The sequence below is a fragment of the Zalophus californianus genome, chromosome 5, assembly GCF_009762305.2.
Source record: "Zalophus californianus isolate mZalCal1 chromosome 5, mZalCal1.pri.v2, whole genome shotgun sequence".
Classification (NCBI taxonomy): Eukaryota; Metazoa; Chordata; class Mammalia; order Carnivora; family Otariidae; genus Zalophus; species Zalophus californianus.
This window is the reverse complement of record NC_045599.1, coordinates 112,248,702-112,370,597: the sequence shown is the minus strand read 5'-3', so window position 1 is coordinate 112,370,597 and position 121,896 is coordinate 112,248,702. Positions and strand designations below refer to the sequence as shown.

At 53.5% G+C, this 121,896-nt stretch overlaps 2 protein-coding genes across 4 annotated transcripts; both read right to left on the bottom strand.

The window, feature by feature from the left end:
- Nucleotides 1-2,610: 2,610 nt before the first annotated feature.
- CAMK2A (calcium/calmodulin dependent protein kinase II alpha) lies at nt 2,611-64,239 on the bottom strand. 3 transcript variants are annotated; one of them, XM_027605583.2, is made up of 19 exons: nt 64,015-64,239; nt 49,064-49,158; nt 42,274-42,333; nt 36,479-36,533; nt 35,563-35,628; nt 35,364-35,436; nt 32,257-32,359; nt 30,926-31,009; nt 30,701-30,795; nt 29,621-29,743; nt 29,158-29,241; nt 27,670-27,712; nt 25,190-25,230; nt 20,511-20,543; nt 19,481-19,529; nt 12,983-13,058; nt 10,342-10,436; nt 5,804-6,032; nt 2,611-5,501 (listed from the first exon to the last, which is right to left on the bottom strand). In XM_027605583.2, the coding sequence occupies exons 1-19, from the start codon at nt 64,074-64,076 to the stop codon at nt 5,498-5,500; spliced, it is 1,470 nt and encodes a 489-aa protein (XP_027461384.1). In that variant the 5' UTR covers nt 64,077-64,239; the 3' UTR covers nt 2,611-5,497. The 3 variants fall into 3 exon arrangements, with proteins under 3 accessions (XP_027461384.1, XP_027461385.1, XP_027461386.1); XM_027605584.2 differs by lacking the exon at nt 20,511-20,543; XM_027605585.2 differs by lacking the exons at nt 2,611-5,501; nt 20,511-20,543 and having other exon boundaries at nt 5,800-6,032.
- Nucleotides 64,240-71,330: 7,091 nt separating this feature from the next.
- On the bottom strand, nt 71,331-77,027 carry ARSI (arylsulfatase family member I). The gene is made up of 2 exons (XM_027606706.2): nt 76,708-77,027; nt 71,331-72,990 (listed from the first exon to the last, which is right to left on the bottom strand). The coding sequence occupies exons 1-2, from the start codon at nt 77,025-77,027 to the stop codon at nt 71,583-71,585; spliced, it is 1,728 nt and encodes a 575-aa protein (XP_027462507.1). The 3' UTR covers nt 71,331-71,582.
- Nucleotides 77,028-121,896: the final 44,869 nt, after the last annotated feature.

Below are 121,896 nucleotides of genomic sequence, written 5' to 3'. Positions count from 1 at the left end.
GCTGGCTGCAGCAGTCCCCAGCAGGTGTTTGGAGGGGCTAAAATTCCGAAACCCACCCCCCTCCCCCACATCCTGGGCCATCCCAGTCAGGTTCCCTCCCTCTGCACTACAACATCTTTGCTCACGGAATGAAAAGAAGAGAAATGTAGTGACCGGCAGAGGGGCAAACTGAGGATCCTGCGAGCACACGCAGAGGAGTAGGGCGTGCCTGGTCCTTGGTGTGGAGGAGGAGTGAGCTGCTGTTATTGCAGAAGTGGGTGAGTGGCTGGGATGCTCAAGCCCCTGCGCTATCCACCCCTCCTCCATTCCTGCAGCACACACTGGCCGTAAGTTTACCCCATGCCAGCACACTGATACCCCCTGCACACGGGGGGAGCAGGGGCGAGATGCTGTTCTGCCTTCAAGGAGCGCTGAGTTTTGCAGACTCCCGCTTAGGTGCCTTCAGCCCAGAGCGCTATGGTGAGGTGGGGACAGGAACTGGGTAAGCCCACAGAGGGCCGTAACCCAGCATGTGCTGGGAGAGTGTGGGGGAGGCTTCCCCAAGGAGAAGACACTAGAGCTGTGTCCTGAAGGGTGAGGGGGCATTGCTGTGCACTGAGCAGGAGAAGGAGGGGAGCCAGTGGGTTTCCCAATGGGTAAATAGGCCGTGGTGAGGTAGGGACTGTGGGCAGTCACTGGAAGGGATGGAGGGTCAAAGAGAGGAGATTCCTAAGAACCCCAGTCACGGTTTGCTGGCTGTTCAGAGACAGGAAAACATGGACCGGGACCCGGGAGGCCCTGGAGGGACCCCCGGTTCTCTCTGGCAGGAAGCGTCTTTGCCTCTGAGCCTCATTGTCTTCCTTTTCAGGATAGGGCTGTTCTGAAACAAGAGGTATTGTGAAAGCACTCTGTGAACTCTAAAGGCTCATGTTCCTGTCAGACAACAGTAGTGTTTTGGGCGGAGTTGGCACTTTCAGAGAGTTAAAGGGTACCTCTTGAGGTTAACTGAGAGCTGGAGGTTCAGGGCCCAGGGGCTGCCTGTAACCTGTTCCTGCGCTGCCACCTGCTGGCGGGTATCTGCAATGGCAGCATGAGCCCTCAGGCCCTTCCTCCTGCCCAGGCCCGAGATCCTGAGGCGGCAGCAAGGCGGAGCCCGGAGAAGTCCAGGCACTAACGCTAGTAGATTCCCGTGCAAGAGTGCAGGAGTGCAAATGGAAGGCCCCACATCCCTTTGCAAGCCACCGCCTGGCCCTTCGCAGCCTTGGCCTCTGCTCTCACTGCGAAGATCCTCATGTGTGTGCAAGGGGCACCCCCCTCGCAGCCCCTCTGCACACCAACAGTGAGGATGGACTCTGGAAGTGGCTGGTGCAGGAATTCTGGAGTTCCAGACACCCCGAGCATGGTCTAGAGGGGACTGTGGGCTCCAAAAGGCACATCCCCCCCTGGTGCTGTGGAATCCAGGTAATTTAGGTGGCTGCGTGGCAGAGTGGCCAACTCACCCGGTTTGCCTGGGACTGGCCTGTGTCAGCAAACCAGGACAGGTGGTCACCCTGTCGTGGCCCGAGGGCCAAAGCCTCTGCATCACCGTGTTGGCTCTGCCTGCAGTCTGGACGCAGGGAACCAAACTGGCCTCTCCTGTGGCAGGGGCCTCCCCTCGGCCATTGGAGCCTCTCATACCATCCCTCTCTCTGGCCCCAAGGCCCCTGTCCCAGGCACTCAGTCCACAGATAGTGTGTGGGTATTGAGGGATTTCTCCCCTTACCCCTTTCTCCGAACCAGTCTCCAGGAGTTCTGAGGCCTGGCAGCTTGTCTGTGCGGTGTGAATAGGTGTGGAGGGACTTCTTCTGGAACAAGTTCTCATTTTACAAGGAAACTGAGGCCTAGAGGAGAAGAGCCTTATCCCAGGCCCCTGAGGGAGACTTTGCTGCTGGCTGGCTGTTTGTGGCAACCGCTGTCCAGCCGCCCATTGCTCCCCCCCATTCCCCCCCCCCGCCCCCCCCCCCGCTCTAGATAAGGGCCCCTCAAGTGCCTGAGAGAAAGCCAGCCTCCTCCCCGGGTTCTAAGGCTGGGGCCCAGGGTCCAGGCATAATCCCACTGTAATTGGCTCAGCCTTGAGCATGAGACCAAGTTGGCCCAATCAGAATGGAGACCTTGACTTTTATTTTGCAAATGGCGAGTTCTTGAACAGGAAACAAACAAATAAACAAAACCCACCCAGTGCTGGTGATTGACGGGGAGACAGCAAAGTGCACAGAAGTTGGTAGCTATTTATTGCACTGAAAACACCAGTAAAACAGACACCCCTTCTTCCCCCCTCCCACCCAATAGCAGAAGTTTTGAGCAGTGGTCATTCAAGTTCACAGCCACATATTTAAAAAAAAAAAAAGAAAGAAAAGAAAAAGGAAGAAAGAAAGAAAAGGAAAGAAAGAACTGAAACAAATCCCCAAACCAATAATAACAAAGAAACCAGCACGGGGAGTCTGGCAAACACATTTCCCCACCCCACCCCCAAGGATCTCCCCTTGGGAGACAGGAGGCCAGGATTAGCGCCACAGTGTGCACAATCCTGGGAGAATACTTTCCTATGGAGGTGTTTGCATGCTGGAGCCTAGGTCTGGTCTTAGGCCTGGATTTTTTTTTTTTTTTTTTTTTTTTTTTTTGCATCTACAGGATGTTTTAGAGGAGCAGCGTTTCACTGTCTGGTGGCGGTGGGCTCTGGGCCGCTTTGTCTGCCCACCTCCCCTGCGTGCCGCCTCGGGATCACGCTGGTGCCCTGTGGTCCACACTGGCTGACTACCCACCCATCAGAGTGGCCTTCCTCGTGGAGGCCGTTTCCTCCCGGGGTAGGGACCTGCCTCCATTTCGCTGGCACTTGGAATGGGACACAGTGGATAGGAGGCACAAGACATGTCAGCAAATAGGAATCGGGACATTGGCTTCCTCCAGCTCAGTTCCCTCTGGTGGAAAAACCCAGGGCCAGAGCAGGAAAAGGACTTGCCCAAGGTCACACAGCAAGTCTGGTCAGAACTGGGAATGGAATCTATTAACCCCCAAAGCATGGCTCTTTTCCTGCAGTCCACTGCTAATAAGCAGTCAACAGGCACCAAAGAGGGGAATGAGGGCCAGGTGGGGGCATGCAGGGGGGCTGGCCAGGCCCAGAACAAAGCAGGAGTCTAGCCAGTGACTAACCCTGTCAGTTCTCACAGGTATATTGGGCTTCGCTTGACCGTCCCGTTGGATCCACCATCAGCCCTGCAGCAGAGGCTGGGCAGGAATATTTAACCTTTCACTGATGGGGAAACTGAGGCTGAGAAAGGGACCGGACTTGGTCTTGGTAATTGCAGCATCCCCTGTGAAGGCCACACCCTCATCTTGGGCTTGGGGATTGCTGTGGAAGCTGGCAGCTCCACAAGGGAGGCAGGTGGTCTTACCGCTGGGACGCTGGGGTCACTGGGCCTTACTGGGAAGCCCTCCGGACCCGGGGCGGGCCAAGTGCCTGCCCCCTGGGCCTCGGCAGCAGGGTGTCTGCCAAGGATGGAGGCCAGTGATCAACCAATTTGGAGAGCAGGAAGCCCAGGCAGCCTCTTTCCTGGCCTGCAGCCCCAGTCCAGCCTGCCTCCCCTGTCCCCGGGGGCAGCTTGTAGAGAAAAGGGCCCAGCAGACATCTCATGATCAGGGGAAACTCAGAAAGTCCTGGATCGAACATCCCCACCAGTCCTCCAGCCAACACCCAGGACTCCCCAGAGGTTCGGGGGAACCAGGGCCTCCTCCAAATCCCTGGGGCTGTAGCTCTTCCTCCCCTAAAATCCTCCAGAGGGGACAGTATCTCATGCTGGCAAAACACGGCCACACAGAGGCCAAAAAGCACAGAGAGGCGGCAACATAATTCCGAGTTGGACACTGAGAATACAACCTCTATTTTTTTTTTTTTGTCCAAAACATGTAGATTGGTTTTGCTGAGTGTTTTTCTTCTTTTCCTTTTTTTTTTTTTAACATACTTACTGCATATAAAGTCATGCAAAGAAAACAGTGCAGACAGTAGATCCTAGTGGATGTGCCAAGGCATTCCACATCAGAGTCAATCCCGGGGAAGAGGGAAAGAAGGGAAAAGAAAGAGATTCGAACCCACGGCTGCAGGACGAGGCGTGAAGAGGAAAAATTCCAGTGCTCTGCTTGGACCAGCAGATGCAGAGGGGAAAGGCAATGAAGACACATGCTCGTGAACCCCCAAAGACTGGGGGAGGGGCTGGGGGGGCACACATGGATGCGGTGGGATGAAATCCTGGGAACCTCAGTTTGGGAGGCAAGCAAAAAAAAAAAAAAAAAAGATATTTCTGTCCTGACAACCTCCCCACTCTCTCTGCCCTGATTTGCTGTTTCTTAGCACTAACATCTGGTGTTTCTACAGTCCTGAAAGGAACCTTGGGACCAAAATGTCAGCGAGGCCCTCCCCCCGCCCCCGCCCCGTCCCCAGGGCTGAGTCCACCTCGGCCCCAGATAACCACAGGTGACAGAGTGCATCTCAGAGATGACATGGAAAAAAAAAAAAAAAAAGACCTAGAACAGAAAAAAACTAGCCCTCACCCCTCTTCCCACCTCCCTTCCCAACTCAACCCGACCCTCCTCGCTATAATTTGAGAGGTTTAGTTATTACATAAATATCCATGAACGCAAAATCCATTTACGAAACACACAGAAGTTTGGCTATAAAAAGGCATGCGGTCCGAGTAGAAGTGATACCTAAACGTTGCCTTCTTTGCCCCCAAAAAGCAATCAGATTCTCTCCCTCCGATGTGACGAAGCTGGAATTCTCCCGGACTGATGGAAGGGTGGAATGGGCGTTACTGTCGGAGGTAAACATCAGCCGAAGGCAGAAGGAAAGAGTGGGGGGCACCCTGAGAGGATCGTGCTCCACACACTGAGGGAGAAGGGTCCGCACGGACAGAGGACGGGGCGGGATGGGGGAAGAGCTAGGGAGGCAGTGTGAGGTGGGGGCTCCTGGTGTCTGCTCCTCTCTCACCCTCTCCCACAGGGGAGGCTGGCTCACGGGGCTGGGGGGACCCTGGAAGGGAGAGACAGGGAGATGGGGGGCGGATGCCACATTCTTCCTGATTCTGCCCCTCTTTCTCCTCAGCCCCTGGGGGGACACACACAAAGCTGGGCATTCTAGCCTACAGCCAAGGCAAGACCAGGCGGACAACAGCCAGGAGGGGAAGTCCTCAGAGCCAGCACCCAGGGCACCCAGGGCACCCAGGCCTGAGGAAGCCCCGCCCTGGCAGGGGACACAGAGCCAGCGTGACAGGTGGTGGCAGGGAGACGTGCCACTTGCTCGGAAGTCGTGATAGCTTTTGTGAGCAGGCAGATTCTCTTGACGTAGGTGTGATGGTGATGGTGATGATAGTGGTAGTGGGGTGATGTGATTGGGGGAGTTCCAGCAAAATCCAAGTGGGAGAACCAACAGCCACATTCCATGAACGAAGAATAAATCTCTGCAGTACAGGGCCCCCGGCCTGGTCCTTCAGCTGTAAGAAATGGTATGTGTGGTGGGTAATGCAGGTGCTTCTGAGGGCAGCCTGTTTTCCTTGGGCAACCACCCTGCACCCCCCATCCTTACATGGGGCTGACGCTGCTTCCTGCGGGTCCCACCCAGCTTCCCCCCTCCCCCAGGGAACCTGCAGGTCTGGTCTCCTCCCTGTGGTCCTCCCGCCCCCACCCCGTGGCCTTCCAGCAGCCAAGTTCCCCAGCATGTCCCCCTCCAGACTGACACCACCCCATTCCTTTAAACTGTCTCAGATGACAGATGGCAGGAAGGAGGGGCTCTTACTGGGGCAGGACGGAGGGCGCCCCAGATCTGTGGAAGTGGACGATCTGCCATTTGCCGTCCCGGCGGTGCCAGACGCGGGTCTCCTCCGACTGGGCCGTGCGGGGGATGCCGCCCGCATCCAGGTACTGCGTGATGCGGATGTAGGCGATGCAGGCCGACTCGTCGCCCATCAGATGGATATGGGGGTTCAGGATGGTGGTGTGCACGGGCTTGCTGTTCCGAGACCACACTGGAGGTGGGGATGGGAGGGAGCAGAGGAGATGCAACTGGGGGCCTCCTGTGTCCCTTCCTTCACTTCCCCATCTCCCAATGACCCTCTCAGCAGAGGCACCCCCGCCTGCCTCATTTCCACAGGAGGGGTCTCTGTGACAGGGCTCAGCTAGGAGTCAAGGCAGAACTTCTAGATGGCTAGAGCAGATCCCAGATTTCAGACATGCCAATTCTTTAAACACAGGGGAATGGGATTTTAAAATCACAGTATCTCAGACGCACAGAAGTATAGGGCTATGATTATAGAATCAGATGAACTTAGACCAGAGTCTCAACCCCAGGTTCCCTACAGAGGCCAGGCAAGTACATAAACGAGGGGGGTGAGTGGGGTATAAGATGCTAAATGGCAACAGACCCTTTGCCTCTGGGTCAGGGAGCGAGTGATAGGGAGTGGCAGAGACTGTGGTGAAGAGCGCACCCTGTCCCACCTGCAGAGGGCGCCCTGTCCACAACTTCCCTGGTGGCTGCTCTGTGAGTAGTTGACCCTTGAACGATGGGGGGAGGGGGGGAGTTAGCCCCACCCCCACCCCCCACTTGAAAATCCACATATAACTTGACTTCCCCAATACTTAACTGCTAATAACTTTCTGTTGACTGGAAGCCTTATCGGTAACATCAACAGTCAACCCACATTTTGTATGTTATTTGTATTATTATGTTATATTCTTACAATACGGTAAGCTAGAGGAAAGAAAACGTTATTAAGAAAATCACAAGGATGGGGTGCCTGGGTGGCTCAGTTGTTAAGCGTCTGCCTTCAGCTCAGGTCATGATCCCAGGGTCCTGGGATCGAGCCCCGCATCGGGCTCCCTGCTCAGCGAGAAGCCTGCTTCTCCTTCTCCCGCTCCCCCTGCTTGTGTTCCCTCTCTCACTGTGTCTCTCTCTGTCAAATAAATAAATAAAATCTTTAAAGAAGAAAAAAAAGAAAATCACAAGGAAGAGAAAATATATTTATTTTCTCTGTATTTATTGGGGAAAATGTGTGTATAAGTGGATCTGCAGAGTTCCAACCTGTGTTGTTCAAGTGTCAGCTCTAAGTTGTTCAAGTGTCAGCTCTAAGTGGAACCCACATTTGCCACACCTGATTTTTCAGGAGAATGTGGAAATCTGGATTTTTATGTGAAAAGGCATCATTTTTATTATTGGTCTCTAATTCAAATTTAAAACCTCATGCAGGCCACGTGAAGCATATATGCAGTCCAGATATGGCCTGTGGACCTCTGATTTGCCACTCCTGTTCCAGATATATGGAATTATGGAAACCTGAGTCATATTAAAATTGTAGAATTCTAGGATCTTGGAATTGTAAGATGGAATTGGTGGTCATGGGGTGAGGTCATGGAGCTTTCCAGAGTCAGGCAGAAAGGCATAACTCTTCTAATCATGACAGAACCGAGAAAAGTACCTGAAGCCAGCTTTCTCTATGCAAAATATGAGCCACTGTTATTATTATTATTATTAATCATTATTTTTTTGGTTCTAGGAACTTTCCATTTTTTTTCAGCAAGATAGAAAACAAAAGCACAGAAAGACAATGACCCAGGGCGAGGCTGGACAGGGCTCACCAGGGTCCCAGGCTTCAGAGGAACCCTCATGCCTTCTCTTAGTGTAGCCCAAATGTAGGTCCAAATCCCACAGAGAACCAGTTTAAAATATACACTGCCCATCTCCTCTCTTGAAGATGACAATTCAAAAATCTATGCTATTCAAAAGGCTCTTTGCCCTTCCCCACCCTCTGATTCTGATGCCCAGCCAGGTTTGTGAGCCATGGGTTTCCTGGAAAATGTAAAACATCTTTTTTTTTTTTTTTTTAGGACTACTGAAAGCATCCCTAACGTTATAATCACACTATACCCAGGCTTTGGCTACAGAACAACAAATCACTCAGTCTTACATATATAGACTAACAGACTGTTACCACTTGGCGTTCTCAGAGAGAATGTAGAGTTTTTGCATTATAGGCTTAGGAGTGACCTCAGAGGTCAGAGGTCACCGAGTGGCCTTCCTACAAAATGCAAGGAGGCCTCTGTAAGCATCCTCGACAGCAAACAGGGCTGGAGGCACTCAGGAGCATCTAGTTCAATGCATCCATTCAACACATCTGGAAACTGAGGTGCAGAGAAGCAATCTGACTTGCCCCAAGCTGGGCCACTTCCTAAAAGAAATGCAATAGAACCTAAAAGAAGTCAGTGTCCAGATGGGATTGAATTAGGACAATCTCGAATGATCTCAGAAGAGACAAACAAACAAGGTCAGCATTGTTGAGGGTGCCTCGCTGTTGTTGGCAAGGGCTGGGGTTCTGGGGGACATTTGTAAAGAAATGACCACCTTAATGTGTGTTCTCTGAAAACACTATGGCCTTCTAACATCCACCCTTATAGGTCGCATGGGACAAAGGGCCAGGTCGTCCCCAGGGAAAAACAGGCAGGATGGTGGGACTCGGCCCTGGGGCCAGAAGTTGCTCTGGGTCTCGCACTCATGGGCCCTTTGGCATTCAAACCGAGAATCCCAGGGGCCGGTGTTGTGAGGGGTGCCCACTGCCTGGATGCAGGCCCAGAGCTAGGTCAGCCTTCTCTTTGTGTTTATTATCCCTGGGCCCTTAGAGCCGGCTCAGCCTGGTTTCCGCTCCGCTCACTGGGGATTGGGGAGTTCACTCTGGGAAACCAGCACCTCCAGAAGACAGACCTGTATAGAGGTGGCCATGGTGATCAGCCAGGGAGCTCCAGGGTGATGGGGGAAAACTTGGGTCCAGCCACCTCTCTTCACATGAAAATCTAACCTCCACTGCTAGGCTTGGAGTATCAGAGTTTTATTAATCAAGGGAAAAGGCAACTTCTTCCTTCACAGCTTGTTGGGGGTGTTCTTGGACCACTCTAGTCTATAAGGTCAGTCTAACTGGGTGCAGGCAGGAGAGGACTGTCTGGCTGGGGGCTGCTAACACGCAGATGAGAGGGGGCAGCCCGGGGCAGGGATGGGGAGGAACGAGTCAGGACTGGGTTCTGCCACTGACTTTCTGGGTTCCTTCGGATGAGTCACTTACCCTCTCTGGGCCTCAGTTTCCCCTTCTGGGTGAGTTATAGCTGGACTAGATCCTATTTCAGTCACTTAAATACCGCCTTTGTTTTTGCTATCGACTTGTACTTACTTCATTAAAATATTTTCTTGAATCAATACACTTTATTAATTGATGTAAATGTATTTTAAAAGAAAACTTTCTAGCACAATCAATAATGAACAACCGGTATCACAGAATACAACTTTAATCATAAATCCAGTGTAAATGAAATAAAGCTATGTAATCCTCTTGCCTACAAGGGATCTGAATCTGAGACTGTTCTTTCTTTGCTGGAGAAGTAAATGAGGCAGTGTGAGAGAGGGGTTTAGCGCCCAGCCGAGCCTTTCCCCCTGATGAAGCCGGACATATTGAAAGAGGATTTAGAAAGGGACCAGCTTGCTCACTGTGCGAACCAGTGCTATTTTAAGTGGTGCCCACATGCACCGGAAATCATCTTGCGTAGCCTCAATGGTATATGCCTTCCTTTTGGGGTACCCTGGGTATGCCACTTCTCAGGGCCTTCCTCTAGGTCCTGAGCTAGATGAGTCTAACCTGCACTTGCTTTGGTTCGTCCCCGTCTGACCCCTGGCCAAGGTGAGACATGGACACAGGCAGAAAGCGCCCTAGGTCAGGCCCAGCCTCAGCCCCCTGACAGCCCCTGGTTGCAAAGCTGCCAGGGTCTCTCCTGCAGAGGAGAGACCCAGGAAGGACAGACAGGCGGACAGAGACCTAGACATACAGGCAGGGGCACAGCAGTGTGAGCTCGGGTCCCCTCCTCTTCCGTGGACTGCCCACCCACAGGCATAACAGCCCACCAGCCAGCTTGTGACCAGTTGGGCAGCTGGGGTGGCCCCAGGCCTCTAGATGGTTGTAACGTGGATGCATGCCCAGGCAGGAAGCCTCCCTTATCTGTAAACTGAGAATAAAGGCCCTGCCCACGCCCTCCCCGGGGCAGGGGCAGGAGAGGGCTGGAAGGGCTTGTCACACTTGTCCCAGGTCCCCATCCTCAGCCACAGGAGGGATGGCTGGCAGTCAGACAGGCCCAGGTTACGAGAGGGAACCAAGATGGTACCAACCCCTGTCCACACGGGATCTTCCTCTTCGTTGGCTCCTGAGCTGCCCCGGGGGCCCTGCCCGTCACCCTGCTGTGCCATCCGGCAGGACATGGAACGAGAGCAGACAACAGGCACCCCAGAGAGAAGGGATTGCTCACAGTTTTCAAAATAGAATCGATGGAAGTCCAGGCCCTCGACCAGGTTCCCCAGGGCCTCAGGTTCGAAAGCCGTCATCCCGGGGTCACACATCTTCCTAGGGAGAGGAAGTCAGAGGAAAGAGGGGTTGGGGTGGCCTCTTGGGGCCGCCCTCTCACTCCAGGGGCCTGGACTGGAGGAGGGTGGGCCTGCGACATTGGAGGGATTGCACCCATGTCACAGGATCAGTGGGGTCAGTGGGTGGGACCGGGCTTGCGAACTGTACTGTGAGGCACCCACCGCCCACCAGGGGGTGCCACTTAGAACTCAGAAGCCTGGGTTTGGCTCTGGGGCCTGCCACTCGCTGGTCATAAGACCCCCAGCACCAAGCAAGAGCACCACGAGGGGCCCGCGAAGCGTCGTGCGCAGCACTCAGGCGCTGGCCGCGGTAACTCAGCCTGTAGGCTCCTCTCCACATCGCATCTCCCCGCCCAGGGCAGCAGGGCCCAGAGGGGCTTTTCCCAATTTGCCTTCCTGGGGGGGGGCGGGGGAGGACTTTTTCCTTCACATGAAAGTGACTTCTGCTCGCAGAGCAGGTACGTCCCTGGAGGGGGTGCGTTTTGCTTCCTTAAAGGTGCCCGTTTTGCCCTCAGTGTGATCCTCAGTTTCCTCTTCTGTAACGTTAGGAAAATAGCCTTCCATGAAGTCATGCTTGGGAGGAAGGCGTGTATTTTCAGCTCAGAGCTCCCTTCCAGGTCTCAGCCTTCTGGGGAACCCTGACAACCAGGTTGAGGAAGGAAAAAAACTGTCTCCCCCACCCCCCAGGCCTCTGGAATCTGTGGCGCAACACAGACCCCCGTTACAGTGACAGTGCAGCCAAGCACAGGAAGTACCTCAGGACAAGCAAAGATCCCAAGCTGGGAAGGGACCGGAGCCACCAGGAGGACAGGTATCGGGCCCTGTGTTGTCTGAGTTGGACACTGTGGTGACTGCAGGGCACTCTATCCCTGCTCTTCCCTGATGGTCCTGTCTGTGTGACCCCAGACGACTCGCGTCTCCACTCAGCACCTCAGATTCTCCAAGTGGATTGGGAGGGGCTGGGGGCCCTGCTCAGACCAAATGAGATGCTTGAGACCCTTCAGTTCCAGAAGCTTTCAAGGTTGCGGGCCTGAGCTCCGAGTGTTGGGGAGACTGAGCACCCTCACTGGAGAAGCCCTTCTCCAGGAGGTCTCTGGGGTCCCTGACTCTGAAGCAACTCAGAGACCACTTGCTCCAAGTCCATTATATATCTAGGGATACTGAGGCTCAGTGAGTGAGGGTTACACAGGGCCAGACTCGGGATACCACAGGCTCCAGAGGTCATGGCACGGGGTCAGAACCTAGAGTAGGCTGCACATGCCAGGGAAAGTGACATCACAGAGGTGGGAGGGGGGTCCCCAGAAATGGCACTGCGGGGAGGGGGCTGGGGTCCACAGAAACCGCCTCTCTTTCCCTCCCTCCCTGGCTGTATCTTTCCAGAGATAGTCTCAGGCTCTTCCCGTGGCTGATTTAGCTCTCTTGAGGGCTGGCGGCAAGACCTGTTTAACATCATGTTTCTGTGCTTTTTAGGCTTTACCCAGGTAAAGTCACAAACGTGCACGTGTGGACAAGTGCATGCACACACGCATCCATGCGGCCTCAGTCTCACACCTGTACCTTCTAGAGTCCTGGTTCCTCCGAGAGAAGCAGTAGATTGCTGGGGCTTTGCCACCCGCTGCTGCTGAAACCCTCCCACAATTAAAACGCACCTTGCCTGCCTTTGGGAGACAAACTTAAGCTCCTGGGCCCAGTGGAAACTGGGAACCAGCTGCCCAAGACCCAAATCCCAGTTAGGTTATTCCTACCTCACCTAAACCCAACAGGCACGGGTCATTCTGCCTCAGTTGGCAGCTTTTGTCCACCAAAAAGCATATGTGGGGTCTTGTCAGCCCTAGCTGAGATGTTGAGGCCTTAGCCCAGAATCCTCCCGCTCCCTGGCGTGGGCCTGCTTCGGGGCCAAACCAGGCCGGGGGGAGGGGGGGGGGGGTGGCCACTAAGGGGCGCTCCAGCCCAGCCTTTGCACACAGCTGCCCCTTGACAGGCTGGTCCAGGTGGGTAGGGGACATCTCCTACCATCTGTTTCATTTTATGTTATTTTTGGACACTTGGCCTTATTCCTCAGAGGATTTAAGGTTCTGTTTGAGGTTCTTTTGCTCGCCTCTGCTCACTGGAGGACGCACCCTATGGGTTCCTGCCTACTCCTGCCCACCTGAGGTCAGAGGCCTGAGGAGGTGCAGGGTGAGGAGCAGGCCCATGCAGCAGGTCTGAGGAGAGGCCCGCCTCCCTCCCCTCCTTCCCCGCTCATCTCCTGCGGGTGCCCGTGCTGTGGTGGGGAAGCAAAGGAGTTTGGTTGGAGTTCCTCCTGGGGAACAAGAGATGAGGAGGACCGAGATAGAGTATTGTGAACAGAAAGCTTCATTAAAGCATAAGGTCTAAATGCAAAACAGAAGTATGAGTTCAGTCTGGTTCACGGCACATGCAGAGTGAGTGACTGAGGGTCAGAGACGAGGACCCCCAAAGTTAGCCATCAGCGCCCCCTGAACAACGATCCAGGCAGGACATGCAGAATGGACCCAGCCGACTCACGTGTAGGACTCAAAATCTCCATTGCTTATGGCTTCAATCAGCTGCTCTGTCACTTTAATAATCTCCTGTTTCCGCACTGTAAGGCAGGAGGAGACACAGAGAAATGATAGTAATAATAATGAAGCACCAACTACCATTTTCTGAGTCCCTATCATAGGCCAGGCCCTGCGCTAGGATCTGAGGACCTCGTAGAGACAGTCTCTGTTAGCCTCACATTATCCCTGGGAGGTCGGTATCATTACTCCCATTTCACAGAAGCAGAAACTGAGGCCCAGAAAGGTGGAGAAAGCTGGGAAATTTCCCTCAGCTGCAAAGGGCAGAGCCAGTGTCCCGGTTTGCAGCCTTTACCTCGGTGAAGCATGCATGGTGGATGTTCTGACGTTAGGCCTGATGGGAAGCCAGGCTGACTCCAAAATACGCTTCTCTGCCCCTTGCTTTGCCACCTGAATCAAAAACTGGGTCAACAGCGGTGGTTGTCACTAGCAGCCACGAACCAGGGGCTCTCCCTGGGCCCAAACTGGGGCCCTTAAGGAAGGTCTTAGGGCTTACTCATCCCTTAGGTCTGGGTGAGCTTTTTGTTCCATTTGGGGGCCGATAGGAATCAGGCACTGAGGGGTTCCGCACTTTCTAGCCATAATGAATCCCGGTTGCTGAGACCTGGCCTCCGCTGTCCACCCTGAAACGACGAATCGCTGGTCTTTCTGGTAGAGGCTTAGGCATCCGCTTTCACATTAGATGTGTGCTGTTCTGAGCCCCAGTTTTCCCAGCTGTGAAATGGAAACAGCACCACCTCTCGTCCCTCCAGTGCCAAACCCAGACTTGAGTACCAGACAGACTTCACGTCAGTCCCGGCGCAGGTCCTCACAAGCTGTGTGACGCGGCCACAGGGTTCCTGCGCTGTCCGACCGAGACAACAGCGCCCCCTCCCGGTGATGAGGTAACGAGGTGGCATGAGGCGCTGCGCACCAAGCGCCTGGCACACAGTAGGTACACACTTTTAAGCGCTGCCACTTCCTGCCTCCTCCTACACAGGTGGCCACACCCGCCCCTCACAGACACCCCGGGAGGTCAGCAAGGCCAGCACCCCCCGATCTGATGCACGCGGAGACTGAGCCTCGGTGACGGAGGAATTTGGAGCTGGGTGTCCTGGCTCCCAGCAGGACTGTCCCACCGGAAGCCTGGCGCAGTTCCCTGGGGCAGGCTCTCCCCACCACAGGTCCAAGCTTCACTTGCAACCCTGTCAGCTGGCTGGCCTACGGAGCAGCCTCCGGTGAGGTACGTGGGCACGTTGCCATGTCTTAGTCTGAGACGGAGGGAGGGGAGCACGCCTGGCTGAGGCCCTGTCCCTGCCCCTTTCCTCACCACTGCCCGTGCCACCCTACCCCATCTGCGGCCGGGGAGCTCACCTCAGGCCCAGAGGACACAGAATCCTACAACATCCAGGCTGAAAGAACCTGTGGGGACCAGGGACTCAGCCTCCTTTTCAAACTGTGGGGGAAATGGAGGCCCAGGAAGGGGTTGACTTGCCCAAGGACATAGAACACCTTGGTGCAGAGTCTGGCTCCCAGCCCAGGGCGTTTTCCACAGGACCCCCCACGCCCCTCCACCCCGTGCTCCCTGACGGGTTAGGCCCGCACACTTGTCTATTTCCCAACTCAGAGACGTGCTTCATGGAAGCTGGGCTATGGCTGCCCTTGTCACACTGGACGCCTGGACCTGGAATGGACCCGGCCCCACAGGCATTCCGCACTGCACGAACAAGCGCACTAGGCATTACGCTGTGTGCTCAGCCTGCAGCATCTGGAAGTTTCATGGCATGGCTTCATGTGGCTATCACTTCCACGTCAGAGTTGGACAAGCCGGAGGTGAGAGAGGTTGACTAGCCTGCTGTGGGGGGCCGACCGCCCCCACCAGAGTTCGCGGTCCCAAAGCCCGTCACACTCTCCTCAGGGCAGGGGCCCTGTGCCCAGCATGGCTCTTGGCACACGGTGGGTGCTCTGTAGACATAATGGTCACTATCTTCAATGTCAGTAGCACAGTGAGGGGCTAATCCTTTATCTCCTGGCTCTGCTAAGATTTACCAGGGCTGGGGCTAAGCCGGTCTTGGGCCATGAGACTGAGGCCTTGCCTGGGGCGGGGGCAGAGGAGGCAGGAATGAATGAATCAGTGGGGGGACCAAACCAGGGCCTGGGGCTGCTGTCTTTGCCCTGTGTGCTGGAATCTACCAAGTTGCCAGGGGGGTCTCTGTCCCTTGGAGCCCAAGAGACTGGCCTGCTGCCCAACTCTGCCTTCCTTCATGGAGACCAAGGGCAAGAAGACACCCATCCCTGCCAGGAGACTCCTCATTCCACTCCCACTCATGATCCGGGTGATGATCCAGAGCGGATCCATGTGCTCCCGGCAGGCCATAGGACCTGTGCCACCTCCTAGCTTTCTCTACACAGACGTTAAGATTCCTTCCAGCCTGACATTCCATGAGCCTGTGCTTAATTAATGCCCTACCTCCCGTGGGCTCCTTCTCACTGCCATCCCAGAGACACTAGGAAAATGGTCAGGGGCCTGGATTCTGGCGCCAGACTCCCTGGGTTTGGATCCTGACTCTGCTACTCAGTAACTGTGACCTTGGGCAAAGTACTTCTCCATGCCTCAGTTTTCCCGTATGTATAACAGAGCTTCTAATGGTACTTACCTCACAGGGTGGTTCTAAGGACTGAGTTAAGGATGCATCAGTAGAAATAACTAACACATATATGGTTCTAAGAACCGGCTACTGTTCCAAGCCCTTTCTATCAACTCATTTATGTCAATAATGATGCATAATATAAAGCATTTAGAGGAGTGCCTGGCAGTCCGTGAATAAGAGCTATGATTATTATCATCTGGAAATCTCTGAATTGGAAGTTCTCCCTGAGGACAGCCTCTGGTCTCTAGCCAGGGCATGGATGCTTCCCAGCAGCCTGAGATGTGATGGATGCTTCCATCTTGGTTGGAACTTTGGGGCTTGCAGCCTGCCAGGAAGCCTGACACACTGTCGGGCATCTCTCCCTTTGCACCCACCTCCTTCTTCTTTAAAGTCAGACTCTCCCCTCTGAAAGCCCCTTGCTTTCTGGGGCCCCAAAGGGTGCACCTGCTTCCCCAGACCCAATGCCCTCCCCCTCTACTAGTCTTCTCTTTCTAGGGCTGAAAGCCTCCAGGATAGGGTTTGCAGGATCTGAGTTAAGCTGGCCATCTACTCTTTGAGGGTGCTTGAGCTGCTTAAATGCTTCCCTGAGTGTTAGCACACAATCCTCAATGTGGCTTGAATATTGCAGAATATCAGGTCTGGGGCAGAACTCTCTATCCTCTCCCCAATTCTGGACACTATACCTCTATTAATGCATCCAGAGACAATGCCTGACTTGGCTGTGCCTCTAGCCACTCAGAACATCAAGTTTGCCAACAGTGGAAGGCTAGTGGGCAGAAATCTCCCTAGTAGCTTCATCTCTAGGACAGAAGATCTGGGAATCTGGTGCTTCTTAGATCTGGAGAAACTCACTTTGGTTTTGGGTCCCTTCCATGTCCTCAGCAGTCCTGTTGCTGTGAGAGATTCATTCAGCAGCTTCTCAGCAGCAACCTCTGGCATTTCTCATCTGCCATCCAGGAGTGCTCTCGTTCAGATGGGAAAGCTGAGGCCCCAGAGAGGTTATGGCACTCTCCGAAGGTCACACAGCATGCTGAGGCTCAGATGGGATCAGCATTCCTGGCTGGTATTTCCCAGAAGGTCTCTGCCTAGATTCTGAGGCAGCTCTTTGGGTTGGGGAGGAAATTAATTTTTCATGCAACTGACCAGTAGGAGGTAGGGAAGTGGGAAGGAAGCCTGGCAGAGCCCCGTCCGCGCAGCTCAGGGGGCCAGAGGCCTGTGCATTAAGCCTGAGGTGCTCTGAAATATTAATGTCTCTTTCTTTGCTCAGGGGAAAATGTTCCCTGGAGGATGACATTTCTAATTAACTTTAATGTTAGGTCAGAATCTACCCCACCAGCTGCTATTCTCACTTAGTGAGAAGACTTAACAAATTAACACCAGAAAATGGTTTGTTTTTTTTTTTTAAACTTTCTCTGAGGCCTGAAGAAGCTGGGGGAGGCACAGGGCTCCTCTCTCCTGCCAAACACAGGGAGAAACTCCTGGCTGAGCCAGTGTCTCTTCTATCAGACATGGCCTTTTACATGTGGGAAACTGAGACAGAGAATGGGGCCCCAGTTCTGCCATTAATAACCTGGATGTGCCCTTTCTCTCTGGGCCTCAGATGCCCCTCTGTAAAAGGGTGAACTAAAATTTAAGACTCCACAAATTTTCCCATCCCGATCTCTCTAGAGCAGAGTCTAATGACAGCAAATGTGGGGCCTCAGGGATGCCACCCAGAGCCATTACCCCAGGTGGAAAATGTCTTCAATGGGTCACATTTACATTTATAACACATACAAATTTTGCATTCCTTTACAAATATTTCTGTCTAACATATAAATATCTGTCTTAAAATAATCTGAGTAAAACTGATGCTCCAAGAAAATTTCACGTGGCTTCCTGTCATTCAGCCATAAGCTCCAGTTTGAAAAAAAAGAAATTAAAATTTATTAAACCATTACCAGTGCCCAACACTGCGAAATCACTTTATACACAGCCTCTCATTTCATCCGCACAGCAATCCTCTGAGATTGATCATATTATCTTCAACCCTTTACCGAAGGAAAACTGAGGCTCAGAGAGGTTGAGTAAGTTGTCCAAAGTCACCCAGCAAACGGACTGCCGTGAAGAAGCACAGAGCCAGTTCACCTCTATGATCCCTGTCTGCTCCAAGACCAGCACTATGAGGCCACATGGGTTTTTCAAAATCCCAGTGCCTCTTATCATTAGGACAACGAGCCTCAAATGTGGGGACAGTCTTGGAAATGCCATGTCTTGGCCCTCCACAAACCTATGGAATCAGAGTCCACAGGGCCAGGGCTGGGAATGTGATTGGAAACACACCTGAGGGACTTAGAATGTACACTTGCCCCCGACGGGGAATTTTTCTACAAGATCATTGGTTTTTAAAGGTCGTCCCTAGTGCCATGGGGGAAGACTGATCTGCTCCAGTGCCAGGCTGTGGTGATGAAGTGACCGCCCCCACGGCCCGGCTGGGAATGACCACACAGGGACCCACAGGGTGGGGCGGGTCTTCCAAGGCACCCGGGCGGAGTCAGGAGGTAGTCATGGTGTTCAGTGTGTGCCAAACTGCCTTTACAGGCGGAAACACAACTGTGCAAAAATGTTTATTACGTCATAAAATGCTCTTTGCCCCTTCGCTGTACTCCTCTAGGGGCCAATATCTAAATGGAAAAATGTCTACGCTGGTACAGCTGCCATCTCTCCAGGTTAGCCGTGTTCTTCTAAGTTGCAGGACTCCCAGGGGTCTCTGACATGCGCTGAGTGTGAGAACCCCAGCCCTGGCTAGTCTCCCGGTCCCGTGGGACACTGGGTGCGGGCAGGACAGCAGGACTTCGCTAACTCATCCAAGGATGTGGGGTCCTCTGAGCAGAAGGTGACACTCATCCTTCCTCCTCCAACTCCAAGCACGCTTGCCACGCACCGAAGCCTTTGAGCCGCGGTTACGGGGTTCAAATCCTAATTCCACCCTTAGGAGCTAGGGGACCTTGGGCCAATTTACCCAACCTCTGTTTCCCAAGCTGTAGAACGGTCTTGACCACAGTGCCCAGCTCACAGCTCAGGTAAATGTAAAGCACTTGGACGGGGTCTAGCGCACAGCAAGTGCCCCTCGCAGGGTGGCCACGATTATCGTCCTTATTATCTCCCCTCTTACTAAGCCGGTCACAGTTCTCTGGAGTTTTGCTCCTTCCTCCATCTGAAGGCTTGTGGGGACTGTTAGCCACTGGCTACAGTAGCCCCTGCCCTTTGGGGGTTGGTCTTAGGCAAGGTTTCTTGTCACCTGAATTTTCTGAATTTTTGCTTTCCCTTCCCTTCCTCTTGTCACTTCATGTTTTTAGAATCAACTCATGTTTATTATTTATTTATTTTTAAAGTAAGCTCTATGCCCATCGTGGGGCTTGAACTCACAACCTTAAGATCAAGAGTCGCAAGCTCACCGACGGAGCCAGCCAGGCGCCCCTGAAATCAACTCATTTTTTAAAAAAAATTCAAAAAGAAAAAGTATGCCACCATGATACATTTGTGACCTGAATAGGGTAATTTTTCCCCCTAAAACGTACTAAACTACGCACATAACCCCTGTAGGAAGCAAAGTCCATCTGCGTACTGCCAGGGGACCGGGGACCGAGTACCTCGCGCAGGACACAGTGCCTTGCAGTGGCACTGCCCAGTCTGCAAGGGGCTACGGCCAGGTTGTCTGTGGAGGAGCAGAACACAAGGTTGGCCCTGGGGCCCTTTCAGGCCGGGGCTGTTAGTGAAGGGGGCCTGCCGGGAGGCCCGGGGGGCCCAGATGCTGAAGGCAAGGCCCCCCCTACCTTTGGTGTCTTCATCCTCAATGGTGGTGTTGGTACTCTCTGAAGATTCCTGCCAAAGAGAACACGGGAGGCGGTGAGGCCCAGCCGGCAAGCAGGAAGAGGCTCGGCCCGTTGGGGGCTGCCCCCCAGCTGCCTGATGCTGTGGCCAGGTTTCCGTAAGCCCCCCTGGCTCTGCCATCCAGATGCTGCCCTGAAAACCCTGCCGGACTCCCGAGCCTGAGGAAGGGAAGGGCCCAGCTAAGCAGGTGGCTGGTGGCAGGGGGCGTGGATGAAGGGGTGGATGCGAGGAGAACCCTGGCCTTTCTGGAAGGGCTGGGAGGGCTCCCCAGCCCTGTCTGCTTGAGGGAGCAAAGAGGGGGTGTGGAAGAGCAGAGAGGCTCGTGGTGGCCACAGAATGGGGAAGGAATACACACACTGGCAGGAGAGGAAGAGAGAGAGGTGGGAAGGCCCAGTGTGAGAGAGGCTGGGCTTTTCAGGGGGAGAAAAACCACACAACTGCAGGAGATAGCCATGGAATCAGAAGAAGAGGGATGTGGGCCACCATGCCGCCGCTGGAACCCCTAGACAGAGGCAGGGGCTCGTGGCCCCTCTGCCACCGGCGGGCCCTGGGGAGCATCGAGAAGCTCAAGAAGGGCCTCTCTGGCGCCCACTCCTTTGGCCAAACCAAGCCCCCCCATGCCGCAACCGGCACAAACCAAGCCCTGAGATGAGATCTAGAGCAGAGGGCGGGGAGAAGCAAGAAGCCAAGGGCTGGACGTGGGATGGGGTTCAAATCACCCTTCATACCTGAGGGGGTTCTCAGGTCTACGGCCAGGCGGCTGGTCTGGGCCATGGAGTTGGAGGTGTCAACAGAAACACGCAAACAACACGCACACGCAACACACAGATTGTCACACAAGGCACACGTACCAAGCACGCCCTGAGCACCCTCTCCCCGCCCCGGGTTCCCAGTGCAGCCTGCAGGAGGGAGGCAGGAGCGAGGGTTCGAGGCCCAGCATTTACCGGCGTTTGGGAGACGGCAGACACTCACCATTAACTGAACGCTGGAACTGGACTTTCTTTTCTGGAAAAACAAGGAGAAGAGATGGGACAGGAAAAGACACGGCGTGAAAACAGCAGGGAGCAGAGAAACAGCAGGGAGCAAAGAAACGAACGACAGGGGAGGTTTGGAAGGATGATGGGCCTCAGGGTCATCCTCTACGGTCCCTTGCCAGCATGGCACTGGGGCGAGAAGTCAGGGCCACGAGCAAGAACTGCCCAGCAGGGCCAGTCCACTGTCAGCCTGAAGCTCTTGGGCGCCTCATGCACAGCCACCTGGGGCTCACCATCCAACCAGCAAGCTCCGGCCCAAGCCTCCCTTGGACCAGGCCTCCCTCTACACCAAGCTCTGAAGGGGGCAACAAACCCTGGGCCTTGGACGCCAATTGCCTGAGGCCGCTGGAAGCCAAAGCTCTTGCAGGACAACAGGGTGCTCGGGTCTGGAGATGAGGCCCAGTGCCTCCTCCTAGCCTCCCCGTGTGTCTCTACTAAAAGAACCCCACCCCTGGTTTGGTCGAGTGGCAGAGTCACTTGGGAAACCTGTCCAAAAGAAACATAACCAGGCCCCCTCAAGGAGTTCAATAACTGGGTCTGGGGAGGGGCCTGGGCAACTGCATTTTGAACAGTATCCCCAGCTGACTTCAAAGCAGGCCCGGCTATGGAAACCAGTCCTCTAAGTGGCCTTTGAAATCCTGCTTGTGGTCACAGCTTCCCAGCGACAGGCCTGTTCAGCTCCCTTATGTTGACAGAGAAACTGAGGCACAGCCAGATGCATAGCTGAGCCCTGCCATCCCTCCTAGTCCAGCTTTTGGAGGATTTGCAACTTCACTCGTATTACTGGCCGTGGAAGCAAGGAAAGGGGAGAGAGAGAGAGAGGAGGACACGTTGTCCTCTCGTTCTCTCACTCTAAGCCAGGAGTCATAAAGACTCGCATTCGGGGAAGGCTGCAGGCCTAACACTTGCATTGCATGGATGGGAAGCTGGGGCCCAGAGACGGACAGTGACCCGCCCGAGGTCTCTCAGCTGGCTGGTAGCAGAGCGGATGCTAGAGCCCCTGAATGTAGGCTTTCTCCTCTGTCCAGGTCTCCAGACCCTGTGGCCTGACTGCTCTGCCTCGGCTCGTCCTTCCCAGACGCGCTTCCATCTGAGAGGCCCGGAGGCTGTTCTCCTTGCTGTGCTATGGGGCGGGGGGGGCGGTGTGTGGAGGGAAGGCCTTGAGACGCCCTCAGGGTGGGCCTTTGCCCTGTGGGAGGCACTGGCTATTCTCTGAGGATCCTTAGGTCTAATTGTGGGTTTTCTGACTCCAAGATCCAGGAGCCTCTGAGGGCCCAGAGCCCGGGATCCTGTGCTGTCCTTCCAGGGCCCCCACAGACGTGGCAGAAGTGGCTTGCTGGGCATTGCCCGGCGTAAAGGCTCATGGTCCCTGCCTCCGCCCCAGCTGGGTAGATAGTGGGATTCCCACAGCCAGCAGCCTGCAGCCAGGCCCTAGGGTGGGCCTCACTTCTGGCCGGAGCCCGGCCAGGCACGGTGTACATGGGAGGGGACAGGCCCTCTCAGCTCGCCGTCAGCAGAAACCTGAGGAACACGGGGGCCAGGGTTCCAGGCGGGACACGAGGAGGGAACACAGAGCAGAGACTGCATCAGAGTCGGACATACAGTGACAGGATGGGACATGGGGGAGAGGAGTCATGATGGCACGGATGGGACACCAACAGGGGGCAGTGAGTGGGGTTGAGGGGTGGGAGCGGTCGGCCGCTCCTCACAGAAGTAGAGGCTTCGAGGTGGCTGGGGGTAGGGGGGTCAGCACTCCTCGGGAACAGAAAGACTCGATTTTCCTGGATCACAAATGATGACGGTACTAATAATAACCCCATACTGACCAGGATCTTTCACCACGAGTAGACTCACATCTGTCAGAACCACGTGTAGAAGCATGGTTCTAGGGTTAGCAAAGATGGTAGAAATAAAGTAGGGTCAACATTAGCCTCGAGAAGCCCCTACAAGCCCATAAAATACAGTATCTCTGTTCTCCAGCCAGCCCATCTTTCCTCCAGCTAAGCCTCTGATGAAGGTGGTGGTTTCTCCAGGGACCATGTTGTAAGAAGAATACGTACTTCCCCACTGGGGCTGAACATGTGTTGCTTAAAGGAGCTCACGGTGTGACTCCCCAAGGCCCACTCCGGAGCAAGCCTCTCGCTGGCCCCACCTGCCCTTCCCCCCTCCTTGCACGGATGGCAGAACTGATGACACAGGTCTCCAAAGTGGGGGACGATGGGGCCCGGCAAAACCATAGCTTCTGGACTTGAGGTCCAGCACCCCTTGTAGGGAAACACATGACTGGACCTCCAACATATTGCAGGCCGGGCTCCCCAAACCCCGGGGAGATCCCCTGGTTACTCTCATCTTCCAGCTGGACTTTTCTCCTTCTCCACCTCCAAAAGGGGCAGGAAGCTGAGTTACAAAGAGACAGTCTGGCCAGAAATAGCCTTTGGGTCTCTCTTCATCCACACCCCAGCCACCCTGAGAAGTCACTCAGGGTCCGTCCTGCTGCTACAGGAAGGAGTGGCTTTTTCTTCAGCCATGCCCACTGGTAAGCCCTGCAGTGACTGGCCACCATGCTCTGCGATGTCCTTGCCCTCAGACAGCCTCTGCCTCCTGGCCTTGCCTGAAGAGGAGCCAGAAGAAAGCTTCGTCCTGAGACCCGGCCTGAGGGAGGCCCTGACCTCACACCCGTGGCTCTGTGTCAGCCCTTTGCCAGGGCCAACCTAAGAGCCAAGCCGATGGGGTAGCCCTCTGTCTGCCCCCTTCTCCTCCACTGACCTGGGCCACAGCTCACTGGCCCCGGTGGCCTCTGCCCTATATCTCCCAATTATGATTTTTCCCAGGGAATCCAGCATCCCCAGGGTCTACACGCTATGGCCGAGAGGGCCCCAGCCGCTCCAAACTGGGCCACCCCCAAATTGCACATCCCCCCATTACCCTTTCCAATTAGAGAGGGGAGAGAGTTTGATTCATGGGTAACCCAAAACAGCAAGTAAGCCAGAACTCAATTCTGGATGCCATCATAGGATTTGGGATAAGCGGGTATTAACTTTATAAATTGGTTTGGCTTTAGATCTGTGTTTCCAAATACTTCCTTGATCAAACTTTGTTTTCAAGAGAAATCTTACTTGAAAGTCTAATCTAGAAAACACAATACTGGATAGCATCTCATGAGCATGTATCCCATGCCAGTACCCCTACTAAATCCTCAACACCCATTGTCTTCCTTCATCCTCACAAGCAGCCCTGGGAGGTGGGAATCCCTTTTACCCTCATTGCCCGGTTGAGGAAACACAAGCTCAAGGAATTCAGATGATCAGACGAGGTTTCCAGCTGCTAAGTCCAGCCTGGCTCCCTTAACCACTGCAATGTCTGTTACATGGAGCTGTTCTGGCTGTAGTGGGCACGAGAAGCCCAGAACCTTCTCTGCTCAGCCTCCCCCTTACTATCCCACTCTACCCCATCTGCTGCTAAGGGTGGCTCCCCAAAACCTTCAGGCTCCAAGAAGTTCAGTTTGAAAACCACTGACTTTGGCTGATAACCAAATAATTATGTATTCCTCAAGGACTCAAGATGAGAAGGAAAAGTGATTAGATAGGGTTTTGTTGCCTTTTTCTTTTCTTTTCTGTTTTTAAAGCTCAAATCTTGGAAATCATGGAGTCCACACTCCTCCCACCCCACCCATTGTACCTGTGAGGAAATCCAAGCCCCCAGAGGGCTCAACGCAGCAGAGAGGCCCAAATCCTGGCCTCACCCAGCCAGCCCAGATCTCTTCCCATGCAACCCTCAAACCAAAGCCAGTGGCCTGAGACCATAAATACTGCTACAGTGAAGCCATGAAGCCACCGGCCCACCTGGGTGGCTGTGTTTGGACTGCATCCCACACCATCCAGGGTCCTGGGCACAGCCCAGCCCTGGGGTCCTGGCCAGGCAGGGCTCTGAGCCCAGAAAAAGGCAGGGTCTCAAGAGAGGAGAACCCACAAGGCAAGCCAGTGGCAGGGGAGAAGGGAGCTGCAGAGAGGGGGGCCAGGCCCCAGAGAGCAGAGGGAGAAGAGAGAGGAGGGAAGGCGTGGTCAGCGGGTTGTGGAAAGAAGTAGCTCGGGCATCAGGGGTGGGGACGGAGGATAGGCCTGGGTTAGGGGAGAAGGAGATTCTTGGCACTGAACTGGCCGGCCTTGACAGGGGTGGGTGCCTCTGGATCCCAAAGCCAAGAGGGGTGGCTATCCATCCTTCATGGGCTTTGTGGGTTGGACTGGGGTGCACACTGGGTCAGGGGCCCATCTCAGCCAGCCCACACTCGGGAAGGAAGAGGTCACCCCTCATGATCAGCTCTGTCTCTTCTTTGTACCCTCTCACTTTCCAGTCCTCCCATCTCAGAGAACCACAGAAATCTCCTTCAGACCTGCTCCTTTCCTTGTGGCCACCCCCCACCCCCCAACTCCAGGCCACCTACCTCTCCCCCTCCCCCACCTGCCCCCACCAATCCTGGGGACAGCCCAACTGCACGAGTGACCACATCTGCCCAGAACACCGTCAGCAAGGCCTGGGTCTCGCCCCAGCCCTGAAAGCCAGGCCCTGTCGGCGGAAAGGCTGCCAGATGCAGGCCCTGCCAGGCTCCCGGGGGCTTACCTTCACACCATCATTCTTCTTGTTTCCTCCACTCTTCCCTCCTGCAGAGGAGAAAAAGTAGAGGGTTACCAACACCAGGCAGGGCACCAAGGCCCACAGGGTGAGGAACAGCAACATCCGTGGGAAGGCGGAGGGCACGGAGCTGGCTCAGTGATCTGGGGGACACCTCCTCCTTCTGCTCCTCCTTCCTCCTTGGGGTCTGGACTGCCGGGGGCCCGTGAGGAGGGCCTGGGCTCCCCCGTCCTCAGCAATCTCGAGTGTGCCCCTCTGGCCCCATGGGTTGCAGGAGGTGACCAACGCGTCCCAGGCCCGTGGGGTTGCTGTTTCAGCCCGGGGATTCCCTCTGGATCCCGGTCACCACCCGTGCTGGTGGTGGCCAACCTGGAGGCCTGGCTGCCTGGCCCGGGGCTGGCCGCTCCCTCCCCGCCCCGGCCCGCTCTAATTTTAGCCCCATGCTGCTGCCGAGGTCATGTGTCAGCCCTGCCTATTCACTCTGGACAGCTGCAAGCCTTGTTTTGCCGGTGAGAAGAAGCAGATGCCCCACTCTGGGGGCCCACCCCTGCCAGAGTGCCCATCCCCTACAGAGGCCTCCCTACCCTCCAACTCCGGAGCCCCATGCTAGGGCTGGTGGTGTCCGTGGTGGCTGGGAAAAGCAGAGCAACGGCTCTTAGGGAGGCCCCACCTCTGCCATTCCTCCTTCCCTCCCTCCTTGCCTCCTGGCCAGAGCCCTTGGTGAGGACGCAGCCAGGAATTGGCATGAATGCCCAGCCCTGCCCGGCCTGGCATCTGGCTGCTTCCGACCTCAAACAGATGCCTTACGTTAGAGACAGGAGATCGCTAAAGCACTTAGCGCAGCACTTGACCTGTATGCGATAGATGCTCAGTAAATGGTAGCCGCTGTAAATCCTTCTCGAGGTGCCTGGGGATGGCGAACCTGGGAAGAGGGGCGGCTCGGGACATGGACACCCCAGAGGCTCAGAGGGACAGGCTCATGCTGGCCCAGCCTCCCAGTCCCTCTCACAAGTCCACCTGCGACCCCTTCCAGGCAAGTTTCCCTCTTGCAGAGTAAATGCAGGGGTGAGTGCCACTGGATCCCGAAGCTGAGAGGAGTGGCTGTCCATCCTCTATGAGCTTCATGGGCTGGGCTGGGCTGTGCAGTGGAACAGGGGAATGGTCCCCCCTCCAGCTTCAGGGGGCCCTCTCAGCTCCAGCCCATGACCACAGGACTGAGGGTCCCAGGAGGTCACATGTTCTGATTTTCAATAAAAGACAGAAATCTGGATTGTTCTGTGAAATCTCCTCATTTTTAATTGCTGGAAACTCTTTTCAAAAACCCCACTGTTTTATGTTTTAAAACACCACTGGTCCCACAAGCCCGTCAAGAGATGGGAACTGACTCACGGGCACCATTTTGTGAGCTCTGGACTAGAGTTTCTAGGGCACTGCAGAGGTTAAAAAAAGACTCTGACTGTCCGGGTGGCTCATCTTTCAGTTTGAGGAACTGCAGGATCCTTGTCTAGGGAGAGAGTGGGAAGGCAGTTCTGTGCGCTGGGGCGAGCCCACATCGGAAGTTCCCGAGTTTTCCCACCTCTGGGTCTCCTTCTTCCAGCTGGTTAAATGGGCAGGTGGACTCTCGGCAAAGTCAGAGCTATAGCTTGCCAGAGCTGACCCCTTGCCGTGGAGCCGGCCACGTGTCCGCAGCAGGCCCGTCTGGCCGGCCCCGGTCAGAGGGCCCCTCGGGTGAGCTTCGCTGTATCTGCTCAGCGGCCCTGTCAGCTGCCCGGTCTCCCCAGAGAGGAGACCCTGGCAGGCGCTGGCCCTGGTGCTCTCCAGTGTGCCAAGGGGAGCTTCTTGCTAAGCCCTGACACTAATCCTTTCCTCTTCTCTTTGGGGCTACATGCTGCAGGTCATTGGGTACTCCCTGCCTTAACCAACGGCTCCGGCCCAGGCCAAAGGCTGGCTCCCTGCTGACCCATCTTGGTTAAGGGCATTTGCTCTGGGGCGGCTTCAAAGCTGCACTAAAAGCAGGCTTTGCTTCTCTCTGCCTAGCCACGGCCCCCACTGCCTTGTCACAAAGGCCACGCGAGCGAAAGCATGGGGCCTGCTTAGCACGGGGCTCAGTACCGGCAGGGAACGGGATTGTTGCGATTCCCTGGGCCTGGTTCAGTCCTGCCTGGACCTATACCCCAATATTCGGGAGGCCTCCCCCTCGGGCTGGCCCAACCTGAGAACCCCAGCACTGCTGTGAGGCTGGGGGGCCAGACTCAACCTCGAACCCTTCCTCGTAGGCCTTTCGCTTGCTGGCCTTTCGGCTCCAGCCACTTCTGGGTGCAGGTGACTTAAGCCCCCAGTCTTAGGGTCCTCTGTAGCCCTCACTCTCCGCAGGCCCCTGGCCTGAGGCCCCACGGATATGCGACAGGACGAGGCTCCCAACAGACCTGTGCAGGGTGTATTTGGGACTTTGCGGTCCCACCACCTACCAGAGAAGTTCCTGGTAGCCAGCATAGTGGTGAGGATGGCTCCCTGCAAAGATAAGGAGGGGGTGTGGGAGACAGGAGGTTGGAGGTGAGGGGGGAGAGGAGAGACAGAGAAATGGGACGGGAGGGGGGAGGGGAGGCAGGTGCTGCCTTCAGACACAAAGCCAAAGCTTTCTGCCTTGCCCCTCCATTTGCCCTCACCCCACAGCCAGGAGACCATCCCTGCCTCCCTGGGGAAGTCGGGGCAAGCTGGGCCTTAGCTGGCACAGCTCCTAGAACAGGGCCATCCTAGAAGCAGATATTAATAGGTTCCACTGTCCTGGCCAGAGGTGGTGGAAGGGTTCGGGGACACCTGTCAGTGGGGACTCCTGAAGGCCAAGGACAATAGACCCTGCCCTCTTGGGCCCCCTTCACCCTCCACCAGGGCACTCAGTACCGTGCTTCATCACTAGTTCATCTTTCCCGGGGCTCCCGGGCTCACAGCCGTGGAGGGTTGACCTAGAGAAACTCTCCTGTCTCCACAAGGGGCCTAGAGGATGGCTCTCCTGGTTCTGACGCTCTCTGACCTGGACACTCTCTGAGATTTCCTCTGTGACCACTCCCAGTGGGGGGTGGGGTGGGACTTAGTTCTCCTGGCATCATGCTGGCCTGGCCACCCCCTTGGCCCATGTCCCCTTCCTGGGCCACCCCGTCAGGCCTGGGAGCAGTTGGTGAGGAGTTTCCGAAGGAGCTGGGGCCTCAGCAGCTGTCACTCAGCGTTCTGATGACTTCTCTTTTCCAGCAGGCTGGGGACTCCTCAGTTACTCTTCCTACCTGTTCATGGGGTCCCTGGCAAGGTCTAGGTCAGCAGCTATTACAGCCTGGGAGCACACACCCCTTGCTCACGAGGCTGGCAGCTCCTGGCCCACCTGGGTCCCACCGTGGCTTCCTCTGGGCCACGACCCCTGTCCACGTCTCTTGGCTTGTCCTCCCCAGCGCTCGGCAGCAGGGCCTCTCTCACCAACACTGGTCTCCTGCCCAGTTCCGTCTCAGCCCCTAGACCCTCTCGCCAGCCATGCCGAAACACTCACAGTCCCCCTACAGGGTCACGCTCACGCTTCCAGACTTAGGCATGAGCTTTCTCTCTGGAACATCTGTCCACTCTACATAGATAATACCTACTTATCCGTTGCGACGTTCGCCTAAATGACACTTGCCCAGCAAGGCTTCCTGGACTGCTTCGCTGGTCCTTCCAGACCTGGTTCAAGGCCCTGCTATGGTCACCCCCGGCCTTGGGGCGTGCCCCGTCCCAGCACTCACCGCTCCCCCTTACTGTCCCAGGTCCTTGTCTGTCCTTTCCACCTGCTCACTCCCCAGCCCAAACTGTAGGTGCTCAACACATGTTTGTTGACTCAGTGAAGGAGAGAACTCTTGAGTGAGGCTCTTGGCCTCTGCAGAGACCCAACCAAGCTACTCCATGTCCGGGGGCTACGGAGGGTGAGGACCTGTTACCTTCAGTTTTCTCCTGGCGTTGAACTTCTTCAGGCAGTCCACGGTCTCCTGTCTGTGCATGCAGGAGGCCACAGTGGATCGGTGCTGGAGGAAGGAGGGAGACGTCTGTGAGTAGGAGGCAGGCCCGCCCAAAGGCCCCTCAGCGGGGCATCTTGTGGAGATGTGGTTGGCATCTTTCGGGGAACAAAGCTTTGTTCTAGGGGATGTTGTAAATGCTGTAGGTGCTTAGCATCCCTGGCACCAGATATCCCATGCCAGTAGTACCCCTTGTCATGATGCCAACATAGAACACCTCCCGTTTCCACTCTCCCTTGAGAACTGCGGCAGGGCAGCATCTCTGGATGAAGCCCCCTTGATCCTATGCTGGGCCTGAGGGGCCAGGGGCAGGGCCAGCACCCCATGGGGGTCTGGACCCTGAAGTCGGGAGGGGCTCCTGGAAAGGGCCCTGCGGGGGAAGGCTCACCGAAATCCAGGGGTGCTTGAGGGCCTCAGCGGCCGTGATGCGTTTGGATGGGTTGATGGTCAGCATCTTATTGATCAGATCCTTGGCTTCTGGGGTAACAGTGTCCCATTCTGGTGACGGGAACTGGAAGGGGCAGAGGGGCCAGGTTTGCCCAGCCTACCCCAGGCCACCCCTGCGATCCCCCAGCCCCTGACTGGCAGGGGAGCAGGCAGGGGTCCTACTGTCCATCCACTGGGCATCCACAACCAGGAGGAGCTGGGATCCTCAATACAGGGACCCCTCTGGAACCAGAGCAGGGGCAGGGTCCTTGGTCCCCAGGACAAGTCAGAGCAGGGGCCAGAGGGAAAGGAGGCCTTCCTCTGTTTTTCTGAGGCTGTGCCTTATCTGGGGAGCAAGAGGCCAGTGGTTAGGGCCAGACTTCAGAATCAGAAGGCTGGGTCCAAGTCCTGGCTCTGCCTCCTGGGCTGTGTGACTTTGGACAAGACATGTGACCCTCTAGCTGCGTCTAGAGATGTTGTGAGGATTAAATATGATGCAAAACACATAGCACGTGGCATGATAGAATCAGCCTTATTGAAAAGCAGTAGAGCTTGGTCATTAGAAGCACAGACTCTAAGAGCCAAACTGCCTGGGTTCAAATCCCAGCTCTACCATTTCTTAGCTATGCGGTGCGGGCAGTTATTTAACCTCTCTGTGCCTCAGCTTCCCTATCTCTAAAATGGGGATAATAATCATACCTATGTCATAGATGGGTATGAGCATGAGCTCTAATAATATATAAAGCATTTAGAAGAGTGCTGTGTTAGCTATTATTATTATTTGTGTGTGCATTATTATTTTCAAGAGAGAGAGAGAGAGGGTGAGAGTTGTAGCTTCTGGGGCCTACTTTCCTGATCTCCGGGGCCGTGCGTGGTCAGTCCTCAAGCTCCACCCGCCCACAGCTAAAGAGTGGCAGGGGGCCTAAGTGGGTTGGGAGGGCGGGAGGGAGGCACCTCACGTCTCTGACCTCGCTGGGTGTTGGCTTTCACTGGAAGGGACGCAGGGGATGGCAGGGAGGCTGGAGAGAGGAGGGACACTCACATCATAGGCGCCGGCTTTGATCTGCTGGTACAGGCGGTGCTGGTCCTCATCCCAGAATGGGGGGTACCCAACCAGCAGGATGTAGAGGATGACCCCTGGGGAGAGGACCAGGAGAAGCCTCACCCCCCTGTGAGGAGGAGCGATGAAGAGGGGAGGCATGGGAAAGGAGAAGGCACCTGAGGGGTAGGCGCCCAGGGAGATGAGAGGGCTTTGGGATGGACTCACCACAGGCCCACAGGTCCACAGGCTTCCCATACGGGTCCTTCCGCAGCACTTCCGGGGAGAGGTATCCCGGCGTCCCTGCGAACCCTGCTCCCCAGACACACAGACAGGCAGACACACACACAGAGGTTGGCACGTAAGCAACCCAGGGCAAGGTCCTGCTGGAAGTGGGATGAGGTTGCCCTGGAGATGGGGAACACACTCCCCGCCCCCAAGAGTGGGTCGAGGGCAGCAAAGCCTCTAGACCAGGGTGGACAAGTGCACAGGGCACCTGTCACCACCCCCACTCCAGAGCCTATGGCAGAAGTCTTTGGTCAATTCCAGAGTCCCTCCCGTGGGGTCCTGCCTCAGCGTCACACACTAACAGCCCTCCTGCAGCCACTATCGCGTGCTGGTGGCACTCTAGACAAAATGTCCTCGCCATGTCAGCTGAAGGCGGAGCCGAACCCTTGCCCACTCCCCACCCTTCTGGGAGCTGGTCCTGGGCTAAGTAGGAGGCCTGTCCCCAACTCTGGTTTTGCCCTAAGTCCCCTGGTGGGTCTCTCTTCCTTCGAGGCCTCAGTTCCCTCATCCGTCAAATGAGAGATTAGGGATTCCTCCCTCTACCACCTCCCAGCAGCGTGGGGAGAATCGCTTAAAATAAACAGGCACCCCAAGTACTTGAACAAGGAATCATAAGAACAGTTACTATTTATTGAGTGTGTGTGCTCCATGCCTGCTCTCACTGACTCCTCACACAGTGCTGAGCACCATGCTGTCATCACCCCCATTTTACAGATGAGGAAACGGAGGCTCAGCAAGCTGAAATGTCACACACCTCCTAAGTGTCAGAGTCGGAACTTGAACTCAGAGCTCTGACTCTTAACCACTGACCAATAGTGCCCACTGAAAAGGTTCCCCAGCTAGCTGAAAGCACTCAATTATGCCAAAACCTCTGAGCACGCTGGATCATCTGAGCTTAAATCCAGACTCTGCCCCTTTTACCTCCCCATGAACTCTTTCAGTTTCTCGGTCTCTGTTCCTCGTTCATAAAGTCAGGATAATCAGCTCTGGAAGCCACGGAAGCCCCCAGCCAACAGTGGCGGTGTGTGTGCATGTGGAGAAGCCATGTACTGTTTTAAGGATAACTACGTCCCTGCACCTGACTTCTATGGGGACAGGATGGGCAACACCCACTGATCAGAGGCTGTGCGGTGGGACCTCTGCTCCCGGAGCTCCGGCTGGTGCAACGGCAATCTCCCGCCTGCCCCTGCTTGGGCAGGGGGCTCCTAGAGGCCAGTGTGTCCACACAAGGCTGGCCCCCCACACCCCTGCCACCCCCTGCCCCCACTCACCGAACCATGCTTGCTGCTCCCCTTCCACCTCTATGGCCAGACCAAAGTCCGCCAGCTTCACCGCGGCGCCCTTGAGCTTGGAGGCCAACAACAGATTCTCCGGCTTCCCAGGACCAGAGAGAAGAGTGAAATGGAGGAAGAAAGAGCCAGGGGACAGTGAGCAGATTCAGAGCCTCACCTCTGGGGAGCCTGAGCCTACACAAGGAGCAGCTGGGCAATCCAGAGGTGCCTGTCCCCACTTCCAGTCCCAGCCATAGGACCCTCAGTTCCAGCCCCCAGAGAGGGGACTACCCTAGGGCAAGACCTCTGTCTTTGGCAACAGAAAGACCCTTTCTCCACCACCCGTCCCCTCCTTTGCTTCTCCTCAGGGTTTGGGGCTGAGGCTGACGTGAGCGCAGGGAGTTGGGGAGACAGCCACCACCACATAAGGAAAAAGGAGAGATATTCATTGTGCCCCTACTATGTGCCAGCCACCGGGCTAAGTGTTGTGCAAATGTCATCTCGCTTATCACCTCAACAACCTTTGGGGCAGGCATTATTATTCCCTTTCTCCACAGCGGCCTTCTTACGTTCCCTGAAACAGTCACGCTTGTTTGTACCTCAGGGCCTTTGCACTCCCTGTTCCCCTTGTCTGATTTGCTCCTTCTCCAAGCTTCACAGAGCTGGCCTCTTCTCTTCATCTGCTCTCACCTTCATGTCGCCCCCTCAAAGAATCCCTCCATGACTATCTAAAGGAGGAGCCCCCAGGTATCCTCTGTCTTAGCAACTTGTTGTTACCTTCATAGATATCACCATAATTTGTCATTTTTCCCCCATCTGTCTATGTGCTTGTTCATTATCTGTTCCCTCTATAGACAGTGAGCTCCTTAGCTGTCTGTCCACCACTATATTGCCAGCACCTAAGGCAGGGGGCAGCACATAGCAGGCACTTCGTAAGTATTTGTCATACAGATAAAGTTGAGGAAACCAAGGCTCAGAGAAGTTAAGTGACTTGACCAAGGTCACACAGCTGATGAGACACAGAACCAGAATCTCTCTCTGGCGCCCCGAGGCTGCTGTCTTTTGCTGGGTGTGGAGAACAGGAAATCCCCCCACACAGGCCAGAGGAGGGTTGAAATGAATTCTGCAATTGGATAGCCCTCTCCTCTGACCCAGCTCTGCCACTTCTATGCTATGGAACTTGGGCAAGCCATTTTACTTCTTTTTTTTTTTTTTTTTGAAGATTTTACTTATTTATTTGACAGAGAGAGAGACAGCGAGAGAGGGAACACAAGCAGGGGGAGTGGGAGAGGAAGAAGCAGGCTTCCCGCTGAGCAGGGAGCCAGATGCAGGGCTCGATCCCAGGACCTTGGGATCATGACCCGAGCCAAAGGCAGACGTTGAATGACTGAGCCACCCAGGCGCCCCAAGCCATTTCACTTCTCCGAGCTTTAGTCTCCTCTCAGAAAAATGGATAGAGCCCACCTCATGGGGTAGCATATGGATCAGTCGTGATAATCCATGTAGAGCACTTGGCAGTGGCCCACGGCACATGCGTGATGAGGGTTAGCACTCACATTCTCTGCTTGGGGTGGGGTGGGGGCATGAGCTCTGTGTCCCTGGAGACGGCTGGTTTCCTCTGACCCCCTTCCCCACCGGGACTTCTGAGAGGGTCCTACCTCTGACCTTTCACTGCCCAAAGCTAGGCGGGACCCAAACAAATATAGCTTCTTCTGCCCCTCTCGAAGGCCTCTTTTATCCTCTGGGGACTGCGTTCCCAACGTGTCCTGGGTCTTGGTAGCCGTCCTGCCCTGATTTGACGAATGTGCCGCTAATTAATCTATCCAGAGTGGCCTAAATTTGTGCTGCCTGTCTTCCTGTCCCCTCGAATGCAGGGGCCGTAGCTGTAATAGGAACAGGCCCTCTGGGAGAACTGCCCTGCCGTCTGGCCAGGACCCTCTGCGAGTGCACACTTGCCTGTGGGTCTAGACTGAGCCTTAGGGAGCTCCCCTGTGAGAGTCGGAGGTAGACAGGGCTTCTGGGCAGAGCACTGCATCCCAGAGAGGGACCCGGACCTCCTGGACGATGCCCAGGGAGCATGCCCAGAGAGAGGCTGTCCAGGCTGAGGAGGGCTTAGAGGGTCTGTCCCGGGTGCGGATGGAGGGGAACAGCCTGCGGAAGCCTAGGGAGGTACCACAAGTGCCTCTGGGGCCTAGGGCTGGAGGCTTGATCTATGTGGCCCCAAAGGGCAGAACTGGGGCTCACAACCACAGCAGGAAAGATGGAAGGAGACTTTCCCAGTGGTTCAAGGGGCTTCCCCGTAAGAGGTGAGTTCAGAGTCACTGAAGGCCAAAAAGCAGAGGTTCAAAGGCACCTAAGAGGGGCTCCTGCAAGAGCAGGAACTGCGCCGAGTGGCTTTTTGGCCCAGATCCCCGCAGGCCCAGGGGCTGGGGTCAGAAGCCAGGGCTCCATCCTAGCTCAGGTACAACTGAACGGCATAGTCTTGGGCGAGTCCCTTGGACTCTGTAGGCCTCTGTTTGCTGCTCTGAAAATCGGGGGTAATGTTATGAGCTACTGGCCTCGATGCCTTGAGGCTCGGCAGAGGGGAGCTAGGAGTCTGTGCTGATCAGGCTACGTGGCTGGCACCAACCCTAGATCACACATCTGCCTAGACCTGAAGAGGAGGGACTCCAGGAGCCCCAAGGCCTGTGTTTCTTCTCCCCGCATCTGCCAGGGACCCAGAAACAAGAAACACAATGTTTCTGTGCACCAGGTGCTGTGCTGTCTCCTTTGACAGAATCAGCAACCCCGAGCAGAGGTTGCCATGGCAACCCACCGTGAGGAAGCTGAGGCCCTGCAGCTAGAGAGTGGCCTGGCCGGGACCTGGACCCCGCCAGGGCCAGCCTGGGTGGCCTAACGACAGCTTACCTGGTCTGGCCCAAAGCACATGGGCCTGGGTATCAGGAGACTGGATCCTAAGCCTAGATACTTCTCCATGTGCCCAGTTTCCTCATCTGAACAGTGGGGTGATTATTCCCCACCCACCCAGCCCAACTCAGGGGAATTAGAGGGATTCTGATAACCCCCCTGGCTCCTGGGGGAGCCGCACCCTGGGATGGGTCACTCACCTTCAGGTCCCGGTGCACCACACCCATCTGATGGCAGTGCAGCACGGCTTCCAGGATCTGCTGGATACAGTGACTGGGGAGAGAGAGGAGAGGGTCCCCGTGTGAAGGCGGGCGTCCCCTGGGGTGCTGGGAAGCCAGTGGGGGAGACGCCCTGCCCCCCCTCCCCAGGCACCATTGGCAGGCTGCACCTGGCACTCACCTGGCATCGGCCTCACTGTAATACTCCCGGGCCACGATGTCCTCAAACAGCTCCCCACCGGTAACCCTGGCGAGACGGGCACAGAGTCACCCTCCTACAGAGGCCCCCAGTGTTACCTCTTCTGGAAGAGTCTCCAGGAAGCTAAGGGCAGGACCCAGGGACCTCAGCATCTCAGCCCAAAGGGAGGAACACCAGGGGCCCCAAGGGTGCCTCCTGCCACAGCCCTCTTCCTGGCTTCCAGCCCACCCTTCCCCTGACTTCCCTCCCTCCATCATTTGCCCTTCTCTCCCACTGGGTCCAGGCTGGAGTTAGGACACAGGGTGGGACACTCAGAGCATATCACTGAGGTTCATTAGGAAGCCCAAGGGCTGGGGTTTTTGTTGTTGTTGTTGTTTGCTTGTTTCATAAACTTTATATTTTAGAGTAACTCGAGGCACATGGCAAAACTGAGCAGAAGGCACAGAGATTTCCCATGTACCCACACAGGCAGAGTCCTCCCCATGATTAACTGTCTTTTGCAGATGGGACCAGGGTCTTCACTGAGTTTCTTTGCCAACCCAAGAACTTATCATTGCATTATTGTTTTTCATTCAATTGACTGGCTTTCAAAACTTTAAAATTACTCCAAAAGGAAACTTTATATTGCCACTAGACTTGGAAAGCCAGCATCGCTGGCCACAAATAGAAACAAAACAGTAAGACAACGAAAGTAACAAGTGTGTGTTGGCGTTTCAGGGAGACCCACCTGCACTGTTTGGGTGGCAGGCCTACAACATTCAGGAAACTTCTATCTCAAACAAGGGAATTCAGCCCAGCCTGGGGGCATTTGGGAATCAGGCCAAGGGACCCAGCTAGGTCATCCCTGCTCAGGCTGCCCCTAGAGCCCTTGTACGTCCCGGGGTGGGCCCAAACTCACAGGTCGAAGATCAGGTAATGGTGTCCCTCCTCAGAGATGCTGTCGTGGAGCCGGACTGTGGGAGGGGCCCAGGCAGCCAGTTAACCCGGAAGCACTGTCTCCCACCCCCTCCTGCCCTCTCACCTCACCCCTCCAACGGCCAACATGCCAATTTCTCAGGCACTGAGCACAAGCCAGGTAACAGGTGCTTTGACAAACGCAAGTGAACAATGGCTCACTGACCTCGGGCATCATCAAAAGAGGCCCAGGTTTAAAGATGGAAGACCCCTCCCTGCTTTGGTCAAAGTTTGACCTCCTCCTTTCTCCAACCCTCAGCTTCCTTGCTGGGTAGGCTGGCCTCGCGGAAATAACCCGTGGCTCGGATCTCCACCACATGCTAGCTGTGTGATTTCAGGCAAGTTGGGTGCTACACCTTTCGGGGCCTCTCTTTTCTGGCCCGGACAATGAGAATGAAACTCCTGCACCTGCGGGCTCGTTGTGAGAATTCCATGAGGCACACGGTCGGTGTTCGCCCAGTGCCGGCCCTGGGGAAGAACCCTGCTGTGCACCCAGGTGTGGATAAGAGAGCCGGGGTCGGTGCGCGGTCCCTGAGTTAGGCATGCTGGAAAACCGTCATCTCTTCCTACCTCACTTACCGAGAACAGGGGCAAGACTCCCAGGAGCCCAGAGCTCCCAAAATTACCCCCCTGAGATTCTGGAAGGAAGGGCCCAAGGCCCGGGGCTGCCTCTGGGGGGCTGTACCCTGCCAGCCAACGACATTTTCTCCCCGGACAGCTTCACATCCTTCCCTGAGCCGCAGCCTAAAAATGGCCACAGAGTGGGGTGCATGCTCGGAGAGTCAGGATACGTCGTACAACGGAAGATCACACAGCTGTTAAAATAATACGGCAGCTACGTAGCCCCTGGTTCAGAATCGTCTCTGAATTATGTTGTTTGGCAAAAAAGCAAGTGCAAAACAGTGTGCATGGTACTTCTTAAAAAAGATGTATTTAAGCCTGTTTATGGCATAAGCCTCTCTGGAAGGATACAAAAAGTGGGCATTGGGGGACCTTGGGGAGGGGAATCGAGAGAGCAGGGGTGGTGGGTGGGTGAGACGATGTTTTCACTGCGAGCCCTGGTGCCATTTGAATCCTGGCCATGTGCATATATTTCTGACTCAGTATTGAGTCCCTTCAGTGGCTTATGGCTCTCCTATCTGCACATAAAGTTTGGAGAGGCAGGCGTTAAATGTACCAGAGTATATCTGCTACTGGACAGAGGAGAGAGAGCCAGAGATGGAGGAGGACAGGAACATAAAGTTTTTTAAAAGATTTATTTATTTAAGTGATCTCTACACTGAACACAGGCCTAGAACTCACAACCCTGAGATCAAGAGTCACACGCTTCACCGACTGAAACAACCAGGCACCTCGAGAACACAAATTTAAATTAAAATGTTTTTGATTCTGGAATGATGATATGTATTTCTAAATGACTGATATTTTAAATATGTTTTATTTTATTCTTAAGTAAGCTCTACACTCAGTGTGGGGCTGGAACTTTTGACCCTGAGACCAAAAGTCACATGCTCTACCCACTGAGCCAGCCGGGCACCCCTGTTTTAATATATTGCAAAGCAAAACTAAAAATCAGAGTACATATTATATAATCCTGCTTTAATTTTTTAAACAACATTTCATTATAAAAAAATTCACACGTACACTCAAGTGAACACCCATATACCTACCACTTAGATTCTATCATTAATCCTTTCTTATACTTGTTTTACTACATTTCTAATCATCCCTCTATCTATTCATCTATTTCAGTTTTTTAATGCATTTCAAAGCAAAGGTATGCTTGGTTTTTGACGTGTACATGTGTACTGAAATGAGCATCCTGTATATTCTGTATGCCGAATCTGACAACCCCGGATCGGTGCCCTGGCCGGCTCTCCTTCTGTAAGATGGGACAGCCATCCTGCAGCCTCTGGGAGAGGTGGCTGCTAACAGCTCACATTTACTGCCCTTCGCTGGAGAATTGCCCACTACTGGTGGAGCCACCTTGTGTACAAGGTTACCTGCAGCCTGCAGCCAATGACGGACTAACTCAGGAAGTCAGGGTCAGTGCAAAGGGCCACTCTCCTTGTCTTAGGGAGGGACAACCCCAAAACTTTAAAAATGGTCTTCTCATTGATCTACCATAAGCTTGCATTATTAGTCTATCAAGATAAAGTTTAAAAAAAAAAAAAAAAAAACCCTTTCTGGGCGCCTGGGTGGCTCAGTCGGTTAAGCATCTGCCTTTCACTCAGGTCATGATCCCAGGGTCCTTAAGGGGATCAAGTCCCACATCCGGCTCCCTGCTGAGCAGGGAGCCCATTTCTCCCTCTCCCTCTACTCCTCCCCCCTGCTCGTGATCTCTCTCTCTCTCTCTCTCTCTCTCTCTCAAATAAATAAATAAATAAATCTTAAAAAAAAAAAAAGGGCTGCCCCTCTAAACGGCCAGACAAGGGGAACACAGGCTGGATTCCAGCCCCCACCTGCATAAGGGCACTGGGGTGGGCTTTAGTCCCTGAGAGGTGGCACCATCACAGCTCAGAACCCAGGAGACAGGACACATAAAACCTCCCCTCCCATCAGTGAAGGCTGCCCTGAGAAAGAACAGTCCAAAGCCGAAGAGGAAAAGAAAGATTCAAGAGCCACCACAGGGTATGAAAGGGTCTCACCACCTCGTAGAGCTTGACACATCTGTGGTCATTGAGCTAAGCTGCCAGTTTGTGACTTTTTAAAATATTGCCAGAGATCCAACAGATCTGTAACCTAGTTTTCATTTATATAGCTGGGCTCATGAATTTCTGACCTTCCTTTCATATTTCCAACAGTGATTAGGTTTTTTTCTTGGAAATTGAAAGGTAGTGCTTGCTGCCCTACCCTCTGCCCCCTGACAGCACACTCCTGACGTCCACTTAGGAAGCTCAGTGGAATGGCTGGGAAGATGGGCTCTGTAGTCAGTCTTGCTGGGCTCACCTCCCAGATCTGCCTCCTATAAGCTGTGTTAACTTTGGGCAAATCAGGTAGCCTCTCTGAGCCTCCTTTCCTACCCATAGTGGTAACACCACTGGCCTGCTGCGGGGGGTTAATCGATGATGCTTACAAAGCCTTAAACACAGTGCCCGGCACCGGCAAGAACTTGACAAATGAAGACACTGTCATCTTCCTCATTGACCAGCCTCACTTCTCTTGCCCACCCCAAATCCCCTGCTAAACTCCCTGGGGTGGCCTTCGGAGTCGGCCCCATCAGCAGGTGTGGGGCACTGTCCCTGTCCCGAGTGCACAGCACAGTTGGACCCCCCTGTGCTGAGCCAGGGCCTCCCTGACCTGGTCCCGCCGGGGCTGCACACCAGCCACACATGGAGAGCAGGGAGTAAGCCTGGCTAGAGTCACCGAGCCGCATGACTAGGACTCAGTCTAGCACCTCCAGGCCCAGATTCGCCTCTTGGGTTCTACATCCACAGCTGCACCTCTCTGCACTTCTTCGGGCAGATTATAATCGACTGAGAAGTGAGATGCTTAGAGGCTCAGGAAGCAGCACCCTCCAGGGCCTTTCCAGCCCTGAGATAGCTTCAGGGTTCTTCCCCAAATCCTCCTGGTCTGGGGCTCAGCTCTGCTCTCCACATCTCTGTACATCAGCCACTCCCACCCCAACCCCATCCCCACTTCTTCTGCACATCCTCAGCCCCCAGCAGAGGTCTTGGCGCATGGTGGGGCCCCAGATACCCTTGCCGTCAGGTGCAGGAAGGAAGGAAGGAAGGAAGGAAGGAAGGAAGGAGTAAAGGCCTCAATGATGATGATGATGATGAAGTGCCATTTCTGAGACTTTACCACGGGCCAGGCTTGTGCTAAGTGCTTCCCTTGCAATTTCTCATTTAGCCCGCCCAATTGTAAAGGGTGGCCACCATGATTACCCTCATAGCCCGCGCATGCTCCAACACCTGTGAACTGCAGAGCTGGGATTGGACCCCAGGTGCAAACCCCATTCTCTTAACCACCCGTTAAATACAGCGCCCCAAACTGGTGACCAAACAAGGTGAGGGCTCGGAGGAATGAGAAGTGTATGGAGGTTACGTTTTCAGGTAAGGTTGTTTTGTGGGAAGGGGTGGACTGAGGAAAAAGGGGAGTGGCACTTACCTCGGGACTGTCATGGTGCTATGCTTTAATTAATCATCACAACCCTATGAGGAGGGTATCATTGCCATTTTCCAGAGGAGAAAACTGGGCTTCAGAGTGGTTCAGCAACATGTCCATGGTCACACAGCAATTAAGCAGCAAACCCAGGATTTGAGCTGCAGTCTGTCAGCCCCAGAGCCCATAAGGTACTGCTCCCCATGTATGGGGGGCGGGGGAGGGTGGAGGACGCAGAGTTGACCTGAGACCGCCGCAGGGGGCAGCAACACACGCACAGACACACACACACACACACACACACACACACACACACACACACACACACACACTCTCTCTCTCTCTCTCTCTCTCTCCCTGGTTCCTTCCTCTGTGGCCGCCAGGCTTTCTAAGGACCATGGGACTTCGTGGTCGGAGCTCCCTCCCAACCCCTCCTTCACAGGGCTGGGCAGCTAGAGGCCCCGAGAGGGCAGGAGCCGCCCAAGGCCACACAGTGAGCCTGCCAGCAGGCCAGGGACCAGGGTACAAGCAGGGCTGCTCCCCGCCCCCTGCCGCCTTGCTGCCCCCCCTCTGATTCTGATCCTGGAGACTCTGGCTGCTGTCTGCACAATTCTGCTCCCCTTCCTGGGGCCCAGGGAAGGGGAGGTGCCTTTTGGGTATAAATAGCGGATGGAGATGCTTCTCTCCAGCAGGAAAGTTAACCCTTGGGTCTCTGGGCACAGAGAGATGCTTCCTTCCCAAGGGCAAAGCCTTGGTGGCTGTCAGAGTTGGAATATTCCTTAGAAGAGCACCTAGGCCTTGTTCCTCAAAGTGGGGTCCGAACCTGCAGCCTTGGCATCGCCTTGGAGCATGTCAGAAATGCAAAATCTTGGAAACCACCCAAACCCACTGAACCAGAAACTACCTTTTAACAGGATGCCCAGATGATGCAGAGGGTGTCTCCTTTTGCAGATGGGGGAAAGTGGCTCAGAGAGGGCAGGGCTCCCACCCAAGGTCACACAGCCATTCCCTGACAGAACTATATCTAGAATCTGCTCTTCCGCCCCTCCCCCCACCCGCCCCTGGCCACACCGCCCCAACTCAGAACCCTGATGGGCGGGGCTGCAGACCCCCAGTCATGCATGGGGGAGGAGGGGAGGTCAGGCAGTGATGTGTGGTCTAGGCCCAGCCTCTCCCCGGCAGCGGGTGCTCAGTCTACCCCTGGGGCAGGGGCCACGTCGGAGCCTGCCTCTGAGGGGGCAGGCAGGCTGCTGGCCTAGGTAGGTGGGCAGGCCACAGTGCCAGGCTGACTCAGCCTGGGGTAGGTTTGGGGAGTGGGCTGTTATGGTCAAGGCCACGCCTGGCCTATTTTTGTCTCTCTCGGAGCTTCGGGAGTTTTCCTGAAACAGCTTTTCTGAAGGAGGCTGCTGGCAGCGTGGGCTATAGGAGGAAGGGCCCCTTCTTCACCTTCTCCCCAACCAAGCTGGTCTCTGAGAAATGTGGAGACCATTAAAGGCACCCCCTTTCCCATCACTACTGCCGCCATCCCCAGAGAAGAGAGCAGCTACCCCCCACCTGCCCAGAAGGCCCACCAGCTCAGGCAGGGGCGCAGGGCCAGGCTCCACCCACGCCCCTCATGCACCCCCCACAGCTCACCGATGTTGGGGTGCTTCAGCAGGCGGCAGATGCGGGCTTCGCGCTCCAGCTTCTGATGGTCTGAAACCCAGATGCCCAGGTGAGTCCCACATGAGGGAGGAAACTTCACCCACTCCGTCTCTGCCTCTTCATGGCCTCTTATGCTCTGCACCTCCCAGGGCAGCCCCTGGGCCCCCGTCCCACCTCCCAAATAAGCTGGCCTTTCTGGCAGGGCCCCCGGGTTCTCCAGGAAGGTGGTGGGATGCAGCAGAGGTGGGGTGGTGGGGGGCAGGGTTGCAGGGCCTCAGAAGTTCCTTCCTCTCTCTGGGCCTTGGTTTCCGGGGCTCTCAAATGAGGTGCATCCCTGAGCCCCATCTGCAGAGCCTGCGACGCCCACCCAGCAGGCTTCTGCTGCCCCGCCTCCAGCCTTGCCCCTTGCACGCACGGCACTCCAGCCAGACTGAACTGCTAAATGGCACTTCTCCAGACCCACCCTGCTCAGTCCTCTCAGAACCACCCATGTGGTTCTCTCAGCTTGGAACTTTCCCTCTCAACCTCCCACCTGTCCTTCACTGGCCACCACTCCTTCACTGCCACCTATCCTTAGATATACCCTCTCCTGGCAGCCTGGTAGGGGCCCCTCCTCTGTGTGGTCAGTGTCCCGGGACAACACATCTCACTTTGTCTCATGGATACCTTTACCCTTAAGGGCAAGAGCTTGGTCTCTGTTGTACCCCTGGCCTGGCATCTACCCAAATGCCTGGCACATAGTAGGTGCTCAAGAAATAATTGAATTAAAGAATAAACCATTGAATGATGAACCTTTCTAAGGGAGTATATATTTCTCTGCAGGAAAAGAGCTATATTCATTCACAGAGGCCGCCTCCCTTACAGGGGACCCCGGGCCAGGGACACAGACAGCCCCAAATAATCTGCAGGGGCTTTACCCGGAGCTCTCGTACCTGCTTTCCAGGACTTTCGTCCAGACCCCCGGGGAGAGAGGCCTTGTTCAGGATCTGCCCCCGTGGTCTCCCGCTCTGAGGCTGCTGGGAACAATCCTTCCCATGACTCTTTTCAATCCTCCCAACCACCCTGTGCTGTGGGCATCACTGTCCCCATTTTATGCACTTCTCAATTTCCTTTCCGGTGCTTTTCTCACAATTCCATAGTTAATGCCTTAATTTAAAAAACCAGAACAATACAAAGGGAGCCAGCAGAATATTTACCATGTGCCAGGCACTGTGCAGAGCACCTTTATATCCATCTCAAGTTCTCACAACAACGCTTTGAGGGAGGTCATATCACATCCGACCTTACAGAGGTGCGTAGAAGCCAAGTACCCGGCTCAGAGTTGCACCCGCGGTGATGAGTGGCGCCACACTTTGTACCAGGCAGTCAGAATCCAGGGTGAGCTTTACCATGCTATATTGCTCTCCACGCCCTGACTCAGCGCCACTGCCTCCATCTGCCCCCAATTTCTGAATGGGAAAATCGGGGCACATAGGAGGGACCTCACGCAGACTCTCAGTGGCAGAAGCCCAGGTTAGAATTCCAGTCTCTGGCTAGCCCCTTCAGAGTGGGAAGCCACCAAGGAGGGTAATAAGGAGGGAGAAAGTCCCAGCCCTTGTCCCCAGGCAGCCAGCTCCCCTTTCCCCTGCCCCTTTAGTAGAGCAATCACTGGCCTTCCTCCAGGGGCTGCAGAAGCCAAGAACAATACTGAAATGGGGCCTTTTCGTCAGCAAAGCAATTGAGTCCACTCCCGTTTCCACAGAGGGTAAGCTCAACTCCCCAGCAGAAGGTGGACCACGGGCTAGGGGAGGGGAGGTTGTCTACACTGGAGGACACTCCCCCTGGCACATCCTCCTTCCACATCCTCCAGGATAGCAGGAGGCCAATTCCCACACAAAGGAGGGGCATCTGCATCCAGAGCTGCTGAGGGCCCTCCGTGGACTGAGGACGGCTGAACGCTCCCCTAGCCCTACAACCCTGTCCCCCACCCCACCCATCCCCAGCAGAAGAACCAGAGAGCAGGCTGGTCAAGTGGGGCCTATCAGAGGGGGCTGGAGGCTATACATTCAGAGGACAAGGCTGGTCCAGCCTATACATTCAGGGGACGAGGGACCCAAATGCAGAATTCTGATGTTTCTCCACCACGTGAGCAGCACTGAAAGGACAGGCAGGTCACACAGCCTCACACTTGGACCTGATGTCCAGCCCTCAGAGCCAGAAATGCCAGGAGCTGACTGTTTTTATAAATCTGGCTATCATCTTGTGCAAAGTCCAACCACACCGCATTGCAAATTTCTGGGCTAAAAGCATTAATTTGTCGAATTTATGTAAACATATATGTTATCCAACAGTTTTTGTAACTCTGACATGTTTTTATTTTCTAACATTCCTCAGAGAAAGTAGGGATTGTGTTTCTCTTGACCTCTGAGGCCTTGCTCTGTTCTGTAGGTAAGGAAACTGAGGCCCAGTGATAAGGAGCAGTCCCGTTATCAAAGTCACTTAATAAGGTAGTCAAGCCTCCTTAGAACCCACAGCTCTGAGGAACCACTCCTGGATGTTCTCCCCACTCCAGCCAATCATCTTTTTCAGCCAAGGACCTCTTATTAAAACATGAATTAGATGCTGTCTCTCCCTGGCTTCAAACTCTCCAACAACTCTTCAAACTCTGCATTGTACTTGCAATCCAAACTCCTCACCACGGCCATCCAGACACCACTGGTCCTGCCTCACCTTGGCCTTGGAGCTTCAGCCACAGTGGCCAACTTTCTGGCCTCAGGCATTCCATGCGCCTTCCCACCTCAGGGCCTTTGCACTTGCTGGGCCTTTTGCCTAGAATGCTCTTCCCCTGGGTCTTCTCATGGCTGCCTCCTCCTCCTCAGGCAGGTCCAGCACAGTATCACCTCCTCAGAGAGCTTCCCTGGCTGCCTTTTCTGAGGGTCCCTCCTGACCCCCATCACTTCCCCACTATCCTGTCTCATTTTCTTTATAACTCGTTGCTACCTAAAGTTTACCTAAAGCTTATTTGTATGTTTAATGTTCTTTCCAGTCTTCCTCACTAGAGAACAGGTGCAATGAGAGCAAGAACTTGTCTGTCAGTCATGGCCATGCCCCAGAGTCACTAAGGGGCCCAGAGTCACTAAGCAGCTTGTCCAAGGTTCCATAGCTAAGAAATGGCAGAGCTGGGATTTCAACCCATGTTCAAAATTACTATACTATATTGCCTCCCATTCTTATAAACAATTAATTGCTAAATCAATCCTTTCAGCTTGATACAGTCCCACATGGTGAAAGGCCTGAGGGAAGCCTCCTGTCCAGGTACCTGGAAGGATTGCCCCCTAATGCTCACTATGATACCTTGTGAACCTTCTCCCTCCCTCCCTAGGGGCAGGCCTCCAGGGCGTTGGGGTTGAGGGCCCCTGCCCTGCCCAAGAGCTTGGCAGGCAGGGACTACTGCAAGTAAAGTTCAGGGTAAGGTTCCTGGGGCCAGATAGTGCCAGCAGGGCAGGGCAAGACAGAGCAGAGCATGGGGGAAGTACAATCAGGCAGCCTGGAAGGCTCTGCCTGCAAAGTGGGGCAGGGGTAGGGGGTAGGGGTGGGACTCCCGCCAGAGGCACAGGAACCAGGGAAGAAAATAGGCTTCCAAGTCTTGGAAGAGGAAATGCCCCCACCCTCTAGAGGGCCTCAACAGGGCTCCTGATCCTGGGAGGTTAGAGGAATAATTCCAAGGGCCAAGAATGCCAGGCAGGAGTGGGGAGTAAGATGAGGAAAACGGGAAGGATCTGTCTCACTGCCTCCTTCACAGCATGGGCCTGAGGCTCAGGGGCAGCCTGAATGAGCTCACGCCGTGCTTCTCACCCCGTGTCCTGGGACTCGTTGCCAGGGAGCTGAGGAAGTGAGCCCTCAGCACTTGGGTGGACAGTGGTTACTGTGGAGGTCTCTGTACCCCTGTCAGTCACCCCTGGCTGCACCAGCCACATCCATGTGCCCAGCGTCCCCTAAAATGCTAATGAGTGTCTTCTGTGCGCTGGGTGAGGCTGGGACTGGGAAGCCTCCGGAGGCCCTGGCAGGGAGTTATCCCTGAGCATACTGGCTATCGTCACTGTGGATGGGAGTTTTTCAGTGCAGGAGCTTGAGCCTCACCTACTGACTTCAGCCCTCCAGGGTAGAACTAAGGCAGCCGCGTTTTTTTAAAGGCCCCTGAGGGGACCTGGCAGGGCCTGAGACAGGCAAAATTTTCACTTCCCATTCCATGTCTTTATGACTTCTTGAAATTGTTGACACTTTGAGCATTTTATCTTAAATGAGTAGCTTTAGAATACATAGGAAAAAATATCTCCTGGGTTGGGCAGCCACTCAACAGAAGAAGAGGCGGACCCTGGTGGGGAAGGGGGAGCTGCAGCTGGGGCGGGGAGGGGGGGGCGGGGAGGATGGACGCCCCGGGTGGGCCAGGCCCCTGCCGGGAGCTGCCAAAGTCCCCAGGGAGTGCCAGCAGGAGCAGTTTAGGATATGTTGCCAAATAGTCAGCATCAAACTGCTCCTCTCCCCAGGCACCATGGGTGGAAAACAAAGGAACCTGCTAGAAGCAGCTCCGCTCTTCCGAAGAGTTGGCAGTTGGCGGACTTGTTTGAGAAGGCTCCCCTGAGAACCTCCCCACTCCACCCTCCACACTCACCTAGGCCCCGGGCCACCTTCCTGTAAGGATGGCAAAGCCTCAAAAAATTGCCAAAAACAGGGGACTTGCTGATTTCGTCCTGGCACAGCCCAGAGTCCACACTGCCCAAGGAATGCTTAGTCACTACCTTCCAGAAAAGAGGCAGTGCCCCTTCCATTGTCCCTCATACACATCTGTCTCTTCCTGTCAGAGTGTGTGTGTGTGTGTGTGTGTGTGTGTGTGTGTGAGAGAGAGAGAGAGAGAGAGAGAGAGAGGGAGGGAGGGAGGGAGGGAGGGAGGGAGGGAGGGAGAGAGAGAGAGAGCGAGAACCAGATGGCGGGGAGAGGTGTCGCTCTGAGTGAACTGACCCAAGCGCTCCAGCATCCAGGGAGGATCCTGACTCCTGACCCTCCCTCATTTTGAAGCAACCTCAACCTGTCACCAAGTTGTGGCCCTAATCTTGCCCCCGCTGTATCTCAGGGATTGGGACATCTCCTTTGATCAAAGCACAGAAAGGGCGCCGGACTGCCACTCGTGCCACGGGAAGCAAGGCAGATCCCACCCTCTGGACACGCGGCTGCCCCAGCCGCCCTGGCTCCCCTCCCCTGGCTCCAGCCCCAGACTTTCCGCGGGTGTCGTCCTTCCACACCAGCTTCCACGCTGAATGTGTGCCGTCTTGGGCCCCGGCCCTCAGAGAACCACCCTCCACACGCCCAGCCTCTTCTCACCGCAGGACACTGGCTGCCTACGGGGGAGTTCAGTAACTGGGAGAAGGTGCTGGGCTCCCAGCAGCACTGAGCCAGAGAGATGAAAGGCAGCAACACGTGGTCCAACACAGGGCCTGCAGGGAGGCCTTCGGGGGACCATGTGAACATCCTGTACCAGCCTCCGTGAACCCCACCCCTGCTGGGCCCTGGCCCCAACACAGCTGCCGCTATGCCAGGTAAACACCTGACCACCTGACCACCCCATGACATCTCCCATGCTGCACCTGTACCCGCCTCACCCGGAGGTCCCCAGGGCAGCTTAGACAGCATTCAGAGCAGGCATTGGATTTTTGAAGATAACCTTCCCCAACACACTGACCACGGTTACTACCACTACCATTCTAACCACATGCTAAGGGCAAGAAGCAAGGCTCCTGGGCAGGCTTTCCAAGTTCCAATACCCACACGATCACCGGGATATCTTGGTAAAATGCAGATCCTTTTTTTTAAAATGCAGATCCTGATTCCTTAAGTCTGGAAACAAGAATGTCCATTTCTAGCAATCTCCTGGTGATGTTGACGCTGCTGGTCTAGGACCACTTCCAAACCAGAATTACCTGGGGATTTTTTTTTTCCAAACCCAGGTCACACCCCCACATGGATAAAGTCACAACCTCTGGAGGCAGGGCCCAGGCATCAGGAGTTTTTGAGGCTCTCCAGGGGTTCCAGGGTGAGGACAGGTTTGGGAGCTACTGTTCTAGGGAATATTTAGGGTTGAGAGAGCAGACCGGTGTGGCTGAAGTAGAATGCACCTGGAGTTTACTGGACACTGGTGGAGCGCTGGGATGTGCTGGGTGCTGTCCCAGGTACTGGGTATAGCAGGGAATGAAAGCCATCCCTGTCCTCTTGGAGCTTATGGTCAAGATGCATGCTTAATAAGGGACCAAGCCAGTAAATGGGATAAGTGCAGACTGGGGGAAAGCCGAAAAGAAGGTAAACAGTAACAACAGATATAAAATGGAGGAGACACCCTCAGATGTAGGGGTCAGGGAAGTCTCTCAAAGGATGTGGCATTGAGCTGAGGCCTGAAGTTTGAAAAAGGGCCAGCCTTGTAAGGAGCCAGGTAAAGGAAGGGTGGTTGCAAGGTCTGGAGATGAGAAAGGAAGCAAGTGACAGAAGGGTAGGGAAAGGAAGTCCCACCTGGTACTTTAGCCTTCACCTGGGTGGGAGGCAGAGAGCCTGGCCTATCTGAGAGGCTGTGGCCTCCAGTCTAGATCCCCTAGGGAAGGAAAATGGGGGGATCTGTTCTCATAATACCCACAGGAAGAAGAATCTCCCCCCTGCAACATCACCCAGGGGGACAGACCCAGGTCTGGCTTCTAACCCAAGGCGCTGAGGGAAGAAGAGCCCCAGAGGGCGGGTAAGGCATGGATCTGCCACCTACCTCTGGCCGAGAGCTTCTTGGTGTTGATGATCTTAGCAGCATACTCCTGGCCAGCCAGCACCTTCACACACCTGCGCACCACTGAGAAGGCTCCCCTAGGAGGACAGAGAAGGTGAAGGAGGTAAGCAAGGGCCCAAGGGATGCATCGCTAGGACATGCCAAAATTCATGCATCTGTACCGTGTTGGCTAGGGAGCCCTCCTGCAGGGCTGCTCAAGCTCACGGGGGCTGCATGGCCTGACTCAGGGACAGGGCAGGGATGGCGACCCAGGAGAACCCCTGCCAGCAGATTATGAGGGCCTTGGCTTCATAAGAGATGAGCCTTCCAGAGTTGTAATAAGTTGGACTCACCGAGTTGTAAAACATTAGAATCATGTAGTGTCAGAATCACAGAATCTAGGTCTCTGAAAGATTGTAGTTTTCATTCTTTGAGTAGGTAACACATCAACATGGCTCAAAGTTCAAATGATATGGAAGAGTAGATAATAAGAAGACTCCCTCCCACCCCTGTACCCCAGTCTCCAAGGTCCCGTCCCCAGGGACAGCCAATGTTACCAGGTCCTTGAGCATCTTTTCACAAATACTCTCTGCCATACAAGGGTTTTGGACCTCACATCCTGTTCTGCACCCTTCCTTTTTCAATAAATATTTTGGAAATACTCCTTCCATATTGTAACATAAAGAGATCCTCATTACTTAATCATATGGCTGTCCTATAATTTACCTAGCCAGTGCCCTATCAGTAGGCAATTAGGTTAGTTCAATCCATAGTTCCATGCATTTTACAAACAGCACTGCAATGACTAACCTTCTATGTGTGCATTAGAATTAACGTTTCCCATGTGTGCAAGTGTCTGTGGATCAACTTCAAGAACTGGTATTATTTGGTCAAAGGGTAGGTGTTATTGCTAATTTTGAAGGATGATGGGAGATTATCCATTTTAGCGATCGTACCAACTTACTTTCCCTAGTATGTGAGGGGACCATTTCCCTCCACCCTTGTCCACAGTGTGTTATCAAACTTTCTTATCTTTGCTAATGAGACAAGTGGGAAATGGCGACTCAGTGTAGGTTTGATTTGTAATTCTCATATTGAGTGAGGCTGAGCATCTTTTCATGTTTTATTTTATTTTTTTAAAGATTCTATTTATTTATTTGAGAGAGAGAAAGCGAGAGAGATCACAGAGAGAGAGGGAGAAGCAGACTTGCCGCTGACTGAGCAGAGAGCCTGATGCAGGACTTGATCCCAGGACCCTGACATCATGACCTGAGCAGAAGGCAGCTGCTTAACCGACTGAGCCACCCAGGCGCCCCACTTTTCATGTTCTAAGAGGCGCCTGGGACTTGATCCACAGAGTATCAGTGGTTGGGAAACATTTGGAGCGAGGGTTGTGCCAGTGCTTTGCATGGGGACACTGATTATTGCCAGGTGGAATGTGGCCCGTTTCCCAAATTATTCAATTTTTCAATAAAAGCCTGAAGTCTAGATATTTATGTGAAATTTCCCAATTTTTAAATACTGGCACCTTATTCTAAAAAAAAAAAATGTAAACAGAGTATCTGGCCCAACAAACCTAGTGTGAGGGTTCAATCTCGGATCTGGGAATGATATCATACCCCTACCACAAAAGTCATCTGGTGCAACGCCTTCATATCCCAGGGGAGGCCCCTAAGCAGCTGGACACTGACCGGAGTTACCGCCATTAGCACCCCAACCACAGACTAATGGCAAGAAGCAAGTCTGTGGGCAGGTTTCCCCAATTCTAATGTGCATATGAGTCACCAGCGTGTCTTGTTAAAATGCAGATTCTGATTCCTCACGTCAGCAGTGGAACGGAAGACTCTGAGCCCCAGTGTAGACGGTATAGATGGCTCACATAGCTACCTGTAGGCAGGGCCGGGACTAGAATTCAGGTCTTCGTACCCCCCACCACCACCAAGGGAGCCTGCCACACCCAGGTTCCTGACAAGGCCACACCTCATCACATCCTCCAAACTTTGATGCCCTATCCTCAGCATAAGGGCGGGTCCAAGCCCAGGAAGCCTGCACGCTGGATCCTCTCCGTACGCCCTCTCTGTACACACCCTGGGCACGGTGTCTCTGGTTTCTGAGCCGCATGAATGGAGCGAGTGGAAAACTGGAGAGGGATGAAGAAGAAAGAGCCAGAAGGGGGCATGAGACCAGGAAATGTGACCTTGTAGGAAAGCACTAGAAAGCACTAGACTATCCACTTGCACTGGAATTCCTGGGCAAGTGGATCGTCTCACGCAGCAGTGGACCTTCCCTGGGGTGTGCACCCTTGTTGCCCTTCCCCCACCCCTCCCGCCCCAGGAAAGCAGCAAGACCAGAGTCTCCTTCCCAGAGAAGCCTCCCTGTTAAGGGCTCCCTCACCTGTGCTCCCAGAGCACTCCACCCCTCCCCATCTAGCCCAAGCTCACCGTGACTCTTGCTCGGTTGCCCGTCCTGTTTGTGCCTCCCACCTGATGGTGAGTTCCTGAGGACCAGGACTTTAACTTTCCTTTCCACGTCCCTGTGCCCCAGTATCCAATGTCTGCTACCAGTTAGGGCCTCCATAAATGTTACTTGCAGAAACAAGAAGTGGATTGAATTCACAGTGAGGGAGATTGAATGAGACAGGGGAGTGGCTTTTACGTCAGGGTGTTAGGAATAGGAACAGGCATCCGAAGAAGGTAGGGCACGACTGGTCTCTCAAAGGGGCCCACCCTACCCAGACAGGGGGATGGACCCAAAGACCTTCAGGTCCCTGCCCAGCTGGAGGCCACAATTCCCAAAGGCCCTGGGGGAGAGTGTTTAAAGTGGCCCCTTCTGGGAAAGTTGGAGAGCTCCATCGAGAGCAGGGGCATGGAAGGAGAGGGGCTATAAGGTCCTGAGTGCAGGGGCTGGATCCTGCCTCACTCACCAGCATTTAGCCTGTGTTTGGTCCAGAGCTAGAGTTCAGTTAATGTGGGATGGAGGGATGGAGGGATGAAGGGAGGGAGGGGTAGAGGGAGGGAGGCAGGGAAGGAGGGATGGATATAATTTCTCCACTAAAGAAACAAATTCTAAGTAAAAAACTAAGTAAAAAATTCCATTCCAAAAAGATCTTAGACCGATGGTTATCAAACGGGCTGCTCTGGAATGCCCTGGGGATATTTTAAAAATACATATACCAAGGCCTTATCCAGACTTAACCAAACCAGAACCTCTGGGCAGGGGTACAGGGGATCTGTATTTTCATTTAACATGCGGTCCAGGGGATTGTTTCCTGCCCGCCCTCTGGGGGAGTCCTGCTAGATGCCCTCACGTCAGCCCTGACGGGGCGGTCACATGCAACTCTGCAGGGCAGCTTCGCAGCCCCGTGAACCTGGGCTCTGCCCTAGGAGCTGAGGACCTAAGAGCCACATCTATGAAACAAGAGAAGGTACATTTGTTAAACTTCCTTCTCGGAACACAGTGCCAAGCTTTTGTGTAAATCCCAGCTTCTAACTAGGGGTCCTTTTTTTTTTAAGATTTATTTATTTACTTGAGAGAGAGCACAGAAGGAAAGGGAGAAGCAGACTCCCCGCTGAGTGGGGAGCCCGATTTGGGTTCGATCCCAGGACCCCGAGATCATGACCCAAGCAGAAGGCAGCCGCTTAACCGACTGAGCCACCCAGGCGCCCCTAACTGGGGGGGTCCTAACTAGGTTCCAACATGGGGAGGGCAGCCGCAGGGGCCATGTACCCACTGAAGGACATCCTGTGCCTCTGAGAGTAGGTATGTGCATTTTTTTCTGGGGCAAGGATGCATAGCTTTTAGCAGCTGCTCAGAGGGAGGAGTTTATCAAAACCAGTTCAGAGCTACTGATCCAGAGGGTACCAGCCTCTCAGGCGCCCAGAAGGTATCCTCCTTTTAAATGCATGTGCACCGCTAAGCTCCTTCTTGACCACAGCAGCACTGCGGAGTTGGAATTATGATCCCCATTTAACAGATGGAGAAACTGAGGCCTCAAGTGACCAGGCATATTCCTAGTGGGTCTGTGAAGAGGATCCAGGTCACCTGCACTTGCTCTTCTGACTCCACCAAAGGCAGGAAAGTGTGACCCTCAAGAGCAGGGGCTCTGGGCTCACAAAGCTCTGTGGTCTGATCGTGACTTATCCTCAACTGTGATATTGAATTTGGCACTTCACTCCTACCGATGCAGCCTCGGGTTTCCATCCACCCTGCTCGCCACAGGGCTGGGGGTCAAGGGGACGAGGGGCAGACGAGAATCTACAGCAGAAATGAGACTAACTTCCTCTCTTTTGTATCTTTTGCTTTCAAAAGGCCTATTTCTGCATTCCCGTCCTGCACGAGCAAGTGGCTACAGCCCAGCAGCCTTGGCAAACAACAAAAAAGCCAGCCCAGTCCTCCCATGGCCCTGAACCGAGCAGGTGGGCAGCAGGTGGAGGGGCAGGAGCCTGGAAATAGCACGGGGCAGAGAGGGGAGGAGGCCAAGGTGGGCAGCTCAGGCTGGAGGGGAGTGACCGGGTGTCCTGAGAGGAAGGGGTGAAGCCCGCGTGTGAGAACCCAGTGTGAGTGTCCATGGACGGGTCCTGGGAGGGTCTGCAATGGTGTTCCTGGATGTTAAAGGGTCAAGGGGGCATGTCTGCCCACAGCTGTGTGCAGGCAGCCCAGTCAGTGCCCTGTGCGTGAGCTTCCATGAGGCTCTGGGTGTGACAAGGCACGCATGCTTCACCCTGGGTATGAAAAACGTATCCACGTCAGCAAGCACAGAATGTGGGCCGGGAAGCGTGTGTGTGAGACAGACAGACACTGGAGGGACAGAATCTCAGCTCTCAGCCCTGCTGGGAGGTCTTGGGCAGGGGTCTGCCCCAACACAGGCTTCACTTTCTTTCATCTGCAACATGGGGGTTCGGATGGGAATGAGGCTGAGTAGTACAGAGCACTTTCCAGCTGCAATATTCTATACCAGAATATCCTGTGATAGTGGAAATATTCTGTGTTGTCCAATGTGGCGGCCACTAGCTTCATATGGTTATGGAGCACTTGAAATATGGCTAGTAGGACTGAAGAACTCAACTTTTAATTTTATTTCATTTGAGCAGCTATACGCGGCTAGTGACCACCACACTGGAGAGTGAAGTTCTATGAGGATAAGAACTCCTGAGCCAAGCCAACCAGAGTTCAAGTCATGGTGCAGCCACTTACTCACAAGCTACTTTACCTCTGCAAGCCTGTTTCCTCCCCTGTAAAATGTAGATCAGAATAGGACCTGCCCTGTGCAGTTGTTTCGAGGATTCAATGAGATATAATAAGATATGCGATGGGTTTAGCACAGTCCCTGGTGTCTAGTAAATGCTCAGGAAAACAACGCCTTTTATAGGCATCATTATCTACAAAGTGATGAGAACAGCCAGCATCATCAGAAACAAAATGGACCTTGTTTGCCAAGCTCGGGGAAGAGGAAATCCAAGAGAGGAGGTTGTGGGGGCCCCAGTGAGGAGGCGAAGGGGCTGCTCCGCAGGGCAGAGCACCCTGCCCCTATGTGTGTGGGCACAAGCAGGCAGGGAGGCCCCGCCCTGTTCTCCAACACACAGATGGAGAGGGCGCGGTACGACTGGGTCCAGCATGGCTGAGAACATAGGGAACGTGCTAATGGGCCGTGAAAAGCAAGATTCACGCTGGGAAATTGCTTTCTGGCTGCCTGGCAGGCTCTGTGTCCTGGGAGTTGCTGGCTGTCAGCCCGCAGGGGGCTCACCACTCTCTCTGGCCTGATACAGCCCAAAATGCTGACATGGAAGCCATGGGAACATTCGATGGGGAGTTGAAAGGGCTGGGTCCTCACCCAGCTTGGCTACTAGCTTGCTTATCCTCTTGCAAGGGTGGTGGGGTCACATTTGAAAGATGGGGATGAGGACCCCCAGCCACATTTCTTCCTGGGCCATTTGTGAGAAGTCTCTCCTACACGGGGATGGGAAGAGGTTCCTACTACCCAAGACTGTTTCCTGCCCGTTTCTTCTGACGTAAACCTCCCCACCTTTACTCTGAGCTGCCCAGAGCCCAAGGCAGGCCCCTGGGTCTCAGCAGGCAGAAGACTGTTTATGGGGGCCTTCTGGAGACAGCACAGTAACCAAAACCACCCTCTCCCCACTCTGGACTCCTTAAGGGTCAGGCGTCCTGACCATTATTAGGGTCTTCTCTTCACTGGCTGCTTCCTCAAACACACACAGGTCTCCCTTATACTGGAAAAATAAATAACCATCCTGCTCCCCCGAATTTTTAAAATTAAAAACCAAGAACCTTTCTCTCGACCCAACAGCTTGGGCCACTTCCTTCCTCCCTCTTTGCTGCCAAACTTCCAGAACAAATGTCCGACATCCGCTGCCTCCTCTTTCCACCTCCCACACTCCATGAACCCACCACAATCTGGTGCCCACCCCCGGGCTCCCTGGAAGGAAGCCATGCCAGACCCGCCCACCCAATGCCCTCCCCCAGCCCCTACAGCCCCAACGATCCTGATCCGCTCTGCCTGCCCCCCACCAGGCGGCTTCTGGCCCTGCTGACCCCAGGCTTTGAGGCCCGTCCTCCCTTTCGTTTCTAGGTGGTTGCACTCTCCCTGGCCCCCGGCCTCTCCCCGCAAATCACTACCCCCTGTTCTCTCTCCACTGCCCTCTTACCACTTCCTTCCATCCCTCCACCTGGGCCTTAGCTTGGAGGCCCTAGGGAGGCCCTGGGTGGTCATGAATGCACCTAAAATTTCAATAAAATAATTCTGTGTCTGTGCATTATTCTGGGCAGAAGATGCATAGTTTCCATCAGCTTCACAAAGCATTCTGTGACCCCACCACCCCTGCAGATGGTAAAAGCCACTGACCATCATGCAGGATTGAAACCTGCGTCTCTACAGCCCCTCCTCTCTCCAGAAGTCCAGTCCCGAATTTCTAGCCACTCAGCATCTTGCCTGGATGCTATGTGACAGGAGGCTCATAATCAAAATCTGGTCTCCCTGGGAAAGTCTCCCCACTCTCAATTAAGATACCTAAGCATTCTGTCTCTCTGAGATGAGCTGGGGTGATTCCAGAAAGTTCCTGGTCCAATGCAGTCAGACCTATTATCCGTGAGATGATTAGCACCTCTTGGTGGTCAGTAACTCAGAGCCCAGGTTAGTTGATCTGATCACTCAGCAGAGAGCAAGGCCTAGGGGTGTGGAAGCCAGAGCAGATGGAGTCAGAACTTCTGGGGGAAGGGACAGAGCTGGGGCTGGCCACCAGAGCAGCTCCCCCAAGGGGCCAGGGTGTGGGCCACGTGTGGCTGCCTGAGGAGCTGCCATGCCCAGTAATAACTTCCCAGTGAGGTCCAAATTTTCCCCATTTCACAGATGGAGAAACTGAGGCCAAGACCTTGAACTCAGGACTCCTGACTCATCGTCCATTGCTCTCTCCAATACCCCATCCTCTCAGGTCAGAGGGGGCCCTCACCCAGGGGCTCTGGGCTTTAGGGCAAAGGGCTCTGTGGGAAATAATACACACATTCTGTAGGTTGTCATGAGTATGTGTTTTTCTAGGAAAAGTGCCTATGGGCCATATGAGATTCTCTGAGGGCTCCTGGATTTCCAGAAGAGTTAAAAAGCTGGGGTCAGATTTGCTGAGAAATGAAAAGGAGACATTGTTTCCACAACACCAACTTGCGAGTGCTTTAGGCAAATCTCTTCACCTTTTTGGGCCTCAGTTTGCCTGTCTGTGAAATCAACTATGGGTCATTTTTAAACCTGCTCTCTCTTTCTTATTTATTTCTTTTCAAGCAGTGATGCCCTTTTAAAATAACAAACAACACACAACTATGCAGGTCCCCAAATGGCAAATGGATCAGAGGAGATAGGGACTGTGAGGGCTGGAGACCCCATTTGTATGGTTTTCTCTCTCTTCTCCCCAGTTCACCATGGCAGCTCTGCCCAGAACTCCACAAACTATAGCAGTTTACAGCCAGAAAATTCTAGGACCTTATTACTGAAACCATACATCTCCCTCCTCGCATCCCAGGCTGCAGCCACCCACGGCCAGGCTCCAGAAAATGCGGCAGGGACTCAGTGTCTTCGAGCTGTTCCCCACCGCACAGGTCTGCCCCAATGCCAACCCAGCAGAAGTCTCGTGGGGGACACAGAAGGCCTGGGAACCAGAAGATTCTGTTTGCTGCAGGGAACATTGAATCAACAGAAGTCCCAACATATTTCTTGTTTTGGCTGTGCATGGGTTTTCTTGAATGGGTTACAAAAAGGGAAATCAAAAAATATTCGCAGACCTTGGAGACAGGACCAGAGCAGACAGAGCAGGGGGGTTGCGGAGGGTCCGCTTTCTCCCCGGGTCCATCCACGTGCACACCTTGAAGGCTTTCAGAGGTTCAGAGAGAGAAGTTCCAAGGGGTAAGAGTGTCAAGCACCAGACTGGAAAGAGGTTGGAATCCCTACTCTTATGTGTCATTGGCTTGTGTGACTTTGGCCCAGGCCCGGGCCCTCTCTGGGCCTGAGTTCTCCATCTGCAAACAAAGGAGCACTCCTTGCTCCAGTAGTCTGAGTGAGCGTGAGGATCTTCTGGCCCCTAAACCATCTCCCACTTCATGCTTGTGGCATCTCACCAGCAAGGGCAGGAGGAAGACGGAGGCAAGGGGTGAAGGAGGGCTGTGAGTGTGCACATGTCTGGGGCCAGAGGGCTCCCTACCTCCTGAGGCTGTGTCCATCGGGGGGGGGGTGCGGTGGGAGAGGAGCGGTTCTGATAATTCAGAAGTCCTGCCTATGCTGAGCTGAATCCACCTCCGTGTTCCTCTACACTTTGGCTCCGCTCAGGATGCCCTTGCTGAGAGGAGAGGAGAGGAGAGGACACCACCCCACCCTCACTCCGAGGCGTCCCTTCTTCCTGCTCAAGTCCTCCAGCTCCTCAGCTTTCTCTCACTTGACTTGGCTTTCAGAACAGCACTGCCCTGCCTGGCTCCCTCTTCTAGATAATCTAGAAAAGGCTTTTACAAGTCCTTCTAGGTCCTAAGCATCCACAAGCTGCGGGCAGGTTGAGAGGGCTAAGAGTGAGACCCCCACCTTCCCTGGGGCTGACATGCTCCACCAAAGTACACACCTCAGAGCCTTTGCCTGTGCTGTTCCCACTCTGAGGCACACTGTTCCATCCTCTTCCTTCTGATTAACTCTGATTCAACCTCCAGCTCCCCAGTGTCACCTCCTCGGGGGAGCCTTCCCTGATACCTTCCTCATCCCAACTAGTTGTGGTCTCTACATCTCACAGCTCCATGCTTGTGCTCATAGTCCTTATCCAGTTGCATTTAAATAATAACTTCTGGAGGTGCCTGGGTGGCTCAGTCAGTTAAGCGTCCGACCCTTCCTCTCAGCTCATGTCCACTTCCCACTAGGCTGCGAGGCCTAAGGGGCGGAGACTACGTAAGTCTTGCCTGTGGTACCTCCTGGGTTCAGCCCAGGGCTGGGAACAGAGCGTGTGCTCAGGAAATCCTTGTTGCATGGATGCAAGAGGCACAGACATGCTCCTCCTTTTATGTGACCCCAAGGCCCCCCACCTTCTCCAGCACAGGCGCCTCGGGGGCAGTCAAACCCTGCAAGGACCTGGAGGGCCTGGGCGGGCCTCAGCCAGTGGGGACCTGGTCTGGGGACTGAGCCGGCCTGGCCTGGGGTGCAGGCTTCCCACTGGGCCCCAGAGAAGCTCCGTAGAGAAGGCAACATGGGCAGCATGCGTGCACGAGAGGGCGGACTGTGGCATGGGGACCTGTGCAAAAAGGGGGAAGGGCAGGGTTGGGGAGCAGGTTCTGTGCTGTTCCCACCCTGAGGGACACTCAGAAGCCCAGCCAGCATCATCTCGCTCTCCCTGCACTGGGAGGTAGGTACCTTTGTGCTGGATGCTCTGTTGGAGCCTGTGTGTGCGCGGGAGTGTGCACACACGCGTGTGTGCAATGGGATGCAGCCTTTGAATTCCGAGGCTCTGGGCCCTCACCGCCCGGAGAAGGCCGGGCACCCAGACTGCAGGGGTGCTGGAAGCAGTGTCACTGCGTGCTTGTGTGGGGAGGCGGGCGGGCAGGAGGGAGGCTCGGCAGAGTGTCAGTGTGTCTCAGCCTGTGTGGGGGTGGCTGTGCGGGGGCGGAGGGCTGCGGCATGCACCAGAACATGTGCGTGCCTGCCGCTCGGATGGCTTGGAGGGGGAGGAAGGAAAGTCTGTCCCCTTCCCTGTTCCTGCCACCTTCCCCCCAGCCTTGAGGACCTCCCCCCACCGCCCCCAGCATCCCATCCTTGGCCTTTGGCCCCTGCCCAGGATCTGGTCCCCTGCCTTGGCTTTAACACAGCCTTTCCCTATGGCCTGGGACTCTTTCTCTCTGGGTGTTGGTTTCACCATCTAGGTTATAAACAGACAGTGTATTGGTCCTTCAGTTCTGATGTTCTGGGAGTCTGAAATTTCCCAAGTGTGCCTTCCGTAGAGGGAAGCTAAAGAGGGTAGCTCTAATGGGGCATTTCAGCATCTGCCGAGTTATTCTGATCCCCATTTCATAGATGGTAAAGTTGGGGTTCACAAAGGCCCACGGATCCACACGGGGCGGCCCAGTAAATCAGAGGCAGAGTCATGATTGGAAAATAAGCCTCAGGGTCAGAATTCTCTTACCCAGAAGGCGGCGGGCCCTCTTCCCTAGTAGCGCTCCTCAGACACGGCAGCGAGCGGGGTCCCTCTCATGAACTGTCGCCCCCCATATGCAGGGTGCTGGATGCTTGCACGCTGGCCCTTCCACCTTCTCCAGCCTCAGCCTGCTCCTCTGTCAGATGGATGCGTAAGCCCTCTGCCTCCCTCAGAGCTAATGGCTGGAGAGGTGTCTCACTGGCCCCAAAGCTCTGTGAATGTGAGAGGCTATTAGAAGCAAAATGAAAGCACGCCCCCATCTTCGGGCGGTGTGTGGGAGCCCAGGTGTTCTCTCTCCCCAGCATTGCCCCACCGAGCTTCCTGACTGCTCAGCCAGGGAAGGCTGGGATTGCTGAACACACTCGACGGATGGTAGGGCTTGTATCCCGTGAGGGAACCTCGGCACCCAGGACCCTGGTACCTCAGTGTGGGGAACAGCCTCTGGGCCCCATGTCCCCTGGCCCAGGCCCAGTTCCTGATACACACCATGGGGGTAAGAGGGGGCAGGGGGCTCCGGAGCCAGCTCTCACCCACCCCTCTGCCCACCTGGCTGGCCCCTAGAGCCCCTCCCCCAGCCCCACACTGCCCTTGAGTTGATTTCAGATCCCAGTTTCTAGAGAAAGGCGGGCCGCACTCTATCCAGGCTTCCTCCCTCCCTCCTCCTCTCTCAAGTAAAATCTCCTTCTGTACCACTCAGTGATTACACAGGCTGCCGGGCAATTCTCTGCCTCCCTACCCTCTCCTGGAAGTGGGATCCAAAACTCAGAGAATGTCAAAGGCTGGAGGAGGCAGCTCCTGGAACCTGACCCCTTCCCCCTCCAATCTGGTCTTTGTGGAAGGTGGGCTCTGCCGGGAGCTCGGGCTCAGCTGCCCAGACCCACTCTGACCCTGAAGCTGCCATTACTACAGCCGGCCTCCCGACAAGCTCCTGTGCTCCGAAGGTCTGGGCTTTTATTTCTCGCATCTCCTGGGAGGAAGGACGGTGGGGGTCAGGGAGGAGTGAGTGAGCCAGTCTCTGGGTTCTACCTCAACCTTCTAGGGGAACTGGAATCAAGATCCTGGCTTATCTGAACCCCATGCAGAGTGAGACCTTTGTCCAGTAGCACTGAGGGGCCCCAGAAGCCCCTGCCCAGGGCCCTGGGGACTCGGGCCCACACCCCGCCCAGCTGGTGCCCCCCAGGTGGGAGAGGGGCAGCTGCTCTTACATCCGTAGCCAGCCCTACCCTGGCCTCCTAGAAGGCCTGCAGTCACCAGGCAGGCTCACCGAGTAGGATGCCAGGGAGCCCTCGAGAGGCACATGCTCTCCTCTCCAGCCGGGCAGCCCAGGGTCCTGCAGAAGGACGTCCAAAGGCTCCGATGTCCCCTTGCAGGACCGCCCCAGCTCCCTTGGCAAGTGACCGTGCCAGGGATCTGGAGTGGGCTCCTGGAAGGAGGGCTCAGGTTGTGGGTGGTGACTGCAGGGTCCCAGCCGGCCGGGACTGTGGGTCCACAGTGGAAGGCTGGGCCCTGCAGGCATCTTCCTGGCTTCTCCCCAAAGAAGAGGAGCCCGGTCAGGCCCCTCCCCCAAGCTGGGCCAGCTCCAGACAAAAGGTAAACGTGTAGCAGGCCCCAGCTGTCAGCTTCAGCCTGCCTCACCTTGGAGAACAATGATCCCAGCAGCAGTCCCTGCTGAAGGCCCACTGTGTGCCAGGGCTGTCACTGTGTCTTCACACGTGCCATCTTATTGCATCCCCACAGCAATTGCTTTTATTTCCAGACTATGGGGGAAAGGGTGCGTTGTGTGGCCAGTGTCACAGAGCTATGGGTGGCAAGCTCCAGAGCCTGGGCCGTGTGCGGGGCGCCGCCCCTACCTGCCCCACTGGGCACCTGGCACGCAGAGCAGGAGCCCCGGCTGCTCCGCAATGTAACCTGGTCTTTTTAACCCCTGCATCAGAGGCATGGAGCCTCATTCTCTTCCAGTACAAGCATCCTTCACCCTAGGCCCATCCACAGCCTTCCTAAGGTCCTGCAAGCTCCTGACATTGCCCGCAATATTTCGTAGATTTGTGCATTTCTCTGGAGAATGTAGACTTGGACTTTCATTAGATTCCTGGAGGAATATGCGACCTAAAAAAGGTTAGGAGTCCATATGGTTCTAGAAGGAAGAGGTCTGAAATTGATCCGACACGGACTGGCCATGCCTACCACCCTCGGTTTGCCTGTCATGGCCACACCAGGGCTCCCCGTCCCCTGGAATTCTGCCCCTGCCCCGGTCCTGGCCGGCAGTGGGGTTGAGAAGGCTCACGAAGGCTCTCTGCGCCAAGTCACCACCACCCCACCCCACCCGCCCCCAGCTCCCAGTCTTCATGATATCCATCTCCTCTTGGGGCAAAACATCACTTTTATTTTCATTTGAAGCGCCTGAGTCACATCTCAACTCCATTTCACTGCACCCTGTGACGCAGTCCTCCCAGCACCGAGCCTTGGTCATCCCCTGAAGGGCAGCTCCTAGCTAATGGGGGAATCCTGGCATTCCAGGGGGGCACAGGAACCCCGCCGAGCAGGGGCCCATCACCCTTTAGCAGACAGGGTCAGTCCTCTGGAGCGGCCTCGTGCCTGCTGCCCACCCAGCAGAGAAACACACTCAGAAACACAGGAAGTCTGCAGACAAGAGTGACCACACACCTGCACGTGGGTGTATGTCTGTACAAGGGACCTGGTGGGTACCTGTGAGTGTCAGGATAGCCTGGTATGTGAGTGTGTGTGTGTGTGTGTGTGTGTGTGCAGGCAACCTACTTGTACACAGCCACAGGCCCACCTCCCACACATATGCAGACACCAGCATGAGCTCACACATGCCTTCAACACCCACACCCCCACCCGAGCCTTTGGCCCAGGCCTCACACGCATGCACATAAACCTTCCCGTGTGCATGCCTCCCCATCCTCATGCAAATGTGCATGTCCGGACCTCATAGGGATACCACCGTGCCCAAGTCCCACACATGCACCCTTACACAGACATATATTTGCACAGACCCAGACCTCACACACATCCTCCTGCTGATGTGCACATAGCTCTGACCTGCCATACATGTGCACACACAGTGACGCACATTCACACCTGCACTCCCATGCAAACCGGCCAATGGGACCCCGTGGGCCCCTTGCACACATCCACGCTTGCAGGCCTTCCACATGAGGCACACACCAGCACCTCCTCCTGGTGCACACATGTGAACACTTGCATACTCTCTCAGAGCACACAAGTGTACCCTGGAGTCAGCCCTTACACAGCACCCATCAACATGCACCTTTGTATGTGTACATCCAGACCTCACACTGGTACGTACCTGCTACCAGGGCCCTTCTCCCCTGCACTCCTGCTGCCCTAGCAATGGCCACCCTGGGCAGGGGAGCTGCTTTTCCCAAGGGGCGAGCTCTGCCTCCAAACTGTACCCCTCCCCTGAGCCATCCCCGGAGCCTCCCCAGACCTAGCCGGGGGTGTCCAGTGCACTTCCTAACACTCCACGACGCTAAGGGGCTATCTTCTCCCCCACCCTCCCACCCTTCTCCCCACACCGGTTGTCGGGGCATAAAATGAGCTCTGGGGCCAGACAACTTTGCCAAGGGACCAGAGCTGGTATAGCACTAGCCCTGAAATGGTAGTGTTCCCCCCAACTTGCCTGAGCGCCCCCCCGTCTCTCCACACCCAGGGAGCCCCACCAGTCCCTCAGTTATTCAGCCCTGCTGTACTGATGCCCTCCCTCCAAGAGGAGCTGGGAGGAGAGAGGGGATGAGGGAGGGCATGTGCTTTCACGGAGAAGTTGGCCACTCTTGCACAGTCGCCGGTGGTGCCTAAAGTCAGGAGGGACTACCTGGGAGATGGTGAACTCTCTCCCATCAGAGGTGTCCAAGTTGAGGCCAGATGAACACCTCAAGAGAAAGTCGGCAGGGGGTTCTGGCTTTGGACTCGGCTGCCTTGGAAGATCCCTTTTTAACCCTGAGTTTCTAAAAATCTGTGTGTGCCCAGTCATGTGCAATTGTGTGTGTGTGTGTGTGTGTGTGTGTGCCTGCACACTGGCATGCACCACCAACCCTTCACCCCTACACACACTCACCCGGCTGACTGTGGCACATCTGTGCACACATAAACATGCCTACACCCAGCTCTGGGCACTCGGCACAGGCAAGTATCCCCCCAAACATGCAGACTTCCTCCCTGTGTGTGTGCACAGGAAGCACGCAGGTGCACATCCCCTGCCCGTGACGCTGACCCCCTGCACCCTCCAGAACTCTCTGAGGTGCAACTCACTTTCCCAGTTCCTCAAAGAGCTGGTACTCTTCCGTGAAGCGGGTGCAGGTGATGGTGGCCATCCTGGCGCTGGGCGGGCAGGCGAGGCGTGGGGCTGGAGGACCAGACCTGGGGCTCTGCTACTCTGCTCCTGGAACTAGGGGCCACTCGCGGGCCTGTGCTGCCGAATGCGAACCGAGAACCAGCTTGACTGACGAGCCCGGGGCTTCTGAGCAGGGCACTGTGGCTGCTCACAGCCTCGCGAGCCTTCGTCAGCATCCAGGTCCCCATGGCAACCACCTCCGAAACGCCCTGTTCCCGTTGCCCGGGTAACTGCCCCCCCAACACCTGCCTGCCTTCCACTGCGAAACCTGCTCCGGGACGCCCTGGACCTAACCACACACAATACTGCAGGCCTGTGTGGGCCCAGGGGCGGGTGGACACGGCACCCCCGGGGTGATGGACTGACAGAAGGGTCTGGGGAGGGGGAGAAGAACAAACTTAATCCACAAGTGATCTTCTCTCTTCCCACCTCCCCCACCTCCAACTGTGGGTCCCTTGTAGCAGACAGGATGGGATTAAGTGGGGCAAAAAGGCAGTTGCCATGGTAACGGCCAGTGGGTGCCACATTCTGGGATGGTCCCCAGGAAAGACAGGATGCAGTTACCCTGGCAACTTCATCTCCTCTGGAGAGACAGGTATTGCCCCGTTGCCCTGGCAACAGCAGGGTTCTAAGGTTTACAGGAAGCGATGGCTAATTCATTGGGATCTCTCTCCCAGTGGATCATTGTAGTCTGTAACTGTCTCTCTGCTCCCCTCTGTATTTCGTTTCTGCCTCCGCCTCTGTCTTCCTCATTCTCTGTCACCTTGTCCATCCCACTGGCGCTCTAGCTTGAGGGACAAGTGCAGAGGAGACATCGGGATTCTGGAGAGAGTGGCCCTGCCTGCCTGCTCACCCCCACCCCTCGCCTCCATCCCGTGCCCCCAGAGGGACCAGGGAGATCTGGTCTCCTGGGGCTCATGTCCCAGTTTCTGCTTGTGCTTCAAGTCAAGGTGAAAGAGGCGGAGGCGGCAGTGGGGAGGGAAGCATGGCCTGGCATGGAGGGGAGTGGCCATGGGCCTGCCCTGAAATCCTCATTCCCTCTTCCTCATTCCCATTTTCCCCGCCAAGTTCAACTCTTCAGGGCAGCAGCCAGATCCATGGCCCCAAGATCTCACCCAAGCCCTGGTTGGGGGGGGGGGGGTTCGGAAGGAAAAGGGCTGGAGTTTAAAGATCTGAGTTCAACTCCAGCTCTGACGTTCATGAGCTGTGTGACCCTGGGAAAGTCACTGCCCTTCTCTGAGCCTCCAGCGCCCTTTCTGCAAAACAGAACAAAGCTGCCACTGCAGAGGAAGGCTGTGAAGAAGGAGTGGGCTAAGGGCTGTGGAAGCCTTTGGGAAGTATGTAAACATGAGGCCTCTTTTTAGTTTCTGGAAGAGGAAAAGGAAGGTCTAAAGCGGGACCATGGCCACCCCCATCACTCTAGCTTGGACTCAGAATTTCACACCCACCTCCTCCACTCAAGCTCATTTCACAGCCCACCAGGCTGAGGTCTCATGCCAGTATTTGCCCACGAGGAGCCCCGGTGGGATAAAAGGATCCAGGATCCCAACCTTCTGAGCTGCTAACCCACCCCTCTGAACCTTTCAATTGCCTTACTGGTCACCTCACTTGCTGGACATATTGTCTGCTGGTTGGTAATCCCGAACGCTGGCAGGTCCCTGACTCACTACCTTGGGCCCAGGGACCCCTGGAGACATCTGGGTACCCTCTCCCACAATTCAGCCCCTCTTCCTGGGCATCAGGGGTAACAGAATGATGGGGTTGGCTCTCCAACGCAGGATGCAGCCACTTCTTCCCAGGAGAGAAACAGGAGGGAGGCCAAGGGGAAGGAGGGGAGGCGAGCTAGGGAGGAGGGGTAATGGCTTAGCCACTAATTGCACCATTACCACCTTCAGAAAAAGGAAAAACCACTCCGTTTTGTTTCTGCGCACAATATGCTTCCCGCTCCTGCCGCCAACGTTGCAATTCAGAGACAGAGAAGAGAGGCCTTTGCTCGGGGGCTGCACAGCTGGTGGGAGCGGGCTGGGCACGGAAAGCGGAAAGCCGCCAGAGGCGAGAGGCAGATGCGGGAAAGTGGGGGAAGGACTGCACGGCCACCTCCCCGTCCAGACCCTCTAGCCCTTCCCAGGAGATGGCGTCCACTCGTGAAGGCGCTGCCACAGCCCTTAGTGACCGCTGAGGCCACCTCAGTCACTGTCCAGGGGAGAGGAGGACTCCACCATCTATGGGCTGTGTGATTTTGGATGAGGAGCCTTACTTCTCTGTGCCTCAGTTTCTTCATCTGCAAAATAGAGTTACTAATATTCCCTACCTCCAGGACTGTTTAAGGATGAAATGAGACGAGCAGGTGAGCACAGCACAGCAGCTGACACACTGTGAGTGCTCAGAGATGGGAAATTATTACTAGTAAGAGACTCAGAAGCCTTCCCTCCTCACACTGCTCTGTCTGAATCCTGGAAGCACGCACCACCATCCTTGTTCCTAGCACTTTGGTGTCGGTGGTGTTCTCTGAGTCCCCACTGGAGTTGAGCTCCTGGTTTGAGCGTCACCTGGCCCCAGCCTGGGTGGCAGCAATGCCTGTAGAACAAAGGACTGGGGGGGGGGGGTGCGCCTGGGTGGCTCAGTTGTTAAGCATCTGCCTTCGGCTCAGGTCATGGTCCCGGGGTCCTGGGATCAAGCCCCGCATCGGGCTGCCTGCTCCGCGGGAGCCCTGCTTCTCCCTCTCCCACTGCCCCTGCTTGTGTTCCCTCTCTCGCTGTGTCTCTCTCTGTCAAATAAATAAATAAAACGTTTAAAAAAAAAAAAAAAGGACTGGGGCTAGGAGGAGAGGGCTCACAGGACCCCTAGCTCACTTAAAGAGGCTTTAGAAATTAACACATAAAACAAATGACAAAATATGCCCCGAGGCTGTATGAATGAGCGTTTGAAGTTCTGAACAAAGGAGGTGAAAGTCCTGCTCCGCTGGGAGCTGGCCTGACCACCCTGCTCTGGCTTGGCGGGCCCCATAACCAGCCCCCACTGGTGAAGAGAGGCACGTAGAAAGCAGAGCACCTGGTGGGAGGGCGGGAGGTCATGCCCTCAGGTCACTGGAAGAGCTAGAGGGACAGAGAGGGACAGAGGCTAATGGCCAGCTCTCTCCCTGTCTCGGACAGCGGCCATGGAGGTGGCCCATGTGGCTTCAGGGAGCAAGGGCAACCTGGCCCCGTACCACTCCGTTCTGCCCCCTACCCCAGTCTGTCTTCCTTCCCTACTCTGTCTCCTCTTTCAGCCCCTCTTTCTCTTCTCCTTTTTCTCTTTCCCACCTTTCCCCGCTTTCCTCCTTCCCTTGAGCGCTTTCTTCTCAATCCTCCCTATCCTTCTGGTGCCTTTTCACCTCCTTTCTTATTTCTACCTCTCTCCCTCCTGCCTCTTCTCTCCCTCCCTGGCCCAGACCCTGTGCACGGGGGTGGGACACGACACGCAGGACCTGGTGCCAGAGAGATGGCTGGAGAGTAGGGAGAAGACCAAAAGGTCTCCTTGGCAACTCTCTCTTACGCATACACCCTCTTGGAACCTTTGAAAGCTTAGCTCAGGGGGGGCGGGCACTGCCTCGGACAGCGCCCCCATCCTGAATGTGACCACAGCCCCACATGACAGCCAGCTCACTGCCTCCCCAGCTGCGACTGGTGGCGGCTGGCAGTGGGGAGCCACGCCTGCCTCTGGGACTCGGAGAGAATGAGCCCATGATTGCATGGGGGGACTGTTCCTGACAGATGGGTGTCGGGGGGCATCAGAGCCCTGGGTAGCCCTGTGCCAGCCCACTCACAACCCACCTTGCACAGCCCACACGCACACATTCACATGCACATGCCTGAGCGCCTCAGGGTCCTGCAGGTACCACAGAAAACGTGCCATCGGAAGGGTCCCCACGAGGCCTGTCCCACTAAGGGCAGTGAGCATGGGGGGCAGAATCAGTGGAAAGTGGGCCAAGAGAGAAATGATCCTGCAGAGGGTCTAGGTGGAGGGTGATTTGGTTAACTAATGGCAGTAAGTAACGCCAGGCTTACGCTTGGGAGAGAAGTCAGGGGTCAGGGAGCAGCACTGTCCCCTGGGGGGTCCCACATAGGAGGCACTGCTTGCAGAGCAGAAGGAAGCCGGGAGCCAGGCGACAGAGGACCGTGGCTGCTGGGCCGACGTCAGCACAGCACAGCCTGCAGTTAGAGGACCCAAGTTCAAGTCCAGATGTTGGTTAGGAGTGTTTATGTCAGGTCTTTTCCTCACTGGGGCCTCCACTTCCTCCTAAGAAATATGGGGACAAGATGTCCCTTCACTGACTCCAAAAATATGAAAAATAGTTATTTCTGCTTTAGAGCCAGGCCCCGTGCTAAGCATACTGCACAATTTATACCTTACAACACATACAACACAATGATGGGTTCAGTCATTGCCTATTTTGCAGAGATGGGACAGGACTTACCCATGTAGGGTCTGGGTGACTTCTGTACCTCCACCTTATGTTCTCTGGCCTGCATAAGGGCTGGAAGGACCCTGACAGAGCCCATGCCCCGTACAGATAGAGACCAAGGCCCAGAGAGAGGAAGCTGCCCTCCCTCAGTAGAAGTCAGGGGCAGAGTCAGGACATAATCCAGAATTCCTGATTCCCCGAACAGTGCTCCTTCCCTTACCCTGCTCTGCCCACTCTCTTTCTGGCACTGCAGGGCTGCTTGCCTAAGTCCCAAGGGAGCCAGTAGGTACCAAGCGAAAGGAAGAAACACTGCCAAGGCCCAGGGTGGGGCTCAGAGCCCTGCCCCTCCAGCCAGGTCCGGGGCTCCCTCCTGGTTCCTGGGGGACTGGTCATGCTTGCCCAAGACTCCACAGGCAGGGCCCAGCTCGGATAGGGCCACCCTGGCTCTACCCTGGCTGGCTGGCAGATCTGCTGCCATCTGATTCAGCCAAGGGGGAAACCGAGGGTCTGTCTGGCATCTCTAGGCTCCACTCCCTCAGATCTGTGACCCAAGGGGCCAGGGCTGCCTCTGGCCTGCCCTCCCCCTTACCCCTCCCCACCTCAGGTGGTATAAACATATACCTGCAATACCAGTCAGGGGCCTGATGCAGAGCCCAAAGCCAGGCGCTCCTGCTGGGGGCGGGGGGAACCAGGAGCCACAGGAGACAGGAGGAAGGGTAGGAGCCATGCTGTCTGCTGGGCAGAATAGAAACCACAGCAGGCTGAGCCTCTCATCACAATGCCCTAGTGCTGGTGGCTCCTGATGCCAATGCCCTCCACCCATCTCAGCCCTGGGCCAGCTGCCAGCACCTGGGGTAGGCAGGCTTGGGGACGGCTGGACTATGGACTAGGTTGCAGGCTGGAGCTTCAGTGGGGCTCCTGGGCTGTCTGCCGGGTTCTGGGTTAGGTAGGACTCTGAGCCAGGCAAGCTCTAGGCTGGGTTTGAGAGTCCACCAAGCTTCCTCCTAGGTGCGGGCCCCAGCCCCAGCTGGATTCTCTCTGTTTGAGGCCAGGTTAGCCACCGGGGATAGGCTGTGGTGTCTAGGGAAGAGCAGAAGGGGCCTTTTATGGTCCTGCTCTTATGGCCCCAAAGGGCAGGGGCCTGGGAAGAGAAGCAGGGTTGGAGCGCGAAGTTAGGCCACCTAAGGCAGGGCCAACTCAGCAGTCTTGGGAGAGGCCTCCATTCAGCTGGTGCAAGCCTGGAGCTGCAGGGGAGTCCTGGCTCCATGCCATTGCCACTCTGGAAGGGCACAGCCCATACAGCTAGAAGCACCCAGTAGAGCCTGGAGTGTCCGGGGTCATGGGCAGACCATGAACAATCCATCTGTGGGATATGCTGGGCTTGGGACACCATCCCAATGGACAACCTCTTCAGAGTCTCCCTCCTGAGCAGGCAGAAGTGCTAGGGGTGGCCGGAATCCAGAGGCCTCAGCCAGTCCTGGCCCCTGCCCCACACAGCGCAGGCATCAACATCCTGGAGACAGAGAAAGCTCCCCCTGGGGGGCAGAGGAAGGGGCCCAGGACATGGTCAGTCACCTCCGCCCTGCAGCCCCAGGCCAGACTCTCACTGCTGGGCTCAGCTACCTCTGCAGAGGGGATGCACTCTGGAACCCGTACCCAAACCCCCTCCACTGCTCTGCACCCACCCCACCCCACCCGTCCTGTTCATCCACAAGCTGACGAGTCCTAACAGGCCTCCTTTGCCAGTGACAAAAATAACTATTTTCAAAATTCACAGCAGGGCTTTCGCCTACACATGCTGCACCGACTGGAACCTGAAGGGAGATATGCAGAACACAGTGTGTGGATGAAGGCACGCTATGCAGCAAGCAGCTCTGAACCCCCCAGGTCCCTCCTCCCGCCACTCAGCCTGTGCCCCCCAACACACACACACACCAGCGGTCCCCAGAACACCAAGTGGGAACGGCTTTCAGATCCTCTACTGTACCCAGGGGGACACTTAGGCCCAGAGAGGGTCCGGGATTTGCCAGAGGTCACCCAGTGGACCTGTGGCAGGACTGGGCCAGAACCCACACATTCTGCTTCCTGGCCAGCCTGCCCACCTCCTCTCCCACTCACTCTGTCAATGGTGAGCTCCTACGTGCCCTCAGGATGCACATGCACACACCCCTGTGCTCACAGATAGCCCTGCAGCCCTGGCGTCCGTGGGACTGCATTTTAATCAAGTTCATGGGCTCTTCCACAACCATTACCTTGACCAGTTCTCTATAGCCCTGTGAGGTAGGCAGAGCTAGGGCTAATATCCCCGTTCGCAGATGGGGAAATTGAGGCCCAAAGGGGAAGTATTGGGTCCAAGGTCAAAGCAGCACCCAGGGTCCTGATTGTTGGTTCGGAGCTGTTCCCACCACCTCAATCCTCTGCGTGGTGGGGGCTGGAAGGGGAGCTTTCTCCCACAGCCCCCAGCACTAGTCTGGCCTCAGGACTCGCCCAAGCCATGAGAGGACTTAGGAAGGTCAGCCGCCATCCCTGCACCTCCACTCTCAGCACTCAGACGATTCCTTAGGAGAGTTGGCCGGACCGCCATGCCTCAGCGAGGGTCCAAGCTTAGAGTTGCCTCCATGTGGCCCCTCACCCAAGCAGTACCACAGAGGTGCAGGCTTCAAGGGTGAGGCCTTCCATGAGCTGGGAGGTGGCAAGGTCAATGGGAACTCCATCATGGCCCCAGGCGCCAGGCTCACACCCCAGAACCACCAAGTCATTAGAGCTCATTACAGACCAGGAAACAGGCCCTGAGAGCTCACGCAGGCCACCTGAGGTCACAGAGCAAGTCAATGGAGAGGCAAGACTGGAATCCAGGTACCCCAGTCTAGTTTATTCTTCCCCAAGCCAAGCTCCCCACCCTGCAATTGAGGGTCTCTATGCCTTCCATTTCCCGGCAACTGGGGACTTGACCTCAGGCCCCTCCATGGGGAGGGGCAGGCTCAGGCTTGAATGAGGAAGTACATCTAGGGGGACAGAGATCCTCACCTCCACCCCCCCCCATCAGATCCGCTGGGACATCAGCCTGGTGTTGAGTTTACGAAAAAAGGATCGCAGCTTGCAAATCTTGCATTTTTTCTTGCGGCGCCCTCGGGAGAAGCTTCGAGCCCTGCCTGCTTCTTCCTCCTCTTCCTCGTCTTCCTCATCACTGGCCCAAGGCCCCCAAGCACCCCCATTAAAGTCGGGATGGGCCCGGGGATTCTCAGCTGGGTAGCGCACAGGGATGGCTGTGCGGTTATAGTCCACCAGACGGGCCAGCAGGGCACGGACCACATCGGGGCGCTGGCCAGCCAGGTCCTCCCGTTCATAGGGGTCAGCGCTGATATTAAAGAGCCACACTGCCTGGCGGGCACTGGCCATGCGCTCGAGGTTCCACCAGCTGCCGGGAAAGGCGGCCAGCGTCTGTGGTGGGATCCAATCCCCATAGCCAGGGTCCCCCGTGAGCAGCTTCCACTCGCCCACGCGGATGGCAGCCTGCACGGCAGTGTTCCAGATGCCAAAGCCAGCCTCCAGGGAGCCGTGCCGGGCATGGTTGTAGAGGGGGTCGATGTTGTGCAGGATCTCCGTGCGCGGCGAGGCCCGGCCCTCGCTGATGGCTGGCCACACGTCGTAGCCATCCAGCCCGTCGGCCGCCGAGGCACTGCCACCCGCCAGACCTACCAGGGTCGGGTACCAGTCAGTGATGTGCACCAGCGCCCGGCTTGTCCGGCGCTTTCGCTTGAGCAGGGGGCTGTGGACGAAGCCGAGGCCACGCACGCCCCCTTCCCAGTAAGTGCCCTTGCGTCCTCGCAGCGGCCAGTTGCTTCCCCCCGAGAAGGTCTGGCCACCATTGTCGCTGGAGAATATGATGACACTGTTATCGTAGAAACCATAGCGCTTGAGCGCCCAGGTGATGTTGCGCACGGCCTCGTCCATGCAGGTTACCATGGCCGCGTACTTGCGCCGGGCCACGTTGCCCATGGCGCGGTAACGGTACAGGTACTCTCGAGGGGACTGCAGGGGCGTGTGCACGGCCTGGAAGGCCACATAGAGGAAGAGGGGCCGCCGGGGGCTGTGGCTAGCAAGGATGTGGCCGACCCGCTGGGCATAGAGCATGGTGGAGTACTGGCCGCTGAGGCCCCAGGCCACGCTCTCGCCCTCGTGCAGGTCAAAGCCGCACACCCCGGGACCGTCACAGTTGTCATAAGTGTAGTAGTCCACGTTGCCGGTGAGTGAGCCCAGGAAGGTGTCGAAGCCCCGGCGGGTGGGCAGGCACTCCTTCCGGTAGAAGCCCAGGTGCCACTTGCCCACCATGTGGGTGGAGTAACCCGCCTCCTGCAGCTTCTGGGGCAGTGTCACCTGGTCCAGGGGCAGGCAGTTGGGCTGCCGAGGGCGGATGATGGAGTGCTGAAGTCCCGTGTGGATCTGGTACCTGGTGGGAAGAGGGGAGGGTTTGGAAGGCAGAGGTGAGCCACAAACCACTGTTCGGGCCAAGCAAGCCCCCATGCCCTCCCTGAGCGGGGCTCTGGCCCCAGCGCTCCCGGAAAACGCACAGCAGGCAGCATGTGAGAAGCACTCCAAATGCATCAGCTCATGGAATCCTCAAAATCAATGGAAGCAGACATTCACTGTCATTTCACAGAGGAGGAGACTGAAGCTCAGAATGGTTAAACCACTCACCCAGGATCACGCAGCCAGGAAGATGGGGGAGTTAAGAGTCAAACCCAGGTTAATCATGACAACAAAATAATAATAGCTAACACAAAGTACTCTCTTGTGCGCTCAGCATTGTGCTAAGCCCTTTGTATGAATTGTCTCACCAACTCCCCACTAACCTAGGGAGTACATGCATGTCATTATCATTCCCATTTTCTAAATAAGGAAACTGAGGCTCAATAAGTTATATCACTTGCCCAGTGATTCAAACAATGAGTAACTGGAGTTGGGATCTATATCCCAGGGGGTCTCCAAAGACTTCAGAATCCCTAAGTTCTAAGCTACTAACTTGCTGTTGTACCTGGAGCAAGTCCTGCTCTCCCAGGCAAACTCGTACTCACTCTTCAAAGCCCAGAACCAATGTTACCCCCCCTGTAAAGTCTCTCCTAACTCTCTCAGAGAATGAATCACTTTTGCTTCTGGGTTAACATTTAGTATACATGATCATTGTCTTCCTTGGCCATGGGGTTCTACTCAGTGGTGCATGCTCTTGGGTCCAGTGATATGTAATGGGGCTGTCCTTTACTCAACTTTATATTCCTGGCATTCAGGTGATGTTTAAAGGATACTCAATTACTTATGGAAGGAAGGAAGGAAGGGAGGAAGGGAGGGAGGGAGGCAGGCACTCAGGATTTTACAGGCAGAAGGGACCCAAGTCAATTTCTAGTGTATTTACCTTGTCTTAAAAACACAGGTCCAGGAGCGCCTGCGTGGCTCAGTCGGTTAAGTGTCTGACTTTCGCTCAGGTCATGATCTCAGAATCCTGGGATCGAACTTGGAGTGGAGCCCTGCATCAGGCTCCGCACTCAGCAGGGAGTCTACTTGTCCCTCTCCTTCTCCCTCTGCCCCTTCCCCTGCTTGTGCGCTCTCTCTCTCTCTCTCTCTCTCAAATAAATAAATAAAATCTTTAAAAGAAAAGAAAAACCCATGTCCAGAGGAGGGGAAGGGCCTTGCTCAAGGTCACTCAGTGGTCAGGGGCAAAACCAGGACTTGAACATAAGTCCAAGCAGAGTCCAAGCACAGACTCTTTTTCAGCAAACTAGACTGCCACGTCTCTTCCCTCATGGTGGCCTCAGTGTGCTCACATAGAGGGGTGAGTTCAGTAGAATGGGAGATCTCTGAAAACCTTCCAGTTCCCAAATTTTATGAGACCAGTTCTCATGTGCCTGCCTATAAATTCATGTGGCCCCTGGATCCGGGTCACTCACCCAGGCTAATGCTCTGAGGCAGGAGCAAATGGTTAGCAGAATCCTGCATTCCTCATCTATTCATTCAAATCCCTTCTGCGGTCAAGGCCCCCATGTGATCTGTGTGTGGTGTCCAGCCTTTACTCAAGTCTTAAAAGCCCAGAGTAAATAAGAAGCCTGGAACTTCACAAGGGTCTTAGAATCCCATACCTTTTTCTCACCCCAGGGGAATCTGAGTTAAGCCAAGACCTGAATACCTGACACTGTTAACGCAGGCACTAGGGTGGGCTCTCCTGTTTTTGGTTTCCTTAACTTAAAGCTGTTATCGTTGTCAGCCATCATTAGCCACTGTGGCCATTTTTATATTTGTCTATATGCCACATATATTATTTCATTCAATCCTCATTAAAAACCTATAGGGAAGGCTATTGCTATCCCCATTCTACAGCTGATGAAACGGAGGCTCTCAAAAGTACAGCAACGGGCCCAACCGCAGACAGCTAGCAAGCAGCAGCTCGGAGCTTTGAACCCAGGTCTACACAACTCGTGTTCAAAACCTCTCGGTGATGCTGGCGCTGCAGACCTCAATCAAGCTAATGAATGATTCCATTTACTACAGGAAGTACCCTAGGCCAAGCAGCGGCGGAGCCTCTTCACAGGGCTGGGCACCACGGAGCACTGGTTTGTAAAGTGGGTGGGCCAGCTAAGAGTCACCGAAGCCCGTCTGCAAGTGGGTAACATGAGAAACACTGGCGCTCTCCAGCTTCACCAGACACGACTGGATGCATTAACAAACGCTAATGAGAGTCGTCAGCACCAGTGCAATGGAGCCAGCTGCAGGGGCCGGGGGCAGGCGCTGCCCAGCCACGCTCAGCTAACTTCACGGATCGGGGGCTGGAACGCTGCCCTGCTGGCTGCTCATGCCCCTGCTTAAACCAAAAGTCACCTCTCGAGAGAGAAATGCTAACTTGTGCACAATTCCTGGGAATGCAGATTCTTTTCCCTCTTCTGGAGGTTAGTCAACATTTGGTCTTCACCACCACTACCGACGCCCCCACCCGCAACACATACACCAGCCCCGCTTCCACACTTCTCCAGTTCTTTCTCTCTCTCTCTCTCTCTCTCTCTCTCTCTGTTCCTGGAGCTGAATGCTGCGTGCCCGTGTGAAGGAAGAAAAGGCACCTATTCGACTCCCAGCTCTGGGCCCCCTGCCAACCACCTGGCTTCTCAGCCCCCTCTCCCACAGACCCTGAAATTGGGCAGAGGCATGAGTCGGGCCCTCCCTGACTCCATGCCTCAGTTTCTCCCACCTGGGAAACAGGGAGAGAAGGCTCTGGTTCCTGAGATCATACTAACGGCTTTTGGGGGGATCTTGGGAGAAGGCATGCCTTGGACCCCATCCAAGGAGGATTAGCTTCAGCCTTGCCAAAGGATTTTCTCCTAAGTGGCCAGAGTTCGCCTTCTACACCCCCACCTCCCGTTTCCAGGCTCTTTTAATCCTGTAATCCTGCCGCCTTGCTTGTGGACAACTCCTTACGGAGAAGGCAGCACGTCTCCTTGGGGCTCCCAGCCAACTTAGGAGGATTTTGCAGGTGAAAAAACAGAGGTTTGGAGAAATGAAGTAACTAGTCTAAGGCTCCATAGGTCACGGCATCCTGTGTGTGTCTTTCTGCCCCGCCTCTACGATCCTTGGTTTCCTTTCCACGCAGCCCTCAGTTTGGGGACCCTAATCCCTCTGGTGACATAGGGGCTGCCATTTATTACAGCCAAGCAACTCATCCCATCCTCACCACTCTTTTTCAGGATAAACACTGCTCTCCATTCTATGGACAGACAAGAAAGTGGTGGCTTAGAGAAGTTAAATGACTTGCTCATGGCCTCAGGGTCTGTAAATAGAAACAGCGTTAAAACCTAAGTGTCAGAGACTGCCATGTTCATCTCACAGAGGGATGCCCAGATGTCTCCTTCACATGGTGCATAGCGTGTGTCCTAGAACATCAGAGGGAGGAGACCTCAAAGATGATCTAAGCCATTCAGTGTACAGTTGGAGAAACTGAGGCCCAGAGAGGGCAAAGGACTTAACTAATGATCACACAGGAGACTGGAGACAGAATTGGTCGAGTCCTGGTTTCCCAGGTCCCAGATTGGAGGGGGGGGGGGGGCAGTCTGTGAATGCAGAGGAGATCTACAGACCGGATTTATTTGGGGCTCGTCCGGCCAGCCCCAGCAGGCTGGGTCATGCCTACCTGCCAGTGAGAAGTTGGCTCCGCGAAGGCGTGCAGATGGGCTGGATATAGTAATTCTCCAACTTGACACCCTCGGCTGCCAGCCGGTCCAGTGTAGGGGTCTCGATATCTGAGCCATGGTAGCCCACGTCGTGGTAGCCCTGGTCGTCGGTGAGGATGAAGATGATATGGGGAGGCTGGGGTGGGGCGGCCGAAGGCGGCTCTACGCCGGCCTCCCCGGGCCCGTCGGCCACCAGGCTTGGCTTGGCCCAGTCCCAGGACAGGTAGCCGAAGCTGAGCAGGCTGACCAGCGAGAAGCCGGTGAGGGCGTGCATTGCCATGCTGGCCCGCGCGTCCGGGCGCACAGGGTTCCCGGGGCCTCACCGCCTCGCGCGCCCAGGGCGCACGGCCCGCACGCCCGCCAGCTGGCCGGCCTGGACGCTGCGAGATCGTTCAGCGGCCCCGGGGGACGGCCCAGGGGTTGGTCCAGGACTGGCGGCCGGACCTGCGCGGCCGCAGCGGGGCGCTCTGGGGAGGTCAGGCCCGCGCCGAGCTGCCTCCCGCCGCCTGCGCGCCCGCCCTGCGCCGCCCTCGCTCCCTCTCCCCCGGCTCAGCCGGGCCAGCCTGAGACGCGGCGTGGCTGCTTCCAAAAAGTGCTCTCCACCATCCTCTGACTCTCCCCTTCCTACTAGCCCTCGATTTCTCCCGCCTCCTAATTTCTCTCGCCTCTGCTTTCCCTTCCTCCTCCTCCCGACCCTCCAGCCCCCAGCCCGGCCTCTCGCCCCGCCCGGAGTCCTGAGAACAGTCGGGCTCCCCGCAGGGAGGCAGGCAGGACCCCAGCGGGGAAGGGGAGGGAGGCACGGGTTGGGCGGGCCTGGGGGGACACCAAGGGAGAGAATGAGAGAAAGTTGTAACATCTGCCGGGGCAGAACCCCAGGTGGAGGGGCGGGACGTGGAGCAGCGGCTCCGCCCCCGGGCGGGAAGCCCAGGCCGGGTCGGCCCTCTGGCTCCGGCCCCCTCCCGGCCCCCTCCCGGCGCGGGCCGGGGAAAAGGAGGGAGAGGGGCTGCTTGGAATTCAGTGGAACAGCTCCCGAATGGTCCTGTCAGACATTCCAAGATCTTGGAGTCTTAGCATCTTTGCATGCCAGCCCTGGAAGGGACCGCGCATAGTTTTCTAGTCCAACCCAGTCGTTCTACAGTTGGAGAAACTGAGGCCCTGAGCTAGGTGGGAACTCGTGTTAAGTCACAGGGCATGTCCGTAGCTTCTTCCCTGGGGCTCAGCGGCTGCTAGAGCGGCAGTAGAGACAGCAGTGAAGAATAGGGATGCCTTTAGCAAGCACCTGGGGCTGGAAATCAGGAAACTAGGTTCTGGCCTTTGCCAGCTTCCCTCTCCCCAACCCCTCCCCTCCCCCTCTTCATTCTGCTCTCCCGTGCTAGAACGCCAGTGCTAAAATCCGGAGGCCCCGGGCTGTTGAATACATATCCACAGGGTCCAGAAGCTCAATCAGCACATGTTGCATGAATGAATGGATGAATGGGCCTCCGGCATGGGTGCAGGCCAACTCCCACCCAAGGAAATCTCCAGAGCAGAGAAGGCAAGCCAGAGGGACTCCTGGGCCAGACAGCTATCATAAAGGAGTAAAGCAGGGGGATGGCTGTATTGCCAGAGGAAGGCAGGGGCTGCCATGAGCCAAAGACCACAGCCTTGTGTCCAGCTCACCATTGTCATGCAAAAATGTGGACCAGTGTTTCCAGATCTTCTGATTTTCCAAGAACATCCAAATTCAGATTATTATGAGAAATAGTCCAACTGTTAAGTGCTAGCAACTAATTTAAAGCAAATTTAAGCACTGCACAGACCAACTCAAACCTGAGGAATATGTTAGGCCATGCAACTTCCGCTCTGCTTCATTGTTTTTCAAAGTTTTCCTAGGCTGCATTTTTAAATGGGAAAGCTGAATTAAACAAAACCAGTTAGGCTCCCTTACTACCAGCATTTCAAATGCTGGATGTGCTGATCTCCGGGAGGGGAGCTGGTAAAGCTGTATTTTCCAACTTTATGTGGCCAAGGACCCTCCTTTCCACAGGGCTTCTCGAAGGGCCAGTGTTTGGGGGAACTTAGGGGAACGAAGAGTGCCCAGGTGTGTCTTCTCTCCTAGCATCTTTCCCCTGCCAGTATTCTGTCATGATCCCTTCCATCTTCCTTAAAACCACTGTGTGTGGGGAAAGAAACCAGACTTCCAAAATAGCAGCCCAAGTGAATCCACGTTTTGAAATGAGGGCTGCGTGGGGCTGGCCGCTCCTGTTTGCTCAAAGCCCCATATTTAGGGTGACCAGATTTATCAAAAGGGAAAACTGAGCCTGTTGTTCTGGCAAAAGAAATGTTGAGGACAGACAGGAAAAATACAGCCTCCTGAGGGGAATGCTGCTAAAATGGTGCTTCCAGAGGCTTCAGCCTGAAGGCTGTCCTGTGGGTCAAAGTGGGACAAGTCACAGGAGGTCAGATGGACTTGGGTTTTGCAGTCTTTGCATTGTCCCAGACCTCGGTCAGGAGGACGAGGAGAAGTGACACAGGGAGAAATGGCAAGGGAGGTGGGGTGGGGATGTAGCCTAGAAGAAGAAAGGTCTGGGGAGCGAAGCTCACAGGCTGCAGATCTGGACAGGGTGGTGTCGGGGGGGCGCATCAAAGGGACAAGACAAGTAGAATTTCTAAGAGTTCAAGCCTGTGGGCTCTGACATCAAACTGTTTGCATTCAAATCCTGCCGCTTATTTGGGGTCAGGCCTTGCGCAGATTATTTAGCCTCCCTCAGCCTCAGTTTCTTCTTCTGTAAAATGGGATAATAATATAAATGAGACACAATACAGTGTTCAATAAAGTGCCCAGCACAGAGTAAGTACTCAATGAATGTGAACGATTATGATGATTGTTCTCTGTGGTTCAGGGAGAAAAGACCAAGTCCTGTGGGTTGAACATTACTGGGAGGCAGATTTCAGGCCAATTTAAGGGATTACTTTCGTAGGAAATCTGGCAGCTTTCTTAATAAAAGGATGGCAGTGATGGGTGAATCACCCCGTGGAGAGGAGTGGGTGGAACTCTGGGGCCCAGCTCGTGTTCCCCAGTATTCACGTTTCAGGGCCCCTCAGTTACTCCCCCAAACCCATGGTGGCCTCAGGGGGCATCTTTCCCCTCTAACATTCTAGGGAAATAAACACTGACCTGCAACTCTTAATGCCATTACACAGAAGGACCAGGATGGAACATTTAGGCCAGACATTTCTAAAGGCTCAGGGATGCTGAGGGGGAAATAAATAAGGAGTAACTTGAATTCAGGTCATATCGCTGTTAAGATGTGACTCACTCATCTTCCCTTTATGTTCCCTACAGGATGCCTACCTGCCTTCTTCCTGGGACAATGTCCATCAGCCCTACTGCCATCCAGATGGACTCAAGAACTCTAAAATATCTCAAGTTCAGGCTCAAAAAGTAAGTCTCAGAGAAATAGAAGTTCCCTCTTGAGCTAAGCTAGCCTTTGCAGTTTCTGTCTCAGGACCCTCCTGTTTCCAAGGTGAATGACAACAGGAATATCCATCCCTACAGACGGGGGAGATCTGTCGCCGCATTCACTCAGGTGCATGCTTTCCCCATCACCCCCAAAGAGCGGCCGCATTAAAACAGGACCAGAAACCTAACACTGGCACATGAAAGGGAGATCAAATACGGCAGGGGTATAGTGGTGTTTACTTTCTGTTGGACTTCAAAAAGCCCTGAGCTCTGTGTTACTAGCACAATGTAAGAGGGACAGAAAGTGCCCGTCTGTCCAGGAGGGAGAGAGATTCCAAACTAAAATGAGGAGCAGGGCGCCTGGGTGGCTCAGTCATTAAGCGTCTGCCTTTGGCTCAGGTCATGATCCCAGGGTCCTGGGATCAAGTCCCACATCGGGCTCCCTGCTCGGCAGGAAGTCTGCTTCTCCCTCGTCCACTGCCCCTGCTTGTGTTCCCTCTCTCGCTGTGTCTCTCTCTGTCAAATAAATAAAATCTTTAAAAAAATAAAAAATAAATAAATAAATAATAAATAATAAATAAATAAACAAACAAATAAATAATAAATAAATAAATAAATAAGCAAAACTGAAGGACTTTGAAAGTTCTTTCCAACTTGAAAATGTTATGATTCGGGTTATTTATCCATAGAAAACTTTTTATTTTTTATTGTTTTTAAAGATTTATTTATTTATTTGAGAGAGAGAGAATGAGAGAGATAGAGAGCAGCACGAGAGGGAAGAGGGTCAGAGGGAGAAGCAGACTCCCTGCCGAGCAGGGAGCCCGATGCGGGACTCGATCCCGGGACTTGATCCCGGGACTCCAGGATCATGACCTGAGCCGAAGGCAGTCGCTTAACCAACTGAGCCACCCAGGCGCCCCATACAAAACTTTTTAGGATGCAGAGATATAAAAGTGAAAAAGTGGGTGAGTCTATTTTGTGGCTTTGTCTTTCATTTGCTGTGTGTGTGGTGCAGGTGTAGGTGTATGTGTATGTTTGACCATCTCTGAGCTAAAATTAACTCAGTACAGATATTATTTTCTTGTGACTTAATTAACCTTGGCAAAGATCTTATGCACAGATTATGCATGCTCTTGTCCTCTGGAGGTCAATTTGTGTAGGCTGGGCCAAGTCAAAGACCAGAAAGGTAACATAGAAGGCCTCTGAACAGTCAATAATGTCATAGAGTTCAATCCCTTAACTCAGAGGAGAGCTCCTCAGGCCTTCCTCACTCCAAGCCTACTGACTCTTGCTTCATCCACAATTCTTACAAGGCTAACGATTTTGTTTCCCAGCCCGATAATATTTGAAGTAGTTCAGAGCGAGGAGATAGGAAGGTGGCTTGAGGCATTTGCCTGTTTTATAGTAATACAGTTTCACAGTGAAAACATCAGGGAGAAACAAAAGAATAAACATAAAAATCAGACCAATGAATTCCAAAAGCCTGGGAGTTCGGGCCATTTGGTGCAAAAGCAAAGAGCTACATCCACCTGAACAGACCCGAGGGCATCACCAAATTACAGCCAAGCCACAGAAGGGAATGAGGGGGTCACCCTTCGGCGTTTAAATTCTGTTCAAGTTCTTTTTAAGAAAGCTGGAGAAAGCATCAGAGACGTTTTAAGGTTTCCATCCAAAATGGTTACTTTGACTGGTTCACGGCGTAAGCTCAGCTTCAGCTGTAGAGCGCTTCCCCAAAGATGCAGGCTCAGGCAGCAGTTCCGTGGCGAGAAGGATGCCGCCCTGCCGTGGTGCTGGAGGTTGGGCTCCCCAGCAGCAGGCCCGGCTCAGCCACCTCCTGTCTCTCCTCGGAGGCCACAGATGCCAGCATTAGGTTCCCCGCACTTTAAACCCCGCGAGCCCCTGGGGCTTGAAAGGGCATATGGCCTGTGGCACCCGGGAAGGAAGCACACTGAGTGGGATCACAGAATTCGGCTCCTGGCACCCTTTCCAACAGTTAGGCCATATCCTCCTAATGAGCACTTTCTCTATTTGAAAAATGCCTCCCTGAGAGAAATTCCACAGGTTTCCTTGGTCCTCTGGTCTAGTGGCCACTGGTTCTCACTTTAAGTCCCACACTCTACTAGTGCATCATTAATTACAATGAATGAACGATCAAAGGTAAGGTCATGATGCTTGCTGCATCACGAGACTATACTGCTTACCCAAACGAGCTCTTCTCCCCAGTGGGCAGACTGAGGGGCATCTGAGGCCCAGTCCTTGCTGGATATTATTTGGGCAAACTGGTTCTGGGAGGAAGAGCATTTTCCTCCTTGATGCTGCTGCACCTCCCTTTGCATTTCCGAGGGGAGACACACTCCTGACCCTTGCTTCCGGTCCTCTCAGTGGTCTCACCGAGCCCCCTTGTTTTAGCCTCAGGATCCCCATATCGGACATCTGAACCAAGAGGGGCAAGAGCCAAGGCACCCTAGTCCCTTGCCTTTAACCCTTCACGGGGCCCCAGTCCTGGGCATTTCAATGGCTCCTTTCTCTGGCGCTCAATGAAACATTCTTCCGAGTAGATTATTGAAAGCAGAGCTCTGGGTCCACAATGGGCGCTCTGTGCTCACAGCCGCTGCCCAATCTGTTTGCCCAGCTCGACTTCGGCCTCGCCTCTCCGCACACTCCCCACCCTCCACCCACCCGACCCCGGCCCCACCTCGAGGCCAGCTCAAAGGGAGGCCGTATGAAAGGACTTGTTCTCCACCTTCTCAGAAGTTCCCGCCGTGACCTCTGCCAGCCTTGGGAGGAATTAGCCCAACAGGACCCAGGCCTGCCTCCAGCCCGTCCATCGGGGGCTCTGCCCACTTTGATGTCCAGAGGTTTCCATCCTCACTGGTCAGCTGGTTTCTCTCTCACACACACACACCAGGTGGGACTTTCAGAGAAAGAGGTAAAGTCCTAGAGAGTCAGACTGGGAGTGGGGGGCCCTGAGATCCAGATAAGTGGAGGGGCTCCGAAAATGAGGCTGCCAGGCTGCCCACTAGCATCCCCTCCCAGGTTCAGGGAAGGCAGGAGTGCCCGGGTGAGACCCCGGGAGCCAGTGGCCGTGTTCCTCCCCTACTCTGCCGTTGAGTGGGGAAGCAGTGTGACTTAGCTACCTGAGTTGACCTCTCGGTGCCCCGGTTTTCTTGTTTGTAAAACAGGAATAATTATAGTAGCTACCTCATAAAGTTGTTGTAAGGATTACAACAGACAAGGCATGTGACGCTTAGCAAGGAGCCTGGTGCATAATAAGCTGTCACGAAATGATAGCTGTTGTTATTATTGTTACTATATTTAGATGTTATTGTCATTGTACTTAGAGTCTATTCCTACAAGTGCATAGCCTCCGGGACAAAAATCTGCATTCCCTTGATCAAGTCCTTTCTCTCTTCCAAAATTTTCAGTGGCTAGCTACCCACCGTCTGTAGTAAAGGGCTCAAGCTCCTTGGCTTGGCTCTCAGGAGACAGAAACTTGACTCCCGCCTTCATGATAATAGTCACCAGAAATGTGGCAGGTAAATGGGTCCTCTCGCTACCATTACCGTTGTCACTGTCCTCATCTACTATATTCGGAGAACCTGGCTTTTAGCACCAATATAAAGTAACCCTGCCTGGGGGAGAGAGAGACGCTGAATCAATACCAAATCGAAATGTGGAGGTCATAATAGTGCTGTAATAGCTTGCATTTAGTGAACACCAACTGTGTGCCACGTGCCGTGCGTGACTACATTATCTCACTGAATTCCTGTGCAGGTCTAGGACGCAGGTAAAATTATTGCCATCATCTGCATCTTCCAGACAGAGAAACTGAGAAGCAGAGAAAGGGTAAGCAATTTGCCCAACCTCACACGGCTAGAAATGTGTCAGAGCCAGGATTCGAACGCAGGTCTGGGATCTAAGGTCTGTTGTATTGAATGCGCCACCATTCACTCACCTATTAGAGACCCCCAGCCTGTCACTGGGGTCTTCACTTACGGTTCCGCCTGGGCTCTTGGAGGTTAGATGCCAACTCTCTTGGTGCGTTGGACTCCCCTGGCGCGCCGCAGGGGTCCCGGGAGGCAGCCTCACATCCTGGCACCTGGGTAGAGCTCCACCCCTTGGCCACCACTGGCTCTCCGGCCTGCTCCCTGCCCTTTGCATCCCCTCCCTGAGGTCTCAGTGCCTGCTCCGGTAGCTTGGGGATGTCCCGAAGCCCTTTGAGGCAGAGGCTTCCCCCTGGCTGCCTGACTTCTCGAAAACAGATGTCACCTGTCAGCTCTGCCTCCCTATGAAACAAAAGCCCGTCTCCCAGGGCAGCAGTCTCGCGGGGCTTTTCGTCTAAGGGACAGTGCAGCCCAGCCCCCACTGCCTCCTGGCCCCGGCTAGACAGTGCCAAGCCAGGGATGCTCCCTAATGACGGGGAAGAGGCTTGCCTCTGTTCCTATGGCAACGGCTGCGCTCCACTTAGTCAATCACTTTTTGAAGCTCCTGCTGGTGTGAGAGTTATTTTGCATAGACATGCTTAACTCTTACCCAGGAACACTGCGCTGGGTCTTTGGATCCTTCCAGATCGCTTCCGAAGTTGATTTTCTCTTTCCTCCCTTTGTCGAAGTCCCTTTATCTCGAAAGCTCAGCTCAAATCCCACCTCGTCTAAGAGACCTTTCCGGATCCCCTCCCCTCACCCCTCCTCAGGTGGAGTCAATCTCTTGCTCCCCACACTCCCCTGGGGCATGTTTACGGCTCTCTTAGATCACAGTCTGCCTGTTTCACAGTTATTTATGTGTCTCCCTCTGAGCCCCTGGTGAGTGATCAGCCCGTAGTAGGTGCTAAACAAACATTTGTTTGAATTTATTTGAGTTTCCCTTTCAGGGTTTTAAAAAATTACTATTATTAACAGTACAGACCATTACTAATAATCCCTCTGCTTGTAAAATTATTTACAGTTTATATATAGCTTCATGCTTGAGGGCACTGCTTTAAGCCCAGCCCCACCCTTGCTAGCTCTGTGACAGCATATAAGCCCTGTAACTGCTCTCAGCTTGCTTCCTGTCGGAAAAATGGATTGTTGTAAATATTAAAATAAACGTGTAAAGAGTTTACTTAGCACAGGGCCAGATGCTCGCGATGCCTCAGTAAAATGTTAGTCATTATTATAACTCACGGTCTCCTTTGGACCCCACCAAATGTCTAGGTTGAGAAGTAGGGCGGGGTTTTTGCCAGTGTCATTCTTGTCACCAAGGACACATGAGGAGGCTGAGGCTCGGAGAGGGGAAGTTTGGCCTAAATGTCCAGACCTCAGTCAAGTGCTGCGGTGGGCACCTGTTGTCAGCCATGGAGCCTTCTCCCCTTTCATGGTGATGGAAGCTGCATTTCCCTGTGCAGAACTATTCCTTCCTCTTCGTGGATCCACTCCAAGGCAGGCTTGGCTAATCAGAGCATCAGATGTCCCAGGCCACGGTGATTAGTGCGGGCACGGGCAAGGGGACCCAAGTCTGTCCAATGAGACTCACTTCTGAGGTTTTTGTTTGCATTTCTGAGAACAAGATTGTCTCTTTGCTGCTGGACTGTAAGCCTAACTCTAGGCTGACTCTAGGGGCTAACTCTAACAGGAGGAAAGCCAAGGGCAGAGGTGAAGACAGATTCATCATATTGTCAGTTGAGCTGAGGAACCCCAAACATACAGCTCCCCGTGAACTTTGGCAATGGGAACGGATACAGTCTTTCCCTCATGCCAGGTTGTGCTGGTGTCTTCCACCTGCAACTGAACAAGTACCAGCTATTGCATATATACTATCTCCTCCACACCAAGGTCAAGGATCTCTCTATTCCATTCATTCACGCAACAAACACTTACTGAGCACTTACTATGTGCCATGTACTTCCCTGGGCTGAGACTGTAGGAAAGGGCGAGACAAACCACCCAGCCCTCTTGGAGTTGATGGTCCATTGACATGGAAAGAGACCAAGGCTCAGAGAGGGGGACACCTCCAAAGTACGTGTCGTTCAAATGATTCAGGGTGCCATGGTCCAGAATGAGGCTGGGCAGGAGCTGGGGCAGGCAGCTGGGACTGGTCAGTCACTGACAGGAAGGACTGGTTTAGGCATTCATGAGTTTCTGCTCATTCCAAGTCAAAGCAGGAATGTTCTAGACCAAAGCAAGATGTTGGACACCGAAGCTGAGGCTCTAGTCCCCCAGATCTAGGACTCCTGATGGGACATTTTCGTGGGAACAGTGTGGCTCTGATTTGGGGGATTTGACTCCCATGCTCCTGGCGAATGGATAGCCTCTCCTCTTGGGCCAGAACTCCAATTATTAAAGGCTCTCCAGCATCAAGATTATCTTAGGAGGAGGCTTCTTCTCCTGGGATCTTTCACTACACTTCTCAAAGGGAAAGGCCCACTTTCCAGCCTAAGCTGAGACGAGTTTTTCTCCTCCATCTGATGACTCACCCCCTGGGACAGCCCAGTCTCTCCAGGGCTGGGCCCCTTGGGGAGGTTGTGATGTCTAGAAGTTGGATTTGCTCTCAGCTTGCTTTGTTTGTCTCTGCCTCATCTGGATCCAGCACAGAGTCTGACATAATAGATGAATAAGTTTTTCTCGAATGAATGTTTGTGGGTTTTTGTTTGGTTGGTTTTTTACTTGTGGGGGGTTTTCAGAGCGAGAGAGCGTGCCCATCCTGAGGCAAACTGACCGTAAAATTAGTACAGTTTAAGTATCAGGACTCTTCCCTGGCAAAGGCCCCTCTCTAAGCCCTGGGAGGGGCCCTAGCAATGTGTTCACATAGTCATGTGCTTCTGTAAAAATTGCACAAGTCATATTAACTGTAATCAGTTGAGATCGCTCACTTTTTCCATTCTGTCCTCCTACTGTCAGATCTTCCTTTTGTCAGACGGCTTTAGAATGGCCATGGCATTTTGGGGATCTGGCTAAGGAGAAGTGGAATTGGTGATACCTTTAGTTTGCGTTTGGTGGCTGTATATACTTAAGTCAGCTGTTTTGGGGTAGAAATGTCTTGAAGGACCCCCTTGCTGTCTACTGAGCCCACTCACCTGGCATAAAGACACAGAGATGTAGGCTCCGAGCTGCATGGCGCCATGAATGTGTCCTCCAGGATCTGGCAACAGAACTGTGTGTGTTGAAGAGGAAGGATCATTTGAAATCCAGGAAGCTGGAAGCTAGGCTGTAGACAGTTCTTCCAATGATGAGGCCTCTACGATTGTAAGCAGATAACCTTTCCTTTCTTTTTGTGTTGTTTATGGTTGAACTGTGTCTCTCTGAAAAGGTCTGTTGTTGTCCTAACTCCCAGTACTTCAGAATGTGACCTTAGGTGGAAATAGGGTCTTTATGGAGGTAATCAACTTAAAACGAGACCCTTAGAACGGGCCCTAATCCAATATAACTGATGCCCTTATAAAAGAGGGAAGTTTGGACACAGAGACAGACGCACCGGGAAATCCCAGATAGGGATGAAGGCAGAAATCGGGGTGATGCTTCTACAAGGCAAAGAACACCAAAGACTACCAGCAAACCCCCAGAAGCTATGAGAGGGGCCTGGACCAGATTCTTTTTCACAGCCCCCAGAACAAACCAATACTGCCAACACTTTGATCGCAGACTTCTAGCCTCTAGACTGGGAGACAATACATTGCTGTGGTTTAAGCCACCCAGCATGGCACTTGGTTATGGCAGTCCCAATAAACAAATACACATGGGAAACAGAAGTTGTCAGAAGACCTGTGTCTGTAGGCCACGAACCTGGGGCAATACCACACACAGTGAGTACTTCCATGTGTGAAGCCCCATGTTTCATGCATTCCAACTAGCACAAATCAAAAAGAAAAATCTAGTTAACCATGCAAGAAGGAAGACCTGATTATCTTTCCATTTCCTTTCCAAGAGTATACCTGTTGCCTCCCCCCGCCCCCCCCCCCCACCCGCCCCATTCTCCAAGACCTACACGGCTCCCACCATCTGGAACTTTCTCTTATTGTCCGCAGCTAGGACTTCCCTACCTCCACCCCCAGGGCCTCATCCTGTTACCTGTGTGTGCTCCCCACATTATATTTAAAAAACAACCAGCTAGGGGTGCCTGGGTGGCTCAGTTGGTTAAGCGACTGCCTTCGGCTCAGGTCATGATCCTGGAGTCCCGGGATCGAGTTCCGCATCGGGCTCCCTGCTCAGCGGGGAGTCTGCTTCTCCCTCTGACCCTCTTGGATCTCGTGCTCTCTCTCTCTCTATCTCATTCTCTCTCTCAAATAAATAAATAAATAAAATCTTAAAAAAAAAAAAAAAAAAAAAAAACAACCAGCTAGGCTCTGCTCCTATGGGCCCAGATCCCAGATTTGAGATTCTAGAGATTTAAAGGGTAGAGTGGCCTGAACCCTATCCCCCAAACCACCCTTCGTCACCACTTTCCATTCCTTCCTCCCCCCGCCCCCACCCAGAAAACGAAATCAGAGTCCTTTCCTCTCAGACCCTGAAGGAACATTGCCTTCATGTTTGGCCCCAGGCGAGCATTCTCAATTACCCTGGAAGGGCCATCTAAACATTGGCGATTCTGCTGGGTTTTTCTTTCCACCTTTTCCTCCTCCTTCCCCTTGCCTGGCCTCCAGCCTCTCTCCCATATTCCCTGCCCCCACAGTGTCCTCAGGGGAACCCGGCCCTCTCTTCCCCTGCAACCCACCTCCCACCCACCCTTACCACCAGCCTCCTCTCTCATATCAGATGACCAGCCATGGTTGTTTTCCTTAGGCATCCGTCTGAGGCTCTTGGCTAAGGACATGGGCAGAAGCAGAGGGAACTACAGGGTGGTTCGGCTGCAGGGGCCAGGCGGGGATGCAGTGGCTCACAATGCGGAGGGTGCCATCTGGAGCACCCTCAAGCACAACTTGACTCATCAAGATTCTGGACTCGGCACTGAGAAGAGGGGATTGAGCAGGACACTTGGAGTTACAGAAACCCATTTTGCCAGCTTAAGGCAAGAAGGGGGAGTTTTTTGACCGGTGGAGCCACGAGGAAGGAGATGGGAAAGAGTGGGGCTGCCAGGATGATTTGCACTCTTCCGTTTTTCGGCTTTGCCCCTCTGTTGGTGTCACTTGTATTCTTCCAGGCTCACCAGGAAGACACTCAGAGACACTTTCTTGGCCCAAGTTAAAAGCTCCCAGAGAGCTGGCAGGTTACTGATGGGAATGGTCAAAACGGTGCAGCCACCACGAAGAACAAAAGTCAACACGGAATTACCTTAAGACCCAGCAATTCCACTCCTAACTGCATGCCCCAAAGAATTGAAAACAAGGACGCAAACGTACACTTGTACACAAATATTCGTACAGCGCTACTCACAATAGCCGAAAGGTGGAAAAAGCCCAAAGGTCTTTCAGGGGATGAATGGGTAAACAACTTGGGGTAAACACATACAGTGGAATATTACTCAGCCATAAAAAGGAATGGGGTTCTGATACATGCTACAGTGTGGATGAGCCTCAAAACCAATATGCCAAGTGAAAGATGCCAGACATCAAAGGTCACATATTGTAGGATTCCATCTATGGGAAAGAGCTAGAAGAGGAAAATCCAGAGAATGCAGATTGGTGGTTGTCAGAGGAACTAGAAAGAGGAAATGTGGAGCAACTGCTTAATTGGTGTGGGGTTTCCTTTGGAGGTGATAAAAAGGTTTTTGAATGAGAGGTGGTACTTGTCCAACATTGAACTGAGTTCTTCACTCACCTTTAGAAAGTTAGTTTTAGGTTATATTCATTTCACTACGGTAAAATGTAAAAGCCCCATAGAAGAGCTCTAGTTGGCCCAGCTTGGGTCATGTGCCCACCCTGCCCAATCAACAGGATTAGGGGTGGGATCTACAAAGACATGGCAGCTCTCCTTAGAGTCACATGGTTGCAGTCGGGGGAAGTTACATTTCCTGAAGAGGTGGGAGACAGGGCACTCTTCTGAGACAATGAAACTTTAGTTTAATAAATAAAAGAAGAGCCAAATGACAGGGCTAAAAGAGAATCTGGAACTACACCATCTGTTTGGTGGCTACTAGTTAAATATGGCCATTGATTTATTTTTTTAATATTTTACTTATTCATTTGAGACAGAGGAGAGAGCATGAGCAGGGGCAGAGGCAGAGGGAGAGGGAGAAGCGAGCTCCCCGCTGAGCCAGGAGCCCATCATGGGGCTCCATCCCTGGACCCTGGGATCATGACCTGAGCCGAATGCAGATGCTTAACTGACTGAGCCACCCAGGCGCCCCAAATATGGCCATGTAGATTTAAATTAATTCAGTTTCTACATGGCACGAGCACCTTTTAAGAGCTAGTGGCTACCATATTGGACAACAGAGATATAGAACTTTTCCATCATTGCAGAAAGTTCTATTGGACAGCACTAATTGAGGGATCATGAGTTCAAGCCCTTCCTTTTGCAGGTGAGGGAAATGAGACCTAGAGGAGGGGACTTACATAGATACAGCAGTTGAGGGCCATAGCCAGAACCAACACTCAGGCTTCTTGACTCCTATTCCGACAGTGTCCTCTCCCTACAGTGGTACACACTGTAGGGTGCTGTCTCTTCTCAGGGGGCTCTCAGTTTCATGGGAGAGGAGACATGCCCACAAGAAATGACAGGGCAGCCCCTTCGATTCCATTCACTGATAGTCTTAAGAGGTTGCAGGGGGCCAGGCTCCCATTCATGCCAGGAAAAGCAGTGTACAACACAGGGAGGAAGATTGGCAGAAGGCCACACAAACGGAGGGCAAGTAGACATGAAGTTCTTAACTGGGAAGAAGCTCTAATGTCTTTCTGTTTATAAAAGCAACATGTTCATTGCATGCAACTTAGAAAACCTCAAAAAATATTAAGGAAAAATAAATATCACCATAATCTTCATGACTCAGAGATTGTCATGGTTAACATTTTTATATATATATCCTTCTAGGCCTTTTTTTTTCTCTGCATTTCCAATTATAGACACATATATATGGATCAAAATGCATTTTATACACTTTATTCTGTCTCCTGCTTTTTTCACTTAATATATTTTGTCCATTTTTTTATGTAATCAAATGTAGATTCATGTCATCATTTTAACATCTGTGAGAGATGCATTTTGAATAGAAGGTTCTGCAAGGCTCCTTGATGAAGTGGCATTTGACCAGGCCCTTGAAGGATCAGGAGGCAGACGGTGGCCAGGGCATCCTCAGCAGAGGATGTCAAGTCAGTGACAGTCCACTCTGCCCACTAAGCTGGCCGTCGAAAGATGAGGGGATTGAGGCCCAGAGGCAGGAGTTGGTGTTAAGGGTGAGACTTGAGCCCCGGACTGCAACCCTTCATCCAGGGCATCTGCCCTCACAAAGTCCAGCCCAGAGTACCCCCCCCGCCACCCACCCGTGGGCACTTGAGGTCCTGTACCACCTGGTTCTTGTTCCCTTTCATTGGCTTAGTGGCAGATGACAGCCCATCATGGATCATGCTGTGCCTCTGCTTCCTGCACCGACAGGGAAATCGAGGCCCACAGAGGGAAGGGTTATCTGGGTCACCGAGCTAGAGGATAATGATGGCTCTCATGGAGAGAGCCCTCACGCATGTCAGGCCACGAGCTGGGGCCTGGCCTCCATTCCACCCGGGGGACCTTCTCCTCCCCTCCCGAGGGCTGTGCCTGCACCACCCTGAGTCACAGTCGGCATGCCTGCTTGCTGTGAGTCAGCAGCATTCTTGGGGCCTAACAGCACTGCACTGCAGCCACAAGCCTTGCCTTGTGTCTTGGTGAGCCTGGCACATTCTCCGGAGAGGCGAGACGTGAGAGCGTCTGCCAGATGAGCGGCCTCAGGTCACGGCCCGACAGCCTGAGAGCTGACCTGTAGGGGCCTCAGGGATTCGCATGACTCCGAGAAAGCCCATCTGCCTCTGTGCTGCCCTGGGGCTGGACGCTGACACCTCATGCTCTCCCTGAAGGAAACTGGGGGGACGGGGGGAGGCGTCAGCCACTGTCGAGGCTGGGAGAGGTTGTGGGGAGGCAAGTGAGAAGATTCTCTGATATTCTCTCTGCCCCGATTTGGGCAAGTCACTCCCCACCTCTGTGCAGGGGGGGATGTTAAGAGCACAGGCTTTGCCATGAGACAAGCATGGGTTGGGATTGAGCCCCAATTCAGCCTCCTACGACCCGTGATCATGGCCAGTTCCTTCCCCACAGGGCCGCAGCAGGAGGAAATGAGACGAGGTATGTAATGCACTTAGCACAGGGCCGGACACAGGGAGGACGCTCAAGAATTGGAGCTATCATTAAGGTAGGAAATACTATCCGCAGTCTTTTCTGGCATCCCCCTTGTATGCATTCACCCCTTCACTCATTCATTCATTTAACCAGTATTTACTGAGCGCCTCCAGCTGGGGACAGAGCTGGGAAGAGGGCTTTCCAGGGAGCAGAGGTCACCGGCTAGCTGATGTTCATGGCCAAGGAGTCTGCTGAGCCGAGAAAACACAGATGTTGACCATCACGGTCTCTGCATCATGCAACTTACATTCTAGTGGGGAGAAGAGAGACCGTGCAAAGTTAAGTGGATAATAAGAAAGAAAATTGCAGGGCGCCTGGGTGGCCCAGTCTTTAAGCGTCTGCCTTCGGCTCAGGTCATGATCCCAAGGTCCTGGGATCGAGCCCCGCATCGGGCTCCCTGCTCGGCGGGAAGCCTGCTTCTCCCTCTCCCACTCCCCCTGCTTGTGTTCCCTCTCTCTCTGTCTCTGTCTCTGTCAAATAAATAAATAAAATCTTAAAAAAAAAATTGCAGATATACGGTTGAGGGTGGCGGGGGGAGCCCGTGTAGATGGAGTGGGCAGGCGGCCTCTCTGGGGAACGTGATGTTTGTGCTGAGACGTGAGGGCGGAACCGTGAGAAGAAACCAGCCTTGTGAGGAGGCAGGAGGAGGGCCTCCGGGCCAGGGCGAGAGCAAGGGTGAGGACTGGTGCCAGGAGCCGGTCTGCTGGGAAAGGCAGGGCAAGGAGGTGCGTGGCGCTGCCCTGAGAAGGGGAGTGGCTCAAGATGAGGACAGGGAATGTCAAGGCCTTTCAGGCCATGTGAAAACGTGTTTATTTTCTCCGAAATGAGATTCCGTGCCTCTGTAGGTCGGGGTTCCCTGCAGGGCAAGACCCCCCAAAGCCTGAATCGGGACTAAAGCTGGCAAGAGCTTGGCCATTTTCCCAAGGAGGCAGCCTGTGTTCTGTCCCCGCTGCTGTGCCTCTCAGCCTTCCCAGCACCAGCAGGGCCCTTGGAGGTGAGCCCCTCCTCGCTCGAGCAGGGAGACCACAGCAGAGCCACCTGGAGGCTATTTCTGGCAGGGGGCCGAGCCCCCCAGCTGCATTCCGGGAGCAAATCTGCCTCAATAGTTGGTTCTGAGGAATGCAGAATCCACCTCTACCCTAGACACAAGGAGCCTTTTCTCACCCTGTGAGGGTTTCCAGGGCTGGAGGTCACCCGACTTCTGCTGTTCACGGTGAAGACCTGTGCCGAGCAGAGAAAACACAGCCGTCAGCCAGAGGCCCAGCAGAACACCTGCAGGGAAGGACCTGGAGAGGAGAGGGGTGGGGGCTGCCAGGCTCGCTGGGTCCCTCCCTGCCTCCCAAAGTTCAGTCACACTGGCATTCAAGGACCTGCATCTTCCCTGCCTATTCTAAGCAGGGATGACAGCCTGCCATACCACAGATCATCTCCCGAACCCACTTCAGAGACAGGGAAACTGAGGCCAGGGAGGGGAAGGTGCCACCCAGCTAGATAATACCCGAACATTGAGAACTTGTCATGGGTCAGGAGTGTGATAAGAGCTTGACCAACATTTCACAACAATCCTGTGATGTGGCCACTCATGTTACCACCATTTTCCAGATGGGGAAACTGAGGCTTAGAGAGGTTCAGTTACAGGCCCAACGTCAAGGAACTACTAAGAGGAAGAATCTAGATTTGAACCCAGGACTTCTGGGTGACTAAAGCTCACTCTAATGTTTTGTTGTTGTTGTTGTGTTTTATTTACTTAAATTATTTTTGTGACTCCAAAACTCACTCTAATGTTTTTTGTTGTGTTTTATTTACTTAAATTAATTTTGTTCTCGAAGGAAACTTGTTATTACTACTACTAGTGAAAACCCCATGTTGGGCAAAGGTAAAAATAAATGCAAAACCCAAATAATGTTAGTAAATTCTAACTAAAGTCTAAAAATACTGTTGCTGTTCAAAGTACCGCAAACTGGGTAGGTTAAAACAACAGAAATTTATTCTCACAATTCTGGAGATTACATGTCTAAAATCGGGTGTTGGCAGGGCCATGCTCCCTCTGAGATGCTGGGTAGAATCTTTCCTTGCTTCTTCCTAGCTTCTGGTAGTGGCCATCCATCTTCCGTGTTCCTTGGCGTGCAGACGCAGGTGTCCGATCTCTGCCTCTCTCGTGTTGCGTGGTCTTCTCCTTGTGTGTCCGTCATATTGGATTAGCAGCCCACTCCCAATCCAGGATGACTTCATCTGCAAGACTCTATTTCCAAATAAGGTCATGTTCACAGGTACTGGTGTTAGCACCACAACATAGATTTGGCGGGGGGAAACACAATTCAACCCATAACACCAGGAGTCAGAAGGCATGGCTCTTTGACCTCTGGTTTTTCCTGGCGGGCGCATATAAACGGAGGGAGAAGGTGAGCAGGAGCTCTGATCCGGGTACCCAGACCCCTGGACTCTGCCAGCAGCTTCCAGGGTGACGTCGGACACTCCCCTTTTCTCGGCCTTATTATTCTTCATGGTAAGATGAGGAAAAGCACGCCCCACCCCCAACCAGGTTCTCATGAGACTCAAATAGGCCAGGGGCTAGGAAGGGGCTTTGCAGCCTGGAAACATACACAGATGAGAAGACTAGCCCTCGGCCTTTGTCTTCCCTCTCATCCTGTCCCCTGAGCTGGGCAGCATTACTGAAATGGTAGTTTTTCCACCAGCCCTGCTAATTAGACATGCACGGGGCTGGGCCCTCAGCCCCCCACCCTCTCCATTCCCAGGGTTTCTCATGAACTCATCCTTTCTCCTGTTCCTTAGTTCGGTTACTTGGCTCTGAAAGTCTGTTTCCTTCCCTCTACAGTGGGGAGAAGGTTGCCACCTTCTATGCAACATATGCTTGTTGCAAGGATTAAATTTAGAGGCAATGTAGTTAAGTCAGCACAGTGCCTGACGCATGGTAAACTTGAATAAACACTCATTAATGTTGATTTGATCATCACCATAAGGAAATAGCCCCCACAACATATAGACACACAGTGCATTGTGGCCACTGTGTCCCCCCTTAGCTCATGGGCCTTTGTTCCTGCCTTCTTTCCACAGCCTTAGATTCGGCCCCTCCTTAGCGCCTTGCGAGGCTTCAGAAAGGATGGACCTAGTTTGTTGGGAGACCCCACCAGTTCTGCTCACAGTGTGGGCTGGGAATGGCCCCTGTCTCTCAGGTCCTTAGTCTCCTCCTCCGTACAATGAGGGTATTAGCCTGGGGGCAATCTCTGGCAGGCCCCCCGCAACTTTCTTGCTGTATGATTCTAGCCTGCAGGGGCCTTTTAGGGCAATTCAGGCCCCAGACCTTGAGGGGCTGAGCAAAGGCATGCTGGCCAGAGTTCAGACAAAGGCCAGGACTCCTGGTTCTGCTTCCTGCTCTGCTACTGACATACCTGGGCAATTCCTTTCCCTCTTCCCGGCTCTTCTCTCCATCACAAAAGAGGCTGGCCAGGATGAAAGCCCTTCCGGTCTGCTTGTCTATAGTTCAACAACCAACCCTCCTCCGGAACAAGGCTGTCCTCACCACCTGGCCTTAATATCTACTGTACCCTCCTCCAGAAGGCATGTCCCCCATGTCCCCCACTGTCCGCATGGTGCTCTTCTTCACCTCACTCCCCTCATTAGCATTCAGCAAAGCCTCCCCTTTCCAGCCTATCTGAAACCACACGTATACACACAGCCCTGAGACTGCTTCTCCCTAAAACAGCTATTACCTGATATCATACTACACACTTACTTGTAGCTTACTTTTTCCCAGGCTCCCCCACTAGAATACAAGTCCTCTAATCACAGGGACCTTCTCTGTCTTGTTCAACACAGCATGCCAGTGCCCAAGATAAGACTGGGCACAGAGTAGGTGCTTGATATACTGTGGAAGGAAGAGAGGGAGGAGAGAAGGAAGGAAGGAAGGAAGGAAGGAAGGAAGGAAGGAAGGAAGGAAGGAAGGAAACGTTACCTACATGCGTGAATTTAGCCAAGATCACCTAAAATGCCTTTTCTTTCTCACCATTGCTGTTGCTAAGCGATGTCTTTTTGTATTTATCTGTTCAACCAGTATTTATTGCCAGCTGGCTCTGCCCCAGGCATGGAGCTGAGGCCAGGGGATAGGGTGGCCATCTCCTCTGGGTCTTATATCCTCCGAGGAAGAGACAATTTAACATTTTATCCAAACAGTAAACCAGGCTTGCAGTCAGTACCGTGAAGGAGAGCAGGACACCATGTGACCCTGGAACAGGTCACAGGCTGGGGGGTGGGGAGGAGTTAGGGAAGGCTTCTCCGAGGAAGTGACATGGGACCTGAGTGGTCAGTGTGGGGACGGGGAGGGGCGACTGGCTCCCTGGTGTGGACCCTGGCAGCCCCCGGAAAGCAGGTTCTCTGCCTGCTTTCCTGAGAACGCCTGCTCGCCCAGCTGGACACGCTCCTCCAACCAAGCCGGGACCTCTCTCCTCTCTGCACCCTGAGACAGCAGACCCTCGCTTCTGAGCTGTCTCTGCATTTCGGTGGCCTCGGCTGCCTGACCTCTCCATGGGGCATTCCCTCGCTGTCTCCCTTTGACACACGCCAGGGGGTGGGCCCTGGACGCATTCCCTGACCTCAGCCCTGTGGCAGCTTGCAGAGGCCACCCTCCCCTCTCTTGCCTCACCTCTGAGGTGGTGGCTCTCTGACTCCCCTTCCCCTGTGGCTGGGGTGCAAACCTACGTTTCTCCACTGAGTCAGGACCTGGCTGACCCCAGGTGATGTTAGAGGAGATCCAAGGAGGCCACTGTCAGGCAGGCTCTATTTAGCAGCAACACAACCACAATAATAATAGTAACAACAACACCAGTAATAGTAACAACCACAACAATAATAGTAGCAAGGACAACAATCATAAAGTGCCTCCCTCTGACACTTGGCTTAGTAGGTGGTTGAGCAGGGGCTCTGCGACAGGGCTGTGACACCGAAGCCCTCCGTGTCTTGCCGAAGAGCAGGGCCTGTCCATTCCATAACCCATGGCCGGGCTTACTGGGGCCGGCAAGTGAGCCAAGGGCCTGCTCCTTTTCCAAGAACCCAGCTGTGCTCCCTTGTGAGGGAGTGGGATAGGGTTGGGAGGCAGTCAGAATCATGGATCTTTTCAACGTTGGGCAGAACCTTGGAGAAGGGAATCAGATGGCCATTCTGCCCTCTGGACATTTCCATAAATGATAGTAATTACAACAGCTACCATTTATCTAGTACTTACCATCCAGGACTGGGCGCTGTTGTAAACAATTACACGTGCGTTCATGGCCTGATCCTCACAGAAACTGTTATCCCCACTTTACAGATAAGCAAACTGAGGCCAGGAAAGTTACATCCCCACAGCCACTGAGCGACTGTGCTGCGGTGGAAGGCAGTAGGCTCCAGAGTCAAGCTCTTAAGCTCAACTGTTAAAGCGTCTCAGAGTCACTGACGCGGCCCTTGCACACAGACTCGCCCGGCCTCACCCCCACCCCCACGTGGAACACACAAGGGCAAAGGGGCCAGTCATCCCGGCCCCACATACTCCCCCAGCCCTTGTCCTCCAGACCAGAGGCCGTGTTCACAGTGATGGGTCTGGATGCCTTTTAGAAGAAAAAAACAATTTTCTTTTCCACTCAACAAGCCCATGTTTCTCTCCCCTACCTCCAGCCCCAGTGTTTATTTCAGCAAGGAAATGGCCTTTGAAGTCCTCACTTCTTGAAAGCTGAGAGGGAAGGGAGGCACTACAAACATTTCAAAGCATGTCCACATTTTGGTCGGAACGTGGAATTTTTTTAAGGATTAATAACACTTTTTGGAATCCACTGACCCTGCTGGTGAAAAAAAGAACCCTTTGAAAATCACAGCTGTCGGGGTCTGGGGGGCGGGGGGACGCTCACTAGGGCAGGGAGCAGTGTCGAGGGCCTTCGTAAGCAGAACCAGGCAGAGACTGAGGAGGAGCCGCCCGAACTGGGCTCCGAGGGGGGGATTTCATAGATTGTGGCAAGGTGAAGAGGAAGAACAACCGAGTTGTTCCTAAAGCTCCATTCACTCAGCTTAAAGGATTGTCTTTTGCTCAGAGGTTATGCCCTTCCTGCTTTGCTTGATGTCAAAAAGTACTCTCTTTAAGGAAATCGTGGCTATGTTCACCTATAGCCTTTTTAAAGTGTCTTTAGCAAAAGAAAATAGTTGCCAATCCAGTTTTGGTCTCTCCCAATTTTTAATTTCTAATTTTTTTGGAATGTGTCTGGTCTATGAAATCTCAGGTCTGGCAGTACAGTTGGTGATGAAGAACTAGCTGGACCCAAGTTATCATAATCCAAAGTAGAAACAGGGGCCTCCTAAGACTCTGCCAAAGTGCCGAAGAGGTTCAGGGAAGGTATCACCCAATGCAGATCCTAAGAAAGGCTTCTCAGAGGAGGGAACGTTAGATTAGGCCAGGAAGGGCAGGGACCACTCGACCACCTCCCTCACCGTCCCCCCATCCCCCCCCCCCCCCCCCGGGCCAGGGCCAAGGCAGAGCTCCAGGGAGAGGGAAGGAAATGAGCAAAGCCACAGAGGAAGAAACAAAATGACCCTAGGGGGACACCTGCCTGCCCACATGCTCCCTCAAGCTGATCTCATGTACTTCTCACAGTACCCCTGCAAGGAATGTACCCCAGTTACCCCCGTCTGACATGCTAGGAGACAGAGTCATGGGCAGCATCACGCAGCAAGGAGAGGTGGAGCTGGGTTCTCACCTTGGCCACCCGGTGTGACCAACTACATAATTTGCAAGCCCAGTGCACAGTGAAAACATGAAGCCGTGAGTTCAAACATTATTAAGAATTTCAAAGTGGTGACTGCAGGACGTTCATCCAAGCACAGGGCCCTCCTAAGTGCAGGGCCCTGTGCGACTGTACAGGTCATACACCCAGGACATGAGCCTGGCCACCTGGCCCAGAAGTCTAGTTCTTTATATGCTGCCGCTTTCCATTAGATGGAAGAGTTAACAGAACCCAAATTGACAGCATACCACATTGTTCCTCCATGGCTATTTTTGGGGGATTAAGACAATAGGTGAATTTTTTTCTACTTTTCTATATAACTAATTTTTAATACAAGTATGAATTTCGTTAGAATAAAAATGAAGAGTTGCCTTGCCTTGTCATTTTAGTGGTTTTACCTATAGAACAGGAAGAATTATGGAGTTTCCTGGCCATTCTCTGAGCTTCCTTTTCAGGGTCACTTGGTTCTTCTTTGTCTGTCATTCCCTCTGACTCTAGACCCCTACCCACCCCCTGTCAGGGCCCCAGCCTGGCCCTGGCCTATGGCAAACTGTCAGGACCAGGTGTGCTGTGATAAACCAGAGCATGTGGACAAATGGAAAGACCATGGCCTGGGAGAGAAACTAGGTCTACTTCCTGCTCTGCCATGAAGGAACTGTGTGGCCTTGGGTAAGCCCCTTACCCTCTCTGGGCCTGATGTTATAGTAGGGCCTTTTCATACAGAGTGGCCTACAGTTCAATTACTGCAATGATCAAGGAGGCAACCCCACCCACCACGATCCTTTCTAAGTACCCTCCTTTTCCACAAAGAGAATAGAGGGAGTGAAACAGGCTAGCCTGAGGAAGAGGCAGTAGAGTAGAGTGGGCAGACTGCTGAGCCTGCCATCAGGAATTTTAATTTGGAGATTCTCTAGGTGGCTGCTATCTGCCCTTCTTAGGACCTGTGTCCTCTCTGTTCCAAACTCTCCGTGGCTTCCAACTGCCCCCAGAATAAACCACGAACTCCTTAGCATGGCCCTCCATGACCTGTCTTGCCAGCCTCATCTGCTCCCATCTGTGCCTCTTGCTCACACTCCTCCTGCCATGCTAGCCTCCTGCCTTCCCTCCAAGCTCATTCGCCCTCAGGATCTTTGCACTGGCTGTTCCCTCTGCCTAAAACTCTCTTCCCCAGATCTTCACATGGCTGCCTCCTTCTTGCATTTGGAGCCCCAGAAACATTGTCACTCCTCAAAGAGGTTCCCCCAGTCCCCAGAATCATCCTATGAGCTCATGTCTGCATCTCTACAGTCTTCTCAATCACCCAAACACTTCCTGATTGTTTTATTGCCTGTGTGCATCTCCCCTTTCCCTCCCTGTGACAGTCAGCAATCATACCAGGAGGGACCTTCTGCCTCCTCCCCTACTGTGGCCTCAGTGCTTAGACATTCCATAAATATTTGATGAATGAGTGGATGAATGACCAGTATGGACATCAATTTGCCTATCAATGCAATGGGAGTGTAGGTTATTACCCGGCTCTGGTCATAGATGCCTTTTCAAATATAGCACAGTTTAGGGATCCCCTCCCTGAGAAAGCACAGACACACAACATTTTTTAAAAAGACTGATTGATTGATTGATGGGGGGGGGCAGAGATAGAATCCCCAAGCCGATTCCCCACTGAGTGTGGAGCCTGATGCAGGGCTCTATCCCAGGACCCTAAGATCATGAGCTGAGCGGAAATCAAAATCCTCAACCCAACTGAGCCACCCAGGCGCCCCAGACACCCAACATTTTACATCAAGTTCGGAGAGGGTGTCCCCAGCCCCTTTGAAACCTACCCTAGACTCCCTGATCTTGCTCTGAGGTTTTTCAGATTTGGGAACAGAAAACAATGGGATCGAGGAGCTGTTCCTTTGGTTGCAAAAGGTGCTCAGGATTTGATTCCGCTTTCATGGACTTCGCATTTCCTCATTTGGAGACGAAGGTGCCCCTCGGTGCCCCCTCTCACTCCTGTCCCTAGCTCCGCAGACCTCTTGCAGTCTGGGCTCATTATTCTTTCTCCTTGGTTTGCCACCCTGGTTCCTCCTGGCCCTGTCCCCTCCTCTTCCTGCCACTGGGATCTTAAGATAGCAAACTCAGGCCCCCTGGAGAAATGGTCTCCCTTAACACCAACATAGTCCCCATCTATAAAACCTTTCAACTTCATAAGCTCGTAACTGCAGAAATCTGTCCAAACATTCCGGGGCGGTTGTAACTATTGGTGTTGGCTCGCAGACCTGAGCGGAGCTGCCAGGGCTTTAATGAGGAAATACTTAACAGTCCCAGCCCAGGGTAACGGCCAGGGAGGGCGGGGAGCCTGCAGATGGGCGCCAAGCAGCCATGAAGCTGGCCTCCGGGGCACAGTGGATAAGACAGGCTCTGCAGCGTTTTCTCAGAAAAGTGAAATTGACTTAATCCTGTTACCCTTTGCGGGTGTGGGCGGAAGAGGCCAAGATGGGTCGGGATAGCTGTCAAGAGCAAGAGCTTAGCCAGGGCTGAACTTTTGAGTTGAGAGCCGTGTAGCCAGACAGATGAGAAAGGCGCTTTCTCCCTCCCAGGCTCGGCGCTGGCTTTTCCATGATTAATGTGGAGAGAATGGTTTAGACGCTTTGGAGGGCCGGCTGCGAGGATAAGTGGCTCTTTTTTTCCCTCCTCCTCAGGCGCCTGTCTGGGGGGTGGTGGGCCGGGAAGGGTCAGCCGTGTTGGTGGGGTCTGCGGCAGGGTTGCCTGGAACTCTCACAGGAATCCACATCACTGAACATCCCCTCCCCCCGCCCCGCGCGCTCCTTAGGAAGGGGGGCTGCTCTGGCCCCAGAGAAGCCCGTGGTATTTTCCCTCCCACAAGCCACATGAAACAATTCTCGGGGGAGAGGGAGAGAACACACTTGAGAAGTGGGTGTGAAAATTTGAGCCTGGTAGATGAGGTGCCCTCCACGACAAGGGGGCAACTCAGTGGCCTTGGAGACTAGTCTGAAGGAGTCCCCTTCGGTCTGGTCACTGGGAAAAGGGGCACCCCGGCTGTGTGGCAGGAGGAAAGTGCTGTCCCACTGCACCCCTGCCAGAGGTCCTCTCTCCCTACACAGTGCCGACGGGGCCACACTTTGTACCTGTGGCTGGGGCGGGGGAGCGGGGGGGCAATTCTAAAAGTTGATACCCAGAGGTACTAAGCAGAGCCGCATACCTGACTACCCCCTTGGCCCAGCCTGTCACCATACCTTGGAGCTTCAGTTTTTCAGGGTAGTTGGCCCTGGGCCACGGAGATTCTACATATTCCAGGTCCGTGGAGAAATGAAGGTCACTGTCGTAGGAGCTGAGGGTCTTTCCCAAGAGAGTGATGGATTTCTTTTCCCTCATCACATCAATAGCTCTTAAGACCTTGCCTTGCCTAAGGTCCTGTGCTCTACTGAGATTCTCCAAGACCCCCATGGGATGGAGCCCTACTCTCTTCCCAGATAAGACCCTGGGAATTATGCTTGAAGCCCTGGGGGTCAGGAAAAGCATTGCTTAGGTTTCTGACTAGGGAAGGAAGAACCTGAGGCCCCAGAAAAAAGCTGGATTGGAATCATAAAATGGATTTTCCCTTGGAGGTCATCTGGCACCAGGCTGATTTTGCAGGTGGGACCTCTCCAGCTCAGAGAAGGAAGAGGACTAAATGTGCCTCCGACTCCCCCCCCCCACCCCCACTCCCCACCCACCACACCACAGAGCTGCGTGATTCCCTCTGCCCAGGACCCCTGAACATGGCCTCCCCTCCCTTCCTCTGCTCCCATCTCTGGAGAGGGCCCGGCAGGCCATGCCCGTGCAGATGCTCCCCCAGCTCCCAGCACAGGCTGGGCTTGGGCCAGAGGAGTCTCAAGGACCTCATCAGGGCTGGGGGGGAGGGTGGCTCACAGGCAGGAAAGCAACAGATGCAGGGACAGGAGTCAAGAAAGCTGATTTCAGTCCCAGTTCTCTACTAGAAAGCTGTATGACTTTGAGGGGGCACTTTTTCAAATATCCCTGATATTTGAAGAGCCCATCACGTTTGACAAGGCTCTTTCGCATATGTTACTTCATTCTACCCTGAATCCCCTGGGGCCTCAGTTTCCTCCCATCAAAATGAGGGGATTGGACCTTCAAGGCATTCTCCAACCCCCCATGCTAATATTTTGTGAGAAACTATGTTTTCTGGTATCTGATATATTTTATTGCTCATTTTAGGATTTATGATGCTAAGAGTCTGCATTCTGGGATTCTAGAATCTTCTTCGGCTTCTAAAATTCAATGGCCTTTGGTTCTGAGAATATATGACTTTTTTGTTCCATGATTGCATATGTCAGTGTCGCCCAAGTTTGTCTCGTACCCACACCACCTTTACCACCTAGGCTATGTCTGCATACCACCTGTATTTGTATTCATTTAGTATTTTTCTTTAAATAGACTCTTTTTAACTTAAATAAATGTCTTTAAAATGGAAACTTTATATCACTATGGCAAATGGAAAACCAGTCTCACCTGCCATAAATAGGACCTAAAAGTAAAAATAAATACAATAAAAACAATGTTATTAAATTCTAACTAGATACTGTTGCCTGCCAAAGGCTCAGAGCCCAAGGCCTGCTCTTAAAAAAAAATCTTTTTTTTAGCACACATGTACACACACACACACACACACACACACACACTAGCAAGGCTTGGAGAGGTATTAAAGACATGTTAACATCAAGTTAAAACAGTATAGTGAGAAGGACTGAAAATATCACTGAACTTTTCATCTCCTTCTCCTTAAGTTTTGGTGTATTTGGTGCTGTCCCTTGGACACCACCTACGTTCATTGCCAAGTGCGTCCCTTCACCATGCCAATCACCTTGCTCTCCTACACGTAGGTAAAGGAACCTAGAATTCTTGCCTTCGGGGCCACACACACACACTTTGTCCAGGAACAATTGTCCACACTTTGTCCAGTTGGTTTCTTCTCTTCTGAGCTTTGGGTCAGATCCTCTTTGCATGATTGCAAAACCAGCCTCTGGAATTCAGGCCTGGGCCTTCCCTCTGCTCATCTCCCTCTGGCTACAAAGAAGCTAGAGTAACCCTGGAAGCCTCCCACCTGGAGACTGTTGGAGACAGTGGCTCCAGAGCCACCAGCAGGACTCAGTGCCCATCTGGTGACAGTTGGGCCTGTGTGATGCTTTTGCCTGCAGGACAGAAAGAGCGGGCACAGCCCAGGCCATGCCGCACCCCCAGGGCTAGGGAGGGTGGAGACGGTGGGAGGAATCTGGTGTGGCCCAGCACACCCCTGCAGGTTCAAGGCTGGCTACAGAGCTAGGGTGGCATCAGGATGGGCACTGACCCATGGGCAGGAAGCCCCAAGTCCTAATCCCCTGTGCCACTGCTGGCCCAATGTGGGACCCTGAGTAAATCCCTTTTTGTCTGGGTAGCCGCTTCCTCACTGTAAGATTGGGGTGGATACACTGGCTCTGACTAGCCATCCGATTACTTATTGGGTCACACTCTCTCTTAAGCATGTGTTCACACTCAAGTACATGGCTGAAGCTATTATCGTTAAAACAGTAATAATTATGATTTGAGCCTCATGATTCTTCAGGGAAGGGTAGGTGGGCAGTAATTTTCTCATTGACAGGGTCAATACATCTAGATGTTTTGGTACACAGAAGCGCTTCATAAATTTGATAACAATTCTATTGCCCTCCTGCCAGGCCCCCCTGGTGCCTAAGAGCAGCATCAGTCCCTAGACTGAAGTCAGTTTCTGAAGCTGGCCACATGACAACTTCTCTGTGATAGTGAACTTGACCCCCACATCCAAGGCAGCCTCTCTGTCTGACTCCAGAGCAATTTATGAAAAGCCAGAGTCATCTCACTCCCTGTTCCCTTCACCTCTTGGCCGCTGCCCTTGCTCTTGCCCTTCACTGGGGTGCCCTCTTCTCTCTGCCTTGTTTGATCCAGCCCTCAGGACCAGCCTCTGAGACCCAGCTGATGGTCCTGGCTGGACACCTGGTTCTCTTCTTACTTTGGGTAAGTCCCATGACTGCTCCAGGCCTTAGTTTCCCCATAGGAAATAAAGCATTGAACCTCAGGTCCTTCAAGTTCCTTCCAGTCCTGGCATTGGGAATGGTGGATGCTTTGGTGCCCACCGCAAGAAGGATGTGAGCCCAGCTACTCGGACTCCCTTGGCTCATTGAAGACCTGTCAGACTTGCAGTCGGGAGGGTGGGGACAGCTGACTCTATGGCCTGTGAAGGTTTGGAGCCATCACTGCCGAGACTGAAGGCAACCAGAGGACAGGGCTGGGCCTGCATTTCCTGCCCCTCACATCCTCAGCCCAGCCCAGTGCTCAACACCAAAGCTGCTCAATAAATAATTAGCAAATGGATGCATGTATGTTTGAAAAGCAGTATGGCAAGTATTATTAGTAAAAACTGAGGTTAGAGTCAGATGCAATCAAGCTAGGGCTCCTTAAACTTAAGCTTCAAAGAGAGAAGCCCCCTGACCCCCTCTTTGTGTTTTCCTCCAGGCTCAAACACCTGCATCAACCCAGTCTAGGAGTATGGGGGGGGGGGGGGCAGGGGGAGAGAACAAAGATCCCATTAACTTATTTTAACTAACTAGAGAAAACTTCACAACTACAGGCATCCTTACCCCACCCAATATTCTTTCACCCATTTCAGAAACATTTCTTGAAAACATCTGTGCTGCTACAGAGAGGGTTGGGGGGATAGGTATGGGATCTGGTTCCCAGCCCCAGCTCAGGCACTTTTTTGTGTGACCTTAGGCAAGTCACTTTCTTCTTAGTAGCCTAGTCTCCTCATCTGTAAAGTGGGGAAGTTGGACTTGATAATATCTAAAGATTCTTTCCTTTCTTATTACCTGTAATCGAGCTGCAGATCACTCTGCAGGGGAGGAGCAGAGATTTCCTTAAAGATCTGGGAAGTTGTCTGTACCTCAAGCATTGTCTGTAATCTAAATCCATGAAATTATCACTCATCTCCTTTTATGTGTGATGGAGTGAGATGGCTAATGCATTTCACAAAAGGGGCTCAAACTTTGCAAGGTAGAACCTCTACTGGGAATAGCACTAGCTCCAGTCCTGACTCCCACGGAGCTCACAGTTTTGCAAATAAGATAGAATCCAAGTAACTTGACCACAGGGCGAGAAACAGACGTGGGACCTGAAAGTTCAGAGGCAGATGAGACGAGTGATCTTTGAGGGGTCACACCCCTCTGAGAATCTGAGAAAAGTACTAACTGTCCCCAGTCAGGATGCCCTCATGCACCAGATTTCACATACAATTACCTGGTGATCACGGGTCTCCTGGTTCATCTCACAGACCTCAGACTAAGAACTCTTGATTTAGATAAACCCATAAACAAAAGTCAGGCAAGTCAACTTGAGTTCTTGAACAAAAGCGCCACATAAGTTATTAGGAGAGGCTAGGGACACACAAGGTCTGTGGCCCCAGGACCTGGGGGCAGGGGTGCTGATCAGGGAGAAAGGGGGGGAGGGAGAAGCTTAGGTAAAATAAACCATAAGGCAGTCTCTTTGTTCCTTCTGCTAGACAAAGCAATTCTTTAAGCTCTTGTAAAAGACCGAACTCCTAAGCTTCAAAACATAAACAAGCAGAGCCTCTTAAATCATTGGGGAATTGTTTATGAATATAATTATTGGATTACATTGTCTGTTTATAACAAGCAGAGACTGGGCTGAGAATCCACAATCTCTGTGATTGGGTGGAGAAGGGCAGATCAGGAAGGGTCCCTGTTGGGATGAGACCCCATCCAAAATGATCCTGCTCACAAGCAAGACCACCAGCTAGAGAACTCTGCCTCCATTCTCATGAACATGTTCCTTGGGGTGCTAGAAACTTGATGGAGAAGTACGATTTTAAAAGTGAAATATGCTTTTGATTCTTAAGTGGTAATTTTGAAAGTCACAGCCCCAGCTGTCAGGACTAACAATTACACCCAGCAGTCTCGTGGCAAAGGACAAAGGACCCAATAGCCAAGTGCAGTTTGATTGAGGCTGCCTGGCAGCCAAGGGCTCAGACCCCCTGAGTGAGGGTGGGGGTGGACTGGCTGGGGAGGAGGGAGGAAGTTCCGGCCACTGAAAATAGGCTTCTCGCACTTTGATGTATATCTGAATAGCCTAAGCCTCTTGTTACAATGCAGGTTCCGAGTCAATAGGTCTGCGGGCACCTGGCAATGTGCATTTCCAGCAAGCTCCCAGGTAATGCTGATGATACTGGTTCTCGGGCCAGACTTTCATAGCGAGCTTCAAGGACATGGCCGTGACAGCTGAGCACGGCTAAGCCCGTGAATTTCGGAGTCAGATAGATCTGGGTTCAAATCCTGACTTCCCCATTCCACTAGCTAACTAACTTCAGTTAATTAGCCTCCTTGAGACTCAGCTCCTTACCTGTAAATTATGAATTAGAGGCAGGATTATTTGTTCATTCAACAAATATGTATATAGCATCAACTCTGTGTCAGGCTTGTGGTAGGCCCTGGGGAAGCAGTGGTGAGCCAACACAGGCCCGGTTCCTGACAATCTTACAGATAATGGATGTGGAGTCGTCAGCACAGTGCCTGGTACATGGTAAGAACTCAACAAATGATATTTATTTTTATTAGGCGGGGGAGGAGTATCATCCATTTTAAGCACCCAGGGGAAAGAACTCTTCTGTTAAACGCTGACTGCATAGAAGGATTTGGAATTCATTCTGCAAAGCAGGGGACCCAGATGTGAAGAGTACACAGTCCCTCTCCTTGAGGAGTTCCTGGTGTTAGTGGAAAGATGGGTGCGTAGCCTGAGTGGCCCCAGTAAGTCACCCGGCTCTCCCCAACAGCACACAGCAACGTGAGTTCGCTCTGTTCACACACTTGGTCCCGGCCACCAGCCTCGGCTCACGTCTCCAAGCTGGCCCTGCTTCTGGCCTGACTGTCCCACCCCAACTTTACTTTTCTCACTCTGCTTCCCATTTATCTACCCTTCCCTTACCCCTTTGACTTGAAAAATGTCATTCCCCCCGCCCCCCTTGCTCAGGAAAGATCCTGCTCTAGCTCCTATTACGCCGCCAGCCAGACAGGCTGGAGACCTCCCACTCTGAGCTGGGTGCCACCCCGAGGGCCTCCCTACCCTCCTGACTGTGGGGCCCTACCAGTCAATGAATCCAGACACTGAGCAAACAATGATGTCTGTGGCGTGTTCTGAGGGAAAAAGTCACAAAGACTAGGCCTGCTCTGCAAATCTGCATACTATCCTCAGGCAAAAGCCTAGTTGGGCTGGGCTGGGCGTAATCCAGAGGTTGGAGTTCTCAGAAGAAAGAACGATAGCCTGCTTCCAGTTGGGCTTGGCCAGGACAGTTGGGTCTGGGCCTCCCTGTCCCTTCTTCCCGGTACAGGCTTTGCAGCAGTGGGGTTGTGAGTCAAGGCCAGAGAGAAGGAGCAGGGGGACATTTCAAGGAACAGCCAATGACCGGAGACCCAGAGGCAGCCCCAACCTTCAAGTAAATGGCAAGTGACAGGGGCTTCTTACAAAACCGTCACGGGCAGGGCTAGGCCTTGGGGACACTGAGGATCAGGGCTGAGCCCCTGCCCTCAGGGAGCTTACAGTCTAGCAAAGAAAGCCGATATGCTGGCACTCCAGCTCGGGGCAGTGAGGAAGTCTAGGCAGGAAAGATGAAGGGCAAGAGTGTTCCAAGACAGATAAACAGCTCAGGTGAAGGCTGGATCCAGAGGGCTGGTCTGTACGGTAAGAGCGGCAAGTGTGAAAAATGAGCGTGGTGAGGAACGAGGCCAAGGGCAGGCCAGGGAAGGTTGACATCTCTAAGGGACTTGGGGGCTCTTTTGAGGGCAGTGGAGGGTTCTACAGTGCAATTCAGCAGTACAATGAATGATTAGTGCCCTTTTCCGAATGGGGAAACTGAGGCACCGAGGGGCAGTGGGTAACCGGCCTGAGGTCACACCACCAGAAAGTGGCAGGGCCAGGATTCCATCGCAGCAGTCTGAGGCCGGAGCCTACACTCTCCAGCACCTTGTTAAGTGCATACACTGACACCAATACACGTACCTTAAAATTAAAAAAAAAGCTGCACCCCGGGCACCGGGCTCAGCCAGAGGCCGTACAGGCAAACTCTATTTAAACCCACTTAACAAGGAGTCTCTTAATGATCTCATTAGCCCGGACAGGGCCCTTAGGAAACTTGAGGCAAGGCCCTGCTTTAAATGGGGCTCCTTTGAAGTGGCCACCACCTGAAGCAGCCACCTGAGAGGGCGGGAACAAAGCCAGCCTGTGAGCCCCGCACCCGCTTGGGCAGGCGCCACAGGGCTGCTAGCGAGGTAAGACTTGGCCTCAGTGTGGCCCAGGCGCCCGTCGGGTTTCCATGAGCACCGTCCCAGCCACCCTCTCCACAGGTTTGCATGCGTGGGTGACTCAGCTGGCCACAAATGAGCTCATGAGCCATGATGGCGGCAGCCAGGAGCCTGTGGCCTTCCTTAGGCCTCAGCCCCTCAGGATTGGACTTCGGTCTCCCTCAGGCCCTGGTCTGGCTCAGGGTCCTGCATAGGTTCTTCCTGACCCCAACCTCAACCTCCACCCTCTGTATTCCCCATTTCCCTTCATCCGTCCTCTTGTTTTTGGACTGACCAACTCTGATCTCACCATGACCCCCTTAAGGGCGAGGGCCTCACCTTCCATGAGAGTTGCTGTGAAGACCCCCACCAGACACTCCCCCATCCACATGGATGTCTGCGCCTCTGGCCAGCTCTGGGTCCAGCATGAACGGGGAGGGTCAGCATCCCGGCAGGGCCATGCCCCCTTCTGAGCTGCCCCAGGAAGGCTCAGGGTGAGTGACCTTCTGAGAAATAAGCACCTGGCCAATTGTGCCACCACAGGGTGCAAAACCCAGACAGGCAGAGGGAACTGATTCACCTTTCCAGAACTGCATGCTGAGGCCCTCCCAGCAGGCTGCGGCTGAGGCCCCAGCCTATTAATAGTCAAGCAGCTGTTTGCCTCCCTGAATGAGACTCTTTATTTGCAAGCTGCGTTGACAAAACAGATCCCGCTCCTTCCTGCGAGAATATTTGGGGATGGAGGGGCCGCAGGGAGATGTTCCTTCCTTTCAGGGAAGTTGAGAAGGTCAGCGCGGGAAGAGACCTTAGTGGTGAACCTCCTCAACGCTGGGGAGGCCAAAGCGAAGCTCATTATCACCATCCTCCCTGCCCCCTCCCTCACTCCTCCTCCCATGTTCCCAGCACCAGCCAACGGCCCCATTCCCTCCCGAGTACTGCCTCCTTGACAGTCTCCCCTTCCTCTGTCCCAGCCTCAAACTAGAAGCCTCGCGGTCAAGTCCTTGGGTGACTGCCCCCTGCTGACATCCAGGCCTCATCTCCCGTGCCCCCAACCCTTCGATCTGCTGTATCTGTGACTGTGCCCTCCCTGAGACCCTGGCCTTTGCACACGCTATTCCCTCTGCCTGGGGCTTCTTTCCACTACTCTCCCACCCCCCACCCCCGCCCTCTTCCCATGTTTAATGCTCCCTTACATCTTAGCCTAAAAGAGACCAGGAAGCCTTGCCTCCCTATACCCACCTCAAAGTGCTTTCACACTCTGCTGAATTTACCCCCTCACCTGAAGTTCTAGGAAGGTAAAGTGACGCCTTTTTTTTTTTCATTGCATTTCTCCACTGGCCACAAGGACACCATATGACATGGACCTAAATCAGAGAACGGGCATGTGAATTTTTTCCTCTTCCTAGACCTCCACGATCTGATCAATCACCAAGTCCTGTTAATTCAACCTGGTTAAGAACAGGAGATCTGGCAATGTCAGTTTGAACCATGGTTCCTCCACTTACCAGTTGAGAGACCTTGGGTACGTCACTTAACCTTGCAAAACCTTGGTTTCCTCACCTGTGAAACAGAGCCAACCCATAGTGTCTGCCTCATAACATGGTTGTAAGAAGTCAATGAGATAATGCTTATAAAATGCCTAGCCCAGTGCCTGACATATTCAGCAAATGTGAGCTGCAAAAGTGACTTTCAACATTTTGATTTGAAACAGAATCTCTCACCCGTCCCTGCCCCCCCTCCACTACCACCCATGATAGTTGTTGCTCCACAGCACATGCTTTGAGAAATGCCTGTCTAGGCTCCCTGCTCTCCCCGCCCCCCGCTACTGAACAGGCAAGGCATGGAAGGCCAGAAGGAACAGAGAAAAAAGCCATGAACCTAAGGGTTAGGCACTGTCATGTGGCTGCATCTCTGCTTATTGGCACCTGCTGCCCTAGAGGCCTGCAATGGCTGGCCTCCCAGGGAAAGACCAGGACCAAGGGGCTGGCTGTCTTCCCAGTGGAGCAGCCCAGGTACCCATTTTGGGTCCCCAAACCCCTCAGGGTGCCTAAGGCATGTTTTTGTCAGGAGTTAAGGGACTTTGCTCCTTCTCTGCCTGATGAAAGTAGAGAGGGGCCCAGAGGGGGTTGGGGAGGAAGGAGACATTCATTCAAGCCTTGGAGCTGGTGCTCTCTGCTTCCAGGAGGTTGGTTGGCTTTTCCTGCTCCTCTGAGCTTCAAAGCCTTCTTAAATTGTCTTCAAAGAGTGAGTACTTATCTCTGCCTCGTACAGACCTTTTCAGTTCCCAAAGCACATTGACTTCCCTGAGCTCACTTGGTCTCTTAGCTGCCCTCCCTGTGAGCGGAGTAAGGCTCTCCCCGACTTGGCTGATGGTGAATTTGAGGCTCAGAAAAGGCAAATGCCTTGCCCAAGGCCGCAGAGTGAGGATGTAACCATGCTGAGGCTGGACCCCGGGTCTCCTGGCTTCCCACCCAGCACTCTTACCTGGCTGGCGTTCAAGGTGAGTAGCTAGCGGAATGTTCTCTGTGCTGTGAGAGGGCTGGCCCCTTGAAACAAATAACTCTAGGCCCAGAAACATATGAAAAGATGTTCAACCTCATGGGGATTCAGAGAAATACAAATTAAGACCATTGTGAGATACCTTTTTACACCCACGAGATTGGCAAAAAGATAAGGAGCCCGACAATACCAAGTGTTGGCAAGGATATGGACACTGCTGACAGGAGTGTCTGTGGGGTAAGTGATTCAGAAAACCATCTGGTATTATCTTATAAAGTTGATCATTCACTTTCCCTACAACATGGCCGTTTCACTCCTGGGCATGTATATTCCCAGGTATGTATACATGAGTGCTTACCATTTGGACCACAGTGGTTATTAAAATTTTGAATTAATTTCAGGTCAGTTGGTAAATAGCTGCTACTCCACGTCTCTCTCCACCCAGCCCCTTCACCTTGTGACTCCCCCGTGCTCTGGCTGCCCCAGTTCCTCTCCTGGGGGCCCTCCCAACATTCCCATGATCCAGCAACTATAAGGTTAACACCTGGCCTTCACAATACCTCCGGGACCAGGTTCCAGCTCCACAGCATTCATTCTGATTCTTCAGTGCCCTTACCTTTCCGGTTGTTTGTTACTATTATACACACCCTAGAGAAACTCTTGTTCACATGCACCAAGAGAAATGCACAAGTTTATTCAGAGCGTCAGGGTTCTTAATAGACACAATAGCAACTGCAACAACCCCAATAACAAATCAACTATAAATAACTTTATTTATTTATTTATTTTTAAAGATTTTTATTTATTTATTTGTCAGAGAGAGAGAGAGAGAGAGAGAGAGCACAAGCAGGGGGAGCAGTAGAGGGAGAGGGAGAAGCAGGCTCCTCACTGAGCAAGGAGCCCGATGCAGGGCTCGATCCCAGCACCCTGGGATCATGACCTGAGCCGAAGGCAGATGCTTAACGACTAAGCCACCCAGGCGTCCCTCAACTATAAATAACTTAATGTGCATGGACGTAAGATGCCCATCCAGGCTGCCTCCTTCTGTTGGGTCAGAGAAGCTACTCAGGGCCTCCAGGCAGATGAAGGAGACAGGCCGGTCTTCCAGCGGGGCCCAAGCCCCATCTGATGTCATGTTGGATAGCAGGTACTAAGCCCTCATTTCTGTGCCAGGTGCTACATTCGTTAGGGTTGTATCTTATTTCCCAGCCGAGAAGGCAGTTACCATGCTTCATCCCATTCACAGGGAAGGAAGCTGAAACATAGAGAATTAAAGTGGTTTGTCCAAAGTCACACATTGCAGAGCTGGAGTTTGAGGTCCTATCTCTCTGATTCCCAAGCCCAAATTCTTCTTCACCACTGTGGGCTCATTGCCACAGAGTAAGGGTTTCTGGGGTGCAGGACCTTCTCTGCTCAGGATCCCCAGCCTCTAGCCCAGAGCCTGGCATATGGAAGATGCTCAGCAAACAGAGACTTGATACCACAAAGTAGTCAAACCGCCTGTTGAGTCTGACCTCAGCCTCTGGCCTGGCCTTACTCCTGCCTGGTCCCTGAAATCCAGGACAAAAGGCCGTTTCTCCCCCTAATTCCCTTGCCTCGTGATGGCCTGATTTTGAGCCTGGACTTGTTAGACATGGCTCTCAGAGGCCCCTCCAAATCTTGAAACACAAATAACATGACTCTACTCACACATTCCTTTATTCTTTAAACATTGATTGAGCACCTCCCACGTGAGGTGCAGAGCTCCGCTTGGGAGGAACAGCACTGACCAGAAATCGTCCTTGCTTTCTAAAGCTCTTTGCCTGCCCCGGGGGACCCCAACCCTGAAAACCATGTCTTCCAGAAGAGTGGGTGCTGAAACGAAGCCCACGTGACTTTGGTCAAAGTGGTAAATCAAATTGTCTGGTATTGCAGCCCTTGGTTGGATGTTTGGTCCCTGTGTGCCTCCTGTCTGACCTTCTGCCTGAGCAAGAATTTGTTTTCACTCCGGGAAGAGAGGTATAGCTGTGGAAAGTTCAACGTGCTCACTTGTTTGTTTGGTTTCCTTAATTTCATCTCTTTAGTAAATAAAAATAAAGATGGTGTGTTTGCCCAAATAGTACAGGCTCCACCTGAGATGTTATTATGACACCTTAGGAATGAAAATCACACCACTGCGGTTAATGGTCTCGGTGCCCAGGGCAGTGGGGAAGTGCCAGATGGGGTTAGGATCCCGAGCCCCCAGCACAGCTCTGCCAGGAACTGATGTTGGAAAAGTCATTTGGCCTCTTCAGGCCTGTTTCCCTCTTTTATGAAATGAGAGAGTTGAACATGTTCATAAAGACAGAACTTTCACATTCACTACCTCGTTTTGCCATCATGATATCCAACGAGGAAGCCTCTTTGATCCCTAATTTATTGGTGGAGAAATGAAAGCAGAAGAGTCAGAAGAATCCAGGTGACTCAGCCACTCAGCACCAGAGATGGGACCTCAGTCCAGACTCGCAGCCTCTGTCTAGAATCCTCTTGTCTTCTCCAGGGTTTCTCAAGCTTGGGAAACAGACACATGCCTTAAAAAATTCTCACTGACCTGGGATCTTAGGGGTCTGCAGACACAAAATATAAGAACCTGCTCAGTTTGATCTTTGTGAAAATCTTGGTTTGTTCAGGAGGCTGCAGAGTCATTGACGATCCCAGGGCCAATGGGATCATAAATACAAACACCAACACAGTGTAGTCACGCGGCCATGCAACATTATCAGGCAGACATCCCGACGATCCAAAAATATTATCTTTAATTGTTTTAGATTATCACTGGAATGGACACCAAAAAATTAAAGTGTAAAAGAACTTGCGGGGAACCCCACCCCCCAATCTGAGATTCTGTCAGGCTGCCTCCACATTGCCTGAAAACCCCTCCCAGTGTAACATTCTTTGAGTTTCCCTGGTAACCATCTGCTGGTGGAAATGACAATTAAGCTGTTCAGCTGCCTGGTTCACATAGTTCCCCCATTATGGCTCCGTGCCAGGGTCAAGAAGGCCTGAATTTACCCACCTCCAGTGACAGGCCAAAGTAAGAGGGAACCTCCCAAGGTCAGAGATAAGTCTCGAAATACAGAGTCCAAAAAGCCTAAACCTGGATGAACATCATTCATTTATCCCCCACCCCATCCACTAACCCATCCGTTCTTCAAATATTCACTCCTGCCCATTATATCCTAGGTCCTAAATTTGGGACAGAGAAGATAGGGTATAAAAAAAATAAGCAAAGTTTACCAAAACGTGTATAATGTGCTACTCTCAATGTTATTTAAATGCATATATGTATATACCCTCCAATAACATTGTTTCCTCCTGGGAAACTGGGAAGAAGGGTGGGAAGCTGGGAGACTTTTCTCCACATCCCTTTTGTACCTTTCTAGTTTTTACATCACGTGTGTGTATTGCCTGCTCCAGAAATAAGTTTCAGTTGTAAACAACGCTCCTGACTGCCATCCCAGTGCTCCGGTCACTTGAGCAGGCGACCTCTGTGTGATGGTGGGGGGGGTTGGTGGAGTGATTTAGGGTCAGCCGAGTGAATAGTAAGCATCTTTTGGTCTTCCTGTTCGTGGGCTCTGTGGTCTTGTCCAAATGGCTGCTCACCCCAGAGGCTCTGCCCACCTCCTCCCAGGCTTGATCCTGCCCCAACAGGGTGCTGGGTCCAGGATGAATTGCTGGGAGGCAGTGGGGGTACCCCCCTGCTGTGGCCTCAGGAGACCTGTTTGTGTGGGCTGGCACGTGGTCACATATGAAAGTGACCAGGCATGTGTGCCCCTTTCTTTCCCCAAATACTTTCCTTAGAGCCCTCAGATGCTCCCTCAAGCCTGCTCCCATGGATAACTGGCTTGCAGCTGCCGTGGCGTGCATCCTCGCACCTCTCCTGCAAGGTCAGGACTGCAACTCCATACCCGTCCGTAATATGGAGTCACCCAACATGGGCTCAGGACCCAGGGCTGAGTGGGAGGGGAGGGGTGGTAAGGCTGGGTTGCACACATCCAGTTCCTCCAGAGACCTAGCCGTGTTCTGAGATGTAGTTAGATTTGAAGAGAATGTATCCATCCCTTTGGACCAGACAACATTGGGACATCCATTGTAGATGGGCCTCAGATGACAGCCTCTCTGGAGACTCTTGTCAGTGAGTCCTCCCCCACCTTCGGCCACTTCCCTCCTCTTTCCAGCCTCGCAGCATCCCTGAAGCTCAAGACCATCCTTATCCCTGTTTTCAAGAGAGGAAGCTGGAACCCAGAGGTAAAATAACTTACTCCCAAGTTCACCTCACCTGTAAATCTCTCAGGAAGGATTCCATCCAAGCTGGCCCAGCTCCGGAGCCCATTCTCTTCCCACTGCAGCACCAGGCCTCCTACAGGGGGCGCTATGCTGGCAAAATGGCCTCTGCTTACCACAGATCACAGAAGCCCAGGCCGCAGAGGGAGAGATTGACGCTGTAATTATACTAAAATGTAAAATCTTTGTGCATCAAAAGACTCCATAAATAAAGTGCGAAGACAGGCCACCGACTGGCAGGAGGTAGTAGCAACAGGCCCAGGATTTGAGCTCCCACAAATCAGGAAGAACGATACAGACAGCCCACTGGAAACATGGGCCAGAGATACAAAGGCAATTCACAGGAGAGGAAATGCAAGCGACCAGACAAGTGATGAAAACGTTTCAGCCCCACTGATCAGAGATATACAAATTAAAAACACCAATGAGAGGCATTTGGCCCTCATCAGAGCGGCATAAACTCCAAAGTCTGACAACTGCCAGTGTGAGTCTGGATGGGGAGCGACAGAAACCGGCCAGCCCTTCAGATGCAGTCAGGCGATGGTGGGCGGGCTGGGAGAAGCTCAGGCGCCCGGCGACCCCTCCCCGGGCACACGCGGGAGACTTGTGCAAAGATTTTCGTGGCAGTGAGGCTCGGATCGTGAAAAACTGCAACTGTTCGACTGCCCATTGATGGGAGAATAGATGAATAGGTCGTAGCACGCAGTTACAATGAAATGGATTGGAAGAGTGGCAACATCTGTACTGAGCTCTGCACATAGTACAGATAAATTTCAAACAAAATGTTCAAAGAAAACGAGCAAGCTGCAGAAGACTATGTGCAATATCATAGCACTGACAAAAACTTTAAAAATCTGCAGCGCAATACTTTACATGTTTTATGGATGTATACATATATAGCATAAACATAAAAATATGTACAAGAAAGATTCACGCCAACCTCAGGGAACAGGGCGGTGACTGTCTCTGGGCAGGAGGGAGGAGACACTGCTACTTACTTGTGATGTCTTATTTCACAACCTGGGTCCCGGGAACATGGAAGCTGTATGTATGTGTCCCTATATTTTTCATACGTTGAATGTTTAATATTAAGAAGCAGAGAGCCGGACAACGGCTCCAAGGTCAATTGTCACCCAGGTCACTGATCACTGTTAGAAAATTCCATCTGGAATTTACCCCCTAGTCATGGCTCCTAATTCTGTTCCTTGAGGATCCCGTGTGATTGTGCAGGCTGGCAAGTGCAGAGAGGAGGCTGCATCTCCCAGCCACCCCCTCCGCCCCTTGCCACCCCTTCCAGGCTTTAAAGCAGATGGCTGTTCACACAGCATGTTCTTTTCTGTGGAAAGTCCTTGAGAAGCCCAGACGCAAAGGAGGCTCAAAGAAATCCCACCACATTTGTCAGTGGAGTTCTCTCTGCTAACCATGGACTAGGCTCAACAAGGGATGCTCAGTGAGAAGCACTGAGCTGGGTGTCAGGACATCTACTGTTGATACACTGGGTGACTCTGGGTAAGCGACAAACCTCTCTGAGCCCTGGTCTCTCCACAGGTACACTGATTAAAATGTGTGGTCCAACGTGGTGGGTCCAGCCCTAGAAGCATCATTATCAACTGGTGAGCTTTTTTAAAGTGTTGATGCCCGGGCTCCATAATCAGAATTGCCTGAGGTGGGGCCCTGGAATTGCATTTCTCTTGAATTGCCAGGTGATTCCAATGCACCGGCAAGTTTGGGGATCAGACGGTCATTCCAGGTTGGACATTCACATATGTCAGAAAACTCTGTCCACGTCGCCTTATTTTCTCTCCCCACCCCCAGTGTCTTCCTGCATCTTTGTTAATCATCACCCTGAATAGTTGATGCCAAGCAGGGTGCTGGGTGAGAATGAGGGAGCAGATGAGCTTCCAGAATGCGGCCCCTCTCAGCCTCCCACTCCTTAGTAACCGCAGGGAAGCTGAGAAAGAAGGCGGGGAGGAGGGGCAAGCACTTGCACCCCTCCACAGGTGGAGGAGGGTCTGGTGGTAGGGACATGGCCCATCTGCTGAGTTCCTACCCCTCTGCTCCAAGTCCCAGTGCCCCAGCTCCTGGAGGCAGCGCCTTCCTCCCTGCCCCCAACCTTGGCAAGGGCAGGAATCACCACAAATCACAGAATTCTAGAACATCAAAGGCAGACCAGTGTTTTCTCGATGGAAGCCATTCACTGCCGTCTTACCACCTGTACTATTATTTAATTGCTACTTTCTTTTACATTGACTCACTGTTTTTTTTTTACTTGAATGCCTACTTTAGCCCCATTGTAAGCAATAATATCTGTGAAATAACAGGTTTGATGTGCTAGTTATTTCTTGTCTAATACACGTTAAAATAAATACATAATGATTTCCATTTTAAAATGTCCATCTATTTATCTCCTTAAGTCACTTTGTGCGTCACTGTGCTTTCAGAAACGCGGAGCTGGTCCAACCCTCTCGATTTACAGAGACGCAAACTGAGGCACGGGGCGGGGGGGGGGGCCACGCCACTGGGGTGGCTGTATTTCCACAAGCGTCCACCCTGGAGATGAGGGGTGCGCACCAAAGGGCTTGTGGCCAGCCTCGGGTCCCCTGGTGACCTTGACCTTTAGGAAGACCTTTCTTTGGTTGTGCATTGCCCCCTCCTGGTGGGCCCTTCTGCAATGTAGCTCCTCCTGGAAGGAAGAGAGGGCCTCCTTGCAGAGCAGAGACGACTGGGCTTGGGTGGGAAGCTGAGGCAGTCAGGGAAGGCACCACGGAAGAGGTGGTATTTGCACTTGGGTCTGAAGCGTGACCAGACAGGGCTGAGCTTGAATGCCTGTTAGGAAGCTGTGATTCATTCTCATGGTCAGTGGTTGACCTCCGGGGGGGGTTTGATAAGCCAGGGAGAGAAATCACGCCAAAAGCAGTGTGGAGAATGGACAGGGGAGGAGCGCGGGGGGGCAGACACAGCTGGAGGAAAGGGAGGTGTGAAGCGGGACAGCACCTACCTCGGCCTCGAACCCGGCTGGGACCTCACCAAGCCAATTCCTGCCTCTGCTCTGGGCCTGTTTCCCTACCAGTGAGAAGAGAGAACCAGGCTCCATACTCTCCAAGGACACTTCCACCTCTGAGAAATAAAACCATGTAAATAGGAAATTATGCTGATGAAGTTGTGAATTGCTACACCCTCTTGGCAGTTAATCCGGCTTTAGCTATTAAAATAAACCAGAGCATCCCCTCTGGCCCACTTTCATTCCATTCTACAAAAATTAAAGCTCCGGTCCGTAAGGATGTATTTGCCAGGGCGTTGAGAGCAGCGCTGTTGTATTAGCCAGAAAAGGAGAAATAAATAACCTGTCCCAGGCTCTCTCCCACCTCTGTCAGCAGGAGTCCCCACCCCCAACCCCCCTGCAGCTGGCCTCCGTCCAAACTCTGCCCCTCACCCGCTAGCTCAAAGCTCATGGCCTGGGGCCTTACCTCGCTGAGCCTCAACTTCCTCCTCTGTGAACGGGCGGAGAACCAGTGACGTGCTCCACAGGGTGCTCTGAGGGCGAAACCCGTAAGTGCGGGTTCACCTCGCCTGGTAGGTGAGCTGCCACTCTTACTCAGAAGCCTGCTGCAGATCCCAATGTCTGGAGAAGTGGCTCAGATCTGTCACTTGGTGAAAAAAGGGAGTTGCAGAATTGTGCGCTTCGGATAATCCCCTTTTGTAAAAAAGAAAGAACAGAGAGAAGAAAACGGGAAATGGGAGAAGAGGATTAAAACCTTATAAAACTTGATGCAGGGTGTCTGTGTCTGTCCGAGCCTCAAGGGAGGGTGTGAAGGGACCTGACATCAGGCCCCTAGGGGTTGCTGGGGGTGGAGGTGGGGGGGGGCAGGTGGTGCTGGAGGGTGGGGAAGTGAGCTGGGAGTGGATGACCTGGAGGGAAGGACTAGCTTTATCTTTGGACATCCCTGATTTGTTTGACTCCTGACTTCAGTAATCACTTTTAAACCTTTTGTAAATCTTTAAAATCTCCAATGAGATTGAAGAAAAAAGAAAGCGAGAAATTGTCATCCCAGGAGAGGGAAGGGGACTGTGGGAAACCTACTGGCCCCAGTGACTTGGCCCAGGGAGAACCCATTGTTACAGCAGATGAAGGGGCCATCTTTGGGTTCTGGGGACAAAGGCAGCCTTCCCAGATGGGCCCCTCTCTTGAGAGTTCCAATGCCGGAAGGGCTTTTGTCCTACCTCTCCAACCAGTAGAAATGTTGAGGTTCAGAGAGGTCAAGAGACTGGCCCAAGGTCACACAGCAGAGCCTGGCCAAAAAGGCAGTTTCCTGACTCCTGGCTCAGTAACCTCTCCCCTATATCATGCTACCTTCCAACTCAGTGCAGGAGCCATCCTGCTGGGAAAAGAAGGGTATAGTGTCCCACCTGCTTAGCTTCTTTCCCCTCTGCTGACAGTCCCTCCTTCACTCATTTCCTGAGTGCCCTCACTGTGCCCTGCTTGAGAATTCAAGATGACTAAGGCGTGCTGCTTACCCGAGAGGCACTCGCAGTCGTGTGGTCTGGAAGCTTCTGGCTTCTACCACTAACAAAGCCATCTTTTTCTAACTGGTAAAAAAAAAAAAAATGCTCTGAGGCTAATTTTTTTTTTTAATGCACTGTTTTGTTTGCTGCTGTCTTAATTGCTGCCATGTTATATTTTATCAGTTTAATGTTTTAATTTTGCGCTTGGGCCCTGAGGCAATTCAGTGAAGGGTATGATTTAGAAAATCAAGGAAATAAAAAAATTGTCCACATAAGAGGCAGCCTCCCAGGAGCCAAGGACAAAACATAAGTGCTTAAAATGAATTCTATCAGGAGCAAAACAAAAACAAACAACCTGTTGCCAGACAGAAGGTATTAGACCATCCTGGTTTTGTTTTTGTTTTTTAATTTAATATCAGTTCTTCCTTTTTCCCGAGGTCAGCCAAAGACTCATGACCCAGTACCCTCTCCATTGACTTCTAGAAGCTTCCACATTTCTGCTTCCAGGCTTGTACTCACGACGTGTGCCCTGCCTGCCCTGCCCTCCTTTCTTCCTCAGGAGACAGGCTATAATCACCGTTGCATTTGCCAATATTTGTTGACTGGTGTTGGAGGTAACACAACCGACAAGACAACCCCAAATCTGCCCTCGGGAAATGTATATCCTACGAAAATTCATTCTCAGTGAGGGTGATAATACCCCACGGGGGTGAAAATAAGTTCTTGGAGGGGTGATAAAAAGCTTTGATTTACCCAAAGATTTGTATGCTCATCAGCCTATTGACTTATCTCAGTCAGTGGCCCATCCAGCCCCCCAGTCAGGAACCTGGGCATTGCCATCAACTGGACTTGCCAACTGTCTTTCAGCTCCGGCTGCTGGTTATCAACCTCATGGTGGCCCATTCCCCAGAGGCTTCCGCTCTCTCCCTGAAAGTTGACTCCATCCGTCTCCACTTCCCTTCCTGCCCAGTCCAGATCCCAGACCCCAGAGACTGAGCAC

What these genes read in the sequence shown, in the direction of transcription:
- CAMK2A (XM_027605583.2), bottom strand. Translation starts at nt 64,076, where the DNA reads ATGGCCACCATCACCTGCACCCGCTTCACGGAAGAGTACCAGCTCTTT. An exon ending in CATTACCTGATCTTCGACCT is followed by an intron (nt 35,629 to 36,478) that starts GTGAGTTTGGGC and finishes CCGTCTCGCCAG; the next exon opens with GGTTACCGGTGGGGAGCTGT. An exon ending in TACAGTGAGGCCGATGCCAG is followed by an intron (nt 35,437 to 35,562) that starts GTGAGTGCCAGG and finishes CTCTCTCCCCAG; the next exon opens with TCACTGTATCCAGCAGATCC.
- ARSI (XM_027606706.2), bottom strand. Translation starts at nt 77,027, where the DNA reads ATGGCAATGCACGCCCTCACCGGCTTCTCGCTGGTCAGCCTGCTCAGC. An exon ending in AGCCAACTTCTCACTGGCAG is followed by an intron (nt 72,991 to 76,707) that starts GTAGGCATGACC and finishes TCTTCCCACCAG; the next exon opens with GTACCAGATCCACACGGGAC.